The sequence below is a fragment of the Lipophrys pholis genome (genome assembly GCF_963383615.2).
Source record: "Lipophrys pholis genome assembly, chromosome: 11".
In the NCBI taxonomy this organism is placed as follows: domain Eukaryota; kingdom Metazoa; phylum Chordata; class Actinopteri; order Blenniiformes; family Blenniidae; genus Lipophrys; species Lipophrys pholis.
The window spans coordinates 9,945,406-10,089,584 of NC_137631.1; the positions used below are offsets into that span (position 1 = coordinate 9,945,406).

At 42.2% G+C, this 144,179-nt stretch overlaps 2 protein-coding genes across 3 annotated transcripts; both read left to right on the forward strand.

The window, feature by feature from the left end:
• Positions 1-7,213: 7,213 nt before the first annotated feature.
• On the forward strand, positions 7,214-31,567 carry LOC308117302 (neuronal cell adhesion molecule-like; the record flags this gene model as incomplete). Its single annotated transcript, XM_080476075.1, is given in 31 exon segments — positions 7,214-7,292; positions 8,966-9,071; positions 9,652-9,845; positions 9,977-10,009; positions 10,240-10,362; positions 10,815-10,985; positions 11,521-11,577; positions 12,501-12,612; positions 12,709-12,893; positions 13,069-13,203; positions 14,040-14,183; positions 14,289-14,400; positions 14,487-14,653; positions 15,009-15,156; positions 15,690-15,814; positions 16,107-16,136; positions 16,937-17,038; positions 18,186-18,383; positions 18,603-18,673; positions 18,877-19,102; positions 19,244-19,359; positions 19,449-19,653; positions 20,932-21,054; positions 21,483-21,659; positions 23,388-23,447; positions 23,675-23,806; positions 23,809-23,877; positions 25,582-25,740; positions 26,907-27,038; positions 27,411-27,489; positions 31,321-31,567. Coding segments are annotated over 31 exon segments (4,017 nt in total).
• An 11,956-nt stretch (positions 31,568-43,523) lies between these two features.
• Positions 43,524-117,380, forward strand: cntn1a (contactin 1a). Of its 2 annotated transcripts, none has more exons than XM_080474901.1 (24): positions 43,524-43,649; positions 81,386-81,517; positions 84,036-84,074; positions 94,170-94,296; positions 95,777-95,955; positions 96,250-96,345; positions 97,567-97,773; positions 98,958-99,057; positions 99,334-99,515; positions 100,060-100,184; positions 100,636-100,753; positions 100,960-101,107; positions 101,930-102,057; positions 103,612-103,784; positions 104,595-104,718; positions 107,948-108,109; positions 108,391-108,540; positions 109,150-109,220; positions 110,184-110,418; positions 111,541-111,641; positions 111,836-112,025; positions 112,666-112,778; positions 112,863-113,019; positions 115,592-117,380. In XM_080474901.1, exons 2-24 carry the CDS (start codon positions 81,463-81,465, stop codon positions 115,666-115,668), a joined length of 3,057 nt encoding a protein of 1,018 aa, XP_080331027.1. In that variant the 5' UTR covers positions 43,524-43,649; positions 81,386-81,462; the 3' UTR covers positions 115,669-117,380. The 2 variants fall into 2 exon arrangements, with proteins under 2 accessions (XP_080331027.1, XP_080331026.1); XM_080474900.1 differs by lacking the exon at positions 43,524-43,649 and adding an exon at positions 43,831-43,886.
• Positions 117,381-144,179: the final 26,799 nt, after the last annotated feature.

A 144,179-nucleotide genomic window follows, 5' to 3' on the forward strand; every position in this document is an offset into this window, starting at 1 on the left:
GCAGAATTTGCGCGGCTGAATGGTACCACACAAAGCCCAGACAGCTCTAAATGACCAGTTGCTCCCTGCCTGCCTACAAACTGCATCAGCACAATTCAAATTCCACCAGGAGTGTTGATTATACAGTAGTGCTTTTCCAGAATGGCCTGGTTGCATCAGTTGATGGCTCATAGAAATCGCATATAGACTGTTTTCTTTGTGTCGGCCTGGCTTACATGGCCCTCTGGAATTCATTTGCTACAGACACATCACAGCCTCTGGGTTTTGGTGAGTTTTAGGTGAGTTTTTCCAGCACTGTCTCACTCACAGAGACTCTTTGTGGCAGCCCTAAGCTTCATGTAGACTCCACATATTGGCCCCATCTTGAGAGACCCTTCACGTTTGGAGTAAGCCATCCGGTGTGGACAAGGTGGCAAACTGAGTTTCTAATCATACCTCTTTTGTTGAGCTCAGAGGAGGTTGAGGGTTTTTTTATGGCCAAGCAGATGTCAAGCGTACAGTTTCTCTCCAAGGTTACTCTTGAGATGACAAATTAGCCCGGGCCTCTTTGTCCCTCTTTTTTTTTTCCATATGTCTGCGTTTGACGAGAGAGTTGACATCTTTTTGTTGGCCCTGGGGGATCGCCATGGACACGGAGTGCAATTTTGAGGGGCTCCATTCTGCCAAAAAAACAAGTGTTGAGAGTTGCTATATTTAGCTGGTGAATAACCGTGAAGTTTATGGATTACATAAAATAACTAATATACCAGCATTTGTGTCTGATTCCCTCCGTGTGCATTTCTGCTTTTGTCTGCCATTTCAAAGGATTTAGTTGTTTTCCCACAGGAGATTGTTTTTTTTTATGTTGATTACTTCTTTCAAAGCAGTTATGTTTCTGTAGCTAAAGTGTGTCTCGTGATGTTGTATACCGAGGATTTTAAGAGTCCTTTTAGCTATTCAATGAGCCAGTTGGCATGCATTCCTCCCACTCTCCTGCATTTGCTCGTAACAATGAACGTCTGCTCAGCATATGAATGGCTGCACCCATAACAATCTCATGTGGCAGGGCCAAAGCATACTCCAGCTCCGGCCGTGACGCTCTGCACTGACCCAGTGTATGGACACGCATCAACAAGGAGGTAGATGCAAATTAGGTTGAATTGAGCTTCAATGCATATACAAATATACGCCGGCAGGATTGTTTAGAGATGTTGAATGATCCTGATTATAGAGGTAATTACTTTGACAGTGTAGGTATCAGTTATGAAATAAGATCCAGAGGGGCTGATTCAGCTTTGTGCTGATTTGCCTTCTGATCTCGTTTTAATCCGTGCTTTTTAAGTTGTCACCTCTCATTTAACTTCCATTAAAGAGCCACTGTACAACTCTCCCGTCAATCAAGTGTACAAAAACACTTTGATGACTTACATTTGCAGTCTTGACTCGCAAATTTATAATTTTTCCTACATCACGAAGCAGTGAAACGATCCCTCCATCAATATAACCTTGCACTGCCTCTAGCAATTATCCTAAGGGGGAAAGAGGGGCTCTATACAGCAACACCAATGATGAGAAGCCTCTCGGAGGGAGAGCCGTTGTAATGTGAGGACATGGGCTGACCAGCCAGATGCCATATTTAGCTGGTCTGCATTTATAAGATGAAGGGAAAATGCCTTTCTCTTCCATTCAGGTTGAGCAGACAGGGATTTCCTCACTAACGCCACCGTCCCATCTAGTGATGCTGCTTCCATCTGCATGCTAAAGAGGAGCCCACTCTTAGAAGTGCCGGCACTGATTAGCATTTGGGCAGAGGGGACGGAGAGCGAACCCCAGAGTGTTCCTGGCGTGCATAGAGAGGAAGCTTAGTGAATGTCAATGTGCGATCCCCCTGAAAGGGGGTGGACTAAACAAATTGCCGGACATGTTGCATTAGTAGCACATGCCAATTAGAATTAAGAGTTGTTTCATATTGATAGCGAGGGGAGCTTTGGAGCCGGGTCACCTCATAGACTCAACTGTTGAACACAGCACTTTTCTTCAAGTCAGTAGATTAAACACACACACACATCGGTGGATGAAAATGTGTCCAGCAGATGGAAAAAGTTACTTCCAATTTCCCAAAATGCAACCTCATCAGGTTTTTTTTTCTCACTGCGCTGTTTCTGCCACTTAAATAGATTGCTGTTGATGGCATCTAACTGAGTGCATATTATATGGGAAAGTGAACAACAGGACCCCGATTCATATGTTAACCACACCAATTATTTGCATACGGTCCCTCAATTATAAAAGCTAATGAGAAGATTATGGGTAACGCACACTGAAGCCGGCCTGTGGAATCTCTATTGTGATCATGCAGCTACTAAAAAAAAATGCCCTGGAAGAGGTATTAGTTAAAGTGACTGAACATCCACCCTCATACATCACCGCTGTAATTTGTTTTATTTGCTATATTATCTGTTCAGTTCATAGAGGTGATAAGGAAGTTTGTTGAAAGTACCACATGCAATCTTTCCTTCCGGTTCATTTTACCTCCCTGAGAAGTGTTTAGCAAAATGATAATGACCGTACTTCATATTTAAGCCTCTATCATTGTGGCTGTCAATCTCTGATAAGTCACTGAAGGACTTTCTCACTATCTCCCACAGCAAAGCCTTTTCAGCAACCTTGCTTCCCTCCTTAGAGGTTTAATGGCAAAAGGGAAATGCATGCAGCCCGAGGCGTGAATAGCAGGCAGTGAGAGCAGCCGGCAGCCTCAGAAAAATAAACTCTTCCGACCGTATCCGTTTTCTCATCACCACCTTCCTGAGTACGAAGCCATTCTCATCATTATACTGCTCCTCCCCTATTCAGTCGTCTGCAGGGGATCCCTACTGCTCCATTAAGGCCATGCCGAGGCTCACAATCCCCTGATTGCATGAGCCATCAATAGTCGCGATTATGGGAGTTAATTAGGCTGCCCGCATTGAAAAGGCATGTTCTTTCATCATAAGTGTTAAAACTGTACAGGCCTGATGCAACAGCACTGATTCTGTCAGGGTTGCAGTGTTGCATCACTTCTGTTTGGCACCGACAATGGCAGTGTCTGAGCTTGGAGTTGGCATAAAGCACGTGACGGAGAAATATCAGTTGCTGGAAGTGGGAATTGAGCTGGGATCCCCCCCCCCCCAGTGACGGCTATTCATTTACACTGCGGTCTGACTCCATTCTCAGTCCTCGTGCCCTGTCAGCTCCATCTGTGTGCTCAGACATGCCTCGACCCTCACGTCTTCCGGACAGCCTGTGTGAACGCGCCCTGTCCTATACATGTGTACGTGTGGGTGTTGCTGCATGTGCTACGCCTCTGACATGTGCACAAAACCAATTAGTTTTGGCGATGGGGAAGTAGCTGGCTATGGGAAAATGACAATGGAGTAATTGAAGAGGCTGGCTGAATGAGAGGCCAGACAGTTCAATGCAGCTTTTTACAGAGCCAAGTGTTTTCTCTGCTGGCAAAATGAAAAGCAAGAACGGAGTGAAGGTGGTCTCATGTAGTCGTAGCCAGTAATTAACATTATAGGCTGTCACCTCACTGACATTCATTTGTATTGTAGGATTGCAGCTCGCTGAGTTGGTATTTTAATTTAGTTAGATGTTCTCAGGGTTTTCGTGCACTGATATCCTACAAATAGACATACAAGTCCATTACATCATTCAGTCAGCCTTTGACCTTTGTCAGTGTTTGAAATCAACAATAATCTGCTGTATTCTGTTGTAATCTTTCTTAACTTGTGTTATTCACCATGGTGCACATTTCCTGTCACTGTCCATCCATCCATCCATCTTCTGTATCACTTATCCAATGCACATCTCGCAGGCTGTACTCGATCCTAGCTGAGTATGAGCGAATGCGCAGTATAAACCCTGGAGAGGTCACAAAACAAGCACACACAGTCGCATCCACACCTACAAACAATTTAGAATCATCAGTTGTCCTAAAATGTTTTTGATCTGTGAGAGGAGACCGGAGAAAGCCGAGGCAAACACACTTTTCAGAGCGAGGCCTCCCAGACTCAAACCGGGGATAATTCTTGCTGTGACACCAGACTGATAAACACGATTCTGCCCTGAGGCCTCGTGGCCTGTAACAGTTTTTAGTCCAAGTCACTGCTCACCTCAGCTTGATGGGGCATTTCATTGTCTCTCATCTCATTGTTTTATGTAGTTTTCTGCCTCATTGAACCTTGATTCACTCAGGCTGCTGGCATGATGTTGTTTTGGCTACAGCAGGCATGAGTTTTAAGCAAAAACTAAAATATCTCCTCGAAAAACCTGCAGACATCTTCTGACAGGTGAGATTGACAACAAGCTCAACAACCCAGTGTAGAGTTTGTGGCTGAGAAGTTTTCCTCTCATTGGAGTTATTGGCATTTCCCATTACCTTTGATTTCTTTAAACTGGATGAATTGCTGCGAGGAATGTAGCGCAGATGCAAGAATTGTAAACCGATGGTATTAAGTGCTTACAGCTGGTTTCTGCTACCTCTGAAATTCAGTAAGCATGTCGTTAAGGATGTAAAACACACTAAACCGTATCTATGTCTTAAAGTACTCTGGCAGTTGTCATCATGATGCTCTGCTGTATGTTGAGACTGTAGTCTGATTTATTATCCTCTCGGTCTTATCTGCTTGAGAAACGGCTATAAAAGTCCTGACTGGAAGTGTCCTCGCTAGCCTGTTTTGTTTCTTTTGCCGTTTGATTTTATCAGCAGTCTGACGGCTTTTGGAGCAGTTCACCAACGTTTCAACTTCAACATTTCCAGCGCCGTCTCCTCAGATTGCACCGGATGCGTTTGAACTGCAGTTTCCTCTTTAAAATGTAGCACTCCTCAAACTGAAAAGATACTTTTACAAACTTCTAATACGAATGTAATGTAAAAGCTTTAGAATTAACAGCTTGACTATCAGATTGGGGTAAAATCGGAATGTTTTTCTGCTCTGTGGTGCTTCAAGCTCTGGTGGTTGGTTCCATTAAATAGCCTCACTTGAGCTTCCACCATCATCCTGCTGAGAGAGGGAGGCGAGGGGTTTGGCCTTGTATCACTGCAGCTCACAGGGATAATTATAGCGCACACACACATACTATAATACTATACGCACACACACACACACACGTACGCTGACCGGCTGGAGCTGAGCTGCTACACCTCATTAAATTGGGAAATGAATCCTGGATGAAGCCCTGGCTTCGTTCCAGATAAGAATCTCCAGGCTTTTGGGGATTCACCGTAAAATTTTATAATTAACACATTTATTCTCTTGCTGTCATAGCTTCTTCGTCTGTTTTCTCTTTTTCCGGGTGTCACCTGTGACTGCTCACTCACAGTTACCCCTAATCATGACTTAATTTGACATATTTGGCATCCAAACATAAATTTACAACATGGCACACAGAAAATAAATCCAGGAGGAAAGATAGTACACAGGCTCGGGGACCCCTGCCTGCAAATGAGCTTGATGAAATGAGGCCCTGGGATCCTTTTATGTCAAATCCCAAGACGGAGTTGCCTGTTGGTGTACACAGTGGTGTGATTGGCTGCCCTAGGCGAATAATATCGTCCATCCCGTGAGGGGGGCAGTTGTAGCCGGGGGTACCAGACGCCAGCCTTGGTCGCTCCCCACGTTACCAGGCTCCGGATCTCAGTCTGATGTTGAGTCATGACCGCAGGGCGCGGCAAAACAAATGCACCAGCTGGCCCCAGGAGGACCACAGCAGGACCAGTTCTGGCTGCTGGGCCGCGTAGCCTCTGGTACCAGTCGCAGCTCCCACCACCTCGTCTGCAGCTCTGACCTATCCCGAGCCCAGAGGCATGAGGGCAGCGCTCTTGTACAGCACCAGCTTTAAAGAACTCTGTTTGATTCTGTCATACACTCAGCTTTAATGTCTCACAATGTGATATTGTGGTTTTGTGATGGTGCAACAAATGATTCTGCCTGAGCTCTAAATTAAGCTGTGACATTTTACTACTGTGTCAGCGGATGGTTTGGGTAAAGACGGGCAGGAAAGCCAGATGAAAACAGGTCATAGAACAGTTACTAAAAGACAGACAATGACTCATTATTTGATAGCTTTGCTCACAGTCGCTGAAAATACTGATATTGTCTTTGCGACGGCACTGAATTATGCAAATAAATGCAAATCATACTGAGCAAAGCCATTTAGATTTAGTGCTTGTCATCGTTCCTGAAGCTTGGGCGACAGTTTTGCTTTTGATTACCTCAATATTTCAACAACTTCATCCTTACTTTGTTCATTTTTGCCTTGTCTCAAATAAGATATATCAGTTTGGATGTAGGTGTGATGTGTTGCAGGGCAACAAGTGAGGGAATTTACACCCTTTTCTTGACTTGTAAGTCAATTATAGACAATCAACTGTTCAACACTAATGCTGATTAATTGCTGTAATCAGATTACGGACACATACCAATTATAATAGTGTGTCTTTCACACACAAGTCACCTCAGTTTAGCCTGAACACACAGGTAAAGTTGTTGGTATTGAACAGAATCGTCACAGGTCTGATATCTGTTCCTTCACACATGCCACTGGTCACGTCAACAGACTCATGAAAGAATGATGGTCCAGTGTCTGAAACCTGACCTCATTGGAGATCAGCTCACCACCAGCTCTGTCAACCAGTCAATCAGACTGATAAAGCTGAAAGCAAAATGGAAAATAAAGCAGAGTGGGCGCCACTCCCCCCCCTTCTCGTCTCTTAGCGTGTCATCCGCCGTCTGATGTGATCGATATGGCGGCAAAGCCTAATGGCATCATGACCACGGCAGTGATTAGCCGAACAAAATGTGCCCATGCGGGCCCCGTCGGTCCCTGTTGGAATGCACTAGATCAAAAAAATTGCTCCCAGCAAACAGTGGCACACAGCAACCTGCATCGATCTGTGGCCCGGACTGAATGTGTCTGTCTCGCCCTTTTCTCCCTTTCTCTCTCTCTCTCTCTGATCTGCTAATGAACACGGAATAGAACAAACTCAGGATGATGATTGATGGCTAAGGTATAAGGATCTGCTATTCAACCCGGTAATCACAGTGACTGCTGCTATTCTCTCACGTCTGAAGCTCCGTCTGTGTCTCTTTTCTTCTGTAGTCGGGCACCTGTCCTCAGACTGTGACTGAGCAGAGAGGCGGCCCGTCGCTGTTTCTAGGGGGGGGGGGACTCACCTTCACACACACTGACGATGGAGAAGAGGAGGATGGAGGCGGCGCTGCTCGTGCTGTTCCTGGGACACGTGACTGCACTGGACGTCCCACTTGACCGTAAGACACACACATACAGTACTAAAGCCTTTATATTTCAAGAGCATGCAAATGAGGCGACGCTTAATGTCAAAGTTGATTTTAGCCGTAACATTAATAAATCTCATTAAATCAGCTGCTTTAATGATGGGGTTGTTTTTCACTTGGAGGTGGGACATTATAGCAAGATATTAAAAAAAGTTAATCTGTGCACATGTCAAATGATGGAAGATGGACGAACAACAGTTTTTAAAAGAAAACTTGTTAAAGACAATCTTTAAGAAGCTGAATGTTTATATATATGAAAACACCCTTTCATGTAAAAACTGGTCAATATGTTTCTCACATTATATAAAAGTGCATATTTATTTTTTTAAAACGGCATTTTTCTGAAAATATATAGTGATTGAAAAGTGGTTGATGGATTAACTGCTAGATATTATAGTGAGTTGTTTTTAATATTATGATTCATTTTATGATTTGTCCTTTTTCACTTGAAAAAATAATTAGTTATTTCTTTAACTGTAGCATTTATAGCTGAAACTAATATATCCTTTTATGAATAGTTGCTTTTTGTCTTTTGTTTATGAATCACAAAATAAAAGGCTTTTGAACCTAATTAGAATATAATAACTTTTATTGATATGATTTTTGATATTTTACATAAAATCAAACAAAACAAATGTTGACTAACTAATTTCAGATCATTAGCTATATTTTTCTTCTACATTTATATATAGCTACAGATACAATCTATCTATTCATGGGTTCAAATGACAATTTCAGACAAACGTAACATTCAGTGTGCATTAGTGTCAGATGAAGTTCCTTTGTTTTGACTAACGTCCATCTTCTGACCCCTCAGCCTGATGTCTTTTGGTTTTAAATCACCCATGTTTTATGGTCGGATCTGTAGACCACTGGTGTTCCTCATTGTCGACCGGTCCTCTTCAAACTTTGCTGTGAATCAAAAATAATGCAGGACGATTTTTCTTGTTTTCTTTATCCCTAATGTGTGGTTTTCTCTACTGTCGCAATGTTTTCTTTCTTGTTTGCTGATTCTTGCTGGAAAACGCTAAAGTTCGGGATAGATGTAAGTCTCAAATGGCTGAGAACTGACCAATAGCAGGGTTTGTTGCTGTTGTTGTTGTTTTTGTACACTAGGGGTTATATTTTATCCATCTTTTGTGATGTTTTTGTGTCATATTTAGTCTGTTTCTGTTATGGGATCCAAAGACTGATTTGCAGTGGACTTGGCAATTTTGCATGCAGTGATTTCTTTGTTCCTTTGTTTGCTTCTTTTGTTTTGTGCTTATGTGTGCGTGTGGTAGAACCTTTTCATAGAGCAATCTCGCGAGCAGCATGAGTTTTGATATCATTTGTTTTGTCACAGTCCATTAGCTATCTCCCGGCACTGACAGGAATGTATCAGGCATCGGACCAGTGCAATAAAGGGAAATGCACCTGAGCACTCTGCATGCCTTTTTGCAATACCTCATATTGTGAAAGATTTTCTTTTTTTTTTTTAATGTGTCTGTCAGCAAACAGCTGTCTGGTTTTAGTCTACACGGTAAGTCTGCATGCGACTGGTAATGTCTGCTTGTGTGGTCAATACAACAGCAAGGAAAAAAAAAAAGCTTAGTTATGCAGTGATGGTTGTGATTAAATCTCACCCTCTTCCCAATCGCTTTTAGTGCCGCAGCCGCCGACCATAACTCACCAATCCCCCAAGGATTACATCATCGATCCGAGAGAAAATATTATAATCCACTGCGACGCCAAGGGGAAGCCACATCCCAGGTAGGAAAGGAGGAGAATGCGTTTAAAGAGAAGATCTCCCAGGTGTGGATTCAACCACAACCTGTCAAATCTCAGTTAAAACCTTCAGCTGGAAGCGAGTTCAGTTTAAAAAAAAAAGAAATAAAAAAAGACCCTAAAAGTTTGTGTGTTTACCTTGAGATGAGTAAACAGTCTGCTCTTCACACTCGCATTGCCCTTGCCTGGGGCAGATTTTAGCGAATGCATTTCAAAACAAGTGTGACACCTAATTAATTGCAGGTATTGACACAACACATATACATCACATCTGCATTTTCCACACTTAAAAGGAAGGTCATTGACAAATTGTCGCCATTTAGCTTCACCTTATTGTTGCTGGAATTCAAAAACTAAGGTGTTATTCATTTAAAAAAAAAAAACCTGAACCTGACACATGGCAAATACAGATCCACGTATAGTCAAATGAATTTATATAGAAATTAGTACATTTAGAACATTAAATTGAATATCAAGGTGAAAGAAAAATGAATCTCTTATGTTCAACAACTCTAATCTTTGGAAACATTCCCGTTGTTTTGACGCCGGTTTGATCTGCCCTCAGTTTCTCTTGGACGAGAAATGGCACCCACTTTGACATCGACCAGGACCCTAACGTGAGCATGAGGCCCCACTCTGGGACCCTGGTGGTGGATATCAGCAGAGAGAAAGCCGACCATTATGAGGGGATTTACCAGTGCACGGCCAGAAACAAACACGGAACCGCTGTTTCCAACAATATCGTCGTACGACAGTCCAGTAAGTGAAGATCTGATGTGGGAAACACCGCTTCAAAAGTCATGTTCACTTACTTGTTATCATTGTACATCTCACATCACATGAAAACATTTTCATTTTCTTTTCTTTGTCTAATGCAATTTCCAATTAAGTTGCATTTGCCATCTTAAGAGCGCTTGCGGAAGGTAAAAGTCGCATGTAGAAAAATGCACGACCTAGTTTGCAGGACTCAATAGTGAATGGAGCGAAACCTCCCTCTGTGTTTTCTCCTCTGTGTTGTCATTCAGTCAGGCCTCATCCCTTCTCATCCTGCCTCGTCAGTCCTGTCATCATGTCAGTGGCAGCTCATTAGTAACACATACTTCATGTGGGATTGTTGTGGACTGACTCACAAACTCTTCTCCACCATCTGCAGGATCCCCCTTGTGGTCCAAGGAGAAAATCCAGGCAATCGTGGTCCAGGAAGGCGTGTCCTTGGTGCTGCCATGCCAACCACCTGCTGGCCTGCCGCCTCCCATCATATTCTGGATGGACAATAGTGAGCTCCATGTTTACTTGTATTATGAATATATCAATATCATAAGTTTGTTGAAGATTTAATGTTTCAGTGGTCATGGTTTACATGTTTTTATTTCAAGATTTCTTCAAATAAAACAGGCATATTATTGGTAACCGAGTCTCTTAAAATTTTTTTATTTTTTTTCCAGCTGTTTCATTTATGCAGTGTACTGCATTTCACAAGAAAGCCAGCTCATAGCACGTTTCCCACTTCTGCAAAACTAGACTCAGGTGGCAGCTTTCTGTTGTATCGTATGTTTGAACCATTCCAGCTGTCTTTGAGCAAGTTAGGATTCAGTATCATATATATATATATATATATATATATATATATATATATATATATATATATATATATATATATATATATATATATAAAACTCTGTGTGGATTTTATTCTTATCTGTTTTATTTTGTTGCTTTATATTTCAGACTTTCAGAAGCTGCCTCAGAGCAAGCGGGTGTCCCAGTCCCTGAACGGCGACCTCTACTTCTCTAACGTTCGCAGAGAGGACTCCAGGAATGACTATATCTGTTACGCCCGCTTCCCCCACACTCAAACCATCCAGCAGAAACAGCCCATCACCGTCAAGGTCCTCAACCGTAAGTCTGGCTCGGTGTGTGATTCAGACAAGTACTTGAGACCCACTGAACGTGTAATGAGCTGGAATGCCTGAGAGGAGCGGAGTGACGGTGTTTGAGTATAACGAGAAAGCAGTTCAGTTACAGTAATGTGCGTGCCAGCGTGACTGCGTGGGAGGAAAACAGCATTTCCTATCTGTGATTCCATCCTCGGAGACGCCGGCGGTCGCCATCCCACTGAAAAGACATATTGTCAGCGCTCCCATGACTCTTCGCTCTATCTGCCGGGCAGGCCTTCACTATCACTTGTGTGAGACGTGCACGTTCTCCAACATCAACAAAGGCCGCTCTCATTCAGTGGAGCATCATCAGTTGACATGACGACAGGCTGCTGCCTCCACCCTCATCCCTCATCTCAAACTTTGTTGCAACATTTCGTTGATGGTTTTATTTTCCCTCTCTTTCATGTTGAGTTGTCAATGCATGTGTTTTGTTTTGTTTTTGTCCTGATTTCAACGTGTGCCGTGTGTGATTCTTTTGTTTGTTTTTGTTACAGTGGATGCAATCAATGACACAGTGGCAGCTTTATACAATGACACTGATTTATTCAGTGGTGAGTTTTGGCACCCTCTAGTGTTTAACCCCTTCAACCTGGAGTACCAGACAAGTTCTCACCCACTAACAACCACCCTTCAACCCCACAAGCCCGACAAGTCTTACAGTCTCACTGGTTCATTTCGCAGTGAGATCTGCTACCCCCTAGTGTTCGTGCCTAACATAATGCTCTGAACTGTAACTTACCCACTAACTCTCCCCCTCAAACATACCAATCCAAACAAAATCTCCCTTCCTCTGTCGCTCCTGCACTATCCAATCAAATCCCTCTTATAATGATTCACTTTCTCCTGTGAAATGCTCAAATGAGCCCAGCATGCTGATGTATTTATTACATGACCCGATCAGTACATTTGTGACATGTTAAATTAGATCTAGTGCTTAAAGATTGGATTTTAACATTTTAGACCTTTTCTGCTTTTTTGGTTGCGGGATTTATTTTTTCTTTGGTGCCCAGTCTCAGTTTTGCTCAGACTTTAATGAGTCACCAATCATTTTGATCTCCTTTTTCATTTCCCGTCGCTTAAAACATTGTCATTTCCTCTTTTTAACCAACTCGACACAAATGCTTTGATACTGAAGAAAGGCACAGTTATCATCATACATTTAGTCAGGTTGTTCATTTAATAGTTTACGTCCTGTTGATAGTTGAGTTGTAGAGGGCAGTTTTGTAGACTTACAGTCTAAATTGTTGAACTTTACTAAAATATTGGGTACTTAACCACCCACAGAAAGCAGTTCAATAAAACAGCTTTGCTATGCTTAAAACACAACATTTCAATGGTATTGGTGTAAATGATTAAGCGTTCATGCACAATGGTACACGACAGCACCCGAAAGGTAAGGAAGTTGTTTCTTGTTTTCTGAGTCACTCACTCACTTCGTGTTTGTGTGTGTGTGTGTGTGTGTGTGTAATGACAGAAGCTCCTGCGGACGACAGGAGGCCAACCTTCCTCATCCCATCTGGCTCCTCCAGCTCCAAGATGGTGCTAAGAGGACACATCCTGGAGATGGAGTGCATCGCTGAAGGACTGTGAGTTTAAATCCAGCATCACATCAGTGCCGAATGCCTGGAGAGCCCACCTGCCCAGGTGTCATCATCACTCTTCACTCTTCTCCCTGGAAACAGGCCCACTCCCGAAATCTCCTGGATCAAAGTGAGCGGCGATCTCCCGTCCGGACGCATGTCTTTCATGCACTACAACAAGACTCTGCGCATCATGGACGTATCAGAGTCCGACGCGGGAGAATACCGCTGCACAGCCAGGAACCATCTGGGCTCGGCGCATCACTCCATCCACGTCTCGGTCAAAGGTGCGTCTGTGATGAAACGCACAGTATCCCATCAGGCCGTGGCCGCTGCTTCATGCTGTCTCTTCACCTCTCATTCTCCCTCCATCTCATAATTGATTTATGCACAGATGACAACAGGGCAGCATGTGCAATGATTAATTCTCCTGCCTGCTGCTGCGCTCTGCTCTACTTTCAGCTGCTCCGTATTGGATCAGCGGCGCTTCCAGGAACCTTGTTCTGGCTCCCGGAGAGAACGGGGTGCTGACCTGCAGGGCCAGTGGCACACCCAAACCCTCCATCACCTGGGCTATGAATGGCATCCCCATAGAGAGTAAGTAGCACCATTGCTCTGGTTTTACTACTGTGTATAAATACTGTTCTGGAGTTATTTATTTTTTCATCGAAAACAAGCTTAACATTTAAAAATATATAGTTTTCCAGTGCAATGTGGTCAGGACTTCAAGATATAGTGCATAGAGCCTCCTACAGAGCACACGTCTCGTCATTAAATTGTTTAAATTAATCAATTCAGTGTAGTGTGTAAATGTGCAAGAGTCAAAGAGCAAGCTAAGCAATCTGAAAGTAGAAAATTCAATGTTGGGCCACTTCTTTACTGCATGATACAAAAAGAAAATCACACCCAGTTTTTATTTGCCATGATAATCCTACAGAGAAAATCTTTCTAGTCAAACACAATTTACTCAGTTTAAGGCTGCTTCATGATCGTAATTGTCATGACTATTTAAAACATCTAGAGATGCATGTCATCTAATGTAAACGCCTCTTCTTTTCCATGACTTAAATATTTCTTTTAAGATTGAGCTGCTCTCCTTCAGATTTAGCTGTACTCTCTGTTCCCCATCTCCTGTCTATCTTTGCCCTATGCTAAGCCTGGTGGTTGCTATATAGACGTAGTGTATAATAGAAAAAAAAAAAAAAAAACTCTGAGTGTGGAAGAACCAGACTGAGATCATGGCAACAGCAGGAAAAGCTCCTGGGCTGAAAACTGGCCAGATTTACAGTATAAGTAGCAATGACCTGCTGTGACACCCAGCCATGTTTTTGGAGTATGTAAGTGAGAGATAAAATATGAAGTTAACTTTTGTGCACAAACATTGCCCCGGAACTCCTTGTGGCATGTGTAACCATCTTGTTATTCATGAACAGATTCACCCAAAGACCTGAGCAGGAAAGTGGAGGACGACACCATCATCTTCACTGACATTCAGACTGGATCCAGCGCTGTGTACCAGTGCAACATCTCTAATGCCCACGGATACCTTCTGTCCAATGCCTTTGTCAACGTCCTCTGTGAGTCCATTAACCAAGACCCATTTGAGTTTGAATGCTTTTTTCCACTTACATTGATCTCTTGAAGCTAATAACATCTCAATAATTGCTGCTGCCTGACTGCAGCGGAGCCGCCCAGAGTGCTGACACCAGCCGACAAAGTCTACCAGGTCATCAGAAATCACCGGGCCCTGATAGACTGTTCTTCCTTCGGATCACCCATCCCGAAAATTACATGGTGAGTTCATGAACGCTTGACAGGAAAAAGGGCCGCAGAGTGCTGCCTGCAAGAGCTCAAAACGACTATTCGACTCTGTGTCTCAGGTTCAAAGACAGTCGGTCCAGCACCCTGGATGGAGACCCGTATGTCCTGCATGACAATGGGACCTTAGAGATTCCCATTGCTCAAGCTCGGAACAGTGGCAAATACACGTGTGTTGCCAGAAACACACTTGGGATCTACGAGAATCACGTCTCTCTTGAAGTCAAAGGTGAGAGTGTCTCTGTTCTGTAGACGTTAGAGTGCATGCACCTCTGTAAGGTCATTGCAGTGGGATGTTTGGCCACCAAAACTGAAATGCCGACATTTCTTTAGATTGTTCATTTATTTATGGATCTCTGTTCTCTGTGGAGATATAGTCAGAAATCATCTTAATGGTTGATCCATTAATGAGAGTCTTTTGTTTTCCATTTTCTTCCACTTCGGTACTTGGTTTTGCACAGATAGATCATTCATTAGCAGCTTTGAATTGGCATAGACATATTCCAACATATGACAAATACAAAACCAAGCTTTTTTGCCTCGACCATTTTTTTCCCTTAACTTCCTGCTGTTGGTCCGATCAGAGCCCACACGGATCCTGAAGCAGCCAGACTACAAAGTGATCCAGAGGGGCCGGCCTGTGGTGTTCGAGTGCAAGGTGAAACACGACCCCACGCTCGTCCCCATCATGACCTGGCTCAAAGACGACGGAGAGCTGCCTGACGACGAGAGGTCAGAGCTGTTTTCTGTTTGAAAGTGCCTCCTTATGTTTTCAATTTGCAGCAATAGATTTGATAGACCAGGTCTGCTTTTGGTCTGATTACACTGACAAGTCGACAGGGACAGTGTGATCAACCTCAAGTTGGTGTGAGTCTGAACAGGTCTGGAGGAGATGATGGGATTACCAGCATGGGTAGACTAGTTTACCAGGTGCTTCAATAATACCTGTAATAGATAAGTAAGATCTGATATATGTTGAGATGAGACTGAACTGAACTGTCCATCCATTTTCTATATGGATACTTGATTTCAGTTGAATATTGGTAAGAAGCTGTGTACTCCATGGACAGGCTACCACTTCATCACAGAGCTCCCACAAACATTCACACATTCTCACCAAATAACCTCACATGCACGTAACAACATACACACGTAACACAGAAAGACCTTGAACTAGAAATCAAACCGGAGTCTTCTTTTTGTGATTTGAGAGTACTCAAATACGACCCTGAAATTAACTTTTTTTTTTTTCCTCCCCCACACAGATTCATTGTGGACTCTGACAGCCTCACCATCAGTGATGTGACGGAGAGCGACGCCGGGGTTTACACATGCATCATGAACACCACACTGGACCACGACTCAGCCAGCGCCGAGCTCACTGTCGTTGGTATGTACTGCACCGAAACTAACTCATGAAACTAAGCCACACATTATTAAAGTGTATCTCTCCCGCTCAGGTCTTCCTAGAAATATGAATGTGTCCAGTAATAACAGTCTGCCTTCCAGCCTCTCAAGGTTAATAGCCTGAAAGTTAATTTGAATGGATTTAGTCAGCTGTTGTGTCATCAGCATGAATATTTGATTGTTGCCTTCTTAGCGAGCCAGATAATCTTCCTTGTTTTCTTATGGCTGAGTGACCACTAAATTCCACATTTCACTCCTGCCCTCCTACCTGGCAGAGGCCACACCAACACCAGCTGTTGTCTACGGTAAACCTGCGGCGCACAGAAGCACCCAGATGTGCTCGGCTGACCGGAGCTTGTGTTGTTTGTTGGATGTTTCCGTTATACGCAGCATGTTATTGCCTGAAGATGGCTTGTGTTTTTGACAGCGTTGTACTGTTTCTCGACTCATTTTTGGTTCACCAGCAGTGTTCTGTCTGTAAAGTGTTTTTCATCAGATTTTTCACAAGTTCTGTTCAGTTTTATTTTTTATTTTTGACAAATGCAGAGTGTTTAAATACATTAAACCACTGGTGCAAAAATTCCACGCAAAAGGGGCAAAAAATTTCTACTCACACTTGAATGCAAGAAACGATTTGTAAGGCAGTCACTTCCCCATCGCACCACTTAGAATATTTTTCAGACGCACCATTTCCCCATCACTTCATTTATTCTGAGCATGCATTTCACTTTATTATTACAATTCCAAAACATGAGCATCAATTTAGTCCCGCTAGTGAGCCTGAGACTCGATTTCATGCCGAGTGATCATAGAAGATTCTCAAGTTTGCCGTTTCATATGCATGCTGCAACAACGTCTGCATGTGTATCACACACTGAATAACTCTGCCGAATGGAACACGTGAGGAATGCAGGAGATATGCTTGGTTAACAAACAATGCATTATTATGACTCAGGCATCACTGCAACACATTAACACATCTGGGCTTCTGTTTCTGTTGCACCGAGCCATGGCATGAACCCCTTGTACTCTGCAACTGCAAAAAGAAGCCCGTGTGAATATAATCTCAGACACGTGTATTGATACTGTGCTGTATTTCTCCCAGAGCGACCCGACCCCCCCACTGACCTCGAGCTGACAGACCAGAAAAAGAGAAGTGTTCAGCTCACTTGGACCCCCGGGGATGAACACAACAGTCCTATTCAGAGTATGATGCCATAACTCTGTGTGTGTGTGTGTGTGTGTGTGTGTGTGTGTGTGTGTGTGTGTGTGTGTGTGTGTGTGTGTGTGTGTGTGTGTGTGTGTGTGTGTGTGTGTGTGTGTGTGTGTGTGTGTGTGTGTGTGTGTGTGTGTGTGTGTGTGTGTGTGTGTGTGTGTGTGTGTGTGTGTGTGTGTGTGTGTTGTTTGGCTGAGATTTCACTGTGGGTTTTATGTGTACGTGAAATTTTCTAAACCTGTTTGTAGCTACCATTGATGGTAGAATAGCCTTGAAGAAGTCTTTTAGGTTTGAACATGCATCTAACTGAAATCATAAAACAACGCAAACAGACTCATTCAACATGAAATAGGAATTATTAAGTGGTAATAAAGTACAAATAAAATGGACTAAGATACCAAAACAGCATAAAACTATAGATATCTATCTGATCTAATGATGGAAAAGAGGCCACTTATTATTACGCCAACCTGATTTTGTCTGTCCCGTCGTTCCAAGAGCAAAAGTTTGGTCACTTTTTTGTTTTTAGTATCGATTTTTAATAGCTAGAAGTCTGCATGCTTAACACTTTCAATACTTCAGCAGTCTCAAAGAATTTTACATTATTAGTCATGTAGAGGCACACACTCACACCATGACGGCAGTCATACGAGGTGCTCAACTTCCACTGGTGAAGAGATGGATTCAGCGTCTTCCCCTAAGAAACTTCAACACACACAAGAATGAGAAATGGGGGATTGAATCATGAACGCTGCCCATTAATCAATAGGCCATCACAAGCTGAGGATCTGACCTCTCATTGGTGCACGTTAGTCAATTCTAACAAGGTTGCTTATTAAAACCTGTGAGACTTTAGGCTGCTGTAATCTGTCGTCAAGGCAGAAGAGACAATTATGATGGTAGTATATGAATGATATTAATGTTTAATGATGTTTAGCTAATAACAACTAATAAAAGAAGTTATCACATGCATGATGCAAACATTTCAATAAAACTTGACTCATTGCACTATTTCATAAACAGATGAGCTCAGAAGGAGTTTTTTTTTTTTTGACGCAACTGTTTATTTTGTATTTGTGCATATAAAAACATAAAACTCAAAACTCACATCAGCCCGGGCCTTTCATGTTTTCCACAGAATTTCTGATACAGTTTGAGGACTCCCTGCACCATCGAGGTCACTGGCATAATCTGACCGAAGTCCCGGGAACCAAGACCACAGCTCACCTCAAGCTGTCCCCCTACATGCACTACACCTTCCGAGTCCTGGCTCTCAACGGCGTGGGCTTCAGCCGCCCCAGCTACCCCTCCAGGGTTTACAAGACCGATGCTGCAGGTACAGAGTCAGCTCGCTCGCCTTTTGTAAAACATGCATGCAGTGAAAAACCAGACGAGTGGCTCTTTTGTAGTTAGCGCGTGTGAAAGAAATCTGGTGAAGTCTTTATCTTTGACTAAAGGCCTCACTTTAAAATTAAATCAGTTTGTTGATCAAACCCTCGGTGGAATACTTTCATTTGGATGATGTTTGTTTTGTGCTTCACAATGTGTTTTTCAGCTCCAGATGAGAACCCAACAGGTGTTCAGGGATTTGGAACAGAACACAACAATCTTGTAATCTCCTGGAAGGTAATGGAGTCATGTTGGGCTAATCCTGAGATGAGAGACCAAAAATTACTTTGTATTCTCAAGCAGTTTTGTAATTGTCTAGTCTTATGGGCTTTCTTTCTGTTGTGTTTGTTTTCCCCCCTCGTCTTCTTTTATTGTTATTTATTAAGACCATAAATAGCTTAGTTGGAAAATGATCTACAATTAAAATTTCTCCTCTGCAGCCGCTGACAGGACTCCAGTCTAATGGCCCGGGGCTGCACTATAAAGTGATGTGGAGGCAGAAGGTGCCGGGCAGTGATTGGACCGTAGTGACTGTAGCCAACAACTCTAAGTTTGTTGTGTCTGGGACGCCCACATTTTCTCCATACGAGCTTAAAGTTCAAGCTGTAAATGACTACGGACCTGGACCCGACCCTCCTATTGCCCACGGCCACTCAGGAGAGGACTGTGAGTAACACCGACTCTTTGCTCTGATGGAAAACGATCGTGTGGAAGAGCCTGGGGTGATGCATAACATTTACTTGGCGTGTTTCTGTATTTAGCTGTTTCTTTTTTTTGCTTCTATCATGTTCTTTGTGTACTGCACAGTGCCCATAGCAGCTCCAGAAAATGTGCGTGTTAACATACTGAACAGCTCCCTGGCTGAGGTACACTGGGACCCCGTGCCCTTTAATTTAATACGAGGACATCTCAAAGGATTTAAGGTACAGTCGAATGGGTGCCGTGCAACCTGCAGACCTATTCTCCCCACAACAATGTGTAAATAAAGTTGCATTTGCGGCGTATCTTGCAGGTGTATTACTGGAGAAAGCACAGCCTTCATAAACACAACCCCGATCACATGGAGAAGGACATCCTGACCTTCAGTGGGAACCACACTCATGGCATGCTGCCTGGTCTGCACCCCTTCAGTCTCTACTCATTCAATGTCAGGGTGTTTAACGGCAAAGGGGAGGGGCCATCCAGTCACACGCAGCAGTTTAAGACACCCGAGGGAGGTAAGAGAAGGAAGACTGATTCTTTCTGTGCTTTTTTTTTTTTTTTTTTAAATATATGAAAACTGCATTTTTAAACATTTATTTTGATTATGTTCACATTATACAACGTCTTATGGGTTACAATTACAAATTTGCAGCTATCAGTGCCAGAATCAGATTGGGGAGCCGTTTTGCTCTGAGTTTGCATGTATTTCCTGTGTGTGGATTTTCTCACAGTACTCTGGTTTTTATCCCACTGGACAAACACATGTGTTTGTAATTGATGCCATCAAATTGCACATAGATTTGAATCCAGCATGTAACCTGCCCTCGTCCACTGATATTTCTCCAGCTCTGGGCAAGCTGCAATATCAAGCTGCATAAAAGATGGATAAATGAGTGGTGACTGAAACAAGTGACAGGCTGAAAATGCATATTATGAATAGGAAACAAACACAGATGATGATTCTTTTCCATTTAATTTTCTTAGCATCGATTCTGCTTAACACAGAGGAGCTCTTGATTTCTATGCTGTGCACGATGTTAGAAATAAAAAAAAGCAGTGCAAATTGTATAAATAGAAATTTGGATGTGTATTAAATGTTAGAAAGTTTATGTGGAAGAACTTCCTCAGTCCAAACATGAATAAAAAGCCAAAGCGCTGATTCATTCACTCTGCTTTAATTTCACAGCTTCTGTCACTGTTGGATTAGTTTACACTATTTATTCAGTTTTAAAATTCTTGCTCTAATCAATGTTGTGGTTAACAGTTGCAAATTAATTCCACTTGATGGTAAGTTTTTCATCTTTGAAAGATATTCTGCGGTCATGCTTGGAACGAAGGCGCAAATACGCTATTCAGGGAATAATAATTCTCTCTTTTTCAAAGTCCGGCTAGTTTGCATTTGCAAAGTCTTACAGCTGGACTCAGGACGTCTTCTATAGGTTACAGAAGAGTCTCAATGTATTTGCACCTCAGGGTTTGAAATTTCCACTTCACACTTATGCAACGACTGTGATTGGCTCTAAAACGAGTGAGGAGAAGAGGAAGTTTCCCCCCCCTAAGCAGATGACAAGCATTATTCTTCACAGTGAAGATCAAACATCCAAATGAAGTCGACATAGGCAGAGTGCACTTGTGACTGGAGGATGTTTTCAAACATCCACAGTCAAACCGCTGAAAGCTTCCAGGCCGCTGACCCGACTTCTCCTCCTCGGCCATTCATTTAAAACGTCCTCTCATGGCTGTCCTGTGCTTTGATGCGCTCCTGAAAGGTTTCGTGATATGTGTCTTTGTAGTCCCGGGTCCTCCTACGTCCTTGACAGTCACAAACCCAAACCTGGACTCCCTGACCCTCGAGTGGAGCCCCCCTCATGAACACAATGGGCACATCACCGGATACACCCTCAAGTATCAGCCAGGTGAGGCTTTATTTATTCATTCACTGGATAACACAGGAGGTTGTGTACGTTTGTTTAGTGAAAGCCCCCTTCCTTCATTGTAGTTTTGTATGCCATTCTTCCTCATGTCTTGTATTGTCATTCTTATGAGAGAATTAGGCAGAAAAGGGGTAGAAAATAAGAATTAGATTAGTTTTAACAGCATTTGATTTTGTCTAAAATACAACAACATCAATTAACAAATGAACTTTGGTCACTCCTGCCCTCTATTTCCAAATCCCGCACCTCCCTCCTCCAAATGCTTTCATTTCCACCCTTTTCCTCAATATTGACCCCTCCTCAACCCATCTACACCCTCCTCCTCATATTCCTATTCAAACCTGCCTCGCTGCTACCCCGACCTCCACCCACATCCCATTATTCTTGTCGCCCATCCTTCACCCCTGTAGTTAATAACTCCAATGAACTGGGCCCAGTGGAGGAGCTGGCCCTGGCCGCCAATGAGACCTCAGTCACTTTGCTCAACCTCAAGTACAGCACACGCTACAAGTTTTATTTGAATGCGAAAACGGTCACTGGAGCAGGCCCAGCCGCCACTCAGGAAGCAATCACCACTCTGGATGAAGGTAAGTCACCAAATACAGAAAACTTGAAGGAAATGATCTAAAGAGCACTCATGTTTAATTCGTTTAAAGCCTGGATGAACATTAAAGCCGGGAAGTTGGATTATTTCCATAGATTTTCAATGCAAGGATCGACGAAGTATGCATTATTAGATTGTACATTCTGTTCACATTGTAGCCTATTAGAGATCAGAACAGTCTCCAGTGCACCAAGTGTAGTACTTCATATGTTAATTTTGCTCTTATTACAGTCATGATTTCTTATTTTTTGGTGAAGATTTTATTATAGAATTTTTTTAAATGATTAAGTTTCAAGTATGTTCTGAAAGTATGTTTTTTGAAATGAAAGAAATCAGAACAACACTCTCAATTATTGAAAACATTGAATAGAGCCTTGTGTAATCGAGGAGAGATGAAGCTCTGAAATGATTTTCAACTTATCACTATGAGCTGGCTTTTTTTTAATTTTTTTTAATTTACTGCACAAACAAGCTTGCACGTGAATTATCAGAGTGAAAATCAATCGACAAGTTAACAGCAATTTAACAAACATACACAGGTTCTGGGTAATCGCTCGTTTTCACTGTGGTTGATTGATTTCTAATTTGAATTATCGATCAGATAACATTAGCAGTTTGAAGACGTCACCTCAGCCTGGAGAAACTTCTGATGTCTACTTTCTATAATGTAAACACGGCCTCACTTGCATTGATCATAAAAGATATTATCATCTGTTCTGTCAGGTGTTGTGTGAATTGTGTTTGTTGGTGTACAGCCAGGGTTTTCACAGTTTTGGACGATGATTGAATTTTCACATTATAAAACATCATTCTTAATAGGCAATTGAACGTAACTCTACTCGTACACTGAAGCCACTCTTTGGAAACCTCTGGACAGTACGCTGCATGTCATTTGATAGCATTATTTCTTTAAAACCTTTTTTTTTTTTAACATAACATGATATACAAAAGCTCTTTGTCAACATTTAGTTACATTTGAGTGTAATCCGGTTTTAGTGTTACGCAAGACGACTCATGCCATTACAAAACCCCTCTGAGACGGATCATTTTGATTCTGTGTGACATCACCCAGCACGACTTCATAAATGTCTCATTGATACAGACTTGATGCTCATTTGGCCCATATTGACCCCTGTCCTGTTGTCTTTCTGTGTCCTGTTTCTCTCTACAAGCTCTAATGTCACAGGGTGATGTAGATGCCTGTTTTTAGATAGAGCTGTAGCTATAAACCCCCCCCTTGTGTGCATGCCCCCCCCCCCCCCCCGCCTGTGTTAAATTCTAAGGCCTACCAAAATGCTTGGCTGAGTTCAAAGCCAGAGAAAGTTCAAAGCCACATAGATAAAGATGTTATGTGACATGTGCCTTTTTAATGTTGTGTGATAAAACTAGATGAAGCTTTTCAAAGTGCTCCGCTGCTTTTCGTTCTTTTTTTCTTTTCCTTCCTTCCTTCCTTCCTTCCTTCCTTCCTTCCTTCCTGTGCCTTTGGCGCCTTTGACCTGCTTTTACCTCTTCCGCGGTGGCTGCTGGTGGTTCTTTCCTACTGCATGGCAAAGGTTTCTCTTGGCCTGGCGATGACCTGTGTGCTCCGTGTTACGATGACTTCAGTGTCTGTGGAAAATGTTTGTGTCTCGTGTGTGTATGTGTGTGTGCGTGTGTGTGTTTACTTTGTTGTGTGGTGCCGTCTTTACCCCCCTCTTCATGTTGTTTACAGGGAACACCCAAACCTCTCATCCCATTGCATGGTCTCCTCCACGTCGCCCACCCCAAGAGGGTAGCTACAGATTCTGAAGTGATCTTAGTAAACGACATGTCTGATTACTCTTATTAGTCTTTTGCATTCGTTTTTTGATCCTGATGTGCATTCGCTAACGTGTAAGGCTACAAGGGTTTAGAAGCAGTGTTTCCAATGGCATGCAGTTGGATTGTAGATATAGTTACTGGTTAGCCTTTGACGAATAGAGCAATGTTGACGTGTTCTCCTCTCCCCTGTTTGCTCAGCGCGGCCGGCGAGTCCTTTCAGAAACTTTAACTCCTCGGTCGATAAAGACGGGGCGAGGATCAGTTGGGAGTACTGGGGCCCAGAGAAAAACGTTTATGTAGAATACGTAGAGGATAACAGTAAGCAAAGCAACACACCTACATTTCTGCTAGTTCCATGCAAAGGTGGCAAGAGACTCCTACTTCACGCTTGGCTCGTGCAGGTGAATAGAAATATTGGCAGTCACGTTGGTTCCGGCTCCTGCCGGCGTAGATCCAGATGTGATAAACAAGGCTCTCTGTGATTGGAATTGCTAATTACCCAACGCTGGTATTACAAGAGGCATGTGCATTTCCCGTGACAATTTGGATGCAAACGTATTTGTCGACAAACATCATGAAACGCAGCACAAACATTCTTGCTCTGCCAGCCGAATTCGACTGAAGTGCTCTCCAGTGTTTGTATCCACCTGCAATGAGGATGAAACACACATGGTTGTCGTATGGCTCTCTCTCTCACCTACCGTTTAATGAGTATAATCAGTCAACATCGTAATAATAAAAGATCCCTGTAATTTAGAATATTTTGTGATCAAAAACCTAAATCCTCTGATTATCAGTCACAACACATTTCATATTGAGTTAATCAGCACCTGTTGGTGTGGCGGCCCTGACAGCTCAGTGTGCTGCACTGCTGGAGAATGTGCAGACAGACACAAACCAAATGACGCGAAGAACGATTTCTCCCAGTTTGACAGGACTTTTCCGAACACATTTCAAAGACGGTCCCAGGTTTTGTTGTGCTTGGCACTGCTCGGCTGTTAGTTGTATACAGCCGTGATGGAAAACAAGAGTGCTGCAGTCAGTCTGAAGTCAGAGTCACACTGGTTTCCTCCATCAAAAAGCGACTTCTGTTGTCCTCAGTCTTTTATAATGTTGCTGCAAACAAACTCATAATACATGATTTTCTTGTTTGTGTAAATTGTTTTTCGGGAATACAGCTGCCCAGAATGAAAAAGCTAATGCTTTTTGAAGGCTTTCATTGCTGCATGATTGCAAAGAAACATTGAAAACAGATAAAAGTTAAAGTAGCAAGCAAGTATGACTAAAATTAGTCCATGTTCACGTTCTTATTTAGCTATTTATCAGCAGTTCTCAGCAATTAATTGGCCCAATATTTTCTTGTATACTTTTTATGTTTGCATAGCACATGACAAACTTCATCAGAAATGAATAACTGCAATGTGTAAAATGAGAAGCTATTCCTCCCAACACTTTCTGATGATGCTTGTTTATTTTTGATCAATTTCATCATATTCCAGAGTATCAGACTGAAACCAGTTTTAACTTGATGTACATAAGAGGCATGAAGAGGACATCACTTTGTCCTACACGTTGTGCCGATTTTGTCATTTCCTAATTGAAACAAATATTCCAAATTTCATGTGATACGAAAAAGAGTCAGGAGTGTTTTCACTCTTTCTTATGGCAGTAAATTAGGTAGAGCGTGTATTACGAAGTCATTGGACCATTATTCAAGTGGAGCTACGTTAGCAGTGTTGCTGAAACAAAGTCTGCAAAAACTGCAAGTCTCACAGTACACATTTACAGAGCAATTTATTTGTGGAAGATTTTGTTTAAAACTTTAGATTTTTACATTTTGTCTAATTGTTCAGGTCTTTTTCTGGATTTGGGTGCGTTTTTACAGAACCATAGTGCATTGAGCTCTCAGGGCCTCTATAATTCATTCACTGATGCATTCGATTTTCAGAACGCCATGAATATTAAATTGATTAACGTTGACGCCACACCAGATGTAGACGTGTTTTCAGGCCATTAGTTCCCATAATGTCACGATCGCCATGGCCCATTTGAAGGTGTGTGCGCCGCCTCAAACGTGCCTCTCTCCGTGACCGTCCCTCCTGCAGGTGAAGGTGAAGAGGAGTGGCAGAAAGAGCTCGTGAATGGCTCTCAGAACATTATGCTCAAAGGCTTAAAGGGCGGCCTCTCCTATAGGGTGCGTTTGGTGGCCAGCGGTCACCACGACCAGCCGCTCCACTCTGAGGAGCTCGTGGTCACACTCCCAGGTGAGGCAGTTCCTCGGCGGGGCGGTGGTCTCCACCCCGGCCGGGTCTGGCCGGGGTCTTGCACTGTGTCGTGTGTAGATTGTTCAGTAGTTTGTGCTGTTGTGTAGTTACACCTAGTGAAGCATGGGTTAACCAGATGTGCTGTGGTCAGTCTGTGTGCCAGGCATGTGCGGTAGTGACGTAGAGAAAGAATCCCGCGACGTGCATGATTGTATGGTTTAATTCTGTATCGTTAATATCAGTGTCGTGTTCTAGATTTCGGTCTCACAGCAAGTTGATTTTCTAATATAGAAGCTCAGTTGTTTTTTGTTTTTTTTAGCACTATAATATCCAACCTAGAATCTCCATAGTGAACGCGTGTATTGTGTTTGTCTTTGTGTGTATGTGTGAGTATGTCTGATGGTGATTTCTGTTAGTATAATCCAGGAAAGTTTTTACATTAATAACATAATAACTGTCTTTTTTTTTTTTTTTCTTTAACGATGATACTCACCATCAACTCGAACTTCTAACAAGCCCTAACTCAGACTATTAATAATACTTGTTAAACCCCTATCTCACTGAGCTGCAACATCTCCAGCAAAACTTAGCAAAGAATTTTCACCTGGAATTACACTGAATTGGCACTTTCTGTTAAGTCTTGTGAATTTTGTGAAAACTCTTGTGTCAGAACGGTCTTAAAAAGGACATCAAGAAGAACTTCAGGATCTGGTGGATGAGGACCTAAATCTGGATAAATACCACATTGACATGCCCAAGGTTTTTTCCACGTATTTCAGCTGAAACTAGATTTAAAGAGGTTAGAGACAGCCGGAGTGTCTCGGAGACTATTTTATGCAACAGGTGCAAAACATTATTAGAAGACTGACACAGATATTTCAAGCTATTTTGGAAACTCTGCGACCGCTCATTGAGATAGGTGCTTTATTGATATGCCTTCAGCTGTAATTATGTTGCACTTTGGTAACTTACGTGTCTACCCAGCTAAATAGACTCTTTCTGGTTTTATTTGGACACAAACTCTCCCGAAGCCAAACATAACCTGGCTTCATGTTCCTTTTAGCGCTTACCTGCAGACAGTCGCTTCTAGTTTCCATGGCCTCTGATAAACAGACGAGAAGTAAGTGCAGCCATAAAAAGCTAAGCCATCCTCTCTCCCTGACCAGCTGTGGCGAGCAGACAGGTGGACATCGCTACTCAGGGATGGTTCATTGGCCTCATGTGCGCCATCGCCCTGCTCATCCTGATCCTCCTCATTATCTGCTTCATCCAGAGGAATAAAGGAGGGAAATACCCTGGTGAGTAGTGGCACTAATGCCGCCATACTCACACACTCATATAAGCCCACGCTTTAATGCTTTCATTTGTATATTGCAACATTCTCAGATTAAATCTTAGTCCCTTTTTTTTTTTTTTTTTTTTTTTGTAATTGTTGTCAGAGCATATTAATCATACAAAGCTTTTAGGCAAATCCCTGCGGCAGTGTGAGACTGCGATAATATTCGTTTATTTCCTTATCTTATAAAAACATGTTTTTACATTAGTGGCATCTTCAGACCTTTTTCATGGTGTAAAGACAGACTTTCCGGATACATCTGTACTTATTATGAAGCCAGAAATTGTATGTTGCTCTTGTTCTCTGAAACGGCTCTCTGTGTGTGTCTCTCCAGTTAAAGAGAAGGAGGATGCACACACGGATCCAGAGTTCCAGCCCATGAAAGACGATGACTGTACTTTTGGGGAATACAGGTGAGAGAAAGTGCCCAGGCCTCTGGAGGCCCAGAGCCCATTTTACCCGTCAAACCCTCCCCGTGTGTTCGCACTCTGCCCAGATCTGCTCTCCCTCTGGCTGGGCAGGAGCTCTGCACTCCCTTTTTTTTTTTTTTTTTTGTTTCTTCTCAACCCTTGCAGCTGACTGACAAAATAAACCCAGAATCATCGATAAGCAGGAAGTCACAACAAGAAGACGTGCCCCCCCACCACCACCACCACCAACGTGAAGCACAAGATTTCTTTCTTTCTTTCTTTTTCTGGGTTCTGGGACGTCCTGGATGCTACTCGTGTCGGACTCTATTGTGTATGGCACCGTGGTGTCATTTGAAAAGCAGGATTCTTCAGGTTGAAGGGGATTTATGGTTTTGGATGTTTCACAACTTCAAACAATACTGTCAGGAAAATACACACATATAAGCTACATTCATGTGCAACACACCCTAAACTGATCCCAAGCGTCCAATCTCATCCAAACTGATAAGCTACTCGTATACATTGTATGTATATTCTAAATGTTATTAACACTTTGCCTAGTGTATTGCTACTTCCATACGTGACCTTGATAGGATTGACAAACAGTTTCCCCGCTATGCTCGTCGGCATCCTCTTTCTAGGCTGCTTCTCCAATCGCACGCAGAGTGAAAGCACTTTAATCCTGTATAACTAACATTTTTTTTCAATATTGTTTTTTTTTATAAGTCAATTTATAAGATGGTCTTGCTTTTATATTTTATATTACGTTTTGTATTAGAGTTACATAAATCTGTTCTATGGATTTTATGCTGTGATAAATACATATCGATATATACATATATAAATATATGAAATATGTGATATGCATGGTTTTAAAATCGGATATATGAATTTTGCTGCGGGCAATAAATGAATGGATTTTTTTTTTTGGTTAATTTATACATATACAGTATATCTTGATGCATATGGATGTAAAGTGAAACTATCAGCATGTTTGAGGGAAGAGTCGGGTCACGCTGCTTCTAACAGGCCCAGGAGCCATTTCTCTGAAGTACTCAGTCCTACTGGATAAAAACCAATGGCATTACTTAATTTTCAGTTTGAGTTCAAATTATTAAAAAGATCAAAACTATTAATGTTTGATCTGCACCTTAGTACTGCTGGGACTCTCCAATTGAAGAACGACATGTTAAAAGGGAAGTTCCAAATCTAGACTGAACACTAGAAGAGACTGCACAGCTTCTTGAAGCAGCCAAGCACAAATATTTTTCATACACAAGTTACTACGCAAAGCTCTCAATATGATTATTGATTATGGGATGATTTTTAGGAGCTGATCTGTGCATGCAACATCAAATAAAACTCACAAAATGAGTAATATAACAGGTAGAGTATTTCTTTGTTATAATATTACTTCTTGGCAATTATTTACATATTATTAGAAAGCCTGTTTATATCTGTTATTATTTTCCAAGTGTCCTAATCCCAGAATTCGACGTTGGTTACGAATGTGGCACATTTCAGAAGAAAATGAAACAGCAGATTAAGATGTATTGCCAAGAAGCATGGCTCCAGGAAAGAAAGAATCTACCAGTCAGACAGTATTTGTACTTTTTCCCGCTAGTTTACTTACAACAGATGGATAACATATGTAGAACTGAACTCATTTTAATTCCATAGTCACTCTGATTAAAAAAATAATATCTACTGCATTTTAATAACTTTTGGAAAGCACTGGAGGTGTATGGTACATGCTGGGCTTTCACAAAAACAGTGCTTGTCGGTGGGATCGATCGGTTTTTGGCCGTAAATATCTTCATGTTGAACAACACCAATCCACGGGATTTACTCCAAACATACAGTAGACAAATCACAAGGCAAAGTGTGCAAATATTCTAGTGCCTTTGTGAGAGCATTCTTTCTATCCATGCTGTTTTGTTATGCTCAGCTGGAACCTCTCAGTATGTCAATAAAGGCATAACGTAACTCACCCTGAGCTGTCATTGTCTGACTGCAGGAGGATGTCATACCTCCACACTGACCTTGTACATTCTCCTCTCAAAGTGCCACACTTATTACGTAATCCTCTCAAGTGTGTGCATAGCGCAGTAAAGTGTAGGAGGGGACTGGTTGTGTGGGATCTCGGCTGGATCACCTGAACGCGGGGGTGTAGGTCTCAGGAAAGGTAAGGGCGGTGTCGGTGTGCCGGGCTGGCGGGCGGGCGGGCGGGGGTCGTTTGTTTTTATGACTGCAGCATGTGAAGAGGGTCAGCAGTCATTGAAGTCACTGTGGAGAAAAACTGCCTGGTCTCACGGCTGTCATCTAGTTTAATATTCGGTAATAAAGCCATCATCATGTATCCTGAGCAGAGCTTCTCCCAAATCATTCAGGTGTTTAATCTGCGGCTGCACTTCATTGTTTTCAACTTCTTTTCCCTCTCCAGCTTTTACAGTCTGATCGGTATAGGCTTATTTCTCTACTTCTCAGCATTATGATGGCTTTGCGATCGCACTTCATTGATGTTCAACTCATGTATGTGGAATGATTTTTTTGACAACCTGACGTCCAAAGAAAACTTTCTTTGCAGACTTTTCATGCATTGTGACAATATGTGACTATTTCCATGCTTGCTTTTGGGGGGATGTTTGGCTGAAACCTTGCTTTTTATTCACATCATTGCATTGGACTTTCTGTTTCCATCACAATCTCTGTGTTGTCAGGGGGGGGACTATTCTAGTAGTGAAATGACTCGTGTGTAGGGGTATGATTTTGTGTGTGCCTATCTCTCTTTATTGATATTTGTGGGTCTGTCATGAGATTTGTTACTGCCTACTCAGATTTGTGTGCATACAATTGAATGCATAGAGAAATGTGTGTATAATTGCACATTATATCATTGCCTGTGTGCAAAAAAACACAATTTTTATGTCTGTGTGTGTGTGCTTACATAAGATTATGCACACTTACAAGGACCTGTAAATGTCTGTCTTCAGTTACTAGTATTTTGCTGCTCTCTTGCTGTGGCAGGTATTTGTGCAATACTGTGGGTTTTCTTTGCCCTCATTCTAGACTCTCCAGTTATATTTTTCCCAGTTCCTGTAATGTTATATTAGAAATCACTGAGCTTCTTGGCACTATGAAGGCTGTATTGCCAGGAAGAAAAACGTTCTGATCAGGCCAGTCTCCACTGAGGGCAAAGAAAACTTCCCACTACTTACAAATCTGTCAGGCAGAAGAGAAGCAAAAGCTGTGACCTGAGGGGAAGGTGAGCACAGACATTTAACGCACACGTCTCACTATGTACACGCACGTATTGGACAATCTGTGTGCGAACAAATCTGAGTATGCACTAATCAATCTCACTGAAGACACTTTAACACCGTCCCAGACTCACAGATATCAATATGCATATCCAAAATGAGACACAGGTATACAAACCCTGAAATGCGTGCACGAGTCTTTACGCTCCCAGAATCGTCCTACGGAGTAATGCTTTTTGTCAAACAACACATTTGCCACTCCATACTTGGTTTCGAGGGGAATTTGAACTGGATCGGATTGCTTGAGCTGTATTCCTCTCTTGCCTGATGGAAACCACCAACTAATCACTCATGGCTGCCATTTTTTTAGACATGGAGCGAAGCAAATTCAGTGTAAGAAAATGTTGACTGCTTGACATTTATTTGCTAAATTCACTCCCAGTCTGTGGTAAATGAAATGATTGGCAGTTTGGTGCTCCATCTAAAAAGAAAAGAAAAGACAGTCACTAATCTCCTTTTTTGCATCTGTCACGTCATCTCACCTGTAACACCTGCATGTTATTTTCTCCTTCAGTGACAATGAGGATCATAAACCGTTAAAAGGGAGCCGCACGCCATCTAACGGGACAGTAAAGCGAGAGGACAGTGACGACAGTTTAGTTGACTACGGGGAAGGAGGAGACGGACAGTTCAACGAGGACGGCTCCTTTATCGGCCAGTATAGTGGGAAGAGTGCCAGCAGGGACACTGCCGAGGGCCACGAGAGCTCCGAGGCGCCGTCCCCCATTAATGCCATGAACTCCTTGAACTCTTTCGTGTAGCCAGTCAGTCTTCACAGACTAGGTCCTGCACTGACTGATTCCCCACATCACTGGCGTAGAAGGCTGCTCCAGCACCGCATGGCTTTAAGATCACACCCCCACCCACACACAACTCGTTTTCTTTTTCACTTTATGGAAAAGCTTTGGAGACCTAGCGCCCACAGGAACCCATATCTGTACATGAAATACCTGATATTACCTAAATCTGTGTATCAATTAACACTTTGACATTAACAAGTGTTGCATTCTTGCCATCAATCTCAAACGGACTATGCAGTGCTTGTCTGAACTACATTTGTCTATGTAATGGTTCTCGTATTGGTCAAATGGGGTTCGCTGTCCACAGTAAATGATTATTAATCCATGTATTTTTTATTTTTTTTTTTGCAACTCAAGTCTGTAATACATTTATTTGTACAGGTGCATCTCAAAAATAGTATATGTTTATTGTATCTGCAATTAAATCCACGCTAACAACATGTAAGACGAAAAGTTGGCAGAATTCCCAAGTTTTTTCTTTTGATAATTATGGCTGTCTTGCATTTCCTGGCGTATAAGCTAAAGAATAAGTTTATGTACAATAAATCTCAAATATATCAAAGTTGTTTAAGCTCAATTATGAAAACATTTTGTGATGTACCTGTGTATGAATGTATTACATAACCGCAATCCCATAATGCATTTAGAATCCAAAAGGCAGATCATGTACAGTGTATATATAAATATATATCTATATATAAATGATGTGATCATTCGGTACGCTGAACTGTGGGAGCGGTGCACGCAGCATGCTTTGGATTGCTGCATCTCCGCGTCCCCGTCCGTCGCCGCTCTGCACCCACGATGGAGGGAGCCGAGAAGCTGCATGGCATGTCCCTCCACCTCGTGACCTTTTGTCCCGCATGCGACCGCCTCCCGAGTCTGTCCTGAAGGCCGGCGGGGAGCGCTGGGGGCTGCGCTCCTTCAGCAGGTAGTGCCTTTTCTGCATCACTCCCGAAGTGGCTGCGTCAGAGACCGTTTTAAGACTGCTCATCCGAGGGTGGACACGTGGAGTGTGAGAACTCTGCGGACGCAGGAATAATTCATACACTCTTGTCATTTTTTTTTTTTGTTTGTTTGTTTTTTTAATCTCCCAAGATTGCCTTGAGACAAAAGTCTGGCTTTGATTCCTTCAAGAAGTTAAATGCCCGCACAATGGATCGGATTAAAGCATGGCAAATGTAATCTGCAGCCATCACGTACAGTGTCTGCCAGTATTCCTTCAATATATTCATGTATGAATTTCGGCCAATTTGCGTGCAAACACAGCAATTGCTCCATTTTTTTATTTTTTTATTTTTTAAAAGCAGCGGTTGTTCACCTGTACTAACTCCACTCGAGGGCCTTCAGATGGGATCATGAATTTTTTTTCTCTTAACTTGCATCAAGTTTTTATTTTTTTTTAAAGACATGTAGAATATGTGTATATAGCTTATTGGATTGTACAGGGACAAGCAGCTTCCGAGGCAGCCTGAGTGGCAACATTGCGCATGGTTTAACTTGTTGATAGGACTGTATTGAATAGAGACTACTTGTAGAGTATATATATAAATATATACATATTCTTTTTTCTTTTTTTTTCTTTGCTGTGCGCATTGTAAAGTGTATTGTAACTAACTGGAAAGAAAACTGCATATAAATTGGAGTTCTGGTTGTTTTCTTATTTTGCTTGGTCAGCGACTTGTGTAACTTTGGTATTGTTCTACAGCATAATGATGCAAACTATTGTATTCTGATTTTTATTGGGTTTTACAACATCTTTTCTGACAGTATAGAAAATGGTTTTGTATTTAAGAAAGAGATTTGTACTAACTTGACACTTTCTTTGTCTCTATTTAAGTTGTTTCTCCCCTTTTTAGTGCAAGTATGAAATTTAAGCTTCAGGAAAATATAATGAATGAATAAATGAGTATCTGCTTTAAGTTTTCAGACTCTTGTCAATAAATGTTGTTTCTGAATGGAGTGAGAGACCGTGGTTATTCAGTCTGCGCTGATTTACTGCGTCAATATGCGTCATAAACGATCCACCATCTAACAATGACACCATATAATAAACACGCAGCCCATTATTTGATCACAGCGATGGGAAATGAATGCAATTTTCCGTAAGGAGGCAGGCGTTTCTGCTACTCTGTGATGAAAGAGTCTTTTTTTTCCCCTCATTCATTAATTCTCTTTCTTTTTTCACTCATTGTTTCTTCTAGTCTGTCTTCTATCGTTCTTTTTATCTCATTCTCAAACAGAAAAACTTGGGTCACACTTATTTGCTGTGCTTTTTTTTTTTTTTTGAAGTAGAATGGGTAGTTCTGTCCGTATCGGATCTGGATTTCATAAAGGACTCAGACCTCAAATTCAACAAACCACATTAGGACGATAACAATCAGCTCACGGCCGTCTGAAAAATATCGCAAATCACAAAATATTAATTGATTTCTGACCAAACAAGGTTCAGAAAAAACTTGTTAATGCATTTAATATTGAATAGGCTAGATTATTGTGATGATTGTGTACTGCATGTCCTCACCAATACAAAGAGGGTGGAGCACTTTACACTACCTGCCTGTGTGTCAAAGGATCCACTTCAAAATCCTGCTTCTTCTCTATAAAGCTTTGAAGGGTCTCAAGTCTAAATACATCTCAGATTTACTGGTAGAATATGAACCATCCAGACCTCTAAGGACTGCTGACACACCTCTTTCAAATCGGACATTAAAACATTGTTATTTGATCAGGCGTTCCTCGAATCTATAGCTTTTACAAATTTGATCACTTCTATCCTAATAAAGCTTTAACTTTGTTTTATTCTACTTTTTATGCGTTTCTTAATTGCATAAGATTAAGAGTTTTCATTGCCCCTACTTTAATGTTTTTCTTTTATTTCTTCGTAAAGCTCTATGAATTGCCTTGTGTCTGAATGGTGCTATAGAAACAAATATGCCTTGTATTAAAAACTGCATAAATATAACATTTAAAGTTCAGAACAGTAAATTATTTAGGTTGAACACAGCTGAAGGAATTTTGACCTGGGGCAACTTCAAAGTTAAATAGAATAGAACAATACTTACTATACCAAAATACTCCAGCCTCTCACAAATGGCCTCAGATATAAACAGTGGGAGGAAGCTGGAATCTGTGACTCTGGATTCCTACACCTGCCTCAGCCTCTCCTCGGGGGTGAGGCTCCTATATGACGACCTCACAGAACACGACAGTTGGGCCTCATTTATTTATTTTTTTTTGGCGTTCACTTGTGGCACTTCCACTTCCATTACGGCCATATTGTCAGAGTAATAGCGAGCAAGCAGCGTGCCATCTGCTGCATTATCACACTGCAATGGTGTCAGAAAGCAAAGGAAGTCTTGGAGCTACTTTTTCTCCCTCTGGCAAGGTAATTTTGCCTTCTGTTCATGGCGATGCACTAAATTCTTCTTCCCAGTTCAAGCTGTTTTGGAATGCTGTGTAAAATTGTTCAAACTTTTAAATAGAATGTTTATGTATCGAGATGGAGGTTGTTGTTTTTTTTTTCTTTTTTTTTCTTCAACAAGGACAGGACACGTGGAGAATTTCAAAAAAGAGACCACTGCAACTGGCTGAAGCGATGTCAACATGAATGACTCAGTCTGAGCAGCAGTGACCCCAAAGACCTTCTAACCTTCAGCAGCAGGACTCAGTCATCCACCTCAATTTTCAGTCGTTTTGTGCTTGTCTGATTCTGTCTTTTGACTTTACTGCCACCTAGTGATTTCAGACTCTCATAGAGATGACTGAATGAAAGCAACAGGCATAAAAACTGAATAAAAAAAAAAAGGATATTCTTTGAACTCAATACAAGCTGTGAACAAAATCCCATCAGGCATTTTGAGCATTCATAAATAAGCAATGCAAATCCCAGTATCCAGAAATACATTAGGTAATAACATATTGCATCATTATATGAAGGTTCACTCCACATTGTGAATGTCTGAGATCCTCAGAAATTTTTTTTTTGTCCTTCTTTTGACATCCCGAGCACTCAATTACCTCCTCCGAGAGGCTGAGCAATCTATTTCCATGGCAGCCGAATCGCATTATTTGTCTGTCGATTGGTGATCATTGCCACCAAACAAGCAGCTGCCCCATTACCCTTCTGCGGTCCCCTCCCCCTCCTCCCCCATACCTACCCTCCCTCCATCCATCATCTCGTCCAACCCGCCGTGGGTTCATCCTGTGTCCGCTGCACGTGCGCCATCACATCCATTACCCGTTCCCAGGTCCTCTGTGTCTGCCTCCTTGATTTACTGCCGGGGCGGAAAGCCTGTTTGAATTGATCTACGGCTGATTTTATGTCCAACCACAGCCTTCCTCCATTGGAGAAGATAAAGGATCATTGACTGGTGTTGCTCTGATGGCGTCTTCTCAAAGAATCCGCAACTAAGTTGCTCAGAAAAAGTGAATGGTGTGTTCTTTCAGAGACCGATCAAAGTCAGGTGCTATAAAAACCTCATCATTTAGTTTCTGAAATGCTCTGAGTGGGCGCTGAGCTTCAGGGCGTCTGTTCCTTCAATGTAAGTGGCAGAGCCTTTTGTGTCTCTTTATGTAAATGTGCCCTATTCTGAAGCTCCAAGAGCCGGGGAGGATAATTGTTTATGATTACTCTGTGACATTTCCATATGGCTGATGAACGGTTCGACAGCACGCGCACACAAACACACACTTTCACACGCATCTGTCGTCCCGGAGTAACCTGGGCCCTGACGAGTTGGTTTCGTCAGTCTGAAATAGAAAATCGCCGCTGAAGGAGAGAAATGACCTCGACCCAAACTGCATTTTTTTTTTTTTTTTTTTTTTTTTTTTTTTTAGCATTTGTATGAAACAAGTAGCCATTTTTCTCCCTCGGGGGGGCAATGAGCTCATATGGGGGCAGTTTTCATTGCAGTAAAGTGCAAACGTGAGAGGGTTTTGTTTTATCGATCTGGCATTAACCCCTCCCCCCCACACCTTTACCCCACTTTCTTTTCTTTTTAAAAAAAATCAAGATCACACAAGGACAGTAATCTCTCCACACCCGATTCCTTTTCCACATGCACCCCCCTCTACATCCCATGTGTATACGGGATGAGGGGTGTGTGAGTGGTGGGGGGGTTACCTTTGCGTGAGGCCCTGTGGAGATCAGTGGGGCTAAATCACATTTACCCTCCCTCCTTCGCTCTCATGCATCCTTCACGTCCCTCCTCCCCTCCTCCCCTCCTCCTCCTCTGCCAAACAGATAGATGACAGCCACCTATTCTTTCCCCCCAGACAGCAGGGTGTTTGCTCTTCCTCTTATCCACCCCAGAGACCAACCTTGTAACAGTGTTCTCCACCAGCAGGATCCGTCTCTATTTGCACTGCAGCGTTGAAAGAGGAACAAAAGTGTTTGTCTGAGGCTTGAATACATTTAGAGCTTGGATAACACTCGCACACAACAATATCTTCTTGCTGGGCGAGATATTATGCTGCTTTATTTGGACATCATGTTTTTCCTCAGTTACCAAATCCTTTTTGGCGCGGTGCCTCCAGTCGAGTGTCAGATTTTTCTTGCACCCCCTCCACCCCCCACCCACACCCACCCCCCACCCCGTTTTTTTTCTTTGGTCAAAGAGAATGTGTTTTTTTTATTGTCTACAGTTCTCATCTCAGATGAAATGATGTCTTTGTTTGATGAAAATTCTGAATAATAACCTTTCTCTCTGGGAAAAAAAAGAAGAAGAAGCCACATTCACCTTGATATAAAGCTGCAACCTCAATGTAAAGTCAGCTCCTGATCACACTCCAAAGATCTTCTTTGATATGTTCCTCTGAATTTACCCAACAGAGGCTAAGTCCTTCAATTAATTCCACCCTGCACTTGCTCAGAGATTCCTGCATTATTTATAGGCTTCTGCCATCACAGATTATTATTTGCTGTTTGGTGTTTACATCTGAGACTTAAGACTAATCCCAGGGGATTGAGATGGTCTCATGTTTGGACGACACATGGGCATTGTAATTAGAGGAGGTGGCCTTTTGATATCGCCATGATGAAAAACAGCCAGAGAGTTAATATTCAGGCTGTTGTCACACGCTTCTTGTTGACTATTTCCTCTGGGTGTATGTGCATATCAGTTTATCTGAATGGGAGAAAAAGGTTACGCAGCTCAAAAATATCCCCAAAACAATAGTGTGTAATCTAATCTATGGTACTCAAAGCAGTAGATAGGGACATTTAATTTAAAATCAACCCTCATCTCTGTATCTTTTAAAGCGGTGGCTATAACCCAGAATGTGGTGCCTGGAGGCGTTGGCGGCTCTGAGGCCACCAACCAGCCTGCCAGAAGGTCCAACAACATTGGTAAGTTTAAAAGTTACAAAGAACACATTGAGATTTCCATGGAAAGTCGCTCATGTGTCTGATTTATTAACTGGAGATTGCATCGGTGGTGCAGCAGTGAAAGCTACATCATTAATGCCAAAGCCATACATTTGCAAAATGAAGTTAATGGATGAAGCCCAGTGCAATTATTTAAAATGCTTAACTTGCTAAACTTTTGTTAAAAAAATCATCATTAAAAAAAAATCATGTGTTTATACCTCTTTGCATTAAGCAAAATGTTTATTCAAATGTCATCATGCTACCATTTTCTTACTTGGGTCCACTAACTTTACTAACATACCGGGACTCTATAATCTAGAGCCAGGTCAGGGGTGGGTCAAACTGCCCAATGGTGTTACTTTGAATGCTTGTGGATTTGTATTGTTTACAAGGTGTGTTCAAAAATGGAGTAGGGCTCTGCAGTCTTTCATTAGAAGCAATCCAGTGGAACTCCAGGAAAAAGATGTCAGGAAACAATGTTTCATGGGACAATTTTATGAGATTGATTTAGCCGCTGAGTACACATATATTTATATATTTATTTTGTATATAATACAAAATAAAGATGAATGTAAATAAATGACATGGGTATGATGGGTTAACTGCACGTGCATCAGGGTATACTTATGTGATGTAATGTTTGATATTTTACACCTTTTCAAATGTATTTTGGTTGAAATGTGTGAGAATCATGCAGGATTGATGACTCCAGAGCCCACTGAGACAGAGGTCAAAGGTCAAAAGGAGTCTTTATGGGCCTATATTTTATAACGTCATTACAAGAAAGTCGGCTCGGACAGGCAGACAAGCCAGACCGGTCTCACTACAATCAATCACACAGAGCAGGAGCAGCACGAGAGCCGAGGCATCGCAGAGCAGACTGACAAGAGGCCATCGCTGGCGGGGAGGAAGAGCTCAGCTGATGGGTAATAGGCAGCAGGTGTGTGAGGTTGGCCCGAGCAGCACTGAGGACAAACTGATTGCAGGCGAAGGTGCGGAGAGGTTAATCCCACCAAGCCATGGGGTTAAATATAAAACAGTCCGTAAGGAGGAAGGTGAGCCGAAAGCATTTCTACACGACTCTCAGCCTGGTTCAGTGTGCGTAATATTACAAAGTACAGGAGAGGGGAACGTTGGAGAAATTAAAAACAACCCGCTATGCAGTTTAATAGGCTTGTTGTTCTCTATGATCTTTTTAATCTCATGTCGGCTCAATGACTGGCTGATTCTCAGCCACTCCTACTCTCAATGAGTAGGGTTGAAACTATAATGTGTTCCAGGGCTGCAAATCCAGGCAACAGTCCATTGTTGGTGGATTCTGTTTGAATATCTCGTGTGTGTGTGTGTGTGTGTGTGTGTGTGTGTGTGTGTGTGTGTGTGTGTGTGTGTGTGTGTGTGTGTGTGTGTGTGTGTGTGTGTGTGTGTGTGTGTGTGTGTGTGTGTGTGTGCGTATATATATATATAGGGACAGAGTTATCAAGCCTTGTAAAACTATAACACATTTTCCTACTGTTTTCAAACTGGTGTGTAATTAACTGAACTGGGCACCAATCAACATGGACACCAATAGATCAAGAACCCTAACGTCTACAGATGCATTAAAATAATATCCATTATTAATGCACAAATATGAAATGAAAAGTTTGTGGTGTCAAACTTCCTGCATCTACACAATTCCATCAGATTTTGTTAAATTGATTAACACGGTTTGCTTTTTCTCACCACGCCAGCGATGACGCATCGCCGAGTGCATCAGAGATGATTTCTGGTCCAGTTGCTATGGCAAGTGTTGCCAGAGTTCAACAGCATCCAGGTTTGTTTTCTCAGACTTCAGATTGCTGCCACGTCGAGTTACTTGTGAAAACGGTGTTACTGTGCAGTGTCTGTCCGATACCATGAGGCAAACGATGTTATCGCCATTTACCTTGAGAACGCATTCGGCCGATCCAATTTGTGGTGATCAGGTCCGAGTTTAATGAATCACACACACCGGAGTGAAATTTAATCCAATAGGATATAATTTTATATGAGGGGTGGTCTTACATGACAGCACATTTTCAGTAAGTATACCAAATGGTGCAGGTGTAGTGCAGATGCAAAATGTTCATTATTCTTTCACTTAAAAAAACAAACCTGCAGATTTGAGGTGAAAATTGCTATTTTACACAAGATTTCATGAAATTCTAAGCAGATAAAAGTCAGTTTTCACATAAATTCTCTTAACTAGTTGGTTAAGCTTAGAGGTTCTCTACTTGCTCAAGGTGTCATCTGAAGATCTGTCAAATAGCAGTTTTGACCACATTTTTAATGTCTATCAACCAATTAATCAACCAGTGCTGCTGAAAGGGGCCTCATTTATAATTTGTCTCATCAAAAGTAATCTTCTGAACCTCTAGCACACTTGAAGAATGATGAAGTTCTTCCTCATTTACCTGTTGTAAAACTTGTAATTATTTCATGTTTTGTTTTTCCGTGGTTCTAGTTTGTACCAGCTATGACAAGAGAACAAACGTTATGTTGGCCTTATTCACCCGTGTTAAGTCAACAGTGTTTATCACTGTATACATGTACAACAAGGTCAATATTGAAAACAAATGCCCAGCCCCCAACAATAGGGGGTAGCTGAAGCTCTGATCCCGCTTTTAACCAGCTTAACCAGTTGCCATGGTAACAGTTAACTTGCTGTACTTAAAAAAAATACGTATTTTCTGCTTGTTTTGTCGTCTTCTCATAGGTTCATATCAGGACAGCATTGCCACTTCACCAAAATAGACCTAATGTTTGTAACCGCAAAGATTCAGAGCAAAGGTTATAAGGATGTTTGGATATATTAAAGGCATAAAAACAATGGCTTTACTGTATATATGCTTAAATCTTGTGTGAACACACATTGTACCTCCAATTTTTCATTTTAATCGCCTCTTGGTTGATGTATGTCAAAGTGGGGTGGGTCGAACGTATAGACAGAAAATGAGACATTAAAATGAACAATTCTGATGTCGTAAAAGTTTTGCCCAGTAGTGTATAATGTTAATGCTACATATATCGTTAATGCTATATTGAGAGAGCTGAACACCAGTGGGTCTCACAGCCTCTCCTGCTGGGGTGCCAGAGAGCTTTAGGGGGAGCCTTTTCCCAGATGGAGTTTTTCCATTTAATTTCTGTGAATGAATCCTGGAGGCTGAAACTATGATTACATTTCTTACAAACACACTTCTTTTTTTTTTTAAATTTATTAATGAATCGTTGTAGGTTATGAAGAATAAGTTTCAAAAAACATTACTAGGTTATTTGTTATTGTCCTGTGAAATGGGAATTTCCCAGCTGGTAACTATGCCAGTTTCTCCGCTGCATGAATACAGCAAGACAAACAAGACTGACTACTTTCAAATATTGCCGGTAATATACCAGTTGTTGTCACCTTCATGGTTTCATCAAGTCTTTAATCTAAAGCCAAATTGTTGTGCAGTTGTTTGCAAAAAACAAAAGTACACATTGCATCATAATTTCTTTCATTCAACTTATTTTGGTTTTATTTTTAGAAAAAAGGGCCATTTGTGTGTTATATAATCATGTTAAGCTGGCTAAATAGTTCAGAGACCTAGAAACGACAAATTAAAGAGTGAAACATGTAATATGGACAAAAGGATAATCGCTTAGCAGAGAGTGGGGTCACACAAAGTGGATGTGAGATTGGTGGTTAACTGCCCCAGTTTGAGTTTATTGTTACTGTTTTCACTGTTTGTATTTACATTCTTAATATTAGGGAATTGCATACATTTGGTTTTTTTCCAGGTGGCTGTTTTTCGCTTGCAGTAAGCACGCTATGATGTCTGACTGATCGGGAATCAGTCTTCAAACAATGTTATGATTATTTTTTTTCTTTGAACCAACTCCCTGAGGTGACAACTAACCTCTCAATGGGGGTGGTTGTGGGTTTGTCATTCAAAACCTTCAAAACAGAATAAGCTTTGGAAGAATCTGTTCACTGAATTGGTGACCGGTACTTTGGGCTTCTAGATTAAAATGAAATCAAATTGTCTTGCAGTTTTTGCGTAATTAAAATCAAAGGGAAAAGTGTGAAGTGTTGCATGGTGGTGCAGTGATCTTGTTTCAGAGAGAAGGTCATGATTTCAATTACTGATCAGGGTCCTCATTTATAAAACATTGCGTAGGATTGCTACTAAAAATGTACGTGCGCCCAAAAGCTGAAAATGGCGTGCGCCCCCCCCCAAAAAATTTGGATCAGTAAAACCATGCATACGCACTTTTCTGCACGCACTTTCTTTTATAGGTCACAGTCCACCTGTAAAGTTGTGCAATTCAGATCCCGCCCTCAACACGCCCACTTTTTACCATAAATGGTCAATGCAAAGTGACTCATCAATATTTTTGCATCTCAATCAGCTTGTTGATTGCCGGCATTTGACGCTAAATCCTGGCAGAAAAGATGAAGAAAAGGAATTTTATGGAGCGCGAAATAGTCATGGAGGTACGGAAGCGTATTGCATTCACATGAAAAAATAAAAATGGACTTTTTTGAATTGACAATTATCTCATAATTATGAGAAAAAATTAATCCTAAAAAGAAATTCGGCTTCATTTTTCTGAATTTATGAGATAATGATTTTCTGAAAAAAATAATCGGTTATGTTTTTCTGAATTTATGAGATTATCTCAGAATTATGAGATAATTATAATTTTTTTTTAATAAATTGCTCTGTTTTTCTAAATATATCAGATAATGTTTTGTGAAAAAATTAAACATTGGCTTTGTTGTTCTGCACGAGGCCCCTTTCATACTTTGATATTAAGTATTGAAGACAATTTAAACTCTAAAAGGTCCCATATTATTCCCTTTATAATGGTTTCCCAACCTTATTATGTGTCTGAGCCTGTGGACGAGGCCCCAAAAGTGAAGGTCTGCCATCTCCTTCACTCACCTCTCCCACTTTTTAGTGAAAGTGTGCTCATACAAGCGATTTAGAGATTTTCCCTTCATGACATCAACTGGTGAAATAACCACTCCCTCTGGTAATGAATACTCTCTTTGGCCTTCCCACAGGTACACGAGCTCTGCCCTCAAATATTGTGAGGGGGCTCCATTTTTTTCTCCTGGCAACAGCTGCTTTGGTTGATGGTGTTTTTAGTGAAAAATATTAGCATATAGCATCTTCTTCCTGAGGGGGGTGGTGAGTCAGTATGGACCAACACAGAAACAGCCTGTTCTCAGTAGAGCTCACTAGAGGGACTTTTAGACTGGCTGAAATTCAGGACTCAGGCTGGATTTAGTGAAATACACTTTGAATATTACATTGTCGGACCATGCACACCTTTGTGAAATTGTTTGGAAAAACTGTGTAATTTGGGGCCTGTGAAGTGATTTTATTGGATCTTTTCCTTTTAAATAAATAAATAAATAAATAAAAGGTATAGATTGTAAATAAGTGGGAAGCTGTGGCGGAGCTCTGGAGGGAGGAAGGAGCCCCCACCTCTCCTCTCTCCTCTCCTCTCCTCTCTCCTCTCCTCGGGGACAGGACCGCGGCTCCGTCAGTCAGTCTGTGCCTGCTCTCGTGCGCCCGGCCGGCCACGCGCTGCTGCTGAGCAGAGGTACGCGCAGCATCGTGAAGGACACGCAGACGGACGGACGGACGCGGCTGCCCGATACGGACGGTAAGGACCCGCCGACTCTCACAGGAAACGGACAGTTTTATCAGGTTATTTTCTGGAGGAGCCCGGCGCTGTTTTTTTTTTTTTTTTCTTTTTTCTTTTCGTTTATTATTATTATTATAATTATTTTTTTGACAGCTGGGGATATTCAGTGTTGTTTACAACGTGCGCGGGTGGGAAGCAGCGAATGCAGAGCCATCCGCATTGCAGAAATGTCAGAGGTGTGGGTACCGAGAAGAGGTATTTAGCATGATTTGATGAGATCTGGTCGGTAGATGCAGGGAGATCTTGTGTTTGCTGCAAACAGCCGTGGCGTGGTGGCGAGGACGCCGTTACATGATCCGCTGCACATCCTGACATGCACTTACTCACCTCCCAAAAACACCGGCGATGCACAGGGAAGATGCCTTATTTTAAGGGATGGGAGAGGACGCCTGCTCAGAAGCAGTGAAGTCGCGATTAATTACCAGCCGCCAGAAGCCATATCCCGATAGCGCCGACATGCCGATGATTGAAAGTGCTCCGATACATCCAGGAGATCAGGAGAAACACTTCGATGTGGGCTGGAACTGAAGCGCGTGTCAGAGTGGACTGAAGCAGAAGGTTCGGCTCTGTCATCTTTGCTGTCAGATTGAGTGTAAATGCTTAGTAATGGGCCACTGCAGGGTTATTCTGAGAGGATGTGAGGTGCTGAGAGAGAGGAGAGGCTGTCATGGGCGCGTCCTGATTCGCCGCACGAGGCTTCTATGGATACAAAACCCATCCTTCTACATGTCGACCCCAAAGTCAGGTAAAGAAAACTTGCAGAGGTTCCCACAGAGATGCCACTGTCAGCATGATGAAGGGTGGGATTTGTCCGTCTGTCGTTCACCGACGGGAGATTCAGACACTTGAAGGATGTCCTCAAGTTACTTGTGTAATATATGGACCGTGATAAAGAAATGACAAATATCCCAAATGTGTCCTGTTATTGTTCCCGGATTGTGGAACTGCAATTTCTGTGGCATAGTCACCTCATAGCAAAGTTTGTAGGTTTAACATGACCTCTAGGCAAGTGTTGCCCTGGCACCTTAAATTTATTCCCACACTCTATGAGCATGCATTTGAGGTTGCATTTGCACTGTGGTGTACTGGTGACCGGCTGTCTAGAGCTGAGATGAGCTCTGGCTGACTATGGGGTGAATTGCGTAAAGCAGAAAGTAAATCTGCATTGTGGTGGTGGAGAGATTACCATCCAGGCTTTTATGTGTGGTTTTCTGGCATTCTCCCTTGACATGTATGTGTTCTCCTCTGGGTACTCTAACTCCCTACGATTGTCTAAAGAAATGCATGTTATGTAAGACATTTGTTGCCTTAACATTTCACGTAGGCGTCCGACTCGTCTCCTTTCACTCGTCGTCAGCTGGGATTGACTCCAGCAGCCCCAGACTCTACGTGAGAGGAAGCCATATACTGTCGAAGATGGATGGGTGTGTGTTCAGCATCTGCACGGGCTCATTGATTGTAAAATGTGTTTGACCTCCTAACGTCAGTGGTGGATTGACATTGCGGTGTTTATCGCAGTATTGGGCTGACGTTTCAAGAGAGCAGAGATTTGTTGTTTATGCTGGTAAATGATGTTTGGATGAGTGGAGCTCTGTGAAAAAAACCCATCTTGGCCACCTCCCACTTTAGCCACTTCCCATTACATAATGATGAACATGCTGTTGTGATCTTTCATGCAATCATGAACATCAAATATTCATTTGGCTGATAAATGAGCTCTACTTGTATATTATATTTCACTATATAAGTCTTTCCACATTTACTCAGTCACTCACAGAAGGGTGACGTCTTCCATCCAGGGTGCATCCAAGCACCTTTGGCCGCCATTTGGGTTTCAGTCTCTTGCTCAAGGACACTTTGACACGTACATAAGGCAAGCTGGGGGAAATTCAAGGTTTTGAATTTCTGTTTATTTTTCTGACTAATATGGTGTTTTCGATATGAAGTGGGGGTGTTTTTGGATACTGTATTTCTGAGACACCTTCGGATGCTCTTCATCTCGACATTTGAATTTTTCGTTTTTGCCTTCTCAGTGCAGGTGGGAGATTCCTCCCTGTATGCTCAATCCTGACTGAATCCAAACTGTAATGTGGCGCAAAAAATGTCAGAGGGATTCCAGGCCGTCTGTCTGGTGGAGCACTTTATGAATCTTGTAAGCTCGACTGCTGCTAATGCATCCTGTGCAGTCCTGTGTGCACCCTGAGGACAGACCCCCCTTTTTTCCTTCATGCTAAGTGAATGAATTTCCCCATGCCCAGAAGTAGGCTAACACACCGCGTGCGAGGTAGCATCTCTGCGTTTTATCCTCTCTGCGTTGCTCTGCCCGGCACAATTGTGTTTGAATATAAAAGATTGGATTTTATAAAAAAATATATATATAAATAAAATAAAGTCGCTCTCTGCCAGCTGACACGATTGGCTGCAGGGCCACACTGGCTCACACGAAAAGGATCTTATTTCTTTACGTAACGCAGCACCCTGCAAGATGTTGCTCTTCTTTGGTGCATTTCGGCGTCACAGAACAGCCCCAGCCTCCATTTGTGTCACAGTCAAACGGCTCTGCATGAGCCTGCACTTACACCAGCTTTGGTTTGGAGCTTCAGTCGTACACTTCTGTCATGCTGCATGGTGGACGGGCTAAAGTCTGTCTGTCTTTAGCCTTATTATTTACTCTTCTTATTACTTTATTCCACTCTGCAAGTAACTTAAGGACATGAGAAGGAAGGGGAGAAAGTCTCTTTTTCTCAGCAGGCGGCAAACTTTTTAATGATGATTTGTCAAACGCATGAGGAGTGTTGTGTTTTTATTGAGCGCAGTTGTTTGGTTGTTATTTGATCTTCTGCCTCCTTTTAATCACACTGTCCTCATTAAGACAACCAGCAGAACCTTGGAGTCGTGCCATGTGAGATTGAGGCAATTTTAGGAGTCGTTTTAAGAGATTAGATTTGTTTCCAGATGTCCTTCCAAGTCCTGGTTGATGAATTCTTGGATAAAGAGTCAAAGCATTAGTTGAGCAGAGATTTACAGATCTTGCTTTTGGTTTTTGAAGAGACTCTAAACTGATTGGCATCGTTGGCATCCGACAGCAGAGTTTGTTAGACGCCACTGGTTCTTAAACTGAAAGCGGCATCAGTCACGCTGGAGGGAATCTGTCCTCCAGACTTTGTAAATGAAAAAAGAAAAAGAAGTGAGGAAGATAATGCGGCACTAGGATGCAGGCAAACACCGATGAATATGATGTGTGTTGGAATGGATGTGCAGACGTTTGTCTTCATTGCAACTGCGACTGTCTTCGCTGTCTGGAGAAGTGCCTCTCTGTGTCCTGCTGACAAAACATGCAGCACTCTCGTCTTGATGCTTGTAATAGATTGCTCAGCAATTTACACAGCTCCGATCAATGGCAAGAGACTCGCTAATGGTACGGCAGCGAGGCAGAGACATGACGTCTTCTGTGTTTGCCTGGAAAACAGACCTCTTCTCTGTTCATGCCTGAAGAGGAGAAAGGGCCTCAGTCCCCATCTGCCATCCCTGGCCGCCTGAATGAGATTTGCACTTGGACGGCCATTGAATCTCCTCCTGTGGCCTGCTCCCTGCTCTGCATGCATCTTACCCTATAGATCCTGTGTGGAGAGACCACTTGTTGATGGCCTGCCGTCTTTGTGCAGTGGGATAGGCCAGTGGTTCCCATCCGGTGGTTCTGGATTCGGCTTTGGCGTTGTCAAAATTTGATTTGCTCGTTGGGGAAAACGACTTTCTCGATTCTCAAGCAAATCTTATTATAAAATCGGCTTATAAAATTCTGTGCACGTTGGCGAGCGTGCCAGTTTGGCTTTACTGTGATGTCCTCGCAAAAATGAAAAATCAGTGGTCTCCAGGAATAAAACATTTCGGAACCGCTGAATGTGTTTCTTAAGCAGCCGTCAAATGGCTTTAACTGGGGACATTTCTTTGTTTTGTAATATGAGACAGCAGCACATTAGAAGTTGAACAATTTATTTCTCAATAATTCAGATATTTTTGGCCACCCTGGATAGGATGGTTTTATTGTCTGATTTAATTATCTTAAGGTTAAGTGGTCGAGCAAAACAATTTAAAGATATGTTTGCATTTTATTGTTAATTATTGAGCAAAAATAACAGGCATATTAAATAGGTAATACACATAATGATTTCCCCATTGCCTGGTTTAATGTAAAACTGGGGCTACCGTTGTTCATGTGGAATTAATTGTCTTAAGTAATTGCTCCCAGTACTTCACCAGGCTTGATATTTGTAACACCAGGCCCCATATGAATAATTATTGGCCCACACTGGATTGAAAAATTCAGGTGTGCATTTCTGTGCAGAAAGGATGTATGCGAGTCCGTCGCAACAACAGCATGTGATTTCTGTCTGCGATATCTATGATCAGTGCAAAATTAGGTTGCTGAAGATAAAAATAGTTTTATTTGACATCAGCTGGTTGATTTTTTTTATTTAACCTATTTTTAGCAATAAAGGTCCTGGTGAACGACACGCTTATTCACTAACAAATGAAAGATGGTTTGAAAGCTTAGCTGAACAAACATCAATAATCAAACTCTCTATAAAGTCAAATGTCATATGCCTGCTTTCATAAGCCATATGATCTCCCCCTCTTTTCTTTATCAGTGTTATTTAGTTTGTTGATGAAGTGCTGCACTTTCACAGTGACTCATGTTGTTCCTCTGCTTTGTCTACCTGCCAAAGTAAAGTCTCATGGACAATCAGATTACACAAGTTTCATTAAGATAATGCAGACCGGACAAGCAGGTAGTGTTCGGAAATGGCCTGGTATCTCCCCCTGCCACTCGGGGGGAAATCAGATGACATTGATCAATGTTATCAAAGTGTTATCAGACAACGGGTAGACGTTTTAGGTTCAGCAGTAATGATTTCTTGGCGCAAAGAGATGCTCTTTATCAAAAACAAACTTTTAACAGAAACAAAATCCCAACTATATATCTACATCGTAATACACATGAATCTGGCAACGTCTGAAAGCACATCAAAATCTTCAACCAGGTTAAATTTGACGAGGTCTCATGTCTTTACTCTGATGTTTCACTCAGTTTTCGGTGAGATATTTTTAGCTTTACAATCAAAGGAAATCTGCAGGGATTCATAGACTCAATTAGAGAGAGAGATTACAAATGTGTGACCTTCTAAAGTCTAATTTGTGTTAACGGTATGATCTGCCCTTTAAAGAAAAATTCTCTATCTATCTTCCCTCATTACGTTGTCAACCCAGAAACTTTATTAGCAGGGAAAGCCTTATCTGGCGTCGCTTTGATGGGTTACAATAAAATCAGATTATCAAATGCCTAATTACGTTTTGGTTGATGTTGTTCAGCATTCAAAAGATTTGTATTTAATGAAGCACAAATATAAAAGTGACAACCCTGTGAGGTTACCAAGTTCAGTGGACAGTTTTCCCTAATTGAGCAGTCGATACGAAGCGTGTGGATGTGAATGGGTCTTAATTAAGCAAACGTGTCAGAGTACCTCTAATATTTCACCGAGGAGACGTGTTGTGTTACATGCAGCGGACTGACTCCTCACACGGGAGTCTGCAGCCATCTGTTTTGGCACCTTCGTAGGTTCAGGGGAACACATTGTTTACAGAGTTTCCCAGAAGTTATGAGCTATTTTGGTTCTCCAAAAGATGACTCCTCCATCCGAACGTCAGTGGAGCGTGTCTGACGTACTCCCTGGGATTTCAACCAACCTGCCGCATTGAAGGAATTGCTATCTGTTTATCTGACAGTACATTTCTCTTTGGTTTCATTCAGTTTCTCGGAGACCATCAAGATAATGAATCACAGAGACACTTTCTGAGGACCATTCAACCGTAGGGATAACGTTGCCATCAAACAGAAGGGGTTTGTGTTAAAAAAAAAAAAAAAAAAAGTCCTTTCACAGAGATCATGGTGCCCTCAACCCTTCCAATGTAATCAGTATTATTCTCCTGAATTCAATCATACATTTTTACGGCTTATTTCATGAATGTCCCCAGTCACCAGATGCCATGTTGGAAACTAATGAGGGTGGATTACATTTTGGAGTAGCACCTTAAACTCAGATTTAGGAGCATGGAAGAATAAAGTCTCACCAGTGTTTTGTGATTTACCTGTTTTTGCAAAGAACCATTTTTTTTCTCTGTGATCATAGCCCTACTGTTGGCGTCCTACTAAAAAACATAAAAGTAGCACTTCTTGGCAAATTGTGGCGTTTTCATGAGGTGGGAATGTCCCATTTTCCAATGGGAAATAAATGCAGTTGGCAGATCTCATAGATTCTCAGGGTGGGAAGCAGAAGGTTTGAAGAACTTCCAGAACATGGTCTGATAACACTCAACATGGGAGTGATTTTAGGTAATGGTTAACAAATGTAATTGCTCTGCACGCGTGAGCTATTTTCACCTTATTTTTGCTTTGACTCGGAAGCGTATATTACCACATTCCCTTAGGGTTTCACGCATGCAGCCAACGGGTCAAAATCAGATCTACATTTTGGCCAATGAGATAACATTAAGTGTAATAACAACAAAGAATGCACACCTGGGCCTAGTTCATACAATATTTCAATTGAAAACGCATGGTTTTTGCATTTTTGTTTCAGAAAACTGTTGTGTTTACCCGGCAATAGTTTGAAAACTATGTCTGACATAAACACTGAAAATAATGTAGTTGGCATGGTGGGTGCTGTTGTTTGTTTACGTAATGAAACCACACATGCATGCGTGCAGAGAACAATACGCTATAAACATCAACAACGGCGAGTACACAGACATTCACGTGGACAGATGAGGAAGTTGGATTGTTCTTACGGTGACTGTCCTCTATAAAACTACCAAGTCCCAGGAGATTATGGACTGAGAGTCATGACACTCTGGAGGAGAACATTGTTGTTATTGTCCATCTACTCTACTCGTATTGTCCCTGTTTAAATGGAGTCCGAGTCCAGTTCGGGACCCGTGTTTCAAAACGTTGCATTTTCAGTAGCTCCAAGCACCGTTGTCGTGTAAACGGACGCACAACACGCAACGGAAGGTTTCCGTTTTCACTTGAAATTGTTGTTGTGTAAACGAGGCCTTGAATGTTTCCATCAACAAAATCATTCGCACTTGCATTTTTGACCCCTTCACACTAAAACAATAGGGAACGTTTTGAATTCTAGGTTCGTTATGTTACCATTTACTCCTCCGACCCACTCAAAATCCCACTGCGGCCCCTGAACATAAATGAGTTTGCCGCCCAGGCTTTATAGCACGAGCTATAACAATTGTTAACCATCACATATGTTTTAGTTCGGTTTTCTGCTTCATTAATTCTGGTGTAAAGTTCCCTGGCACCAGTCAGGGGAGACACCTCCCACATAAAACAACCCCACTGGTATAGATGATTAAATAGGCTGGACAAAGCTGATCATACTAATTGAAGTAAAGCTTTACCGCCATGTCATGTATTTCATATGAATACTATGAATGCTAAATAGCATTATTTTGAAGCTTAATCTGCATCTGTCTCTTCCTTCATGATGATTTCATTCTTGACTATTCTGAATCTATATTAATAAGTGTTCATCATGAGAATGTGAGCGCTCACTTTAGTTTCGCATGTGCATGTCTTGTATCTTGCAGTGCTGTGGATAAAGAGGAAGCCCAGTGGTGGAGGGAACTCTCCAATTAGCTAGGAAAGCGTCTTTCTCGGTGGGACTGAGACGCTCTTGGGGCCTTTTAGCGAGGCCTGTTGCTATGGTGCCGGGAGCATGTGCAGAAGACGAGACAAATTCATCAACGTGCTCGTTCAGCAGGCGAGGCATCCAAGCAATACTCACTACTGTATGCACGTATGTTTATTTTGCCTTGTGGTGATGAAGCACGCTGTGCAGGGTGTATTTCTCCACCTTGACACCTCGATAACATATTAAAGAGGAGTTATGAACTCTCCCAGTGGTATCTCAAATAAAAACAAGCTCAGAGGGTCAAGAGGGATCCTTACATTAATCAGAATTGTCTTTGGTGTGAAGTGCATCGGCTCTTTAGCAGGCTGATCCTCAGACTTCTGGGTGAGGGATAGGAGAAGTGTATGGGTGGAAGGCTAATCACACAGGACCCAGAGGCAAAAGGCTTCCTGGCACGTGGAGCGAATACTGAGGAAGTTGAGCTCCTGGGAAGCCTCATTATACATTTAGGGGCGTCCTGTTTTCCACTTCTCTGGACAGCTGGACAGCTAAATTGTTTGTGGATCAATAGTTTAGCTTCCTATTGGCTCCACAGAGTGAGGGAAGTGCATTTAAACCCAAGAAATCCCATTACCCTTGGCAGAGATGGGAAGCATAGCACTAGGAGCCTCGGCAAGCGCTATTGCTATGCCCATTATTCAATCTCAATGTTTGTTTACCTGCACTGTTACGCTGCAGACCACTCATAGCCACTTTAGTTATCGAATTTCTTCTTCAATATCCATTTCCCTCACACGGTTGCCTTTATAAATATCTCAAACTTTGATCATATTCTTGATTTTAATCTAATATGCAAAGTGTTTGATGATTCAGTGGATACTCTAATTTCCAGGAGCTGACCTATTAGCGTAAGATCGATTGAATGTTTTGCGGTCCCTTACCCACCATCGGATTGTATATTAATGTTGCCTTATATGACTGATGCCTGGCCACAGCCTACATGTATTGATTTAACGCTCATTCAGAGTGCCTGTTGTAAAGCTTGTGTGCTTTAGCTCTGTAAAAGGCAGAGCGAGAGAGAGAAAGGAGGTTAGGGGAGAAGGAAGGGGGAGGTTTTTTTTTTTTATTAGAAGGAGAAAAGGACAAAGCTTTTGGAGCTCTCCCATCATTCCTCCGATCAGTGTAACCGTTAATAAAAGCTGCGCCTGTTGCAGGCTGTGGGCCGCCGCTGTCCTCTCTTGGCGCTCTCGTTGTGCTGCCGGCGTGTTTGTGTTTCGCCCGTCAGCCTCCGAGCTCCTGCCTCCCCGGCTGCATCTCTTCCAGGGAGAGCCCTATTGATGTGGGCAACATTAGCATGCGGTGTGGGCGAGCACGACAAACAGGTTGCTCTTCCATTTCACGGCAACAAACCTGTTCTCCCTGGATCCTCTGAGGGCCTCAAATCAGCCCTGTTGTTGCTTAGCTAATGAGTGTGGATAAAAGAGGTCAAAGAATGCTCATGTGGCTGCCCTTGATCCAAGGAGTGTACTGTTGGTGTAAGTCTTCACGCTGCCAGCTGACGCATCAGCGCAGCACTTTTTTTTCACCGCCGTGACACTGTCACATTTGGCTCTTGGACTCACGTGGTGATGTAACAAGCTGCGTCATGTTTTCTCAAAGTACAAATGGGACAATACACCAGCGCTAATGGTTTCCGACAAACTCCCCCTAAAATGTCCCTGAACCAAAAAAAAAACCGGTTTCCTTTGGGTTGGCACATCGTCATTCACATCTGAACCCAGCATTCTGGAGGGGAATCTGCCTGACTTATGCATGAGGCTGGTGCACTAATTGTGCTCCAGATTCCTTCCCTTGGCTGAGTCTGTGGCTGTAGGAGCTTCTGTTGCAATCTGCTAATTCATGCTGCTTACGTTATTGTCACAGTTTTACTCAGCAACAGCAAGTCGTCCTCAAGAAGAAGTGGCTATTATTACCACATTAAAAAAAACAAAAAAAAAACCACATGCGATGTGTGCTTTAATAATCATGAGTCACACTACTGCTTGAGCAAGTCATGCCAGAGAGAAAGAGACAGTGGAGAAAATACTGTTTTATTGATGGATATTTTATGGTTATGGATGGATATTTTTCTTACGACAGGAATATATACGGACGTCAAACAGGTTGATAATAAAGATATGAGCGAAGGCAGCTCTCATCACTGTCTGTCTAGTCTGAGCGAGGTGCCAGCAATTATACATGAATTCTCCAGCTGGAAGTATCCTCCACATCACAAGGAATAAAAAAAAGTCATGCATGCATATTAAGCAGTGTTTGATCAGAGTTCAGTAGGGCATGATGGTGGACAGCTTCCACTGCTGGGACTCAAGCTGAAATGTGTCAGTAGTGGCCTGGCCAGTGTCGCCGGCTGGATTATTCATGAGGAGGGCGTGATGGTAGTGAGTAGAGGAAAAGGGCATCCAGAGGTGAATCTGACTGGGTGATAGAGCTCTAAACCTTGTTTTTTTTGTTGTTTTTGTTTTTTTACACATGCCTCCCCCTCTCCTTCATGCAATACTCCAACTCTTATCTGCAACACACAGCTCCACTCACGCTGCACACACAGGCCTGTAGTGTGTGGAGGACAGGCGGAGCGAAGGGCACAGTGTCACAGTAAGGCGAGCACGCATCCACCCCCCCATTCACTCACTCATATGCACAATAGATGGTAAGAGGAGGGGTGGCTCTTCGCTTAATTCCCCTGCAACGGAGGACAACAAGACAATGCAAAAACCCTGCTCTGCAGTTATACGACAGGAGGGGGATGGAAAAAGAGAGACTGCTGGAGTATATAATGTTATTCACACTGACCCGTGACCAACCAGATTATGATTTGACTCTAGAATAATGAAGAAATGGGTTTAAAAAAAAAATGCATATTCCTGCCTCGTATAAATAATACATCAATCAATATTTCCATCACAAAATTATTCAAACAGAAGGCAATAAAAGGAAAACTATTAAACTGAAGTAATCATTTGTGAATGTTTCTCTGGAGAAAGATTTGATAATATATAGTTGTTAGTTAAAATAATGGATATTTTCCCCAATTTGTCATTGTTTATAGAATATTTCTTGGCTTCTTTTAAAGACTGCCTGTAGTTGTTGTCTCTGACGTTGTTAAGCGCAATGCTGGGGATTTACATTTGGAAATGATACCTCTATCAATCAAGATAGATCAGTTCTTTTTAAGAAACCAAAAAGGTTTCAATGTCCATTGTTGTGCCAGGAGTACTCTACCAGATGATGTAAGGAAACGACCACACCTCTGATCCATGAGAAGAAGACCAAAGTTGGCTAACAATATCCTCGTTTGATGGCATGTAAACACAGAGGAGATGATGGATCAGATGCTAAATTATTGCACTAGAAAGGGATTTATTGAGACGACACTTGAAAGCAGATGAGTTCTCGTAGCAAGATGGACCTAACATGGCAAAAACTTTGAGTCCTCTATTTGATCTCTGTACAGTGGTGATGATTCAAGAGTTGGCATATGTTATGTTGAGTCGTCATTCAACCAGATATGTTCAACACCAACTTTTTACATTGATCCATCCATCGATCCACTCACCATTTTTCCTGCTTTGCCTTGCATGGGGTCATGTCAGCATTAAGGGAGAACCTCAAGTTTATCTGAGCCAGACTGAGAGATATATTCTCTCCAGTCTGTCATCTCTCCACCTTCATCTGGTAGTTAAACAAGGGTCATCCTAATCCACCTTGTGACTCCTCTTAATGTGTTGGAGGTTGTTTTTTTTTGTGTTTTTGCTTTGAGCTCCCTCTTCTTGGCGGGGCCCATTGAGAAAACTATTTTCACCTGCTTGTATCTGTGATCTCATTCTTTTCGTCATGACCTAGCACTCCCAATCATAAGTGAGAGAGGGGATGTAAATGGAGAGCTTTGCTTTATGGTAAACAGAATACTTTGCCTCACGGCTCGGCTTCCTCTCCACCACAACAGTCTGGTACAACTAGCACATTATTGCTACATGCTGCGGCTGATCTCACCATCACTCCTCCTGTCACTCCTGAATGAGGCCCTGAGGAACAATCACTGATTTTTTATTTTTTTATTTTTTTATGTGAGCTTGTTACTATTTACCTTTGTCTTGATTGATCGAATGAACAGTTTGTCTCATATGTCCTTCTCTCTAAGCATTAGCTAATGTTTCCCCACTGAGGAGCACAACTGTGCACTAAAGGAGTGTTGTCATGATTCCTCCGAATCAATCCTTCCTCCCGACGGCAACATGAGAGAGGACTGTCTGCTCACATGAACTGAGCTATATTAGCTGGGTTGGATTGACGTGATCTTGCCAGTTACATGCATGTTTGCAGTTTGTTGCAGCCGTCTGTCACCTCTGATTGTAATTTCTAGATAAGTTCAGGTCATGAATCAGTGTCTCGCAACAATCTGTACATTTCTATTGACTGAACTGCTGTATACTACTACTGCTTTTCTGATTTTACATCACCTGACTTTACAGCGGCACAACGATTGTGTTAATCAGTCGGCATTAGAGTGGCCACACAGTGATGGATGGCTCAGTCAGTGTGTTCCAGCAGTTATGAGCGAGTGTGCATCCATAAATGAAGCCGACACTTGAAGGCAACACAGACAGGACTGCGTCAAGTTAATAATCTTCTAACCTTAAATTTTGGAAACGGATTCATTTTCTAACTCATTTTGGATCAACTTTAGAACATTGTATTGTGAGAGTAGCTGTAAGATAACTGGATCCAATTTCTACTTTCAAGATGCAAAGCCAAATGGGTGTAACCAGGTATGAATTAAAATCATTATATTCATTGTTATTTCTGTAGATTTATCAGGATGTAAATTTCAACATATAATTCAACCTAAATATTTAATGCTCATCAGATCAAATTCAGCCATATGTACCATGTGCAAATTGTGCCTTGGAGTTTGCGTCTTAAACCCATTGTAGACAGTAATGAAGAGAGAATTCCAGCAAACTGAATTTTCTCTACAATCAGTTGGATTCCAATGCATGTAGATATTGCCACCCTGCTGTATTATAAGCCAAGTTTCTCATAGTGTTGCCAGAATGTTAACTGTTAACCTTTTTACATTTTATTCTGAGGAAGTTATTTGTTAACCACAGCAGTGTAAAAAGTGAATAGTGTAACCAAAAAGAAAAATATGTCTCAGTAGTATTTTTTTTAAAAGTTTAAGAGACAATGTACCTTTCCTGCTACATGCGATGTATAAAAACGCAGCTGAAGAATCAAAGTTCCTAACAGAGGCATTTACTTATTAAGGACATTGCATGTGAAAACTCCTTTAACCGAGTTCAGGTTTCTTGCTGCTGCTTCAAGCTTGTGTTAGAAACACTCACAATTGCGGAAACAGCTTCATAATAGTGAAGAAATGATTTTCTTGTGTGAAGAGATATTCTAGTGAGCTAATGCCAGAACGCTCCCACACATGTGCCTCCTTTAGCTGACGCAGCCGAGCAGCTCTGTAATGCACCAGTTTGGAAGATTTTAGCTCACGGTGCAGATTGCTGTCGCTGCCTGTGTCATGGCCTAGCATTGGTCTGAGCACTCATCTTCAATACATCTCTCTCTCTCTCTCTCTCTCTCTCGCTCTGTCTGTTCTTTACTGTTGTTGGAAGTGTGCACCTGGTTTGTGGGGTGAGCTGTGATCACATGGCGTGACTTGGCCAAAAGGCACCAGATGACTCAGGTCTTTGCCCAGACTGTTCTCATTGTCAGTCGGCGCACACACACTGCTTTCCAGCAGGCCGTCTCACTGCGGCCAAGTGCTCAGCAGTAAACACAACTGACGGTATTTGTTTACATGTACGCACTGTTCCAGTCATGGCTGCACGTAGTGCTGGACGATTGATCATTATCTTTAGATCACCTGGAAGAGAATGAATCTGAAATCTTAAAATGTATTTTGTGTCAGGAGTTCACACCAAACAGGCCAAGACTGACGGGGGTTCCAAAGTTTGGCTTGTGAAAACACAGCTATAATGAAACACCTGTTCCAAGTTGTTGAGGTAGAACCAAAATAAGGCCACTTCACTGTCTTAAGCTTCAATGCTGAGCTCTTTCTCTTTTCACCAATCGACAAAGCAGAGCTGACGGCATTTGTTGCAAAGCAGTAGTTTGCAGTGTGGAGATTGATTGATTGACAGGTTGAACCTCACAGTAGTGGTGGCTTCACACTGCACCTCCGCTCTTATTTACAACAACTTCGGCATGTGTGGAATTTATTACCTTCACCAACAAAAGTTGGGCTAAGGAGGTCATGTTTTAGGTTGCGTGCATTTATTGGTATGTACTGTATGTATTTTACCAATATTTTGCAAAAAATACTCACCCAATTTGCATGAAACCTTCAGGGATGATTACAAATCATCCAAAGATCAATGGATTACATTTTGGGATGTTAACCGCTAACCGTTTCAGAATAAATCCCCCAAAATAGTAAAAAAAACTTCCAATACAAAGCGGATGGGAGAGGAACCTTATGGAGGAGACCAAAGGAGATCAGCGTCTGCTGCCATGGAAACGCTCCCTGCTCAGTGTTTCACACAGTGCTATTGCTACCTGACAGGCTAGTTAGCATTGATATGAGCTAATGGCTATCATACTAGCGATACTAACTCAGTTCTGCAAACAGATGTGGCGTTTAGCGAAGGTCTGCGCTCTACTGAGGGCCCGTTCTAATTTAAACAGGTGAAACATGATGTATGAGCAAGTGGATTATGATTTAATTTAGTGGCATTTCTTATGAGGATTGTCAAAACGGCTCTTTTGGGGGAAGTGAGTTTGCCTACCATGAGCCTCGAGGAGGATCTACCACACATGCTTCTGTCTTGTGCTAAAGTAATTCCGCCAGTGTTGGACTCTCTGGTATAATAATGACTTTCAAATTGACTTTTTGGGACGAAGTTCTTGCTGCCATGAGGACATGTATTATTTTGGTAAGGATGTTCAGTCTATTTCTAGTTTTAAATTGTTGCACCTGCTGGATTTATGGTTTTACATTATAAGTTAGTGTAATTTTTATCTAAAAATATGATTGTGCGTTTTGATATATGTATTAGATATATAGTCCACACACTACCTGTATTTTTACTTCAAAATAATTCAAACAAAACAATTCTTCAGCGCTCACGCTGACCTTTTTAAACAACATCTCCAGCTCCTCAAGGAAGCACTACTTGATTGCCAAATAACAGGGGAGTAAGATTTTACACATAAATGCACATATTGAGAGAGAGTGTGGAGTCTGCAGTGGCACAAGCGGTGGAGGAAGCCTTCCTGTTGGGTGGACATGAATATGCATGCTGCTGCTTAAAAGCACTGGATTCTGTCTCATACTGTATTGCAGTCAATGGTTTGACAAAGCGTGCTTTGTCTGGTCTACTTTCAACTCTGGAGGAGCTGTTTGAGCCTCTTGTCTGAACTAGTCAGCTCAAAAGTCCCACTGGAGATTTTCCTCAGTTAAGAAAGTCTTTTAAATCTGATAAATGCTTCATGTGTAGAGCCATATTTTTTTGTGTTAATTATACACTTCCTCACTCGGCTGCTTAATTACTTATTTATCACTGAGATCGTGGGGTGTTTATATTCCTACCCGACTTGGAATTATGATATTTCATTTGGGATTCATTGAGTCTTGGTGTATTTAATGAATCTTTAAGTGGTGCGTTATCAGAGTTATCAACTTGGTGTGCATCTCGTGCACCACAGACTTTCAATAAGGTCTGCAAGTCTGTTCTCCTAAACTGATTTGTTCTTCAGAAATACAGGCACTGGAGATGTGGAGACGGTTGCTGGCGAAAGGGTGGGGGTGGGGGGTTTCATCGTCTGCTTTCATTCTCAGGAATATTTTGTCAGCTGTGGGGAAAACACTGAATATGGGAAAATATTAGAAGTAAACAAATCTCTGCATGGTTTGAAGTCCTGAAGCCGCAAATTGTGTGTCGCTGCCCTTGGCTAATGGCATGCTGTCGCATAAAAACTCAAGCAGCATTGGGAGCCACGATGATTCCAGAAAATTAAATTATCATTCTCAAAGCATGAGCATGTCCAGACGATTCTGTTGTTTTTCTATTTTTTATTCATTCGGCTGCAGCCTGCGTGTAAATGTGAGGTTTGAAACTCTGGCGTCAGGTTTTCTTATTTTCCGCAGATAGAAATAAGGAGCAGAGCTGCAGTTGGCAGATCCAGACACATTGTGCTCACTGACTCTCCTGATGGTGCCGGGCTGATTGTTTGGATGAGCCTGGATCACAATAATACATGCGAGGATCACGAGCTCACCACCTTCGTAGGTAGAATTCAGTACCTTGCTGCACTCTTGTTACATGAGATGTAGGATAAAATACTGTGGATAACCAAAAGCAATAAAAACCTAACATCCAGCCTCATGGCACAAAGATGAGGACTTATAATGGTTTGTGCAGAATCCAGTGTAATCAGACAACTGTTGAGAGCCGAGTTCGTGCTAATGAGGAAGTATTGTCCACTGAGGATGGGAGAACAGTAACTTTTTTGGGGGGATCTGCTGTCGGCGGAGGTTTTTGGTTTTTCCAGCCTCATTCTTTTAATTGCAGTATTGTGCAATGCCTTGTGGGAATCGCTTCATGTTTGGCAGATATCTTCACTGTAACATTCAGTTAGAATCAGTACATTTTTCATGGCTGTTGAGTGAAGATCTTCATGTTTTCCAGATGTTCACAATGAGCATCAGATTTTCCATCGAACGTCCTTGTGACCCTGTGTTGTTGTTTTTTGTCTTAAATTTTTGTGACTGCAGTAACTTGATAACTCAAAAACTAGGTAAACTCAAACAGTAGCATTAATTTAGTAAACCTGATGCATCACTGAGCCCAAACTTTGAGACATTAAATCAATGCTTCGTATGTCAAGTCAAATTTATGTGTATGAGAGCTGCTGTTGAAAGTTTTATTACATTACCATAAGGATGGATTCTGCTTTGTGCATGCGTGTTTTCTCTGCAAACTTCAAACCACTTAATAGAGAATAATCGGTGACTCTAAATTGCCCTCAGATGTGATTGTGAGTGTATGTGACTCTGTCGCTTTGTATTTGCCCTGTGATGGGACTGGATACCTGCCAGCAATGAACCCTGCATCCACCAATAGTTATGTGGGATTAGCTGCACTCCCCACTGATCGACGTTGGATAAAACCATATTGGTGGATGGAGTTTATACCTGACTATAACATATTTAAATGCAGTTAGAGTCACTACGGTGTTTTTTCTTACTTTGCTTACTTTGAAGTTCTGTTTTCCAGTAAAAATCCATTACTTTTTCAGTAAATGGTTATTGGAGTGCGTCAATAAATTCCAAACTAACTCAGTCCAGAAACACTGTAATCAGCCTGTATCCACACTACCTGTAAGGCATCGACACTCTTAAATAAATGCTAGATGACCTGTATACCTGCTTTGTCGTCGTTGTTCCCTGTTTTGTTGCTTTCAGAAAGTCTGAGTGTGACAATGTAACTGGTGAAAATTGTTTAAATTGTTCAGGCTGATAGCTATGAAACGCAACCAAAAAAAAAAGAGCCTAATAACGGCAAACTCATTCAATTGGGCAAAAATACCAATGATATTGATAATGAATCAATGTTTTGAGGCTGATCCCTCATCTCCCATGCAGATTTACTTGAGCTGACAAACATGGATTTCCCCACCAGCTGAATTGGTCCTGTGTGTACTAATACATTCGAGAATTGATTGTAAAAATGTAAATGTATGACTTGTTGTCTCGCCCACGACCACAAAGACAACGCTGTGTCTCTTGCAGTGAAAAGCATATTGTTTAACTTGTGGACGTCACTGTGTCTCGGCTGGTCATTATGTCCTTGTGTGGCTGAAAGGTGCATTTTTCTCCTGCTGGTTTGTGATCACCGTGGCTGGTGGTGAAAAGGTCCACTTAAGTGTTGAATCGGACGGATGCTAGACTTGTCAGCTGACTTGCACTTACTGCATAGTGCAGCCTCCACGCTCACACACACATCCACCCACCCACACACTCGCTCAGGTTTGAGTGGGCTGCTCTGACAAGGCTGAGGAAAAAGGCAGGAATTAGCCAGTGAATGGAGGAGAGGACTGACTGCGGCAGATGGAGGTGAAGATTACAGTCATGACACACATACAATGGAGCCGTCTCAGCTAATATTCCCCACTTCAATGCTCCTCAGCCCGAATCTCACCTGCAGCGTGTTCAGTCTTCTGAGGCAGATTTGAAAAATGAAGACAGAATAGATGAAAGGTGCGAGATGCTGCTGAGGGAGACTAAAAGGAAGGATGGACACAGTTTACCGTCATTCGGAGGAATGGTTTGATGTACAGGGATTTTCGTCAGACAACCCGCATGGTTTAGTTCTCTACATTCTGTTGTTGTGACGGGAAGGCTATTAGAGTAGTTTGTAGAGGAGGAAAGGGAGAAGGAGTCGCATTGCAGAGTCACTTACACTGACACAAACACTGAACCTGTGTCCTGATTTGTGACCTTGTTTGCTAATTGTCTCTCAGAACTATTTTGTTTTCACTCTCGGGAATAAAAAGCTCATCTTGTAGCGCTCATTTGACTCCTCTGGGTTTCTCACTTTAAAACTGGATGTCTGTGTTTGGTGTAAAAAAAAAAAAGTCCACAGTTTCACATGAACACTACACACAGCTGTGAACATATATGTATGTAAGAATACATAATAACTACATATCACAACTGCCATGACAAGTTTGGACTGGACTTGTCATTGTCACACAGGTCAGTTAATAAGAAATCAGTAAAAAAACAAACAAAAAAAAACCCGTAATTGTATTTATAGCATTTTATTTCTTGCAGAGACATCTCAGCAAACTGTTTCAGTTGTAACTTTTTATTGATTGAAATCACTAGTTATTAACTATTACTTAAGTAAGTAGTGACACTATTGGAACAATTCAAGCCTGGGTCAAATTGAGGCACTAGACTGACTCCAGCTGCGACCAGTGGCAACCCTTTTGAAAATGTATTGTGAGGTAACGGCATGTGAATGTAAAAATAAACCAGCTTCTCATTCAAGATGAGATTTTGTACATCAGTGATTCAACATGACAATGGCTGGGGGGAATCTAAATCCTCCCCCCCGTCCATCATCTGTATCACTTTAATCAATTAAGGGGGGGGGGGGGGGGGGTGTTCATCAGACAGATATATCAACTTTGAGAATTTGTGGCATATTAAGTGGTTATTTTCCAATTTGCCCACAAGCCACAAAAAGATGGGTTCTACTTTTTAGATGGTGACAAACACCAACTTTTCAATAACATTGATGCCAAATAATATAAATCCTTGTTGACAGAGCGTTAAGCTTTCAGCTGGGTCTGATCATAAACGAAGCCAGTCCAATAGTAAGCAAAAACATGCACGTGTTGGCTTTGGCTGCTGATTGTGTTTTTCTTGAATGAGAGTACTGTTTGTACTAGGGGAGATTTGTGCTCTCCAAGTGCCCTTTTACTTTGTTGCATAGCATTATTTCAGTTTATAAATGTTTCTTTTCATCAGATTTTATCTGTTGTTCTCCAGAAACTGTGATGCAACAATACTGTTCTGATATAAAACCATATCTACGTGGCTGAGCCCTGTTCACACAGCTGAGACGAAGGAAAAAACTAGATCATTCAGTTATTTTTTCCATTGCTGTCAATCAACCGCCGCCATTACATCCCACTTGGTGTTTATCCTATTTGCTTGAAAAGTTGTTTTTCTTCCACATTTCTCCTCCTGTCTCTTTGCTTCCAGCCGCCCACTTTGCATTGTATGCATTTTGCTCAGCGGGCATGAAAATTGCCCTATTTAGTGAAGCACTACCCATGTTTCTCAAGATGTGACGCCTCTTGCAGCGCCAAGAATGGCTCGCTGACCCCTTCTCGAAAAGCCCCTACCTCCATAGAAGGTGCTGCTGTAAGTGAACAACAGATTTCTGGTTTGTCCTTCATTGTGCTGGACATTGTTGTGTTTGAATGCTGCAGGGCATCGCTGATTGTTAGTGCGGTCCCAAAAAGAGCAGCATTGTGCCTGTGACATACATCAGTCACTTTAATGCCAATGCTGACCTATATATACAGTAGATGAAGGCGTGGGTCAAAGGAAGGCCGGAGCATAGGCTAGATATCCAGTGTAATGAGCCTAAATGTAGCAGCCTCTGACAGGACATGAGTCAGACTCTGGGACACGCATACAGCCAACAGGGAGACGAGATTTATATGGTGCTTTGGTGAATTCTTCGAGCTGAAACAATTGTTTGTAGTAGTATAAAGCAGATTTCTTCCTTCTGTATGGTAATGAAAACCATAACACACACGCACGGGCACATTTACTTGAGGCTCTCTATACTCTGTCCCTCATTTCTCTTTCTCATTGTGTCTCTTTGTTTCTCTTATTCTCCTTCCTTCATGCATAAATACTTCACTGGTGCACCTCCAGAACAGACAATGCTCAATCCTAAACCAGTGAATCCGTTTGCTAATTGGATTCGTATGCATGTTGGACAGTAGACAACAGGAGAAGCTAGACCAGCTCCCCCACAGGGGGAAAGGGGTGGATGCATAAAATTCAGTGTGACTCTAAACCTAATTATCTATGCCTTGATGACTCCTCTGGTGCAAGAATCAATACAGCCTGACTGTCTCCAGAGGCATAGGGCCCACGACAGGAAGAGGATATCTCCAAAGTATCCATTATGAATGAGAGTAGGAGTGAAAGGATGGAAAATAAGGAATGGTTGGACGAGTAAATGATAAACGGTAGTCATTTTTCATTGACTGGCAGAATTCCTCATGTTTTTCACATGATGAGATATTATTGACGACGGCTGTTGGGATCCATATGCAATAAAAACAACGCTATGCTAATTAAATGTTTTATTATTGGCAATATCCGGATATCAACCCATTTCGTCATCAACTGGCTTCCTCCCTGACCTCACATTTTGATCGAAACACTTAATACTGCTTCATGTAAATTGATTGATAAATATACACTTAGTATAATGTTCAAGTGTGATATAAAAGAGTAATAATGACATTTATCTTAATGATAACCTAAGGATGATTACCTCAATGGAAATGATTGGCTTTAATTAAAGAAATGTTAATAAGCTCCAGCAACTCTCATAATTATAGAACACAAATCACATGGCTTGTCTAAACTGTGAACGCTATTTGTCCTACTGGCTGCTGCAGAAGTTGGTTAGAAATGTTTGATATGCTTTTGGTTGAAAAAAACATTGGCAAAACAGCAGCGCATGAGGTGAGCTCTATGCACCCGGCATGGAGACATAATATATTCTTGTTCAGACCCTTGTCGTCCAAATCACTAAGTGTGAGAGACGCAATGTTTAATAATGCACTGTCTTGTATCCATGAAGTGTTTTCAAGAAATTATTACATACATTCAAAAAATCAGGTTAACGGTGTATATTGGAGGAAACAACTTTTGTGAACCTTATGTTATTATATGTATGTGTGTGTTGAGTGTGTGTGTGTAGGCTACCACACTGTCTACTTCCAGCTGATCTCCTCGTCTGATTGTAATGTTTATTTCCAGCTGTGGGAATGGAAGCAATCCTCTCTGCTATCAAACTTAAATTGTCTTTGCTCCCTCACTTCTACAAGACACCGTCAACCTGCTTCAAACCAGCTCTTCTCTTTCTTGCCCTGGTTTCCTTTCTGCACTCATCTTACTCATTCAGTGTTGCAGTAAGTTTCTTATCCCCAACTGTGGCTGCAATGCTTTGTGGCTGTAGTTTATGCAACCCCCCCCCCCCCAGTGCCTTCTCTCTCTCGCCAGTTTCATGCCTTCTTCCTCCCCCTCCTCCTCCTCCTCTTCCATCCTGATGTGAGGTCACAGCTGGGAAGCCCTGGGATTTGACAGCTAAATGTTTACGTGAGCACATGTTTGAGTGTGTGTGAGAGAGATGCAGGCAAGACTTGTGTGCCACTGAATGCCTGTGTTAGAGGGGGACAAGATGCCATGACAGCGGTTGCTAACCAGCAGTAGCAGACTAGCTGCTTATCCCGAGGCGTTCTGTGGCGGAGAGATATACAGCTGGCTGTGCTGCTGCCAACTCCACGCTAACGGGACCGTAGCTTGCAGCCGGGTTGCGGTCGTGTCTGCGTGCACCTCGGGGCTGTGTGCTCGGGAACAGAGGTGGGTGGCGGGCCGGCTCACTGCTGTTTGGTTTGTGCTTCTGCTGCGTGGAGGGCAGAGCCAGGAAGTTCTCCTGCTCCTCTTTGGTTATTGTGAACCTGTGTGTGCGTGTGCGTGTGCGTGTGCGGCATAGCTCGACTCTGCTGGCTCTGGGAATCTAGAGCTAGTTATCTTCCTCTCGGAACGAAGCATCCTACCTAACACTGCAATGAAGAGATAAACCCATTGAAGCGTGTGTGTATAAAGTGTCTGCCTTTTAGTGTCAAGGTTGATTTAAGTGTTTCCTTGTGAAATCAATTGAGGGAACAATATAATGTAAAGAATTTAAAAATAATTACATTTATTTTTATTGTGCGTGGGTAAGAATCTGTCAATATCTGTCTTGGCTGTGGTTCTATGAGCAAGGTGACACATTGCAAAAGCAATATTTTATACTTTAACGCACTCACAACATGAAGAGCTGTCGATCGCATCATGCATATAATATAAATAAAATGTGACTTTGTCTGCACTCACAATGATGAGTTCTCCATTAGTATGTCTCACACAGATTGTCTTTCAAGTGCAACAAAAAATGAATCACTGGCTACCTCAAATCTTTAAGTTTGAATAATTAATGAAAAATCTATAGAATGTTTTCAGGGGTATTGATCTTGTCACAAACTATAAGATCACAAAGCTGAAGCTGAATGATATTCATGATATTTTCTAATGGTGTGGTGGATGGGGATAATATCTGCAATTTAGAAATAAAATGTAATGAATATCGATCAGCAATTGACTAATCCTCAAAACAAAACAATCAGTCATTTATTAAAATAGGATCCCTTAAGATGTTAAAGTGGAATACCTCAGTATTTCATATGATTTTGCACTCTCAGAAGGCTCTCAGCTGCTACTATGTGTGTTATATTAGGAGAGCTTCACGTGGCCGGTGTAAAAACACTCTGACAAAAGCAAGCTGCAGCTGCGTGCCCGTAAATGACCCCGTGGTATTTTTCTGCTATTATTTCTAGCTACTGGTTAAAAAAAACACAAAAACAAGCTTGTAGCAGGTGAGGAAAAGAAAAATCCAGAATTTGTTATACACCCATTCACAGCCTTCCCACGTTTTCTAACAGTATGCACTATTTCTAATATTTCAGAATTCAACCTGTGTTTACATATCACAGAAATCCTCCCGGTCTTTAAATATTATAAGGAAAGTGGTGTTATGTTTGGCGATATCCGTGTGTGTACACTGTACTTTCAGCGTGTCATGTTTACATTTTGCATACTTGTGGGATTACGTGGAAAGTTTCAACTACGAAAGCAACCATTCATTAAATATTCAGTGCTTACTTTCATCTTTCTCTGTGTATGACTACACTACAGAGCTCCACAACACGCACACGCTGTGATTTATTCATATCGAGGCTCATTCTGACAAATTTGTCCTATATGCCCAATGTAGCAGTGTCGGGCAAATAGCAGGACGGCCTCAGCGTCATATATGTGATCATCTTTGCCCTATATGTGCATTGTTCATCTGTGTGTGCTGTATTAACACATCAGAAGTGTCAGACATGCAGCTGCTTCATGTGTGACCTTTATACGATACCTTTTAATTATTTTATGCCACTGCACTCAATCTTAATCAACAGGGGCCGACGTGTTTCATGCAATTGCCCACCTTGCATCTTGTACACAACTTTCAAGGATTTACTCCCTGAGCTCTGACTAATGTTGCCTGATCGTATACAGTGGTGTTGTGGTTATCGCTCTAATCTCACAGAAGAAGAATATCTGACTTGGATTACAAGTTTGTGGCCTTTCTATGTGGGATTTTACTGTTCTTGGAGATGGATCGATCTCATACCCTGACTTCTTCCCAGAAACCAAAGAAACTGCACGCTAAATTGGCGACTGAAATTGCCAAAGTGTTCGTATTTGAGTAATTGTTAGCCTCTCGTGGTAGCTCTGTGACTGAAAGGGTGTACCTTACATTTTACTTTTTCACTGTTATCACCTCCAGCTTTCAGCAACCCATTAAAAGGAAAACGTCCATTAGTTCAATTGAACAAGTTCTAAATGATTGTCACATGCGGCTCTTGTTTTTTTTCACAAGTTGTTCAATAGTGGGGGTTTTTTTGTGCTTCAATTTGACAAGGACAGGTAATACGTCACATAATTTCACATACTTTCATGTAACAATTGTGATTTTACCACATTTCAGCTGAAATCTGACCATTTAGCCTATTTGCTGATTGGTTGCCTGGTTACTGAAAATCAGATGTGGAAAGAAAATGTAATTTGTGAGTTCCATGATTGGAAGCTGCTTCTCCTTCCGATGTCCCCTGGTAGGCCCATGACCTCTGAGGTACATCAAATCTCTTATTTGGTCTGAAAGTAAGGATGGAGCACTACTACTTTGACCACTATGACTTTCTTCTGGTAAAATCATTCAAGTTGAAGAAAAAGTAAAATACCAGTGCACACAATCCGCCTATGAAATGGGGTTTTTAGTTGTTTCCATTCTCATCACATGTTGCATAGGCAAATAGAGTTGGAAACCGTCCAACCCCCACGCCTCTCTAACATCAGATGGTTGAAGTCTTTGCCAATGTTTTGCTGTAATGCTCAGCCAGCGTGGTTCGAGAGGAGCCATGCTCTGCGCTTCCCCATCACCCACAGTACGACTCAGCAGCTTCACATTGTTTGTTCAGGTTAATTGTGAAGGACCATTGCAATAGAATGTAGTACTGGAACTTTTTTTCCGTTATTTGTATTGTGAATACCAGGTGTTGTTTCCTCATTCTAATCATTTTTTAAATCAAGAAATCAGAGTGATCCAGTTCTCTGACTCATTCTCCATGTGACACTCTAACAAAAAGCACAAAAAGCACTTGCAACAAGAGCCTTCTTTTACCCTACTTGTATTAACATGCAAACAAAAGCCCTTTTGGGCAGGAAAGGCCCTATTGGTCCTTTCTTCTAACTCGCAGCTTGACTGACTCGTCCTTCATCTTTTTCTTTTCCACTGACTAAATGAGCAATAATAAAAGGTTTGGTAGAAGGAATCAGAAATGGGCACTTAGTTGTTAGTTTTGTTTAAATTGGAGCATTTCAGATACCATAGTTGCGTTTCATTGTCAGTCAGTGGGTTTAAAGCCCCAATATGCATGAAGCAGATTAATTTGTGTGTGTAGCATTCAAATGAACTCTGATTCAATGGCTTGTTCTTAACCTGAAGTACGTGAGACGTCACTTTGATGGGTATTGTGTGGGGCACGGGTGACTGCCCAGACTTTGCTGCTCACTTACACATTGTCCACATGACTCACCTCAAGCCAAAAAAGTCTGCCTATAAGATCCTCGTTCAGAAAAGGCTGAAACAGTATCGTTCAATGTGTATTTCTTTTCTGCCTTTTATGTGCCCGTCTTCTTCATTATGCTGTTGCCTTGAAACATCAATTGTGATCATAGGGAGAAACAAGGGCATTGCAGATTTCCCACTGTCAAAAAAGACCGATCACAACTGTGATTCATGTGTCCCTCTTCAGTGATGTCATGATATCACCGCAGATATTGTATTCATAAATTTGTTATTATATGCGTCCTCTCCTGCTCGTACGCGGGGCAAAATTGGTAACTTGTGAGTCGGATGGAGGAGGATTTTTAATTTAGCCTCTTATGATCACTGATTAAAAAACATTTGTCTTGCACAGGAGGTGTGTTATTAAAGTTTCATTGTTTATTTCTCTATTGGATTTTTACCAAAGTGATTTTTTTATTTCTTCATCAAGTCGGTTGGATGGGTATTGGCAATTTGGGGTTTTGTTACAGTTGTCCAAGACCTTACTTTACCCCATTTGAAGGTCTGATAAACAGGAAACATGTCTACTGTAAGCAAACACCACCAACTAGCCGTAAATGCTGTTTTTGCCTGTTGTGGTGAGAGAAGTGCCGTAAGGGCGCCCAAACTGATAGCCCAGAGCGGAGGGATGAAACCATGCTTTTCTATCTCGCCACCGGTGGGATTGTGCCGAGTCAGCGGTCTTGGATAGATTACGCTGGAAGAAAAAAAGCTGAAGCCAGCCAGACGCGAGCCTCAGTTCCCGACTCCACAGGCCGTACGCTTCAGAAGGATTTGCACTGGATTTTGATTTGCCACGGAGCCTCATGGTTTATGAATGGGAGTGGAGTGCTCACTAAAAGGAATAAATTGTAGTTCTTGCTTCTTCGCTCACTTCTTCAGACTTTTTAGTGTCCAGTCTGGATGATCTAAATGGATGCCATTAGACCAGAATTTATCTGGATCGTCATCTGCGGCTCTCTTGACCCGATCCATTAGCTTTCATGACTTGAAGGTTAAGTGCAGACATTTGTTGGCTCCCCAATCAAATTCACTTTAGAGTATAGATGCAATGACTTGGTTCAACAGTATTCATGCAGTCACCTTATGTATTAACCATGAATACTCCACTAAATTAATCGAGGTTTTACAGTATGAATACACTTGCCTTGTTTTCTACAATGAATACAGTTTGTGTTTTCGAAAAGTTACTTTAATTGCTTAGTCTTCTATAGTGTTGATGTAATACATTTTTTTACTGCATGAATATGAGTGGAGTTTTCTATAGTAAATATTAAATCTTTCATCTTCTCATATCAAAACACTGTTTTCACCTCCTGTTCTCTGCAGATTCTTTGTAATTTCTTCTGTTATTCAGATGAAGCACAAGGCCAGTCTTACTTAATATTACCTCCACAGATCTGTATCATTTCCAATTTCCACAATTTCAGGTCTGAGTTCTGCACCAAGGTCAATTGAGAGACACGTTTTCCTCTCTGAACATCTGCTGGGCACAAATTACACAGTGAGATAAATGACTGTCGGATATTTGGAGAGGCTTGGGACCCTTGTAAGATTAAAATGTAGTTCTGTGCCATTAATCAGTCTACGGTTTTCTGGTTAGTTGGGCAGACAAAAAGCTTTTTGTTTTGTTTTGTTTTGTTTCATCACACAATCGATCATGTCGGAGTCCCACAGCACTCACTCAAACCCAGATAAATTAATTGTGTGGTTTACCTCAACCAAAATCCACTTAACACTCGCTCCGCATGTTCTTGGTTAATGCTCCTCAAGGGTATCGTGTGGGAGAGTTTGTTATGGGGGCGGCTCCGTGTCTCCCAACCAGAGGAGATACCATTTGAACCTCAACCTGCCCCACAGGCCGAGTGGAAAACTCGCAGCTGGGAACAACTGAATAATATATAATCCTTCCACCGTTTTCCTCTGAGTGACACTGCAAAGACTGCAAGTTTAGTCATATAACCTTTTGTTTTACTTTTTACTTTTCATTTTCTTTGTTTACCCTCCAGGAATCTGCGGAAGGTCATCCCCCTTGACTGATAGTTATTACAATACAAATCATAATTTCTTTCATGCTCTAAATAGCTGCTTATATAATGAGATCTTCTTACCTAGCATCTGTTTTATGGAATAGAGGCTGAAATATGAACTGAAACCCTTTTTTTGAGATATGTACTCTACTTTGAATTATATTTTTGTCCTTATCGGCCATTTTATATGAACGTAAACCTTTACCTTCCAACGAAATAGTCACTATATACACCCAGCAGCCACTTTTATAGAGACACCTTGATGGTTCTGGGTGGAACTCTTTTTGACCTCAGAACTGCTTTAATTCTTTGTAGTGTAGATTCAACAAACTACAGGAAACCTCCAAGGTTTTGGTCAATATTAACAGGATAACATCAAACAGTTGCTTCAGATTTGTCGGCTGCACATCTATGATGTGAATGTCCTGTTTCGCCATGTCTCCGAGGCGCCCTGTTGGATTGAGGAACAATTATCCAGTTATCATTTTTACACCTTTGATTAATTATTGTAGTATTTCCTTTCATTTTATTTGATTCATAAGTGTCAACAAATTTTTTGATATTTAAAGAAATTGTCCATTCTACAGTCTTCCATATCTCATCTCATTCCTGGTGTCTTACAAAAAATATTTTCTTTCACAAATCAGGTGTTCCCTTGGTCTGTTTCCCAGCAGCAGTGGCGGGGATGATAATCATGACAGTGCTGATGCTACGTCTGGCCCACTGCCAGGCTAATGATGAGTTGTGAGGGGACTGGGGTGGGGTTAAAGTTTGGGTACAGGGAATCCGGTGGGGGGTCGGGGGGGTGGGTCATTGTATTTTCAATTTGTACATTCTGTGTGTGTGCGTGCGTGTGTGTGGGTTGGTTTGACGGACGGCTTAAAAGATTAAACCGCAGCCTGGCCACGGTGAGTTGAGGAGACCCCTCGGTGCGGCGCTCTCACTGCAGGGAGGCTCCTTCATTGTGGACCCATTTGCATGGCTCCCTGTCCTGCTCAGGGAATTGGCCTTTTCTTTTTCTCCTCGTCCCTCCCTTCTCCTCTGCACCTTGGAGATAGCTCCTCCATCCAGCGGCTCTGCTTCTTTCTGAGGCAGACAATAGAGAGCTGTATTTAGGACACTTGGCAGGGTGGGCATGTTGGAGGGGATGGGGACATGGGCCACTAAGTAGCTCATCTCGTCACATAGCCACTGGCATGAATGCTCTCTACAGCAAGGTAAGCACTGAGCAGAGTCCCGGCACACACACACACACACACACACACACACACACACACACTCTCCTCGCCCTAAATTTTTCTGTCTGCAGCTCTTACACCGTGTTGCTGGCTTTCCAATAATAGGCAACCTCCTCATTTTTGTGGACACAGTGCAATTAAGCAGGATATTTTCTGGATTATTTTATATTACAGTTTAAACCTTCCCTTTGTTTTGATAATCTCTGGCCTCATGTTGGCTCCATGTCCTTTAATCTAATAAGGGAATGAATGGAAAATGTTGTGACAACGACGCGACTTAAATTAATATTCCCATTGTTCGACATCCATCGCAGCCACTCTGTGCAGAATAATTGTCATCTTATCCTTGATACCTTGCTTTGTGCAGTCTGAAGGTGTTGATTGTTTATTTAACAATAGACATCAGGGTTCAGCATCTGCAGGATATGAACTCCCTTCCTCTGGTGAGCAGCATTCTGTCACTCAGTAATTAGCGTAATTTACTGCATTGTGTGGCCAGTCATGAATGGGGATTAGGACGTGTGGCTTCCAGAGCGTATCACAGCCCTCCTTTAAAAACCAATATCTTTATGAGACGGATGTAGAATGAAGTAATTAAAAAAAGCACTCTTTTGCTGATGGAGTGCAAGCCTCTTCTGACCTTTTGCCTCTATGGCGCAATTTTTCCTATATGATCTGACATACTTTTCATACTTGGAGGCACATATCTTGGGGGTTTCTCTCGCGCTACCACTGAACGTATCACACGATTTCATGGCTGTTGCACTGAAAGGTCAGTGTTTTTCTGGGTCACAATTGATTACATTACCATAAAAATAAGCTGCAAACTTATTGTGTCATGAAGCAGAGGTCGTGTTGCATTTACACAGTGATGGTTACTAAAAGTGTTACGCCGGCGTGGTCACAGTGAGGCTTTACTGAATATTTCTGAGATTTCTCCTTAATGCCCACACATTTCAGGAAAAGACCAGTCCATCGTGTATTATTTCTACTAAGAATGATGCATTTTAATTGTTAAAAAGTACCTAAATTGTGGTCGTGCTCATGTATCACAATCTTTTTGACATCGGTGTCTTTAGATTGAAATGTGTGTCACTGGTAGAGTTACTGAGTAAACCATTGGTCAGCTGAATGGTGCTACTTGTATAAACTGGTGATTCGAGCTGCAGCTCCTGGTTCATCCTGTTTTTCTCAACTGTAGGACCCCCCCCCCCCTCTATATAAAATGAAGTGTACCATTATTGTCATGCTTGACTTATCACTCGACAATGGCGCCATACTGTAAGATGAAGGTCAGATAATTTGAGAAGCTTGTCTTTTCATGCCGTTTGCAGCTAATGCACCGTTACAGAAATGGATTCAGAGCAGCAGGTGTAAATGATCTCTTCAGATGTGTATACTTGCTCATGATAGTAGAATTACAAGTTCTCATTCCAAGTTCCTGGACTCTTGCTCTTCAAAAACAGTATCAAATGATGGCTACCTTGTTGCCTCCGACCGGCCCTACTGTGACATCAAAGAAAAAACACTATTATCATTTTTTAAAGATTCCAGTCACATGTTGGCTGTTTGCAGGCCTGCATTAATTTACAGACACTACCTGACTTGAAGTTAATGTAATTCAAACAGAGGACCAGCTCCAGTGTTCGCGGTTTGAATGAGTGCTATCATTGATATTCAGGTCAGCTGAGGTTGGTGAGCCTGTGTGGCCCCCGGGGTGCATTGTGTTGACGGCAGGGGTTTGGATAAATAGCTTACATTAGCATGACCGCTTCTGCTGGCTGAGAGACCGGGAAGGAAAAGAGCAGAGGGAAGGAGGAACGGGCGTGAGACAGGGTGACACAGTGAACGAGCCATGACTGCAGCATCTGCAGGTGGATTACGTCATGAATAATCCTTCATACGGAGCCCGTTTGCTTTAGATTTAGAAGGTATTTACGTCCTGTTGCGCCACACTGAGAATAAATGATTGCCATTAAAGGCAAACCACGCTCTAGATTGCGCGGCACAACAAATACCTGCACGTGTTCTCGAATGTCATGAACCCAATTTAATTCAAGTAGTTTGGTTGCTGGGACGTTGCACAATGGGCGGTTATTCATAGTAAGCTTATGCCGAGTTTAAACCAAGGCAGCATCATCTGCAAAATATAACACGTCAGTTTTTCCCGCAGGAGTGCGAGAAACAAAAGAGCTTGAGAGGGCTGTGCAGGATCCACTTCCATTGTGCCATAAGAAAAGATTGAATTGTAGCTGTCGATTGCAGGATAAATCTAGTTGTTACTATCTGGGGAAAAAAAGGGTATTTTTTTCCATCAAGTGCTGAACCAGTTCCTGTTTAACAACAGGGGGTCTGTGCTCTACAACTGTGCAGAGAGCTTTTTTTTTTTTTTTCTGTTTCTGCAGGTGCTGTTGTGTGTCTAGGGCTCGCTGCTTCATCTACTATGTAATAGGATTGGATTCTCCATGTCTGTTTCCTGCACTTAAATGAATTGTTCTGCTGGTCTCCGGGCTGATAAAAACAAGTTTACCTGTAGACAGGCCAGGCTTTCTTATCGACGCCGATTGAGTACACACAGTGTGCATCTTCTGAGGTGACTCTGAACAAACATCTGAGACAAGAATCAATTCTTCATTAATAATTCATTGTTTATTCTGAATGTATCACTACAGCTTTGTGGGGAAAGTGGTCTGAATCAGCACGAAAATCAAATTAATCTCAGCTGGTTTTTGTTTCTGGAGCTTATATAGTCATATCTCGTGTCAAAGACCAAGAAAGCTCTGTGATGCTTTTCCTGTAAAAGAAAAAATAATATCAAACTCCATTCCTAAACTTAGCTTTGTCACAGCAGATCGCACTGTTTCCACTGAGAACCGTGTTCTACAAAAACACGTAGTAAAACCAGAGAAACTGTAGTGTAGCTACTGACACTTTGGCTTATATTTGCTTCTAAAAATAGAAATCCTTCAACTGCGTGGAAGAAACCGAAAAGCTTGTCGCTTGCAAACTGTCTTCTAAAAGTTCTTACAATGAGAAGACTGTATGGAAATGTTGAAGGTTTCTCATCAAACGTCTCTGCTGCTTCAGTGGACCATAAAAGGGGGTTTACGGGTGAGCTTTTCTTCAACTTAATGAAGGTAAGTCAGAAAAACAGCAGCGAGTTGGGCTAAAGAGATTGAACATTAATACCCTTTTAAATCCGACTAAATCGCAGCCGCCAAACACAGATGATGTCACACCTAATGTCTCACTGTTTCTTTTTAAGTTAATCCGGATCGATATTCCTCTCTTTGCACCGCTTGTTTCTGTTTCCCAGCAGCTCCTGATGATGACACTAAATCTTATCCGCTGTAACGTTAGGGCGACAAATCGTTACACATCGTGTAAACATTGGATTCCAAATTTCATGCCTCAGTATAGCAGTAAATGCACTGCTGGAGATGAACAGATAAATATACACCAATGACCTAAGTAACACTGAATATGCAAATATGCACTGTTCATCACATTTTTCTGATAAATACAAACTCATAGCCACCAGCCAGATTTTAGCTTAGTCTAGCATAAACGACAGGAGACTGGAGATTTTTCCCAGAGGTAACAAAGTCTTCCCGCAGTTCCGATGTGTCTCGCTGCAAGGCAAGGAATCGAACAAGGAATCCCAGTTACCAGTGCGAACTCCCAAAAACTCTCCAGTCTATTGTTTGCAAACCAAAGTGACAGTTGAACCTTCTAGTTCTGTGTTCAACTGAGCTGTACATGTCTTGTAAGATTTTATGAATGCGTCATCAATATTCTAATCAAAGTTTGTGAAAACAAATATTACAAACTATTCCATTAGTCAGTGTAATTGCACAATCCATTGTCCTGAGGTCTGTAGGAATCAATGCCACTGGACCTGAACCAATAGTAGTGTCGCCATCAATGCAAGCAGGAATGACAATCACACTACTTCTATTTTTCCCTAATGAGAATTTCGCAGACGGCAAGGCCATATAGTGGTGAGCTCTTTTTATGATCTTCCTGTAACTGCATCAGTTTGTATTTGGCTCTTCTTGCCAATAGTCGGCTGGGATTGGCTCCAGTGCCCTGCGACCTTGCATAGGATTGAATGATACAAAAGACGGATAGACGGACGAACGAACGGATTCTGGCATCTTTGTCTTCCAAAGACTGAAGACATGGTTAATTAGTGCCTCTAAATTGGCTGTAAGTGCTGACACGTCCCAATCGCGGCTATAGAAATGGCTTTAGCCCCTGCAAGTGACAAAGTTTGCATCGAAGATGGATGAAGTAATTCTCGATCATTTTTAATTGTTTTACATCTCCATTTGTTTATAAGAAAAAGAACTCATAAATTTATCTCATTTTGAAAAGTTGAAGAAGCAACATTCATGCTCTCTGAAAGTAAATGCACGATAATGCTCAATGAGCTTGAATGCCTTCAGTCTGTGCAGAAAAACATCGAGATGCTGCAGCTGAAGTCTACGCAGCGCTCATTTTCCCTTCTCAAACTGATTAAGACCAATCCAGCGTTAACCCCATCTTAGCTTCCCCCTGGCAGGATTACTGCAAATCTCTTGTTAATGACTGATTGTGGCGGTGATTGTGCGTGTCTGTGCCGCAAGTAGTGGGGGTGGTGTTGGGAGGAGAGGCTTGTTGGGGCAACATCTTGTTTTTGAAGTCTGGCACTCTGACCCCCAACGTCACCCTCTTCTCCACTCCACCCTGCCCTCTTTTTGTCCTCCCCCATTTGGCTTGATGTGCCCCCACTGGTGAGAGGAGACGTTTCTATGAGGTTACCCACTCGATTATGTGACTTGCATCGCGGCCAGACACAGAAGAAGGCGAAGAAATTCACTCTCTTTCACTTAGCCTCTGGCGCCCCTCTGGGATTCATGGGGTCATGATAAAAAGCACAAATGGCAGCACAGGTCACTGGAGTACAGCGGTAAAACCCCAGAATCTGTCCGCGGAAGCCTCTAGTTGATGTAATGTGATTTATGATTTTAGAGAAACGAGGTTGAGAATCCTGCAGGGAGGAAGGCGAGAAAAAGAGATTGAAATTCAGAGAATAAAATGCACCTACGAGGTAATGGGGGTGGGGTTTGGGAGCGGCGGGGCTTCCTTCACAAGAACCCCCCCCCCACCACCAAAATCAAAGAACCCGCAGTAAAAGCTCTTGTAACGTCTAAGGTGTGATTTACTGGCGAGAAGAAATGACCTTGTTTGAGAGCTCTCGCGTCTGGGTCTTGTGATTTACAGTGACAACTGGGGCGTTCGCATCGCATCTTAAAAAAAGACGGGAGAGCCAGAAGGTCCCGTTTATACCGATTATGAACCTGCTGCCTCTGATACAGGGTTTCTTTCTTTCACAGTATAAATCAATTCAGTGGCAGTTCTTAATGGAATAGATGGGATTGTTTCGCCCACTATGTACTGGGACGCTGTAATGAGGCTCCTTGTGCCATTCCCTAATCTCCTAAGTGCATCTATTAGCAACATTCATGATTTATGTGTTTCGGAAATTCCACATACAGTTGTAATGTAGCTGCAGAGTGAAGCAGATGGGTGGCAGGGAAGTGTATGTTTTAATAAACTTATTTGCACGGTGCTTTGTCTGACAGCAAGCGATGTCGGCCTTTAATAGATGTGTGGAGCACCCTATGGTCTCTGTTCTACAGCTGTGGTGTTGTTCCAGAACAAAATGAGTGTTTGCATAGTTTGATTGCTGGTCACAAAAGCCCCCCCGCAGCACTCAAACTGCAGCTTTTGAAAGGTGTTGCTAGGATACAGACCAGTGTGAAGATGAAATTCCCTCTTTCTTGGAGCTGTGCAGCTCGGACATGATGTCTAATATGAAGTAATCTGCACTAGCTATAGTGTGTCTCTCATGGTTTCTTTTAACTTGCTTATTTGGGAAACCTGTCAACGTGTGCTTCGATGGCAGTCACACAGTGAGTGCAGCGTTGTTTGTATTGGTCATATTTCATGCGCTCTCGTCCATCAAAATCCATTTTTCTGTAATCAGACTCTGTTTGTCTGACGAGTGCTGAGATCTCAATCCTGCTGTCACACCTCCGAGTTTCCCCCAGCTGACACCTCAGGCTGTTCACAAAGAATCAATAGTGTCTGCATCATGTTCAATTACATTGTAACCAACACTCACCAGTCCAACGTGGCCCAGGAAGGAATGGACAGGTCTGGTAATATTGAGGTAAAGCTTTGTGCTTTCATGAGGAATATGTGAGTGAGTTTTGGCAGTGTGCTGGACGAGCATTTTAAATACTGTGAAGGTAATCACCAACCCAGTGTCTTTAATGGGGCACTATTTCTGTCCCAGATCCTAAACTATCGAAGGAACCTCATGTAAAAAGAAACTATACAGGAAGACCTTTTTTCTCACCTAAGATGTGTTTTCAACATTCACTCAGGTTTCTGTCTGTTAGAATAACCCCAATCCTTGGGGAAATCATGCTGAAACAGGTATTCTCTAAGTCTGTGGTTTGTCTTTATTCTGTGAGACCTGAGGCAGTATTTGACCTGGCGTCACCTGTCCCCACATTGCACTTCAATTTCAATTTAAATGTTGGATAGTTGTTTTCTAGAGCTTAGAAACGAAAGCTTGTGTTCATACGTTCACGTCCCACCGCTGACATTGTGCGTCCTCGAGCAAAGACTTTGACCACGACTACTTCTTGGGTGGTACATTATAGCAGCCCACTGCTCCTACTATGTGTAGTTAATGTTTGCTATGAAAAGGGTAGGTTAAATGCAGAATGATCATTCATAAGGGTATTAAGGTATTCTATTCTTCTGTTTTTCCTTTCTTTCAAAAAAGAGTGGACTGTTAAATGCATTTTAAGGTGGAAAACTATAAAGTACAATGCATACATTGTTGACATAATGATGTTAGTTTACGGTATTGAACCGGTACTTGGAAATTTAACATATGGATTTGCTGAGTCCCAATTTGGTGGTGCTTTGGGATACATTTTTGTGGCCTTCATAAAGACTAAAAGTTCCCCTACGTGAGTTAGAGTACGCCTATTCATGGTGGGAGGTGTTCAATTGTACCATTTGTGAAAGGCGGAATGACAGATAATGTACACATTGGCAAGATGAAATTGACAGATGTTCAGACGCACGGTCAGTTTAACTGATGACAGCTCCTAAAACCTGACAAATTACTTTGCATCAAATTCTAAAGGGACAATGGCATCCGTGGCTTTCATGGGTTCAGTGAACGTCCGCTCATTTCACAAAAACATGGATATTTGTCAGTCTTTTTCTTGACCAAGTGGTTGTCAGAACTCTGCCAAGCATGGAGCTGTTTCATTTATTATTAAAGCTTTTGCAAACACATGAAACATTTTAAATCAAATAACATTACAGAGATAAAGGAAAAGCGATAACAACATCCCGTCTAATTTTCTCAACCACAGTATAATCAAGGTAGCTTCACTTCGTTTTTTTGAACCTTATCAGCTCCCTCTTTGCGCTTCCTCACTCGCACAGCTGTTGCTTTTCATGTTGTGTTACGACGATTGCGGCTGAGAGCCGGTGGTGTGGTGTTAGGATCATGGGGTGGAAGTGACGGAGCGCTGAGATGTCTGCTTGGCTAAACCAGCATTCAGGCTTTCTTTAGGCAATTGTCCAAATGTCAATCATGATGAGTCAGCTTATCATGGAGCTTGTGCCTCGGAGGCTGACAAGAGGCAGAAACATGTTGAAGATGCAGCAGCAGCAGCAGCACTGTGTGGAGGCGGTGATTGGCTGGTGAAGCCTGACATGAGAACATAGGATGGAACAGAATATAATTTTTCATAATTCTTTCGAAAACCACAAGAAAACCTGCTCCAGCTGGATGTGCAAAGTGAATCAGAACAAGAATATGTAAGAATAGATGGATAAATAGCTCAAATCGAATTTAAGGGGTATTTAGGGGTCATTGCACATGTGTTGGTGAGGTTTTGAAGAGTGTGTATCACCTTTCAGCGGGGCAGCAGGGAGAACAGATGTCGCAGGGTTTGTAGGGTCCTCTAAAATACAGCTGGACTTCTTCCTTATTTGCTTCCTCTCAATGTCTCTCTGGGGGTAGACATCTGTTTGTGATGTGCACTGCCAGCCTCACCACTTGTTGCAGGTCCCTCCTGTTCTCCACAGTACGATTGGAGAACCACATTGTACAGAACGTCCGTAGGTTGATGAGGTTTCACATTGTGGATTGCGGAGTAATACCAGCATGTAAGGGTTACATTCAAGTAGAAATGCTGTGCACCTCGTACAAATAGATTCCTGGGGTGGTTGCAGTTCTGTTTAAAACCAAAATGCCACAAAGATGGCATTTTGGTTTCCCTTGTTAGTATCATTTATATCATTAAAGTAAGATAAATTCCAAAAATTGAGTTTGCAGGTTGAGCTTGTGTAAATTTTTTGGATATTCAAACTGTCTCTGTCGTTAAAGTGCATTTGTCTGGCTGGATGTAAAGAAACATCCATGGCCATCAGCGGAACACGTGCTCATTTCTTTTAGCTCAGCAAGGACTTTCAAAAGAATGTTTGAAGCTCACAGGTTTCAGGGAAAAATCTGTTGTAAAGTTGAATCGAGTTCCGGGTTCTTATTCTGTGTGAGCTCCCTCCCACATGCGTGTGAAGTTAACTTCTGACACTGAATTGTGAGTTAGTCTTCTCTGTTTTGTGTCTCTGCGTTAGCCTTGAGAGAGATGGACAAACGCTCCATGGTTTCCTCCACCCTCCACTTGTTGTTAGCCTGCACTGGCTCGAGCCCCTCCTGACCTTTACTTAACTAAAGCAGATATAAAAGATGGATTCACTTTAATGTTTCAACAGGAAACGTCCTTCTTTCTGTTTGGCCTTCATGTGTTATTATCAAATCTGTGTCTATACATTACAAAGGTGAGCACCCCGCTGTACTCCCTTCACTCATGGTTTATTGTTTGGGCTAAAAAAAGTGAATTGTTCAACTTTAACCTGAAGGACGGTCGGTTTCTTTCTGTCACTTCAGTCTTTCACCTTCTACTGGGTTACATTGAGATTGCTTGTTCTTATCTACTGAGTGTAAAACAGGCTCCTTTCTCTTTTTCTCTTTTTAAGGAAAACCAGGCCGTCCTGCTAATGGTCCATCTGAGCTGCGAGCTGTGACCCCATCAGGTGGTTCTCACTTCAACACCATGCTGCACCTTGTCCCGCTCCTCCGTCTCCTGGTCCTCTCAGCCTCCATCGCAGGTCTGTGCCACATTCAGCTCACTTTATTCACTTAAAGTAGTAAAAGCCAGTTTGAGCTGTCCTTGATGCTACATAAAAAAAAAATGTTGATCCTTTTTTGAATTGGATCAGCAGTTGCAGCAGTTTTCTCTCCAAACACATCTGTTGCTCATTTTTCACTTGACTGCTCTTTATCTCTCAACTCTATCCATCCAAAAGTCCATCGCTGACGTTCATTCAGTCTCTCTAAACCGTGTCCGGCACTGTGACTACAGAAGCCGCCATAAACCCTGACAAATAGTTTCAACTACGGAGAATGACATCTGACCGGTGGCACACAGCTTGGATTGCATCACATGCATGAAATTGTTAGTGTGGCTTGTTAGTGTTGGCATAAATGCATACAAATAAAAAGTGTGAAACTTTTAGCTTCCTGCTTTAAACACATTGCAAATTGAGTGAGTCGGATAGTGATAGATGCTGCAGTTATAGAGAAAATGGAATCTGACTTGAATCAAAGTGATGATTGGTTTTAATCTAACATATAGCTCAGTTTTACCTGAATATAGGTTATTATAGATTCAAAAATACATGTTGAAGTCCAATAAGTGAAGAAAAATGTTGGGGCTCAAGTGTGCGGGTTTCCGTTCAGTGAGCGGCGGTGCAATCAGCTGTGATTGAAGCAAAGTGGACAGAAAACCGCAGGTCTGAAAATGACCTGTCGGAAAATCAGACGGCTTCCTCTATGGTCTCGTACCTCGGGCAATTCTCACCTTATTCGGTCTGATTTTGTCATGAACCGAAACGAATGAGACCAGACTCAAAAGCTCCCAGATCTACAAAACATTTTTGTCAAAGAGACACCGAGAGCTCTGACTTATCTGTCTTCCTTTTCTTTTTTTTCCTCACATGGGAAGAGATTACAGGCAGCCGAGCTGCATGCACCAAAAGTTTTGCTTGCCTGACTGAATCTTAGGAGTATCCTATGGAGAATGTGATCTCGCAGAGGTGCACAACCGGCCAAGTAAAATGTCATTAGCAGCACACACTGCACCGGATATATACGGTTCTATAGAAGACAGGGGGGGCTGAACTGGAGTGCGGCTTTATCTAAACAGACAGCAGCCAAACAGGAGTCTCTGGACTGTTTCTAGGCAGAGAACATTGACTTGACATTTTTGTTTAGCCCCAACCAGAGCAAAGTTTGATGGCTGACGTGATGTTAATGTTATGACAGCCTAACAAAAAGGTCGAGCACACACCAGCCAACAACTCAACGCTGAGAGGGTGAATTTTTTATGATTCACTTGGCCCATAGTGATATTTACTTTTGCTCCGAACAGAGCAAGGAAACAACAGCGATCACCATCCAGGGTCATTTTTTGATTAACAATTTGACTGTTTGCCTTTGTTTTCATGGCAGAGGCCAGCATTACAGAGGAATTAAAATCACATTGCGGAATGCGAGTCTCAGAGCTTTGAGACTTAAATGTTTGCGAGCAGGATCCGTGTCTTCAGAAAAGCAAATCTTTAACCCAGATTAGTCAATTAACAGCAGTGGAAGTGCTCTGTGGGAGGTATACTCAAACAAGAACAAAGTGCCGTGTTCCTCTTGACTAATGGAAATTTAAAACTGAACGATAACTCGATAGTGTTGATGTCTAACCTGTGTGAGTATTTTGATTCATTTTGCATTGTATAAGATGAGGGTGGAAAAAAAGAGATCTGACAGACTGGTGACCTGTATCCTGCCCTCACCCAGAGTCTGTTGTGACAGGCTCTAGTGCCCCGCAACCCTGAACATAATATGAGCTGGATGGATGGATGGATGGATAATATAAGCCTCAGTAAGATTAACAAGCAAATGCTGGCTTCTTGCAAGATTTTGAGGAATCACCTCAATTTAGACAATAACCTTCAGAAAAACAGATGCTATACACTTGAAGGATGAAAAAATCTTTCACAATATCCAATTGTTATTAACTGTTATTTATTTAATTAAAGTGTTAAATTAAGTTTCATCAGAATACAGTAGACTCTTTGTGATTCATGATTGGATACAATCCCTAGTGCAAAGAGAATTAAAAAAAAAACAACTGACGCACGTAGACACACACAAAACTAACGTAAGGCTCACAAAAGTTGTTTGAGGCATAAAAGATAATAGAAATAGGAACAACGGTTCTGCCTTTTCAAAACGAAAGCCTACAAGCTCAATAAAGCCTTTTTTTTATGGATATGGTAACAATAAAAGTAGTTCAGCATTCATCCAAAAATCACCATTGTATGTGTCGAGTTTAGACTGTTTCTTCTTCGACTTTTCATTTTCAGTGTTTAGTTTGAGTCGTCGTGAACTGGAGACAGATTTTTATCCTCCCGCACTGTAAAACATAATGCAGCAAAAAGACGGGGTACAGAAAGATGTATTGCATTTTTCTTATGAGAAGTGTTGGAAATACACCTAAAAGTCCTGATATGTTGTCACGTATTCGCAATATGTTAAATATGCTAACATGACTTCCTGTCTGAACTGTTGCAGGTGCATCGGGCCTTGGGGAAGTGCCTGACTTTTATAGAGGTAAGATTGATCAGGCTGCTGGAAGCTAATCAGTGTTGTATGAAATCTTCATGTGCCCGTGGAGCTTTTCACCCTGGTGAAAAGAGATGTGTGCGTGAGGGTCGTGCCGTGAAACTATTCAGTAAAAAAATGAACCTTTTCACACATGCATGATTCTCGCCAGTGAGTTTTCTCTCTCTGCTGACAGACGCTTGTATATTGGGCTTTCCAGTGTGACTGATTGAGCAAGATTCCGCATTGTACTTCACTTCACGAGCAGGGAGTTGAATGGAAATCCAATTTAGTGATTTCGTCGCACTTTCTGGTAAACAATTTTTAGTCCCTAAGCATTTTCTGGGGGGGGGGGGGGTCTGATTGAGCTGGAGTCGTAGTAAATTTATAAACACGAGAGACTGGGACCGAAGAGGTAGCATGGCTGACGAATCATTTTTTTGGTTTGTTTTTTTAAGAGAAATCTATGATTCCACAGACTATGATCGCAGAGAAATTCTTGTTTCTGATTTATAGCCCTCAAACAGAGAAAAACAACCTGCACCTGTTGACTAGCTGGATGGTGAAACTGAGGAACTGGCCAAAGCTGTGATTCATAGCCGAGGCCGTGCTGCTGGACCTGTGATTTCTTATCTCACTGTTTTCATACGATATCAATACAATCACCATCCCTGCCGTTTCAGTTTAGATTCTTCTTTATATTCGCTGGAGAAAGGCTGATTGTTTGCCAAGAAGGTTTAGATTTCCATGAAAAGACACACAATGTATTCATACTGTCCAAGATATGGTTTGTTTTAGTGTAGCACTGTTTTTTGGGGGATATTTGAAGGCAGATCTTACATATTCGTTAGAAAACTGAGCCAGTTTCTGCAGTTTTTCTATTTAAAAAGAAATGGCTTTTTGGTCCACATCCCTTAGAAAGCCTCTTCACATATTATACAACCCATTTATGATTCAGCAAATGCACAATACGATGATGCAGCTTTTGTAAATAAAGAAAGCAGCATTGCCTTTTCTCTTTGGATTATATTGACACTATTCAAGCAGTGCTGTGCTTTAACTCCAGATGAGCTTTCGCTGCTCAATACACTCTCAGCTGTGATAAAAGTATAATAGTATTTATCCGTCAGGGCTGTGTCAGGAGTGCAGCTCTCTTTTCTCGAGGTCCACAAAAGGACAAGGTTAATGAAAATCCATCTTGAGATCGGGCTTTTTTCACCACTGTTGCTATTTTTGGCTTCTCCCGGCAGCTGTGCATTAATCCTACTGAGAATGGTTAAAGTCCAAGTCATTACACAGCACCGGCCACATGAACGCAGGATGGTCATGAGACTGGGAAGCTGTATTTGAGCTGATGTACCTCGCTGTGCAGCTCTGTGGGAGTGATAGATGAGGCAGAGGAGAAAAGAATTATACATGGCCGTATGAGTCATAACGCAGCCTTTCGCGTTCACTGTGTTTGATGGAGGTTTTTCTTATATAGATTCATAGCTGCTACTTTCTTTGCAGGAGTAAGATGAAAACAAAGAAAGATTTGCTTTTGATTCTAAATCACTTCATGCTGGCTTAATTAGGCGTACCAAAGAGTTTTATGATCATGGAAATCCTTAAATATCCTGAGAGTTACAATCACTAACGTATCAAAGGCACTTCTATATTTGCTCTGGTTTAAAATGTGCTTATGAAAATGTGTAAATAAATCAATTATTATTCAGAATGTCTCCACTGAAGAGCTGCACCACACAAAGTACTTCAGAACTACTCGTATTAAGTCATCAAATCAGCTGCAGTATTATTGAAAGGGGAGGAAAGTGCTTTGAATAATGAGTGAACATGAGTGTGCATCTGTTTTTCTACTTGCACGACATTGCGGAAAAATCAAAGATTTGCTAAATCTTTGTCTTGCCCTTAATGGAAACAGAATATTTTTAAAGTTTATCTTACTACACAGTCCCTATCTTTCAGATGGGTAATAACACGTTTATTTTTTTTTACTGCTTGGCTCAAGAATATCTCCTCATATATTCAGGTATACTGAAATTGTGACACTTTCCTATATTTCTTTGAGCTCCATTTGCAGTCCAATGTTTTGACTGTGGCAATTTTTTCTCCCACAAAGGTACAATACGTTGTGAGTAAAACTGCATAGGAATATTTTCAAAGATTGGAACTGGAGATATAACCACCATGGCTTTTTCCAAAGGTCCGATGCAACAGTAAATCTAATAATCAAAAATGAATGTGTTTTATTTCTTTTGTTGAATCTGAGCAACAATCCAGTGGTAAAACTGAGTCGTGGCGCTTCAGAGGGACGCCAGACATGTGATGAGCAGCAGTCACTGTGGAGCTGCCAGACTGTGAAGCCTCAAAGAAGTCACTGATCCTGGCCAAGAAAGGGTCTAAAAATAGTCCCTATTGATCTCGACTTACTTGGCAAGAAACTGATGTATTTTTCCAGTATATTGGGATTTCTTTAGGTTGAGCGTGCTGGTAAATTTGAATTTGAAAAACCTCTGCGTTGTAAAGAAGGTGTGATGCACCCTGTATTAAAAAAACCCACAATGTATTCTTGTGTATTTCATATAATTACGATGCTAGGTTGCAAGGCTGCGACTTCTGATTATTTTCACGATTGTTAGAATGTATTAGAATGGTTTACAATAACCAATTTTCAGGATAATGTCAAGGCTTAAACTTAAAAATGAGAAAAGACGATTATTAACCAGTGGCAGATTGAAACCACCAGAGAATATCCACATTAACAGTTCAAAATGCTTGATTCCGTAAAAATGATTAAAGTATTGCCATTCAGCTGTCTCACTCACACAGCTTGTTTGTTAAAGAACGGGAATACATCTGCACGTTTACACCATGTTGCATGAGGTTTGTGAAAGACTCGCTGTTCGTTTCTGGGAGAGGCAGGCTGTCAGCGAGGGGTAAATTGGAAAAAAGTAAGGCTTGTCGATTGGTTGCTTGGGAACAAGTTGTGATGCTTGGTGCAGGCTGGTGGATGCAGTGGAGGAGAGCAATCATATTTTTAGTGGTCTCTCTCTCAGTCTTTCGTTTGTTTGTTTTTGTTACTGCCCGTTCACTCTCTTCTCTCCAGCGTGAAGTGTGGACTCCAGTGGATCATTCTTTCTGTGTACGTTTAATTTCTTCCTGAACAAGCTGGCTTCATCTCCACACATCTGCAGAAATAACACGGCATGATGTAACCTGGGTGTATTCTGCACTGTGATGCACACACACTGCGCCGGTAGACTATAGGATCCGGTTTTTAAGGGCAGTCAGCAGTAAAGAAAATGCTGGTGGGGCTTTATGATTTTGAACTCCTCGTCAAACCTGGACACAGATGAAGGCGCAGTCATCGGAGTAGGCAGAGTCGATACCAAACTCCTCAAAGGTCAGCGCATTGTGTAGGCGGCCTTCCAGCTGGGACACGCTGCAGGATTCCTCCTTTCTCTGACAAGTGGGCATACTGAGCTTCCTCAATGTCCGTCTACGTCGGAACCAGGTATTAACTCTTCACAGGCTGAAAAATTTCAACATTTTCGAATAGGTTTTGGGTAAGTTACTGAAAATTAGTAATTAACTAGTTACTTCTTAGAACTATAGCTACATAAATCTAAAGGTTACTGGTTACTTTGAGCTTCACTTTGAGCTTTATTGTTGTAGTATTGCTGTTCACATTGTGTCGGTCAGGCTTATATTGGATGCTGTTTAAGTTATATCTATTAGATGGTGGAAAATACTGTATAAAATATGTTTAAGCTAATGATGTTTTGAAGAGGTGCACGGTGCTGCAGGTGCTTGCCTGCTCTGGACAGAATAGAGCGGTGTAAAAGATGAATGGATGATGTCTAGAAGCAGCAGGTAAACGCCACACAATCAGCAGGCAGCTCCTCTAAAGATGATCTTGCTTTCATGCACTCATAGCTGCTGATTCAATACAGGGACTGAGGATATATAGTCTCGTGTCTCAGTCTTTCTTTAAGGATGGAGACACTAACAGAGACTCTTTACATATGACCATTTATGGAAACTAATTGCTTGTGCTTTACTACAGAAATTAGTGACGCCACAGTAACGTGTTCCTTTACGAGCCGTTCATCTCGGTACTGGTGTTGCTCACCCGATAACTTAACGTTGGCGGATTCTTTCTGGACTATCTCAGTGATCCGGGTGTTGAAACGGCTGTCAGTGTTTCTGTTTCTTAACAATTCCAACTGATACTTGGATAATTGTATAATGGCCTGTGAAATCTCCCTACATTCAGAATTGTACATCTTGTTTGGACTGCTCCTGTCCACACAAGCTGCCATCTTGGAGAAATAGTTCTTGACAGGAGCTATGATTGCACGGCCGGCTCTGTAGTCACTGTACACGATCTGATACTGACCACATCTCTGCAAATAATTGAGCCTGCGGCGAAGCAGAATAATTAAATATTATTTAACTCGTAAAATTAAAAAAAATTAAAAAAGGATTTTCCACTCTAGGGACAGTTGGGTTTGCCTCATTATGGGGCTTTGGGGCTTGTGGGTAATTATTGCTCGACTGTGCTTTTGGTGCCTCAAGGACACAATATGCTGTCTGTCCCACTTGGACACACTTTTGGTCATGCAAACAAACCAGATGTCGCCATAAAACATCACAGCACGTAAAGTGGAATTCTTGAGAGGATTAGGCTCTCTTGAGATTTTGAGTAGTTTCATGCCTCCTACCTTCAGCTGGAATTAACAGCAACACACACATTTTTATATTTTTTTGCAAATAGCAACAGCATATGAAGAAATATAAAGAGAGAAATGAAGAGATTATATTTCTAACCATTATTATTGGACAAGCCAGCAGGCCATTGTCTTTTTTCTATATCATACCTAAAACGACTTTGAATAATTCATGTCACATTAGAAAGAGATGCTGAAGAAGATAACAGGCTCTGAAAATAACATGCTGTGGTATTTCAAATTTAAATCGGTCTTAACATACCTGCTGCTGAGCTGAATGGGATCGCCTTTGTTTGATAATGAATTTTGTCCAGCCAGAGATCATCTCCAGTCAGCTCTGGAGACAGAACGCTTTTCACTTTGCTGAATACTTCTGTTTGTGCATCTTCATTCCTTTTTTTTTTTTTGGACAGATGTGTCCCTCGATGAGAGCCACTGTTCCCTCTTTCTTTCTTTTCTGGGTGTATTTGTGTGTGTGAATAGGGCGTGGGATCTTTCAGTTGACTATTGTGTAAATAATTACTTGCCAGTTTAACAGGCCAGCTCAGTGCATCTACAGCGGAGTCGTGCCAAGATAGAAAACAGAGAAAGGGTTTGATGAGGAGACAAAAAAGCAGAACCTTAGAGCCACACAGATTAGGAGGACGGATAATAAGAGGACTGACAGACTGAAGCCATGTTGGAAAGCTAGAAAGAGGTTTTGATGTGCTTTGGACACATCGTATGACAGTTGTTTAGAATTAGTCTGAAAGAGGGTATGAGAGAGTACATAAGAGTGGTGGGCAATGAGAGGAAGGGTGAATCTTTAACCACTTCACGCCTCAGTCGTGTTTAAGTTCAACGCTTCACTAGAATGCCAGAAGCCTCATTATGCCAACATGCTGCTTGTCAGCAGGGCTACTAATGAGTCCGACTGTGTCCCAATTGAAAGTCTCTCTGAAGACCAATGACATTGTAGCTTTCTCAACTTGACAATTCCCTCAAATGTAGCCCCCAAACGTGTCCTCCCTTTTTCAAGACCGTGAAGGATTCGTCATGTGTAATCTTCACAGCCTCACATATCCCAAGACTGGTATTGCAAGTCAACATAGATCAGCGTGACTCCAGCAAAACTTCCCGCCTGGTGTATGTCCGTAGCCCATCCGGCTGTTCTGTTGTGGACAACGGACCTAAACAAACCCGCAGGAACCACAGGAGTGTCTCTCGTGGCTTTCAGCTCAATCATATTAAAAATGAAGTAAAGTATCTACAGCCCCTCGAGTGAAACAAAAGCACAAAATTGCCTCTGTGTTCGTTTTCAATTTCCCTCCCGTGTTTTCGGGCTGATTTCACGGTTGCACTGCAGACTACCCAGCTTTCAGAGGAGCCGTCCACTCGAGACTGATGAGGCTTTTTAAAAGTTGCAGACCTTTAATTGAGAGGCAACTGTCTCTAATAGCTGCACTTATTAGCATGCAAACGTTTGTTACTTAGTTCCTGCCGTGGCTCCAGTGTTAAATGTTATGCATCACGGTCCTGTTCTTCTTCACTGTCTGTGGAGAGCAATTGGTTGGATATTGCCAGCTATCGATATATTGTTAATATTTCATAGACCAACCAGAATCTGTTAGCAAACTACATCTATCTGCTGTTCTCTCAAATAAAGTACTACAAGCACCCAAAGAGCGTACTAACTATAAACGTACAGCACAATGTGCAGGTTTTGCTACACCAATGTGAAATGATTAAGTGTAGATGACCCTATAGGACCAGCAGATTATAATAAAAACAAATGCAATGTGACTGCTGCTTCACAATTGTAAATGTGAGCTGTAGTGTGTTAATCTTGTGTTACTTTCCACTCTAAGCTCTGAGCAGCACAAAGTGCATCGGAGCCTGATGAACTGATGACACGTCGTCAGTTTTGCAAATACTTGGTAATAAAGCAGAGTGCTGAACAAACTAAAACAGCAACTTGATGGCAGGGCTGGAACATTAAACGGTGCATTACCGGCGCTATCATATTAGCAAAATTACTTGTGCAATGCATGTGGAGATTTGGGAGTGTTCCTCACTTTGTGTATTTGTGCATGTTTAATATGTTTAGTGATTACTGATATGTCTGTATTTACAAGGCCCTATAAATATCTCTGCATTCGTTTCAACTTCAGATATTGTCTATAACTCAGATTAGACTGGCAGGCGCACTATTATCAGTCCAGATCTTATCCCATTCTCTCATGTTAGACTTGAGATTCAATAAGTACTACCACAGTGCTACTTAATGTTATGAAGTCTGTATGTCTGAGGAGATCGCCTGTCTAGATTAAGGGCAAAGAAAAATTTGTAGTTATGGATAAGTCTCTGTCATAAAAATCAGCTTGTAAAAAAAAAATAAAAACAGCAGAGGAGCCAGCGGGGGATAAAGTCTGAGACATTCACGGGTCTTTATAAGCCATACACCAACCTCGGTCCGCAGACACAAGCATATTACACCAGATAACATATGAATCGATGTGCACAGACTCAAACTGTTCTGTACATACAAATCCAAGTATGAGCACACAAATTATTACAGTAACACAACTATTAATATACACACATACACACACAAGTTTTATGACATAATCAGAACCACTGGAGAGAGAAATGCTTCAGATATTTCAATTGAAAACTAAAATGTGATCCTGCGTCTGCATTTTGTGGCCGTCAGTATATTCAAGTCAAAATAAAAAGCTATATGATATAATTATGTTCAGCGGTTTCATCAATATATCTACAGACCTTTAGCTATTGTCAGGTGATGTCTCCTCATGACGGTAGACAATTTGTTGACGCATCTTCAAAATCAGAAGGTTTTATCCTCTTGGACCATGAATATCTCTACAAATTCTTTCTGTTAAAAGGTGAATGACTACCAAAGCTGCTTTTAGTAGTGAACTCAGGGGAGTCTTTTCAAAGTAACTAGTTGAAGAAATCTTTGAAATGTTAGGAAAGAGGAGTGCAGAGTAGGATAGAGGTTAGAGAGATGTAGAGAGCGCAGCAGAGTCAAGCCAGAAAGTGAAAGAAGGCAGAGAGAATGGAGGAGGCCTGTGTGTGTGTCTCCAGGCAGCGGGCCTTATGTGGCCTGCTTCAACACCCCCTTCCACCATCTGTCACTTCCCACATTACTCGGAGAGGATAGAAACGGCACTCGCACTCATCTCCCGGAGTTACACTCCAACTGCTATTTCAGCAGCCTCAGCGACTCCCCGCCACGAGCCCATCCCACATGTATCTTTCATTTTCACATGTAAAGCATTCATCTTAAGCCCAACCGTAGAAGAAGGTCACGATATCGTCCTCATCCTCATCTTCAAGCGTCTGCTTCTTCTGTTTCCTTTTCCCTTGTTCCCAGAACATAGATTCTCACTTAATTTGCCTCCCCTCAGCCCCACAATGGCCCATTTACGGTATTTCTAATTTTTCTCCCAGCCAGCAGTAATCCAGAGTCCTTGGGATTTGCATCAATGTCAAGCACTCGCACACGGTTGGCTGCTGGAGTGTGTGAGTGGGAGTTGATCCGGTCTCCTAACGTCTTAATTGCCGCCTCCTGGTTGTCGGTGTGGGCTTCGAGGGTAACTTGCGGCCGTGAGCCTTCACACGGGTTAGGATTACCAGATTCTTTAAAATTCCTCTCGTTTCTGATAGCAGAGATGGATGAATATTCAACTAGTTCGGGGGTATTAAACCAACCTGTCAGTTTTGGGGTTTAGGTTGACACAAATGTCAAGCAGTCATGTGCATTTGTAGAAAGCACAAGGACGATAGTGGCGTCTGGATCCTTGATTCCTTTGAAAAACAGACATTTAAACTATCATTTTTAACTATATGATAAAGATGGGACATACTTGTAGACATATATGGATGCAGTAATAAACCTGTGGACCAAGTCTGATCTATTGGCGAAATTGATCCTCTTTTGTAGTTTTCTTGATTCAACTTGAGGACACGGGGGGCTTAAACCGGCCACAGATGACCATTGGTGTAAACAGGGTACATCCTAGACAGTTGGCCAGTACATGCATCCATGATTTCCTGTGTTCGTAAACTGGAATCCCTGCAGGGAAAACCCTTACATGCACAAGAAGTACATGTAAACTCCACACAGAAAGGCACCACACCCCAGCCCATATGCAAACCTCTGTACGAACCACTACACTCTTAAAATTGGTCCTGAGCTTTCAGTTTACTGTCCTCACCTAACCCCACATTTGCTCCCCTGCTTATGTTTCACACCTGCAATGTGGATGATTCCTGCAATTTTTTGAATTTTATTACTCCCTAGTACAGTAATACTGTCTTTTTGTGATAGTAAACAGCAGCGACCGCTGTCACTCAAGGTGTCCGGATATTATAAATGTGAGCTTCTTATATTCAAATTGGAGTGTTCGCTGAGTGAGTCCGGCCGTGGCCGGGTTAGAAGGATCGAGGAGGTGCAGGGTGTGACTGTGTGAAAAGAAGGAGCGTCTCCCCGTTGGGATGTCAGCTGTGCTCTCTTAGAACCACGACACACAGGAGCATAACAAACGTCCGCGCGCTCACATTCACACAGACACACACACACACACACACGCCCCACATTGGTATTCCTGCAGTCACCTCCACACACACTCTTGATCTGAGAGACTAATCAACGTTTGGGAACATTTCGCCTCGTTGCTTATTCATAGCTCGGCATTGTGTTTATGTCTTATTCATGCCAGCGCTCGTGACGTGTGTCTGTTCTAATGAGTAATCGGGGCTAATTGCATGTGTGTATTGATGGTGTAAAAGGCAAATTGAACCCAGAAATGCATTTTCATCAAGGAGACTCCGCTCCCTGAAATTTCCTGTGCGACTGCTCCTGGCGCTGACGGTGACACATGCAGTTTGAAAAAAAAAGAAGAAAAAAAGGTTTGGATTATGCTAAGTCAAGGTGGCATTTCCACTTCCAGCATTTGTATTAGTGTATCAGGATGCAGTAGCAATAGATGAATGTGTCACTGTGGTTTGGCACCTGAGTGAGCACATCTTTTCCATGATTAGTGTGACATTGTGATTTGGAATAAATGAGAGGCTTATTTCTGTGCACCAATGCCTGAAAGAGTTACTGTGGACTCGCGAATTGGATCAGTTCCAGCTGCAACTAGGATTTATTTAAAAGCAGCTACAAAGTACTGGAGGTACTGTATGCGTGTGTCACCAACCAGCCTGTATTATTAAAAGGCAGCGCCTCACACAGGCCATTTCCCAGACTTGTGAGTACTTTCATCTCTAAGGAAACTGCCCCAGAAGCTCCAGACAGAGGCTGACATCTTACAACTTTATTGAAGGTGTTTGTAGGTCTGACTCTGGTTTATTCTCCTGTCAACAGATGAAGCCACAGGTTATGGGCCAGTGTTTGAGGAGCAGCCGGTGGATAGCATCTACCCGGAGGAGTCACCCGAGGCCAAGATTACCATGAACTGCCGGGCAAGAGCCAATCCACCTGCCACATACAAGTAACATATGTTTCCCATAACCTCAGTCTCATTACCGCATGCTGTGCATCCGGTCCACCTCCCGCAGCTCGCCATCACTCAGACTCCATCAGACGCTGTTTTATGGGCTACCTTTGAATAGCAAGGTCACAAGGATGTTCATGGTAACTCTGATGGACCTTCAACCCCCACAGTTCGCTACACGCGTGTGCGAGACTCAATTTCATGCCATTCCTAAAGAGATGTGTTGTTTTCCAGCAAAATGCACATCTCATTTTGTTCACAGTATGGGTTTTTTTCTTTCTCCCCCCTTTATGGTAGCATGATTTTAAAATGAGATATGCCAGAAACACCTCATAACAAATAGGATCCTACAACCGGAGCACAAACAAAGCCGGCGTCATATCTGCACCTAATTTTGCGGATCAAAATATAAAGTGTTTTACATTATCCATTTCATTTTAGATTGAAATGTATGTAAATGACATTGACATGCATTCTCTAAATCAGTTTCATTGTCAGTGATACAAAAAGTGGATGTCAAAAGGGAGGTTGTAAAATTGTTAATCTGCAGTACTGTACAGTGAGAGTATGGACACACAACTGCATTAAATAGTCTGGAAAACCTAAAATAACCGGAGGAATCACAGATTTCTGACATCTGCCGCAGGTTACATCTATCAGTAGTGACAATTTTGGTGAAAATCTGTCATGTAGTTTTGACATAATCCTTAAAAGCCTATAAAATGAAGTCCTGATCCACAATCCGGATCTGGATCACCTCCAAAATTTAATGGAATCTTTCATGGCCTAATATGTACCTGTGGTCTTGCCAAGAGACAGAAAGACAAACAAATATACACCGATGATTTTATTACATCCTTGGCCGACGTAATAATGTGATGCATTGTGAGGTAAAAATATCAAACTTGAGCTGTTGCGACGGCTCCAGATGGGGGCAGCTAAATGCACCATCTTGTGTTAGTGAGTTATCTGTGAAATCTTTTTATATAGTCTGCAACTGTTGTGTCTATGACCCTTATCTTTTTGCACCAAAACTTTAATCCGTCTTGGTTTTTCCCAACCCTAAAGTGGATCAATGGAATTGATCTCAAATACACTAACAATGAATTATCCTTTATAATGTGTGTGTTTATAAATAAAGTGAATTTGTGTATCCTAACTAATTTCTGAAAACGTACGGGAACGGTGTCACCAGTCCAACAGGAGCATTAGAAGCAGAGAGTATCAGATGGAATAAATTGAATGAAACAATGGCCAAAGTTTTAAGCAACTACTGACTAAAAACAACAAGCTTTCAAAGCTCTGAGAAGGTCCGCGGGAAGACTGGAAAGAGTTACTTAATGCTGAAATCCAAAGGGCACAAGTGGTGTCACTAAAATCTTGTACTCGTACCCATAGTGATAGTCTCCCCTCTGAAATGAGACGGGTAATAAAATCCCATGTTAATCTGGAGTAACCCTGTTTGTTTTCTTCGCAGATGGATGCTGAACAATGTGGACCTTGACCTGAATGAAGAGGGCAGCCATTACAGCTTAGTGGGTGGCAACCTGGTCATCAGCAACCCCATTAAAACCCAGCATGTAGGACAGTACTCCTGTTTGGCTTCCAACATGTACGGCACGGTTATCAGCCGCGAGGCCTCCGTCCAGTTCGGATGTAAGTGGCCCAGACGTGAGCCCTGCTCAGGCTGGAGAGCGCACTGTCCAGAGTTCACCCTATTGCACTGGCGTGGGCCTTCAGATCATGTACTCTGAAAATTGCAAGAGTGGCTTCTAACAATCGTAATTGGTGTGACTGGTGTGACTTCGATATGACTGTGTGGCTGATGTGTTGTGATTGAACTCCCTCCATTGCTCAAGTTCAAATCAATCGCAATTTTTGAACAACCAGAGTTTTTAAGAGATCAAGCTTGTGACAGAGTTCACGGATTTCTCCCTTCATCTTTTCCAGACCTGGACCTTTTCTCCTCAGAGGAGAGGTCGTCGGTGTATGTGAAAGAGGGACAAGGGGCGGTGCTGCTCTGCGCTCCCCCTCCACACTATCCAGGTACAGTGTGTATTTGCTGGTGTCGTGTCGGCTCATCGTTTAGCATGATTATCTTATTGGTGAGTGAGTAGTTATTACAGTGTCGTCAGTCCTGGTGATTCAGATAGAGTCTATCTGATAGACTGAAGAGTTAACATTTGTCGTGTAATAGGAAATACGATAATAGTCTGCTGTAGAACACTAGAAATTGCAGCTTTAGACAACCCACTCTCCAAATTGATGACCTGAAAGTGATGGCCTGAATTAAAACGTGAAGTATTTAGTTATATTTATCCAATCTCTGAACATGTTTAACTAAATATTTGATCTTATTATTATTAGCATTGATAATATTTAGCCATACTCATCTCCCCCAAACACTTTTCTTCCTATTTACCTAGTTTTAGTGGATACAATATGTAATTCTTTATTTCTTACACTATTTCAAATGATTTTTGTCTTAATTTTTTGGTTTTTGGTTTCATTGTTTGTTCTGTTTTGTCTTTCTTGTTTACCAATCCGATAGCAAGCTTTTGCAACAAAATTTAATTCAAATGTGCATCAGCCAGTGTATGTTCTGGTTGGTAATCAAGCGACTATTCCATTCTATTCTATTCTATTCTATTCTATTCTTTTGATTGCATTGGCATGCTTACTTGTCAAAACTAAAACTCATTGACTATTTATGAAATCTCTGATACAACCAAAGAGTATGAAAATAGAGCTATGCCCACTTAAACTCCTCGTTGTTGTGCCCCCAGGACTTCTGCACTTCTGCAGCCTTTCAATCAAAGACACGATTCATCAACACTTCGGGCATTTGTAACATTCCTACTTGTAGTTATCTGGGTGAAAAGTGCAGAAGCGCTCACCCGTTTTTGACAACTCCAGAGCCATTCAATCAACATAAATCCAGACATCCCAGTAATAAGAGGGTTAATATTCATGCTAATCCATGCTCATCCATCCAGAGCATGAGAATTACCTCAACATGGCCATGTACTTACAGCGTGCCTCTATTAGCCATTCCAGCTGAAAGAATCACAAGATTTCACTGCAAGGTCAACAGATGCTTTAATTATAAATTCCCTCAGAGCAGAACCAGTTGCATTATTACTGCTCCGAATGTGTTTATAAGATTGAAACAGAGCCAGCTTCACAAGCTTCCAGGCCTTTTGGCTTCATCCAGAGCCGCTGATGTATGTCCAGGCGCTTGATTAACGGCTGGTCGTTTCTCCACAGCCGAGCTGTCGTTCCGCTGGATCCTCAATGAATTCCCCACCTTCATCCCACTGGACAAGCGCCGTTTTGTCTCGCAGATAACCGGAAACCTCTACATCTCCAAGGTGGACTCCTCAGACAAAGGCAACTACTCTTGCATCGCATCCAGCCCGTCGATATCTAAGAGCGTCTTCTCCAACTACATCCCACTGGAGCCTCTGGCTGAACGTTAGTAACTCGCTGCCTTTTTACCTTGTTTCTTACAGATGTGGTTTAAGCTTTATATATAAAAAATAAAAAATCCTCTTACACCCACATGGATTGTTGACAACATCTTTTTAAAATTTGGTTTAATAATTATTAGAATTATTATGATGTATTACTCGTTTGTGTTTGAAACACTCTGTAAATAGATAGAACAAAGAAATACAACTGAGGGATCAGACACGTGTATATAATTACGAACAAATCCTTGGAAATACTTTGCACATTGTACTTCACACACTCTAATGCTGATGAAATGTGGCGTGAGAACATAGCAGGACCTCAAGTGTTGGAATGATTCTGCCTGCATCAAAATGCCGCAAGTTTCATTTTCTCTTTTTCCTCTTTCTAATAAATCACTATCATTAATCCCATTAGTGGCTGTTTGAAATGCGATTCTGCTATTGATTTTTAAATGTAACTTACAGGAATAAATGAGCTCAGAGGTGGACTGATGCACAGTCAGGGGTTGTAACAGAGACATCAGGCTATAGGGAATGGAAATGGATAGAAACAAACACTAAAGCTGTGAATTCATGTGTGTAGTTTTTATTAGTATTAAGATGTTTTTCGTCAAATTTTGAACAAAACAAAAAATACAAAAAACTTGAGTTTCACTTGTGGCAAAAAAAAAAAAAAAAGTCTTTGAACACTTGTTATAACATAAATACAAATAAATTTTTTCACTAAACATTTATTTGGACTGATATATTTAAGTATCATCTAAGTATAAAATGACTTGCAGTAACTTCACATAGTGTGTTATAAGTGTACAGTACAGTATACACTGCACATACCTGTGCATGTTGTAGGTTTTTATAAATGGCTTTCTCTGTCATTTTCCTGGGTGTGTTGTCACAGTCCGCTGCAGCATTGTGCCGGTGTGGTACAGCATATAAACATCTGACAGCTTCAAAGACCTTATTTATGCATCATTTTTTTCTGGATTCTTAGAAATAACAGAATGAATTAAAGGGCCTCAATACGAAAACTAGATACAAGTGTGAACCGATGAACGACAATTCTATAGGGGAACACTTGAAGAAAAGAAATAATATGATTACACTATAATGTTTTTTTCAGTTCGTTGCAGAAATCCGAGATGTGTCTTACACATGAGTCACAAGCTTCTTTGTTTCTCTACTCAGGTCCCCTCAGGAAATACCCCGCTGACCTCAAAGTCAAGTTTCCAGACACCACTGCCCTGGTGGGGCAGAATATCACCCTGGAATGCTTTGCTTTGGGGAAGTAAGTGAAAGAAATGTGGGACAATTTTAGGGGTCCAATATAATTCAATATTTCTAAAAGGAATATAAAGATGAATGAAAGTTAAGACTTCACGATTCATTGGTCTCTTGAAACATTTAAATTGACCTTAAATGCGTGTGGTGAAATGATATTTACCTTTAATCTGTTTTCTTTCATTCATTTTTCAAAATGATGATGACTTGAGTAACCGCATGCAAAGGTGTTTTATTCGGAGAACTGGCATGACTGTTGGTTCTTTTATCTTTTCCTTCCAAGTCCCGTCCCAGAGATCCGCTGGAAGAAGTTAGATGGACAGCTCCCGCCCAGTCATGAGGTGCGGCTGGGAGGAACTCAGCTGCATTTGTACAACGTGCAATTTGATGATGGCGGCACCTACAAGTGCGAGGCAATGAACTCCAAAGGAAAGGACTACCACACGGCGCGAGTGTCCGTTGAAGGTAGGAGGTGCTTTTACAAGCACTGGATGCAAGATTTTACTTTTGTAAGTGTTTGCTTGTCCAGACCAGACGGCCAATTGCCCGACGTGTCCACAGGAAGTCAATTATAAGTATTCAAATAAAAATGTGCGAACATGATGCATTCAACTTAACGGCTCTCCTTCTATTTATAAAGTGTGGATTGCAAGATTCAGGCTCATAGTAATAAAAAGAAGGTTGATGCAAGAACAGTTTTTACTGAGATGTACTTATTTATTGGTATGGAGGGTGAAGCCGCGTCCACATTTTGCGCATAAGAGTTCAAGGCTTAAAACTGAAAAGACACGGAAAGATTCAACACTGATGCACATCTGAAACAACAAACAATCTGCTTTGCATTAAGAGATACAGTATACCTACAAAGACCAGAACTGAAGGGAACTTGTAGTTTGGAGTATTAATTTCCCAGTCTGTTGTTTTTAATCCTTCCCATTTCAATGCCTCGGCAGTATTGTATTTTATTGGATTTGGCTCATGCTGTCACCCCGTTCATCCTCATTGGCAGCTTATCCAGAGTGGGTGGATCACATCAGCAGCACGGAGAAAGACCTGGGCAGTGCCTACAACTTGTCCTGCACAGCTGGGGGCAAACCTAAACCCCACATCCGCTGGATGAAAAATGGACAACCGGTAATATTCCACCTCATGAATCTTTATTGTGGGTAATTCAGCGAAAGCTGTGAAGTACTTCAATCTTTCCTGGTAGCTCTGTTAGCTCTTATTGTATCAGTGTGCAGCCGAGGGTAGCTACAGTCGCACAGCAGACACAGAAAGCTGACACAGTGGGGCGCACATCATGGCAGGAGAAAGTACCTGTTGTTACTGAGCTGTTGCCAGCGTGTGTTGTTTAAGAAGAAAACTGTCGGCAGGCTTGAAAATACACCCGAGAGCAGCAGCATTGCCGACAACACAGCAACAGAGTTTCTTGAATTTATAATTATGCCTATACAATAAAATAAAATATAAAATCAGCTCCTAGTCAAATGTACTGGATGTCGTCTGTTCTCGAGCGTTGTGTCTTTGCCTCTTAATGGAATTTTGATCGAGCAGAGAGTGTTTTAACTCCCGTTGTTTCTCACAGCTCAACAGGAAAGACATGAGGTTCAGCAGCCTGACGTTCGACGATTCGGGGATGTATCAGTGTATAGCGGAGAATCACCACGGGGTCATTTACGCCGATGCAGAGCTGCGTGTGTTCGGTGAGTCAACCTTTGGCCGTATCAGGCTTGCAGGGGGTCATGTTTCAAACTGTCAAACTGAGAGCTCATTATGACATGGCGTTTAGAAAAAGAAAAACCTATGTAAAACAAGTAGAGCACACATTTCTATGAATATCTACTAAATATATGCCTTCTTGCTTTCAGTGTAAGTTTGTTATGAATAATTCATCCTGCTGCTTCCCCAGCCTGTGCGCCCACATTTGAACACAGCCCACTGAAGAGAGTAATGGCTGCTAATAACGGTCGGGTGGTGATTAAGTGTCGACCTAAAGCGGCCCCGAAGCCCACCTTCTCCTGGAGCAAAGACACCGAGCTGCTTTTCAACTCCACCAGGTGAGCCAGCTCTTCATGTGATGACACTCTTCTTTTTTTTTCCTCCTCTGATCAAAGACACCTTAATAGACTTTAATTGCTTTGTAAAAGCTGCTTCTTCACAACAGTGGTTTCCTTTTGTTTTTTTTGTTGCTATTATTCATCAACCGTCACCTATTCTCTGTGGCCGAGACACATCAGTGTCCTGAAATTCACCGTGCCGCTTTCCCTAAATGAGACTTTAAATTAAAAAGCAGCAACTTAATATTTGCGGCTCTAAATAAGCTCTGGTTTTTCTAAATCTTTATCTGCCAGAAACGTCTTTAATGTTGTTGTTGTGCCGAGCACATCTTCGCCCTCTGTCAGGAGCCGACTTTAAGCTCATTTTTAAGATCAGTGTGGACAGACTGATGCGTAAACCCTTGCTTTATGCCCCTCGCTGACAAAACAATCCTAATCTTGAGAGCTCAGACATCCCAACTCTTCCCTCCCCACACACACTTCACCCCCTCTGCTGGAAAATGACATATGCATCTTAATGCTCTGTGTGTCCACTGTCTGTCTGAGAGAGGGTATCAAGTGGTGATGTGGCAACTGGTACCCCCGAGTTTCTTCTCACTGAGACGCTTCAAGTTTCCTTTTTATTTATTTATTTTTTTTATTGAAATGTCCGATATTCATTAGGGAACCAGCAGATATGCGATGACTTTCATCACACCAGATATCCCAGGAATAACATGCACTGGACCTCTGACCTTCATACTGTGATGAATATTTCATGGCACCTGGCGCTCTCTCCTCTGTGTGTGTGTGTGTGAAGGTGTAATTGTGGTTTCTCCTCAGGGTGTTCACCTGGGAGGACGGGAGCCTGGAGATCCTCAATGTGACGAGGGACGATGAAGGAAAGTACACCTGCTTTGCGGAGAACAACCGAGGGAAAGCCAACAGCACGGCCACTCTGATGGTCACAGGCAAGTTTACTGGCGCCAACTTTAGGTCAAAAAGGCAAAAGTGGCATTTAAAAACAAATCAAACCTATATTATAAAAAATAATATACAGAGCATAACTGTAAATGTGATAAAAAATATATAAACTCCCAATACATTTGACGTTTGAAAAGACTTTTATCTTTCAATGGATTACAAAGTTAAAGTTACACTATGTAAAATTCAAGTAATGCCTCTGTTTCTACATTGGGTGGCAGCGTTGAGTCACGTTCCTGATTCCATTGTGGATCCATTGCCTGACTTTTAACAGGGTCGTCTCTTATTTTCGGCTTGTAGTTGCAGTGGGTAAATGGTGTTTACCTACCTGACATGTAGAGTACATCACTGTGTCGAAGCCAGGAGCTTCACCAATTTTCTCTCTGAGCGTTCTCATGCACCCTGCTGCCCTACTGTGGGGCAAACTTCTATTGCAACAGGGTTTGGCACGTTGCTGATTTGGTAGCAAAACAAGCAGAATATCACACAGTCGTCTCCACATAGTCGGTATATAGCAGATTGATGCCGGGGTTACACTCCTCTGCGCTGAGGTGTAGTGGTCAGCACTTCATTCAGTCTGGTTTGGGGGGGGCGTTCCTCTCACAACCCAAAAACATTGAATTGAGGCCCATTGGTGTCTCTAAATTGTGAATGAGAGTCTATGTGATTGTCTCTCAGTGATTGCCATGTGATGGACTGACAGGTCGTGCAGCTTGAAATCTGCTGTCACTCATTCTCTCCTGGAATCGTAACTTCGATTAGCATTCTAGAAGATAAATGGATGGATTATGGAACCTGGTTGATATAAAGGATGTCCAGGTGTAATGGAGTGTTGCAAAGGCTGTACTTGAAGCTAAAGCGAAGGTTTGATTTAGAGAACAACATTCATTTGATATTTCGTTTTATGCGTCTGATGTTTCCAGGACAGTCGGTGTTGTGTTGACTGATGTCAACCTCAGCTGGCAATCACTGGTGTCGCTCTCAGTCACAGCCAACAGTCCCGACCTCCAAATGTCGACTGTGGTTGAATAATGGGTCTCTGAACAGAGCGACAGCATACACGCTCCTGCTGGATATTCAGTCTTCCCCAAGGGCAAAGGCATGAGGGGGCTGCTTTAGATCCAATGTGACAAGCACTGAGCTCTTGTGCTGTTGTGTGGAAACAATGAGGGAAAACTTTATTTATAAACAGACTTAAAATCATTTATACAACAAAATTAATACTTGAAAAACTGTTTTATTTGGAGTCATTTATTTTCTTGCTATGTCAGCGTTCAGTCATTTTTACATTGTACAGTCTAGTCGTGCTCTATGTGTAACTCTTCTGCCCTCTGCTGGACATCTCTGCATATTGAACAGTTGTAGCTTTTTTCTCCAAATACATACTGCAGTTTCTGCTTTAGGACTCCGTTTTTTATACAAGAAATTAGTTTTTCTATAGATGACAGACTTGTTCTTCCTTTTTTTTTTATAAATGATAACGGTGACAAGAGCGACTTATTTCCCTTCACTGTGAGTTCTTGTGCAATTTTGACCCCCAGAGTCTACAAAGATCACCTTGGCACCATCCAATGCTAATGTTCAAGTGGGAGAGAATGCGTTGATGCAGTGTCTGGCGTCGCACGACCGCTCTCTGGACATCACTTTCATCTGGTCCCTGGATGGCAGAATTATCGACGTACACAAGCACAGCCAACACTACGAACGCAACCCCGTGAGGCACCGTCCTGCTCAGTGCATGTTTTTAATGTTTTTAATGTGACCAGCACGAGTAACCTTCAGAGTTTAACGTGGATTACTTTGGCCCGACCACAAAAGCTCAGATTTAGCTTGGAGCCCATCCACATCAAAACCATATTAGAGGTCGTGTTGATGGCTCTTCTGTTTTGTTCTGAAACGGAAAACTAAAGCACGGTTTAATAGAATGTGGCTCCAAAATTCATTTCACATACCCTGAGTGGAATACTGCATTCTATATCGGTTTAATAGCGATCCCCGCTAACATCCATTACTGTTGACATGACCTACTCCTGGTCTCTTAGTGACGCTCTAACCAGAAGTGAGTGATCGGCCTCTCTCATTTGTCACTCTGCCCGCTAAGCAAACACCATATTATGACTGTGATTGATGATACCCCACTTTTCTAAACACGGAGGATTTTCCCCTCGTAAAACTGGGGTTCAGTTGCACCTCATACTGTTTCTGCGTTATGAGCAATGCCAGTTTGAGTCGTCAGCAGCTGTAGGCCAATGCAGCAATGTATTTGTAAGGTACTGCTTCCTACTGTTTTCCGCCTTACTCTTGTGGGACTGCTGACTGCAGCGAACACTATATGGATTTGGACATTTTTACATTTGAAACCTTCTGACCAGATTTCTTGAAGCCCTTTAGTGACATGACTAGTATTGACATCACTGTCTGTGCGTTTCCAGATGAATTCAGACTGACTGATAAAACATCACTGTCTTGTTATGAAGTGCAGACGGTGATTTCTCATTGATCTCTTGTGTTGTTTCCTTTGCAGAATGGGAGCACAGATGGAAACCTGTTGATCAAGAATTCTCAGCTGAAGCATGCTGGACGCTACACCTGCACTGCACAGACACCGGTCGACAATGTTACTGCCTCTGCCCACCTAGTTGTCAGAGGTGAGTTGTGAATAATGTACGACAACGCTGAGAATACTCTCGGTCAAACACTGGGCAGCTCTGTCTATTTTACATGTAATATAAGTTATTAGTTTTTGTCCTTACCAGAAATTTGAGATGGGACAGAATTTATATATTAAACCTTGTCATAATAAAGATTAAGTCACATTTGAAATCTTGACTTCAAATGTTCTGCCAATCTAATCAACCAAACTCATTTCCACTCATGTGCTGTCAAAGTAGATTAGCTGAGACTCTTGGTGTTAGTTTATTTTAACAATTTGTAATTATGTTAACAAATATTTTCCAGTGTTTTAATGTGGATAATCTGTTAAAACACGTGTATACTTAGAAACTAACACTACAGATTAATGTTGCTAAACTAGTGGCCCATGGGCCAAACCCAGTCCACCAGTGGGGTCTTATATGGACCGCTGAAGGAGCTTACAAAATATATACCACACTTTATTTAGTCTCTGTGCTAAAAGGATATTAACAGTCCCGCTTTAAATGGTATTTATACAGTCTGGAAAACACTGGAAAGTCTACTGGGTGGGGGAGAAAAAGAGATTTAGTGGGGGTGGGTAAAGCAGCAGGAAAAGTCTTGAGGCTATTGGACGCCTTCTCCCAGCATGAATTATTTCCTTTTCATTTTGGAGAGCAAATCTTGGTTAAAAAGAAGAAAAAAAAAGCAATAAATGGAGTGTCAAATTTTTAGATATTGTATTTTAAAACACATTTTGAGGGTTGAATCTGAAGTAAATTTGAATATGTCCCCACTTGGAGGCACATCAAGTTAGACATTGGTTTGAACCCCGGTTGTGGTAAGAAGGACATCCAACAGAGAAACCAGCCGCGTTGCGATGACTTCCTGTGGCGACCCCAGTAACACGGAGCTGCTGAACAGAGGCATGGGTGCAAACAATTGCAGACAATATGTATGGAGTCACCAGATGTTTCAAACTGAAAGCATTTAAGAAGAGTTCTATTCTCTCATGCTTATTGACCCCAAAGCCATTAACAAATAATATAAAATAATGTGAAAAACATTACGAAGGCAGGCATTTAATCGAACCAACTCTTCTGCATGTGCGAGTCAAAGTCAACATTTTTCCATGGAAAACAAAATGTAAATCCCTAAATCACTTTAAAACGATAAAATCTTACCAAATGCTATCTGCTGTGATGAAAAGTGTGTATGTGTAAAAAAAGGAAATGGCCACAGAGATATGGAGCTAATACTGTACCGTATGCTTTCCAGTTCATATTTGAAGAGAATCTTTTCAGGGTGGTCGGATCTTAGCCTCTTTTTTGGCCAAATATTGATTCAAATTGTGAGGCTCCATGCAAATGAGTAAAACGGATGTGGATAGAAATGTCTTGTGTGCTCATGCATAAGACCGAGGCACAGAGAGAACACAGAGTATCGCCGGCTACCAGAAAAGGTCAGACTAACTGAGGTAGATGGCAAAAACCAGCCGTAGCCTTTTTAAAATGGATGTAAACATTTTTTCATGCTTTTCGATGACCCTTTGTTTAAAATCTGTTGTTTTTGTGTAGCTTTGTCCAACAAGGTAAAGTAAAAGAAAAAATAAATAAATATGTTGATGATAGTGATGATCTGCTACAGTGGTTGTGTACGTGCATTAGAAGATTAAACAAATTGGCTTTCTACGTCAGTAGAGGGCCAGCTTTCACCAGGTGTCATGCCAGGCGATGAGGATCCGATGAATCATAGATTTTTATCTCATGTCAGTATTTTAAAAAGGACAGCTGCTGATTTCAGTGCTTGTTCTTCTAACCGCGTACAGCAGATATCGACGCACACGCAAAGTAAACACCGCCACACTCCCATAGCACTCCCTCCTTTACTCGTATTTCTACTGCTGGATGATTCACTGTGCCTTGTTTTTCACCCTCCACTTCCCGACGACTCAGAGCTTGCCTTACAGCTCTCTCTCCTCAGCTCTCGATACAGGCCCAGTGTCGGCAGACAAAGGACCTCTTCAGATAGAAGCCCGGGAATTCTGGCAGCGATTTGGCTGCCAGTGATCCCTGTTGTGTCCTGGGTGTGCTGCCGCTGCCGCTTTTCAGAGCAGGTGTTGACAGATGGTCAGGTGAACGCACAGCGGAGGACTGTGACGTCTCCCCGAGTGTAACCAAAGCGCAGGTCCCGGGCTGCTCTTAATGGAGTGCCAAATGCCAGCAGCCCGGGGCGCAGCGAGGGGGAGATGAAAGACAGCCATTTATCACGGCAGATGAGGAAGCAGATCTGTTTCAGGCGATTGTCAGAGCAAACAACACAGCACTGCACCTGTAGCTTGTTATTATTAGGGATTTTAGATGGGGAGAGGAGCGTATTCATATGACAAGTGTGTATTTTGGTAGTGTGAAGTTACGAGCTGGCCTGGAATGGTGCTGTAATTTATCACATCCATGTATTGAGAAAAGTTCTTATGAACTCATTACTGGCCGTTACCAAATCTGAATTATTAATATAAACAGTCCTGCTAAGAATAAAATCAATATGACATAGGCATTTAAAGTATATACAATGTTTGATTGGTTTTGTACCAATGCTTTCTCTGAAGACACTCGGAGTGGAGGATAAACTCTGGGGCTGTCCAATCGTCTTATTTTCTTGTGGTTTCCTTACATGATTTGGAAAAAGTCAATTCAAGCTGATTTCTGAGGCTGTGGTCTTGGTGGGGGTGGGGGTGGGGTGGGGTGGGTGGGGGGGGGGGGGGGGGGGGGGTGGTAACCCCGGGCACAGTCTGGGTTTCCTATTAAGACATTTTTATGTTCCAAGGGTAGAGGGGGCAGGAGGACAAGGAGACACGCTGAATTCAAAAGTCTTTGCTTAAGCTTCAGTTCCTAGACTGTATGTCAATGGGCTCTAGGCTCTAATGCCTTAATCCATCAGTCTCAGTGGATGTCTTTTAAAGAAGACACCATAAAGACAACATACAACAGCTTTGATGTGCTCTGCTTCACATGCATCACACAGTAGCTTTGGAAGACCCATGTTAAATTATACAATTGTTAAACAACTCCTTACCTTCAACAATTATTGTGGCACATTTATTGCTCATGGAAAATATGGGAATTTGGATTTGTGTACCGAAGTGACAGAATCTCTTCTCTCTGCACAAACCTGCATCAACATCTGCATTCTTCATCCAGGGAAGAGTTTCTGAAACTCGTCTGTTCTTCCCCTGGTTTTCCCCAGGTCCCCCCGGTGCCCCAGGTGGAGTGCGAATAATAAACAAATCTGAGAAGAATGTAACGTTGCAGTGGAGTCGTGGAGCAGACAACCACAGCCGGATCTCCAAATATACCATCCAGTACAGGGACCAGTTCTCAAAAGACGTCTGGAGGAACGCCACTACATGTAAGAAGTTGGCCAAATAAACACTGCTGCCTGGACACTGTGCTGGAACTGGTGCTATAGTGATTTTGGCCGTTCCACACTGTGATACTATGTTCCTACATGGTGGTTGATGGCCTTAAAGATGGTTTGAATGTGATTTCATCATGCCTCAGTGGCTTAAACTATAGAACTGGGTTCTCAAATTAGAACTTCATGGTTGTTTCAGGGACATCTTTGTTTACATGTGGGACAATCCCACCTATGCTGTATAATGTTCTCACATGCTGCTTATCCTTCTCTAGCTCCTGCGATTGTAGAGGGCAATACAGAGACAGCCACAGTGTTGGATTTGTTCCCCTGGACTGAATATGAGTTCAGGATTATTGCCACCAACACTCTGGGGACGGGAGAGCCCAGCAGCCCATCGCCTACAGACAGAACCTTACAGTCAGGTAGGATTATACCCTGAGTTTGCACTGAAATCCTGTACAAAAGCCTGACAGAACAAGCAGCTCGGGTAACTTGAAAGGTCATGAAGTGTAAAGAAAACAAATGTGGCAGCACGGGTCCAGCTTTCCATTTTGATATTTCATCGTCAGCCTATTATTTCACTGTTTACTCTTTTGGAGTATCGCTGCAGAGATGAGTCAGCATAAATCCCACCAAGCTGTGCTTCCTGGAGCAGAACGACGCTGCCAGACCCACCACATAAACCTCTGCAAATGAGCACTTTGGTGAAGCTGCACGCTGAAATTCAATTATGAAATGAGAATCCCAGACCTGCAGTAACCTCTCTTGAAAAAACAATCAGAAATCGGAGACGAATTACTGGACTCCTGGTTAAACAAGAGAACATGTCCATCTTAATGATCCACCGAGGGAAAATTCCCTCATAGACATGAAGGTGTTGTGTTTGGCGCGGGACGGGACATTGATACTGTATCTGCAGAGGAAGGATGTTTCAGTAACGTCGCCTGTGCTGCAGCCTGTGTGGGTTGGCTTTGTTTGTGTGCATTCATGGCATGTGGGCTCAGAGTTCTGCTGCTGCTGTCTCACTGTAGTTCCTGTGGTGGCTCCCTCGGATGTCAGCGGGGGCGGAGGTGCGAGCAGAGAACTGACCATCACATGGACGGTAGGTTGGGACTTTCCAACAAGCAGAATGGGGAGAAAGGTTAACAGTTCATGTAAGAGCTCAATTAAAATGTTTTAATGGAAACCATCCTGAAGCCGACCCCAGCTGATTATGTGTGGAGGACGTGTCCACCCCGGACAATCACTAGCACTCATATTCACACCTACAGGCATTTTTACAGTCACCAAATAGCCTCAACTGTATACTGATTTTTTTTTAGAATTTGTTTTTTTACCGTGGGAGAAACAAATGAACACATGCATAAATGAAACATGAACTCAAACTGGGAACCGTCTAGCTGTGAGGAGACAGTGATAACCACTAGGCCACTGTATGGCTCTCAAACACTAATATTGTTTTCATGTTTATGCTGATAAATAGAAATGTTTTAGTAAAACAACTTTTTTTATGGCAATAATTTACATTATTACATAATTAATCAAGATTTTTGGACAGTGTTATACCTCCTAGCAAATAAAACAAATTATCTGGAAAATCACTGTGTAAATGACTCTGTCACTTTAATTTATTGTGGCAGCATTTGATTAATTAGATATGCTAAAATGCATTTTAGCCCAGGTGGTTATAGGCATATGGAATCTTGCTAAAGACCCAGGAGTAAAATGGGGAGTGAGATAATAATGACGTGTTTTGGGGGGTATAGCTTACAACTTGTCTACACTCTGCATGTTAAGCAGTGTGAAGAGGCAGGCCCAGTGTGTGCTGATGTATCAGTCTATTAGTTAGAGCATCGGACAACAGCACGTCATTTCACAAAGTAGGACAATTGAAATGAATGCTCCCAATAAAAAAGGACCGAATGGATCAGGATCTGCCAGCAAATGATATTGTGCTTTATTTCCCCTCTTCATACTGGGATGTTGTCACAGTCATTTCTGTCGTTTTTTTCAGTGTAAACTACATTTTACAATAATTTCCCTTTTCTGCTTTTTGTTTCATCAGCCCGTACAACCACAGTATTACTACGGGCCAGACTTTGGCTACATTGTGACCTTCAAGCCCAAAGAAGAAAACCAGTGGAAAAGAATGGTTCTCTCCGATCCCCAAGCCAAGCGTTACGTCCACAAGGACTCCGACATGCCTCCTTTGAGAGAGTTTCATGTCAAAGTGAAAGCGTTCAACAGCGAAGGAGAAGGACCGTACAGCCTTACAGCCACCATTTTGTCCGCACAAGATGGTAAGCGGCAACGGGATCCGACGCTTTCAAAACTCTCATCAAGGAAAAATGACCTGAATCGGCCTGAAAAAGAACCTCGCAGATCCGCCGGGTCTTGTTTTTGTCAGTGTCGGAGAATGAGGAACCCTTCAGCATGCCAACACTCTGCTATTTCAATCTGTCAGTGTCAGCTACTTATCACTACCATGGTCTTCTATGGAGTCACACCCATTTAATATTACTTCTAATATATAGTGACGAGGAATTTTAATACCCCTTGAAAGTGAACCCATCTCTCTCTCTCTCTGTCTCTCTCTCTCTCTCTCTCTCTCTCTCTCTCTCTCTCTCTCTCTCTCTCTCTCTCTCTCTCTCTCTCTCTCTCTCTCTCTCTCTCTCTCTCTCTCTCTCTCATGGGGGATTATAATGATCCATGTAGCGTGAACCAGAAAGCTGATAATTCGCCCAAGGATGTGAAGCATTTAGCCTAGTTATTAACTGCCACTGACAGACAGTTGAGATAACCACTGGCACCCCAGACATGATGGGTTACAGAGATGCCCTGCTGCCATAGTAACCTCATTTGGAGACTCTTGCTGTTTCAGGGGCTGTGATATTTAGTTCATTGCTCGTAAAGTATTCCCCAGTCAACCTGTGATGGCTTATGAATGTGCACACATCCACTCTGCAGTATTGGTCCAGTGCGTTCATATTTGTTTTAACACAATGGCCGTATTTGATGGCTTGTTGGTCCAAGGCCCAGTGTCAGTGTGACAGTATTTTATTCAAGGACAGCTTCCTGGCAGGAATAGTCTCCACACAGTGTATATCTGTCTCGTAAGTCATGGAGGAGTGTCTGATGAGCCAGTAAAACAAGGCAAACCAAGAGATATTTCTGTCACGTTACTTGCTACAGTGATTAACTTGCAGTTCTAAAATGATGCTGAGAAAAAGGAAATCTATCAAAACAGCCAACAGATATGACGAGGCGAACAGTTTATGTTCAGGCTAATGGATCCATTAGTTTATATATCAAACAGTTTGTCCATACAAAGCATCATATGAGTTTTTATATTCAAGGGCAAATCCCTGAATTGACTCATTATACTAAAGAGTCATCACATTGTCCCTTTCTTTGTCCTTCAGCTCCCACTGAAGCTCCCTCTGTCGACGGCAGAGTGCTCTCTGCCACAGTAGCCACTGTGTGGTGGATGCCGCTCAAAAACAGCAGTGTGGAAGGATACCAGGTCTGTTGAGATTTTCTGCGTAACCATATCATTTACAGACATTTTTTTTCTGATTTGTATTAAACTCAAACCGAAAACAATAGTTTAGTTTCAGTTGCCAAAAATACATAAAAACTCCATGTTTTTGAAAAGAGTTTCCTTTAACTGCTGCAAGTACTCAGGGTGGGTCTTCACCATCTGTATCTGTGTTTCAGATCAAGTTCTGGAGAAATAATGAAGACAGTGAAGGCGGGGCCCAGAGGACCGTGGTGCCTGGACGGGAGAATCACACTAAACTGGAGAGCTTGAAGCCTGACTCGTACTACTTCATAGAGGTCCGCGCTTACAACACTGCTGGATACGGACCGGCCAGTCAGCGTCTCCAGATTCACACAAAGAAACCCCGTATGTTGTGCTATACAGCAGCTTAATATTAATGAATTGACTGAGACAAGCATGGGAATCATCCCTCTCTGAACAGTGCATTGAATACAAGGAGCGATCAAAAGTTGTGGACATAATCGAAGCTTCGCCACTTCAAACTCGTCGCCCGTTGCGGTGCTCCTGCCAATCACCTTTTTTCCCCAAGTGTCTCCAGTACCATCTACAATTCCCGCCAGATCTCTTTCACAACACCTCAGCCTTAAATTTGAACTCCCATCTTGGGAAGAGAAAAAAGTTACAAGAAGTAAAAATCCCATGAGCTCCATCATGACAAGGCGTTCTACTCGCCACGCTTTGAAAGCCATACTCTCCGGATTGGAGCGGCACTGCTTTGATACCATGAGAGAGACCCAGTGGGAAACTGTGGATGATGTCTGCTCCACTTGGGAGGTAACAGACTCCCCTGGGAGCGTTCAGTGCATGGCAGGAGCGCCGGGAGCTCGTTTCTCGGTGCTCAGGGTGGCTACTTTGAAGGAGATGGTGGCAAAACTCGTTTTTTTATTTTATTTTTTTCCTTATCATTTATGCAGTCCTGGAACCTTTTCATTACACCTCCATAAACAAAATAATTTATCCATGTTTTATTTTTTTCTCCTTGCAGCACCAAGTCGACCCCCGGTCATAACAAGTACAAAGTTCAAGGGCAATTTAGTAAATATCTCCTGGGCACAAGTGGAGCCGATGGCTAATGAGTCATCAATAGATGGTTACAGAGTGAGTACAGCTTAATACTTCCATTACATGCCTGGCGTGCCTGCTAAATGGCATTTCTCATGCAGTACTTGTATGTCTGTCTAGGTGCTGTACAGAGAGCGGGGCCACTCCACGGGTACTCTGTACACAACCAGTAAGCGACACATAGACCTTCCCATTCCCGCCAATGGGAACTACGTGGTGGAGGTCCGGGCGCACACCGAGGGGGGAGATGGGGCCATGGCACGAATCGACCTCCCAGGTAACACACTCGTGTTGATAGTTGAATTTTGATGTCTGAGTTGGATCTGATGTGGTATTTCTACTCCCTAGGTGGAGTACTTTTTTTTTTTTTTCTTTAGAAGAGCCTTGACAAAAGATTTTTATCAAAAGTCTAAGCCGTCTCTTCATTTTAATCATTTAAATGCACTTCAGTGTATTGACTGAGGGTAACCTCCCTTGAAAGATTTTATGCTATCTCCATGCAGATTGATTTTCACACCACTGGAATAGGAATAAAGACTTCAGTCGTCTAATGACATTTTAAATCCACAGTGCTGACGTGAAACACGGTTGCCGTTCACTCGCGACTTGCCATTTGCCGGTAGGATTATACCTGGTTCAAAGTTGGCAGTAGGTTATCATTTGTCACAGCTCGGGGGGTTTCCAACGGGCCAGAGTCGCGCTGTCACTTCAGGTTTCATACTTCAGACTGGAAGGCTAAGATGGTCCGTGACTAAAGCCCCGATAGCCCCCTGACTGAATCCTCTCACCGGCTGATGGAGTGACAGGCGGAGGCTGACGAGACAGAGGGAGGCCTTAAACCTCTGTAATTGATCTTGATGAGAAGGGGAAACCCCTCCTGTGGTTTGCCTTATCCCTTATCATTCAGTCCAGACCCCACCTGACAGCTTGATTTCACAGACCCGGGAATTTAAGCCGTGAGAGATTTCACATGCAGGGCATTGACAAATCGAGGGGCATTTAAGGAGCTCTGCACACAGTCGGGATATATCAAACTCCACACATCACATATAGTCCTTCACATGGTCTGGAAGATGGAAGGTGCACGCTGCTGTATTGTATTTCAGCATTCTTTTGTGTTGACGGTATTAAAATTAAAGGTTCTTAGGGGTCACGAGGGCATTGACGGGTCTATAAGGAGGCTTCTGCATGCTAGAGTCTGGTGAACAGTGTTTAGCCATTCCCTTCTTTATTTTAGGACTTTGTACCTTGTTTATTTTTTGTTTTGTGAGCGCTTAAACATCCATTGAAAACAACGTACTAGTGATAATTGACTTGATATGTTTGCACACTTCCTATCAAACTCTTTAAAGTTCAGGGTAACTTGATTGATATCTTCAGTAGCTAAATGTTTTTACAGTAGGAACAAAAATACTTGTATCATATTGCCATTTGGTTTTTTTAAGATCCAAACAGGAAAAAAGAAATGTTTCAGGGGGGGTTGGTCTACACTTAGACACAACTCCATCAATTATGGAGAAAGTTAAGTTCCATTCATACTGAGCCTCTCATCACTGGCACATAGTGATATCTCCACCCCATAATTCAACTTCTTACTGAGTGTAGAGGAGTTAATTGATTTGTTTGTCTGTTCGTTCTGTAGGGTGGGTGTATAAAGATACGCACGGAAAGTTTGCTTGAATTTGTTTTGTTCCTTTGGTCACACACTCCGTGTGCGATGAGTCATTATTCCATTGATATGAGGCATCGCAGAGCAGCCTATACACGTCGGGTACCTCACGCAGCAGATAAAAATGTTAATCGTTCACGTTCTGAAGGTTTTTTGAAAGAAATCTGACTTTTCCTGTGTTGATCAAAGCTTTTGTTGAGTAAGTTGATTGGTAGGAGTGCAGCTTTTGGGTTCATCCTGTAGAATCAGTTATTGTAAAGACCACAGGGTTTGATTGTTTGGGTGACGTACAATTTTCCTTGCATCGATGACGAGACGTTGAGGTGTTCTAATGTCTCGTTCCTCCTCTCAGGAAGACGCACGGTCATATTTTTCAACCTGCTCTCGGGCATGCCGTGAGCGTTACTCATTAAGCCCTGTCATGTATGGCAGGTCTGTGTCAGTCTCGATAACTTGCAGGGCCGTTGCGGCTGAAATAGGAAACCTTATTGAACATGTACTCACGGAAAATGTTGGTTCGTATGGTATGTCCAACACTGAATCGATCTCTGCATATATATTTTAGAATCCATCTTCATAAACAGATTTGACTGAATTGTGATGTTGACTTTATGTTGCAAATCTATTTTGTCCAAACGACAACAAATCTATTCAGAGATAACGCAAAAACTTGCTAGATTGACGAGGGGAAATTGATGGTGAACTTGTCCGGAGGTGAGCCTCTCTGACGCAGCTTGCTAAAGTGAGCAGGTCGAGGCTGCTGGCACCGAGGTCTGAGCCCCTGACAAGCCGTCTACAGAGTAGAGACGAGTTGTCTCTGCCTCGTGTCTTCTCTGGCTGTCTGTGCTCTTATTTTCCTTCCAGGATGTCAGAAGGTCAGTGATGCAGCACGGCTCCACAGACGAGGCTTTGTAGTTTATAAATCGGACTTGTGCCACCCTGTCACTCCCTACAACTCTTTTTACTCTTCTGCCACCTGACATTATACTTTTATTAGTGTTTGTGTTTCACATCCATGCACTCAATCTTCATACCGCTCGCTGAGGCCTTGCATGCGCCGCCTGACTTCCCCAGAGACTTTGCTTACTTCTGTGTGTGCGCGTTCTTGTATCAGCTGCAAATATAATGTCATGAGACTCATTATTTTGAAGACGTAACCTCATTCCTCCTTCTCTCTCAGGTGGAAGTGTCAGAGCTGCCCAGTCGCTCAGCGTCCTCCTCCCACTCCTGGCGGCTCTCCTCTGCCTGAACCTCTGAATGTAGCGCCATCTCTGTCTTCGCTTCCCATGAGGGAGACTCCTATGGTTGCTTATGGTTAAGGACTTATGGGACTCTTTCCACAATCTTTTGGTTCCGCCCTGTAACCCGGGACGTCTCCTTCCGGCTCCTTTTCCCCCTCTGGAATACGTTCGTGGAAATAGACACAGAAATGGAAAAATTGGAAATGGACAAAGACATTCCCTATTTATCCACAGAGAAGCTCTCTGGGGGAGTGTCAAAGGAGTTCTGTCAACTTTTTAAATATGCCTTATTTAAACGACTACACTTGTCTTTCACAGTAACTTGTTTTAAAAAAAAACAAAACGGATCATGACTGAAAGTGTACACTCTGCACTTGGCGCTGGTTGTCTGGTTAGTTTTTATTTTAGGGACATGAAGCCAACCTTTCTCACCTGAAGAATACTGTATGTTCAGAAACGTGGGCTTCATTCGATCTGTCAAGTTTTAGGAACTCAATCCTACCGTGCATTCCATAGTTCAACAGGTAAACGAGCAGCTGTGAAAGGAAAGTGTACAAGTTTATAAAAAAAAAAAAAAGAAAATGTCTTCATGTCTTTCTTTACTTGCAGTTCAGTGGCATTTTTTTTTAATGAAACAGACCCTTTGTTACAGAAATACAGTCAAAGCAAATCTGGCACATTTTATTATATAACAAGCACAAAGACGAGAACAAATGCTGTCATGCTGTGATGATATATTAAGTAACTGATATGGTTTTACTATCTAATATTACTGTTGATGTGATTCGAGGAGAACTAGATTGGTTTAACCTGCAGTGGATGCTCAGTTCCAGACCACAACATGAGCTCTATTAATACTTCTTTCAGATCCTGTGCATGTAGAAGAGAAAAACGGGAGGTGGTCTTGTGCATGCTTGGGTTCAAACCTAGATGCAAAGCGAGCAAAGGGAACCGGACAAGTCAGATGTGCAGTTTACGACGACTGGCTGTGACCCCTCGGGATCTACGTGTAGGACGCTTCGCCACATTCAAGCCAACGTCGACTATCACTTCAACATGTCAGTGACCTTAACCCACCTTAAATCTCCTTTGTTTTTGACTGTTTCATTAGGACCTCAGTGGTACCAGCCGGTGCTTTGTAAAGAATGTTGGCATTTTATTTCACGTGAACAAGTTTCATTTCTCCCCCGTGGATGGCTTCATGTGGGAGTCACTGTTAACAGCTACAAAGAATGGCAGCGACGCTCGTGCCCTCCAATAATCGTGCAATGTCTGACTCATCTACAGCTACTTCATATTTTCTAATGAGACAGTTTGCCTAGCTTCTGTAACAGCAATCAATTTTTTTTTTCTTCCTTTTTTCATGATCTCTTATAAACTAAAGGTAATCAAAGCCATCCATATCAGTGGTAAGAGCCCATCCAAAGCTCATGATGTTGTTTTGACGGCATTATTTTTTATGTTTATTAACATATTATCAGAGATATATAAACATTATCAACTCTTGTCATTTTTGTTATTTGATTGTTATATGTGTACGTCTTTGCCCACCTCCGGTTGGACAGTTTCGAAGTTTGATTTCCCGCAAGCGGAGGAGCGAATGCTGCGTTTGGACTTCCTCTCGTTCATTTCTGTGTGACCGATGCCGGTCATGCTTCTACATGGTGACAATATCAATGTCCTGCCACAAAGTGCTTTTCCCAGTTTTTCTTCATGCCACAACTCGTTAAAAAAAAAAAAAAAAAAAAAAAAAGGAATTGCCAAATGCATGAATGCCTTGAACTTTTTTGGACGAAGTGGCGGCTCAACATAGTAACATGCATGAGATTGGAGACAAAGTGGTACATGACATCATAGCAACCTCTCAGCCTCTCAGCAGCATACGAAATACATTCCACTCCTGAGTGACATCCCTTTACGTCAGAGAAAGTAGAGACCTTAGCCTAACATGTGCATTTTGCCGCGGAGCTTCATCGAGCCCGTCATCTCACGGAAAGTCTTTGGGAGCGGAGTTCTAGAGAGGAAATCTTACACTGACTGGAGGAATCTCACTCACTGAAGATCGACGCGATGCGACGGCGGGGTCAGCACGTCTGGCCGTCTGGGAGCTCAGTGCTTTGATGGACATGAATGGCATATATGAGGGATGAACCTGAAACCTCTCGTTGGCTGGACAAGGGTAAATAAAAGTGTAGTTAACTATTCTCTTTCTCTCTCTCCACTGATTTCTCTGTTGTTCTGCAGCAGCGTTCCTGTGAGTCCAGATTCAAATTCACTGTTTTTAGTTTGAGAGCGCTTGTGGTTGAGTACTGGTGAGTCATGTTTACAGAGGTGGAAAATTACTTGTTAAAGTTGTTTTCTCAAGTCGGTAGTGTAAAAATACACGCTGGCTTCCAACAGTTAGCAAAAACACATGCAGTTACTCAAAAATGTCCTTTTTGACGTTTTTGGTTTGATAGTTTACAACTAACCAAGTTTGCAGTAGCCCACAACCGTTTCTCCATCAGCAGCCTGATCTATAAAATACAGATCTTCTGTATTTAACACTACTGTGGAGTTATATATTTCAAAATGTAGTTTATTTTGAATGGTCCTCAAATTGTTTGGGAGGAAAAATATTTGCGAATGAAAACATTTTAAGTTAAAATATTTGAATAACAAATAGAGTTTAGATTGATAAATATTAAAAGTCGGGATAGTTTTGAGTCATAGTTCACTTTTATTTTGAAGGACCCAAAGTTTTACCTTCGTAAACAGACAAACATTGCAAGATCAGCACATCAAACTAACTTCTCATATGACTTCCAACTCGCAGCAAGACACAAACTGACAAATGTATATTAGTATACATATAGAGTTTAAGTTTAATCAAATGACCGTACAGCTGCCTATCAGTGAGGATTGTCTAATATTAAAGTAAACCAGTCCACATTTTGGAGCACTGTAGATTGTATACTTAAACACATACTGATATGATCCAGTTGCACGTTTTCTAAGCTGAAGACATATGGGCTCTCTTTAACGGCAAATATGCCTGGCTCAAATATGAGTTCATTTCCCCCAAGGAAGGCCTTGAGGGAACAACTTGTACATATTGACTTAAAAACAGATGTTTGGATTTTAACCTTGACTTTGCAAACCACTGCTAAGAAAGCAGCCTCACCACAAGGGCTGATCTGATTCTACCGTCTCGAGTTCTATCATAGAATTAAAGCTGGAGCTGCTTGTCTGCTAATATAAAATATCTACATTTTTTTCAAAAGAGTCTGTTCAAAGGAGCAGCTGGCAGGCGAGAAAGGATTCCCTGAACTCGGACTGAGATATTGATGTTGCTGGAAAAGCGAAGCAAAGGTCACTTTCAAATAGTTTCACTCCAACACACGCACACACACACACACACACTGAGTGAACTTGTCAAAACTTACGAGTGGGGAAGTCAAAGTCAGACAGATCCTCCACCGGGGGTCAAACCACCTGCTGGTCTCGGGTGCTTTTTAACCTTAGACGCACAATCAGAGATTTTCAATGAAAATTTTGCAAGCAGCTGATTGATCAATCATGATATTTTCATGATATGACTGTAAAACTGGTCTCATGAATATTAATTGAATATTCAAAAACAAATCTAAAGTTAGTCCAAACTGTCAAATTCAGGTGTGAATTATATATATATATATATATATATATATATGTGTGTGTATATGTCACAGTAGTACATATAGGTTATTCGTAATTAATTGCTTACTGTTATTACTCTATATTGTTCAAAAACAGTGAAATTCACAGTAATATGTGAGTAATGTAGTGTTGAATAGTTGAATGTGCTCAGTCTTTTGTGCTAGATAATAAGGAATTGCTAAAAACACACTAAAAACTGTAAAATGTGCGGTGATCACTTCAATACTGCAAAAAAGTTCTAGTTAACATCACATTAATGTAAAAACAATTACAGGTATTGGATATTTCTATTTAACCTAAAGGCAACAATTGACTTGTAACTTAATGTAAAAAGTGTTTAAAGTGTAAATTGACGCCAGTCTAAGGTCAGTTCTAGTTTTTCATGGGAAAACAGCTGCAATGGTTTTTGTCTCCTCTCTGGTATCGGGCAGATGAAAAGTAAATTGATCTTTTCTCTTCATGGATTAGGTCAAACCAAATGAATGAGAGGACGATTTGTGCCGAGCCTCGGGTCGCCCCAAGGCCTCGGAAAAAGATCCTTAACGGTTATTTAGCAAAAATCAGCTCGCAGAGGGAACAAAACACGTGATATCACGTAGTTTTTCCTGCCGTGATTCGGCGGCTTATCAGCCCCAGCATATGTTCCGTGTGATAGGTCTGATCTCAGGTGGCAGTGTAGCGCTTCACCCGAAACACCACCCGCAATCATGTTATCAGGCCTTTGCCGCTGCTGCGCGCTTCAATCTGACTGCTTCCACCGTCACACAATCCCGACAATTTGCAAACTCGCTCCACAAATACAGCTATTTTCCGACACTTGATTTAAAGCTGCTGTTTTATTCACAGCAGCTCACGGGGGTGGGTGGGGGGGTGACACACCACACTCTCCTGACCTCCTTTTTGCATGTGCTCTCTGCAGACAGGTGTGCAGTCCCGCGACAGATTGCACTATTGTCTTTGTAAATCTACACCTGTCCACTGACAGCTCAGACAACACAAAACATGCTTTAAAGTGGCGCACACAGCCGACTGGAACCAGACCGCTCCACACGGAGACCTGAAACCTGACGCCGTCTCAGAGATGCCTGCAGTGTGTCACGCTGTGTCGAGCAGTGAGACTGGGCCTGGACTCAAGCGGGAGGTTCCCGGTAATTGAGGGGTCTCTGTGTAGCTATTGTGTTACTGCTGGGATTTAGGAGCATCCTCCCCGGAGAGGGGTTTGATCGCTGCGAAATTCACATTCAAGCAAAGTTGCATCCATTCAACAAAGAATTTGAAGGCACAATTAAACTGGTGAGCCCGATAATGTGTGAAGCTTCCACCTTATTTATGGAGGAAATCTGATGAGCTTCAAGGAACAATGTTACTCCTTCATTGGGGGAGGCGCTATCAAAATATATTAACATATCAACATTTAGCCTTTTAAAGTAACTGAAAAAAAAAAATTGTTGATATACTGTAAAAAATTAAACTGTAAAATGTCAAACTGATTTAGTTAAATTGGATTAATATCTTTTTTTTTTTGTGAACGGACCTTATGGTTGTAGTGGGGGAGGATTAAAAACTACCCAAGTCTGTGATATATGTTTGCAGTAACCTCTTAGAACATGAGCAGCCATAAAAACACCCAGAAGCAACACCCATCTCATGACTTTTCATGAAAATGTAAACCCTGTCTAGTATAGTCGCTGATTGGAACCACACCACATTTACTTTGGACGAAATGTGATCAAATGTATTAGAGACCTAATATAGCAACTTAGTTCTATCAGGAAATTGCCAATAATAAAGTAGGTGCAATTACTATCACTGTTTTAAAATGATACTGTCTTTCACCAGACCTGTAGTCGAAACTACACAAGTGAAGTGTTCTTGAGCCATTCTTAACATTCCTGTCAAAATAACGGTCAAGTCCTTGGGTATGCATACGGCTAAAGATATGGACCAATTAGCCAAGCTTAATATATGGAATTGCGTAGAGAAATCTAAAGCAGATGGAAACTCTCGGTCTCTGCGAGACATTTCCATTATAGAACATTTCTTACAACAATGGAAAGCGACTCCAGATTCATTTACCCAGCTTACTCATTATCGATGCCTGAAGACGCGGCAAGTAAAGCCATTAATCAAACAAATTTCAACTACATGTGGAAAGGGAAAACTAATGTTAGAAAGGGTACTATGATTCACGGATATGAGGAAGGTGGTGTTAGGGCAACAGACCTTGGACGCATTCATGGCACTGGTTGAGGCGGTTTCTTAAACAAGCCAAACATTTCGGGCTTCATATTCCAAATGAAATCTTTACAAAACTAGGAAGCATTGAATTTCTTCTCAGGACTTTGACCTAAAAACAAAAGCTCCCCTGTAAACTTTCCTGATTTCATCATCAGCTTTGACTATATTGAAGTTTAATTCACCAAAATAACTTCAAGTCCCCACATGACCGCTCTGTGGAACGGTCAATATGTACTATATACCCACAAATCTATATTTCTACATAACTGGCTTGATAAGGGAGTTTGGTCTGTGCTCCATTTACTGGAATGTACAGGAAATACTTTAACATTTGAAAATGTCAGCGCTAAATTTAATATAGTGGATGTTCTGTTAATGGCAACAGATTTACACAGATAATCCCCCATCGCTCATGGCGACTATTCACCGCTTACTTGACTCTAAACTAAGCAATTTTACTATCCAAAATATACTTTATGAAGAAATCTTCCCGGTTTCATGATCTAGAATTACAATTATAATTTTTTTTACTCCCAAAAAAAAGAAGCTCAAATGTTAAGGTGTAAGTTTTTTTTTTTGCTCAATAATTTCCTGTTATCTCTCCAGGAAACGATGACGATGGTGAGTGAAACTGGTATCAGTGAAGGGTAGAGTCAGTGAATTAAGCTGAATAACAATATTTAAGTAGAGTGTACACACGAGGAGGCCAGACAGATGCTGAGCCAGCAGGTTTCAGTGCGTCAGAGAGAGAAACTCCCACCACAGGAGGCGCGCAGACAGGACCACTCAAACTTTCCTCCGCTTTTGTGTTCAGACTTGTTAAACAACTGTGTCCGGACTCGCTGCTCCGTCACGAGAGAGAGAGAGAAAGAGAGAGAGAGAGAGAGAGAGAGAGGAGGGGAAAAACTCGCCTCCGCAAAACTATGAGCTCTGACGGTCCAGCAGCTGCGCGTGTTGAGAAGAAACTTTAATCGGGATGGAGGAAACCAAGCCGGCAGTTTGTCCGAGAGGATGCGGACTCGTGCTGCCCAGTGGCGGCAGCGCGCGCGCAGCGGAGCACCGCTGCGTGCAGGCGCTCCGCGCGGCCACCGAGCAGCTGGAGGAGAGGTGCGCGGCTCTGGAGCACGAGGCCCGGATGGCGAGGCTCAGGTGGAACCGGAGGGAGCAGGCCCTGCTGGCCCAGGTGAGCGCCCTGCAGGACGAGGCCCGGCTGGCCGCCCTCCGCCACCAGAGGAGGCTGCACCAGTACCTGCTGCACATCAGCGCCATCGCAGAGCGCGTGAGGGGATCCTGCAAGGTGAGAGGCGGAGGTTTGTCAAACTTCAGCAGCAAATTCACTTGCAACGCTCCACACATCTATTGTTTTGTTTGTTTGTTTTGACTGCTAGTGCATGTAGAATTCAAAACAATTTGGCTTCTAGGACAACTTTCTCTTGTTTATTTATTTTTTCCAATGTGGTAGGAAAATAAATGGGATAAAAACAAAATACATTGAATTACATTTTTGGCTTCATATTGTATCAGCCTATGTTTATGATGTGTAGTTGCAGGGCAGGAGTTTTCAGCCCTGGGTGTGTTGAGCTCCTGGTGTCCTGCATGTTTTAGGTCTCTCCCAGCTGCAACAAGGAGCTGCTCATCATTGGGCTTCATACAAGCTCTGTGATGATGTGATCATTAGATTCAGATGTGTCAACAAAGAAAGGCCAGGCAAATTTCATTATAGAGCAAGGCAATTCAGTGCTTTACAAAAAAAATAAAGAAAGAATTACATTAAAGCAAGCAATTAAGGATCTTAATCTCAAGTAATTAAGATTAAGAAATTCTTTTATTGGACTGACTTTACTTAGCACTTTTCCCATATTGGTATTTGGCCACAAATCACCCACAAGTGTCTTCCTCGAGCAAGCAGCGGACTCGCTCTAAGCATCCAACACAGAGATAATACGTTTCTACATGAGCAGAGGAATCTGAAACATGCAGGACGCCGGCGAAAGCATGGTGGATCATTGTACCATTAAGTTAAATGTTGATGTTTGTGATGAACTCAACATATTTTTCTGTGTTTAGAGTGATCGCGGTGCCGCAGCTGACTCCCAGAGCCAGACATCAGGTGAAGCAGCATGTGCCGAGGTGAAGCCACAGGAAGCCATCAAAGCAGCGCAGGTAAGGCGGGCGCAGTCTCTCCAGTCTGCAGCTTTTCTTTGAAAGGCTCTTAGAGTTTTAAGCCCTTTTGACATCTCCTGTAACTTCGCCTCATTCATCAAAAGCCCTCAAAGCGTACGGACTCCTATGTGTGATTGTTTATCCAGAATGCTCCGAGGCAGCAGTGCAGTATTTGATCTCTTGTCAGTGTCACTGCTGGTGTCCATTCAGGCCTGTTGATATGGAGATTTGAATTGGGTGTTACAGCTCCCACTCTGCTTCACTTGCTGCCCCTGCCCAGGTTGGACCCCAGAGCCGGCTAATTCTTTGTGTAAATGTTGACTTTGGGATCGCAGCCTGACTGAAGAATGCTTACAGTAGGTAATCTCTCCTCACACCCTGCTGTTTGAGAGCCGCTCTAGTGTGGTTATTTAACACTTGCTGCCAACATGTGTTTACTTAAAAAGCACTTTTTTTTTTTTTTTTTTTTGCCATAAAGCATAAATTTGCGTCAAACTTCTTTTGAAGTTTCGGGTCAGAACACCTCCTTACATTTCATTCCGTCTCTACATTATCACATTCTCTGGCTGCTCTCAAACATAGAGGAGGAACAAATTACATTCCGGAGTCGAAACCTGTCAGGTTTGTCATTTTTTTTTACTGACTTAGTTAAATACATACAACACATTTACATCCTGCACACTTATTCATTGCACGGAACTGCTGCCAACATGGTAGAGACATAAAGACACTCGATTAGCAATGCCTTCATCTCTATCAGGTTTGTCTCAAACCCAAAAGAATCACTTGACACTACATGTTTTGACGTTGCTTTCCAAAACTGATAGAACCCAGTTGATTATTCCATTTGCTGTGGTTTAATCTACTGATGGGTTCATTCCTGCTGCTTTGCCTGGTGGGGAAAAATACCCTTGATTTTGGTGTTAAAGTCTTGGATTTAAATGGTCATCATTTCCTGTTTGCCCGTGTGTTTCTGCATAATGTGTTTTCTCAAGGCGGCGTGCAAGTTTTTCTATAATTGCTTTCAGCCTCATCCATGTCTCCCAAGTAATTGATGGACTAAACCGTACGGACACGGGTTTTTTAACCGAGTCTTTGTTGTTGCAGAGATTTACTCAAACCTCCCGATACGCCTGCCAAAATCTAATATTGGCTTTTGTTTTGGTAAGCACACAAGGTAGCCTCGAAGGTTTGTGTCTTTAACCCTCTGGCCATTGGCTGTGTTGGGTTTGGCCTGTGGTGAAGGTGGATGGGTTTAATGGTGGTAATGGTCGCATAAAGCATCTCTCTAATTGCTTACAGCGTGCTGTGAGTCGATGGACTCACTTTGATTAATGTGGAAAACGGCTCACTCTCCCCCTGCCAACGCCGGGAAGCTCCGCAGCAGCTATTTTCAGACTTTTTTTTTTTTTTTTTTTTCTTGTGTTAAAATCTCCTTCTCTAATGGGTCTTTGATCGTTTTCTCGCCGCGTTGCTTTCCGAATGGGTTTTCCGCCACTTGAACGAGGTGAGCTGCAGTTCGCCAAACGCAGTTTTAGAGTTTAGTGGAAATCCAAAGTGATGGGTAAAGACAATGGTTCACGAGTGAACACGCCAGCGGCAGTTATAGATCGTCACAAGTCTCTTTGTGTGGTTTAGTACGCTTGGCTAATTGACTCTTTATTGAGCCTCTTCGTTAAGCCCGTCAAGTTTTCCATTGAGCACATTCGACGCTCAAATAGAAGTTGTTATTTTTAAAACAGTGGGTTCGGAAGGATTTTTACAAATTAGGTAAAACTAAGCAATAAACTTAAGTTTATTGGCTAAAGTGACAACGGCTGCCAAGCCTCTGGGTTCTCCCCAGAGTTGGGTTTGGGGGAGATATAACCAATAACAAATCAAATTTTACTGGCACCGTCAGTGTGATCTCCTGATTTTCTTTGTAGGGACCTGCACCTACAGCTTTACTCTTCTACATTCAGGTCAATAAATAAGTGTGCCTTACTTGTATTCCTCACATATTGCCTTTTCCTGGCATTTCTTTGTAAAATGAAAGATGACGATAGATACAGGGGGGAAAAAAAACAAGATTTCTTCTGCAACCCCATGTTGACCCCTCAATGTTAAATGTGGCTTTGGTTTGAGTAGAGTGCAGCTTCAACTTCAGCTCTATTCCCTAGAGAGTTGGAAACACATCTTTCTAATACATCCCTTTAATGAGACAAAAACCAGTTTATACATGTACCCTTTATGTAAAATCTGTTTCATATTTAAGAAATATGAAACATTATTATTATTATTATTATTATGTTATTTTAGACTTTAGCCATCTTTACTTGTATCTTAAAACAGATGTTTTCGGAACCCGTAAGAGTTGAAGGCAATCTGATTTCGTCAGCCGCTTCACACACATCGCAGGATTTCATCGGCTCATCATGACCAGGTCTCCTGAAAACATTAATTTCACTCGATCCAAAGGAGGATCGTCATCTACTGGATGCTATTGCAGGTTGTTATGCGTTAAAAGAGCCTGTGCAACAATTTCCCATATATATTGTCAAGATGAAGGCTTCGTATTAACGTGTCTGATCGTGCTGGATGTGCGTCGCACGCTCCGCCGACAGGAGCTGACATCCGACGCCGTTTCTGCTATTGTTACGCTGGAGACGCATCAAGGCTGCATATGGATTTTAATTGAATTCTGAATTCTGAATGATCTTATTAAATAAGTGACCTTGTGTTGTACACGAAGAGAAAATAAGAGAATTTGATGTAGAAAACTCTTATTTAAAAAATGTTGTGAAGATTACTTGCTATGGATCCAGAAAACAAAGGGAATGTAGGTTTCATTAAATGTGGTTATAAAGTATAGCTATAGCGATTTACAGTACCGTCAGAGTTATGGAGAGTTCTCAGGCTCCAGCCAAATATCCTTAAGAATGGTTTAGTGATGTTGAGGTCACAACGCGGTACCATTTAGTGTTCGTTGGTTTTTAAGAGGTCCTGACGAGGCAGTTTGGATCCTTGTCCACAGCAATGTAAACTCCAGCATATAGCGTGTCTCTTTGGTCAGGAAAAGACTCAAACCCCTGGAAAATCTCTGACCCCCAGCCAAATTGGAGCGTTGAACTTACTCTCTTTCCATGTTTTACTTGCATTGCCGTGTCATTCTTTGTCAAATGCTGGAGCGTCTCGGCTGAGCCCGAACATCTGGCCTCAATTCTTCTCCGGTTTATAGAGTTTAAGACCACAACTTGACATCCTTCTTATGACAGGACATTTATTAATTCGGTTTTTTGTTTAATGTATCTGTGATCTGTAATGAAGTATGTTTTCTGTCTTTTCACAAAGCTTGATCTGCTCATGGGCTGCTTACTTTGGCTCTGTCCAATTGTACTTTGGATACAACTGATCTAGATTCCTTTAAATGTTACTCTGCTGCTTGGCAAGCAGTGTCCTGCTGGAAACTCGAGCTACAGCCATACTTACTGTATAAAAGGTGAACAATAGCTGCAAGTCCAATTACTCGAACCACCTTCTGATGAGTGGATCAAATTCTCCTCAGTGTGGCTCAGTGGATGACGTATGTACGCTGCAAGTAAATGTAACCTTGTACATAAAGGATTTCGCCAAAACCTTTCCGACTTAGAAAAAGAAAGGCATAATGTGGGGGCTTAATGTTTTCCTCAATTTTTATACATTTTGTTTCTGATTTTTAGGTTTATTTATAACTGGGACAGATTTATTCTCCGGACACACTTGAAATGATCCAAGGAAAAAGGGATTGAGGCCAAGCGATGTTTTCCAGGCACCATTTCAGCAGTCACATAGAGTCAGTGTTTAGGCTTGAAGCATAGAGAAGATTGTTGGACTACCATGTAATTTGAGGAAAGCGATTCCTTTTATATTGATTCCATATCTGGTAGATTATCATTCATCGCGGTGGACTTTAGTACGGCTCTGAGGGTTGGAGAAAATCTCTGAATGCATAGATCATGCTTGTATGCTGGTTGGCTTTAATAAATATGGGTTTACCTTGGCGAAAGGTTATTTTCGTCATTTTCTAAAAAATGCCGGTGAATAATTGAGTGCGTCAGAAATGGCTCACGGTTCAGTTTGGTCAGCCAGAGCGAGCCTCCGGACTTATTGCTGCAGGTCCTTCTGGTCCAACAAGCATTAGGGTGGACCCGTTGTAACTGTACTACAAACAACCCCTGAACCATCACCTCTACTCTCTGCTGTCAAAACTCTCCAGAACTGAGCCTCCTGTTCCCATCAAGCCTGCAAGTGGATTGTCTTTTCTTCTTCTGACAATCTCTTCGTTGTTCTCTGTCTCTGTGCTGTTCTTTTCTCTCGTTCGATCCCCTAAACCCAACCAGAACAGCAGGAACTCTCCACCCCCGAGCCTGGTTCTGCAGGCTTCTTCCTGTTAAAAAGGGAGTTTCCGTCGTCGCCTACACTTGCTTGTGCAGAATATTTGGTTTTTTCTCCAAGCTGAATTGAAACCCTCAATCCTTAAAATGTCATTTGCACCGTTTAGTTCTTCATATTTGAATCATTCTGCACTTGCCGCTGCCCAATGTTTTCTTGTTGCTAATCTACCAATCCTGATGATTGCTGTAGCACACCACAGTGTCCAATATTGTGCCTGAAAGGGAGACAGAAAGCTGCTGTCAGGCAGCGGATTGCAGTCAGGAGTGAGTCAGACAGACAGTTCTGCTATGCTGAAGACGGATAATGGAAGTCAGGCGAAGCACTGAAACGGCACCCGGATTAGTCAGCATTGCAAAAACAGAGCAGCCTCCATTTGGCAACGCAAGTCGCTTTAATGTTTGCGCAAAACCAGATGAATACACATATGAAGCCACAGATGGGGTAAAATGGTCCCACAACTCCTCTTCACCACTGCCAAGATCCACTAAATCCACACTCTTGACTTGCACTCGGCTAAACTGATCGGGAATTACATTGGTAAATTCACACTTTATCATCCGTCACTGAAGCTGCTGCTATTAGAGAGAAAAACTCACCTGGCTGTTTTGAGCGTACAATAGGTCCAGAAGGTCGGGTCGATCCGTCATTACGTTTGGTTCCGAGGGAGATGGAGGGAAGAGAAGGAGAAAGTGACTATGACTTCAACGTCACTGGTAAAAAGACCAATAATGTAAGACACTTCTGTGTGGTTTTTCTACATTTTGCTGCAAACAAAGGCAGTTGTCTGATGACATCAGCCGGGCCCACAGTTGCACACATGTTTTTACCGCCCGTCTAGACAGTTTTATAGTCTCTTTGTGCTCAAATTCCCCCGAAGCACTTTCTCAAAAAATGGAAGGGAATGCCTGTGTTCAGAGAAAAGATTAGAAAGTCATTGGTTTACAGCCTGATGCCTGCCTCCCTCAGCTGATAAATCTTGGAAAAACTGGGATTGACTGATGGTTTTTTTCTTGCCGATCACACTGTGCATCTGGGCCCCTGCATGGTTTTGGATAAATAACCAGAAGGCTGCCATTTTCCGTTGAGATTAAGCCCTCTGCGATTGTTTTCTGTACCTGTTCTGCTCTGTTTGGGATACTACTTACCCAAAATGTATGCTATGTAAACTGTTTGTCCTTGGCTTGTGAGACTGGGACCGCCCTGTACACCAACTTCCTATTTCCTCTCCAGTTTGAAGCGCACGCACGCACGAACACCGAGCTGCTAAAACAAACTCCAGCCTGCATTAATTTAAGATTTATCAGCTCTGACAGATTTGGACATAGATAGTGCTTAATTACGCACTGCCACTTAAGCAGTTGTCTCCTCGTGCGATTTTCCATTACCTAGAGGAATTCCCACTATTTTTAAAGGTGTTGGTTTGGCAAAGCAGATGTTTTTACAGAGCAGGGAGCCAGATATCGAGATTAGGATATTAAAGATTCCAAGGTGTTTTTGAGCAAGAGCAAGAGCAAGAGCAAGTGTCAGCACACGGCTGTGAGTGTGTGTGTGTGTATCTGCATGTGTTTACTTGGGCCATCCAGCCCTGTTGTTTCAAGCAGGAGGTGTGGAAAATGAAAAGTGTTCCACTGAAGACCACCGTGCTGGTGAAGAGGAGCCCTACCTGCTGAAAGGCCCATTTATAAATGTTAATGGGATGTTTTTTCAGCCTGGTCAGCGGGATGTCGGCGTGACAAATAATTTTCCTTGGTATGAAAACTCACTGAACATTGAATTTCTACCGGTTATATGTTGATGTATGTCATACCAGCAGTCGTCATCTGGGACTGTCCAAAACCACGGTGCGTCTCCTCACTAAATATGAGTTTATGACTTTTTCCAACAAGTCAAGTCCTCACGGGCTTATTGTTATGGTCACATGACTGGAGGAAAGATGGTCACATGATGGCATTCAAACCAATTAGTTGAAAAGTTTGAGGTGGGAGCCTTTTTCAATACTATTAGACTTTTCGAGAAAAAAAAAAAACTGTCCACCGTGTCACCTGTGATGCAAACAGCTCACTGTCGCAGTGTTTTTATTGTTGGTGTTGTAAACAATGTCTTTATGGGAGAATGCAACAGTCACGATGACGGCAGTGCCAGGACGTCGCACAAATGTTGGTACTGAGAAGGATTCACTATCCTGGGCAGCATCGCAGGGGGTGCTTTGTGAATCCATCAAACACTTTTGTGTTTGTCTGCCATTTGATATCCACTTAACGTCGCTCACTGTATTGAATCTATGTCTAAGATTCTAGAAAATGAGTTTCCACATTCAAAAATCCTTGAAGGTCTCAGAAAGTTTCATTAATCTTCAAGTTCCTTTCCAACGAAGATGCCTCCTTATGGTTCAACAAACTGCGTCACTTGACTGTTACTTGTGATTTTTCCCCTGGAATACAGGCGCAGAAACCCAGCTTGTTCAATTTGTCATCAGTTCTTACTGTTTATATGGAAATAATTTCAACTGGGGTCTCAAAAAAAATGGCTGTTTGATATTTTGCAGTGAAGCCTTGTGTGTGTCTGCGAACACATCTTTTTTTGGGTCATCGCAGCATGCTTGCAGTATTGACTTCCCCCTCTGTGTGTTTGGTGTTCTCCCTGCTCAGTCTGCACATTTAAATGTGGTTTTTTTTTTTTGTTTTTTTTCCCCCAGGACTTCGCTTTGAGCATTGCAGATGTTCACGCTGCACATTGCAGCTCAGCTGTGTTCTGCAACTCTGCTCTCAGGTGTACAGCAGGAAGTGCCCGCTGACTGCTGTGATTGATCACTTCATTTATCCGGGAGGAGAATGCTTGGCTTTACTCAAACCGTAATGACTGCAGCTTCCCTGTGAACCAGAGCGAGAGTCTCGAGTTGGGAACTCGACGTACGACATCTGGAAAAGGAGCGGAGTGTCATAGAAGCTGTAAACTAGAAAGCTGAAAGGAAACTGATGAAATTTCCAGGTCACTTCCTTGTGCGATTCCTCCACGATTTCTCACTGCGAAGATCGAAGCGTTTTCTCACGGTTGGACGAATACGGCAGATAGACGAGGGGCACAAAGACGCACCGATGTGCATTCGGACATGTCTGGCACAGTATTGCTCTCCTTTGACTCTGCTGTTCACAAGACTTCTGTGCAAGGCTCTCGTGCAAACAAACACTTAAAAAGGGATTGTTGTGAAGTGGATTCAAAAGGTAAATATCGGTGGTGAAGTCTTAAGTCCACTCGCCCCCTGTGTTCCCGTCTTTACTGCCACTGAGGGGGCTTGGTTAGTCAATGATCCGGTGGCTTTTCAACTCACACACTTATTTCCTCCACGCTGGATAAACATGTGGCCTGAGCTGCAGATGTTACAGGGAGATTAGAGGAGACTGTGTGTCCACATGCAGCTGGTTTGTGGACACACACATTCAGGAGGCTAATGCTCAAATCAAACCATGGGTACCACCACACCTGTACCATAACCCCAGTTTAGTTTGACTTTAAAACATGTAACACATCTTGTAGTGATTTTATGTATTTGTCCCCGCTTGGATGTGCCCAAAGCGCCTCGTGCAATTGGGTTGTCGTCCTCATCTGGACTGAAGAAACAAACACCATGCCTTTTTATGCTCTTCTCTAATTTCTTGTCTGGAACTTCTACTCGCCTAACTTTGGTTTCATTCTGAAACATGTCTCCATTTAAGTCCCGACCATGGAAGTTTGCAAAAACTAAAGGTTCCTACGGTTTATTAAATCTCACACACACACACACACACACACACACACACACACACACACACACACACACACACACACACACACACACACACACACACACACACACACACACACACACACACACACACACACACACACACACACACACACACACACACACACACACACACACACACACACACACACACACACACACACACACACACACACACACACAGCAGTGGTCACTCTGTCATCATTGTTCTCCACACAGTTTGTGACGGCTGTGTAATGAGGTAAAGTTGTGGCGAGACCTTCCGCTGCTTGAGCAAAGAACCGGAGCTCCGTTACCAAGTAAAATCCAAATATTGTTGCAGGGTAATTTTCATAATCATAATTTCAAGTGTTTATTTTGATTTTCATTCAAGTCTTTGAAGAAACCCAGTAAAACCGGTGGCAATTTTATTTTATTTTATTTTTTTAACAGTTTGATCTTTTGTGTGCCTCTCATTTGTATATCTGGAAAAAACGATGCATTTTGCAAGTTACAGAAGTTCGGACTACTGGCGAAATATCCGAGCAGTTCAGTTGAGGGGCCACATGCAACCTATTTTGATCGTGTTGTACGTGTTCTGATGAGGTCGGTCCTGAGCTGACTGGGCTCGCAACTTTGAAGGCTTTCACTGCTCAACTCATTACAGCAAGGCGACGTTTTAAAATGCCTCCGCGAATTCACATCCTGGCTTTTGTTCGACAGGCCCCACACATCACCTGTGGCCTTTCGGCAGACGTGCGTCCCCATCAAAGCTCCATCTCTGCAGGCTGTATTTACAGCACATTCATCTGCGGAATGAATTAGGGCTGTCTCTGCTTTTGTCGACAGGAGGATTAGGGCTTAATTACATCTGGGCAGGGCCTGCCGTATAGTCAGAGAAACAACTGTACAATGGGAGACTGGCGCAGTGCATTAGAGAGGTGTTGAGGAGCGGGATATAAGCCTGTGTAATATGCCAGGTGCGTCCAGGGTATTAGCAAACACTGGCACGGCACTGTGTGCCTGCCAAGACGAGGGATCAAAACAAGCCCGGTCCTTTGAGTTCCTGCTCCCCTTCCACCTCGAAGGCCAGTGCTTGCCTGTGTCAGACGTCGTTGAGGAGAAACAAAACCCAGAGAGCGTTTCGTCTTCGAGCTGAGCGCGCAGCAGAATATCAAATTTGTGGAAATGCAGTCCACACCTCTTCCAGCTCAATAAAGTATAATAAAGAAGCTGTAATAGGTCAAACATGTAGAGGGTCAAATATGGGGTTGCAATTTGTTAAGGTTAAAACACTGAAAAGAAGTGCCGACCGGGCCCTTTGATGTGTTGCACCGCAAAATAACTGTAGCTGTAAATCCACACCATGAGGATGTTTGTGAAAACATGCTGCAGAAGTCCTGGGGAGGAAGAAGCTTTTGCCAATATGAGTATGAAGAGCATCACTCTGGCAAAGAAACATTTTTTAAAATTTTTTTATTGTGTTTTGTGAAAAGTCTGCAACATATGCACGAAGATTACTTTACATTCGCTAACTGACCAACATAATTAGTTCAGTAGACACATCTGGAATAACGAGGAGAGCAACCGGCAAAGCTCTTAAAACTTTAAGGACACACGAGGGCTAAAAACAAGCGGCCTAATCTGTCCTTGTAAATGGTAACCAAAAACAAGATTAAGGAGAACTCCTTCAAGTTTCCAGTTTCCATAATGCTGCAGAGTTTTATTCATTTTCCTCTTTCAATCCGTTTCAAGAGCTACATAAACACTCTGAATAAAACTTAGTTCAAAGAGAAGTGCAAACCATGGCTGTTTAGCAGATTGTTTTTCGGACTTGATGTGGGGCTGCATGATATTAAACATGCAGAATGAGATTATGTCGTGCGATATGATTTGCAATATTATTTTAACGTTTGTGTCTTTGCGCCCTATGGATTTGTACTTCCATGTAACGGTACTACAGTAAGTGTTTCAAAATTGGAGCAGTCCGACTTTGTTTTTAGTTGTTTGTTTTATTTCCTGTGTGCTTCTGACTTTGTGTCCTGCCACCGGGTATGATAAAATACAATGTTGATGATAAATCTGCAGGCCTTTTGAACTTAAAGCCACAAAACAAATTGAATGAATTGGCGTCGCTATTTTTGTCTTCCTTTCTCCCATGTTGCTCCAGAAAACAGGAGTTTGGACATCAGTAACGTAGAGAGCTCCATAGTCCTCCTCATAACTGTGGACGAGTGGCGTCTTCTCTTAATATCCAGAGAGCGGTGTTTGCCCAATGTAGCGTGACCTCTTAGGAACTAGTTAGTGACAGGCTTAGTGTATTACTTCTTCAGCCAGATAAAGCTGTCTAATTCAATTCCAATCATCGCCTTCGTGTTATTGCTGGAACTGAGAGAGCTTTTTAATTAGCTTAATTGAGTTGCAGAGAAATGGAGTATAAATATTCATTATGATTGCTGTTGTCCGACAGACAGAGCTGAGTTAATCCTCATAGTTTCACCATCTTTAAAAGAAAGTCATTCTGTGAAGCACATGTTAAATCGTCTTTTTTTTTTTTTTTTTCTCCTGGTTGCAAATAATGGAAATCATGCGCATTAAATAGTCATTTCCTGGTCATGACTTTATTATCAAAGATGCATTTCTGTTCCCATTAGAGATTGGCTAGTTGCTAAGTATCAACCTTCAATTCCTTATAATGTTCTGCAAACTTGTATTGCGTCGTGCAAAATGTGTTTGCAACATCAGACTAATCCAGCTGCTCGGAAAGAGACTTGTGCGGATAATTTAAGAGAAAGTGTCAGCATTCCCCCTCTAACAGAGTAATTACTGCAAATATCCCACATTTGCTGTTCAGTAAGGAAGCATATGAGAGCCCGGAATGTGTGTGTGTGTTTTCACAGTGCACATCCGTCAGTGTTTCTTTGCTTCATTTCCTGCTAATTGATCTCCGCCATGCAGAGCAGGAGGCTGATGGCAATCTGCATGTGTGTTTGTGTAACTCCCGCCACCAGCGTGGCAGATATTTTGGACCGCCGTGCGTGTGGTAGCGCTGAGTCAGCATGTTGAGGTCGCAGCCACTTGGTGTTGGTACCAGACCTCCATCTGGTCGTGCCATTGGAGAGCCACGCCAATCTCTCGCCACATCAGATTCTATCGCTGCATTCCAGATTGGACTTGGCTCGGCCGCGGGCTCCCCACATTGAGAACACATTGTTTCTGCACGTCACGCATTTCTCATTAAGTGCTGCTCGTTTGGCATATTAATGGAAAAAAAACAAAACAGGCAAGGCTCGTGCTGTGGTGGACATGTCTCCTCGGTGCACTGACTTGGGATCTATCCACAGACACAGACTGACCCGTGTGGTCTGACAGCTGACTGTATGTGGGGAATGTAATGGCAACATCTGACCAGCAGATGGCAGAAAGTACACATGAGAGCTCTTTGCAGGCCAGTACAGATGTTGGCAGCGTTACTGATTCACAGTCATCTGATGAGGGCTGATGTGCTTCTCGTGTTTGGCTGAATTTATTCAAACATTTGATTGAAATAATAAACCTTCCGTATTTTATACCTTTATTACACAGACTGACTTGTTTCATGCCTCTTTGGTTCATCCTTTATAACTTTAGCAGTATACCATTATATTCCAATTTAAATGGACGAGATGCTTAGAATTTTAATTTATTTATTGATTGATTGATTTTCTTTTTTTACCAGAAGCTATACTTCAAACTTAAGAAGTGTTTGAGATAGATTGTGAGGTAGTTTGAATGATATTGGGATTAAGATGCAGCATTACCAGTTTAAGTGTGGGTTTAGGGGCATTTCTATGTAGAGTATGCATGTTCTCACATTGCTCGTGTGGTTTTTCTCAGAGTACTCAGCTTTCTTTCCCAGTTGACCAACATACATTTGAGTATACCTCTAAAATTGCCCAAAGGTTTGAGTGTATCTGACTGTATTTGCCCTGTGATGACCTGGAAACCCGGCTCAGCAACCCACAACCTCAAACTGGATGAAGCATAATCAATGATGGATGAATGACGTAGACAAGAAGCACCTGTTGATGTTTAGACTTATTTTCTCGTACATGTGGCCCTCGGAGACCTGGCGTTCCTCATTTGGGGGTTTGAATTGATCAAAATCTACTGTAGTTAAATATGAAACATCAATGGGTGAATCCTGATCACTGCGTTATAAATAAACTATTCTTTGAATTATTTTTGAGAGGAGACACCATGTGGCGTCTGTTTGCACATGTTTATTGAATGCACTCTGCACTATGTCTCTCTGCTGTGTAGGGAAATTCCTCAAAACAAAAAAGCACCGAAGAGCACCGTCTCTCCATTACTTGAAAGGATTTTGTGTTGATGTGCTGCTGTGCTACCACTCATCTCACGTCGTCTCCCCCGGTGTGACTCATCTGAGCCTCTGTTATGTTCGTCTGCATGAAGTGGATCATATGGGCCTCGCATAACGGGAAGCAGCCTCTCCTATTGTGTTGTATATTCCATGCAAAGCGGGTCTGGAAGCAGCCGTGCAAAGTTTGCATTTACAAACATAAGGTAATGTGAGAAACTCCGTATGTTTTGCGGATTATTGAGCAAACACTTCTGGAGTGTTGATGTTTATCTGTTTTACCAGCTTCCCAAAGCTACACTGAGCCACTGGGGGGAAAGAAAGAAAAAAAAAAAAAAGCGAGACAAACTTGCCTGTTGTTCTCCCCATTAGACTCGACCAGTTGTTGATTAAGTTTCAATAGACTCTCGCTAGTTGGTTTCCTCCGGTTAGCCTCCTAATGAATGCCAGGGATGATTTGGCTGCGATTGTCTTCCCTCATCACTGCAAATGGCTGCTGAATGCTGTTGCATTGTAAAATCAATAGCCTTGGACTATCAGAGCCTCGAACACTCGCAGATTACTGATGAGAACGATTTCAGGTGTTTAGCTGCTTGCGTGCGTATTAGTTGTGTATGCGTTGGGAGGGGGGGGGGGGGGCAAAGTGTTTGAAGAGCGGGAAACAAACAGAAATGTCAGACAAAAAGAGAGAACAAATGATTACGCTCATTGCTGTTTACATCACCGTGTATTTAAAGAGGATGCTGCGGGACCTCTGTGGGAATGTCTAAACAAATGACTGAAATCTCCTCTTGCTGGCAGAACTTTGGCTGAAATCGATGTGAAAACGCAGCCTGTGGCCAATCAAAGTAAGTAGTTGGCCCCTTGTTGCAAACTGCAGCTTTGCTCCTTATTGTGTTCAGGCCTGTGTAATTGGCCCGAGGTGATAGATGCTGGAAAAGAATGACAATGTGTGTGTGTGGTTTTTTTTTGTGTTTTTTTTTGCCTGTAATTTAGCATTGCTTTGTGGTACATAAAATTCCCCTGTCCAGAAGTGAATGCGGATGTCAGAGGAGATAATAAGACTTTATTTCTCACCCTCAATCAGCGGCGTATTGAGTGATTCTATAATCTGGTATTCTCTTTGTCTTGAGTCAGCTGCTTGTGGATGGGGGGGGGACTCTGCCGTGTCTTGTGAGGCAGAGGCAGCATGATTCATCACTTTGGTGGTGTGCCCATAGAATTTTTATTCCACTTTCTACCCCCACCCAACCCACCCACCCATCTCGATTTCTCCACCGCACAAAGCTGCGTTATTTCAAGGGTCTTTCCATCTTATCAATGTGTACGTTTGTACACAACCAATGACCATAAATCAGGCCTACATTTGCACTCTGCATAATGTATTCTCATGTTTGGATGAGGAAATGTGGGTGATCTTATGAATAATACAAGCTGCTCAGTCTACGATGCCAGTGCAGATAATAATAAAGCAGGCCTTCTATCAGTGTGGGCCAACCATGAGAGCCAGAGAGCCTGGTACATTAGCTGTGGACGTCTGGTGATAAATCAGGCATTCACAGAGAGGATTGCTTGGCACAGGGATCTCCCTCCGGAGACCTCCCGGAGCTGTGCCATACGGTGAGGCAAGGCATTCAGAATACCCCCCCCCCTCACCCGGTACCACAGGTCTCCGGGGTGGCTTTTAATCGCCACAAATGGGTGGCAATAACAACTGGCTGTATTTCACCCTGTGCCTGATAGTTACAGCCTCCTGTAGCTTTTACGACGAGGAGATGTCAGGTTCCTGCCATAATTGGCTCTTCTATGGGGTTTTTATGAGTCTGTTTACTCTATGAGGAGTACTTGTCTCTGGGATGCAATGCCGTCCGAGGGACCTGCTGGGTCGTGCGGGCTGATATACTTTCCGCTCGTCTCTGTGTAGAATGAGGTGTCTAATGATCAGATACTGTTTTGCCCATGATTGATGTGCCCGGGGCCAAAGCCCGGGGTGGTTGGAGTTATCTGTGCCCAAATCTGACCGTCTTAATTCACACAATCGGAGACAATAGAGTGGGAGACTCGCTTCTGTCACCGTGCTGATGAATGACTTCTTTCTCCGCCAATTCACGGCTACTTTTCATACATTTCCATACAGCACAAGTGGGCCGGGGCTGGGGGGCTTGGGGGGAGGGGGGTTCCTCAATGCCTGGGATTGAAGCATTGTGGTAGATTGAGTGAAGTGTAAGTAACCTCTCTTCTTGTCGTCAAACATGTATTTTATCCTCCCAGCACGTGTTCCTGTCACAATGCAAAGCTCTCACAACCTCCGCGACGCCGACTCGTCTCTCCCGGCAGGTTGTAATAATTCACACAGCCGGCGTTGACCTGCTGCGGGTGGAAACACGATGTTCTCGTCAACATATGAGAAACCATTAAAGTTAATCTGCTTGTGTGCAGAAAATTGCAATGCATCTCCTGACTAAATGAGCCATGACAGAATCAGGCCCGTCGTCTGATTTGTGTTTCTTGTTTGATGTTTTAAGTATGATGATGTGATGAGAGGATGTGTTCGAATGCAGATTGCACCGCACGTTCTGGACATTAAGTCTCAGAAGTGAGCCAAGTTATTATCTCGCGTCCCCTTTAATCTTACGCCTCATCAGTGCGAGCGATTCGGCTCAGGCTGAGGGCTCGGTGTCGGTCTCAGGCAGCAACTAGAAGCTAATCACCGGCGTGATTACATGGATTGAAACACGACGGTGGTTGAGATGGTGATGGTAAATCTTAGACTGGTAAAATAATGGTCTGATAGTCAAACAAGATGACAATCACTCACACAATTGATGTGCAAAAAGTGTTTCATACAAGCTATTGCATCATTGACTCAACTGACAAAACATGAGCTGTGTAGAGACCGTTGTCAGTGTTTCTCCAGGAGCTGCTTCATCCTCACTCTGTACTTGTCAGTACTTGTTTCCTGTAGATTTGTGGAAAAGCACCTGTGGACCAAAGGCTATTATACAGACAATGATTAGATGATTTCTTCAGTTCTTTCATGTGTCACTTCTTTGGTTATGGTAATTTTATTCCTTGCTGAATGTCCCCCTGAAATAAAGATGTATTAATAGAAACTTACCAACATGGGAAAGTGACAATGAGTCAATTCAGTTTCTGGATTTTTGGCGTTTTTGGATTCGAGTTAGTTTGAAGATGTCAACAATGTGACCAGTATATATAAAATATTCAAATTAAACTTCTCAAGATCAAATGAGATTTGGACGAACTTGCGACCCGCTCAGTGTGTGCGCCTCCTTCTTCCAGGTGTTGAGTAATGCAGCAGTGACGTCATATACTAGTCGTGTCATTGCTGCCATGTGTTGTGTTTCAGCGATGACTCCTGTCTCAATTCGTCCCCAAAAGACAAACTGGGAATCGTAGATATTTTATTTATGAAATCCAGCTCATGTCTTTGTGAGAATTTGCAAGATAGTAGTGTTTGTATGCAGAAAACAATACATTATAAATATTAAAAATGGAGAGTACACGGACATTCTTATGGACAGACAAAGTTAGAATGCTATTCCTGGTGACTCAACTATAAAAATGTGTGTAAATGGACACCCAAAGTGCCACGAAAGTTTTGTGTTTTCACTTGAAAACGGTGATCCGGGGTTGTCTGTTCCCTGCACCCAAACGTTTAAGAAAAAAAATCTTTTAAAATATACTTCCCAGAAAAGATATCACTTCTGCACGGAGGATAAAGCAGTACACAAAAACAGGACCAAACCACTCATTTCCACAAATTTCCAACCCGCAGTTGATCACATCACAGTCGATATATTTACTAACAAACTGGAATTTGGATCAATCAAACTGTGTTCATGTTTCGCCGACTGACGCCGTCTTCAGAAACCCGTGCACATGGGTTTCTGGGATATCGAAGATGGCGTCGCGGCAGCTCCACGAGAATAGTCTTACATGTTGCTGAACACAGCACCTCGGGAATGTTTGGGAGTTTCCATGACGCTACCACTGGTGGATGATCCGCAAAAGTTCAATGCTGGAAATACGTGTTTGTATGAGTGTAATGATGAATTTCCTCCAGACAAGTATTGACAAGATATTTGAGATGTACATCAACAAGTAAAACTGGGTCCTAAATTTTTCATTTTCCCCTGTGGATTCTGGTAGAGTAAAACTTATAAGTTGTACATTTTTGTTGCCTCAACAGTTTGTTGGATGAATATATAGAGGCTTCTTGTCTTATTTCCATTTTTTTTTGTTTGGAAACGTGCCTGAAACCAGCCATTACATAATGACTATTATCTAACAAAGCAGTCGATGTTTGATAATGAGAATATCTTTTTTTTTTTTTTTTTCTTAAACTTGTATGGTTAAGCTCTTATGTTGCATTTGTTTGAAGACTTCATGTTGACTTTCTCACCGTGAGTCTTCACCAGAACACAGCTCTGTGCTTCCCACTAATTTCCAGCCTCGTAGTGCTTTGGTAATGGTGTCGTCCCACAGCACACATTCATTATTTATGGTGATACATTTCCACGATGTTGGAAGTGTGTGCATGTGCGTGCAGACAGAATGCTGCTTGTCTACAAGAGCGGACCGCACATTGTTCTACAGGTAGTCATGCGAGTCCGTGTGTTTCTTTGTGTGGTTCCCACAATAACAGTGCAAAAACCAGCCTCGCCAATGACCCCATTGTCTTCTCACTTCCTCACAAAGTCAAACGCTGTGATGTGTATGAGGGGCTGTCGGCGGCAATAATCAGAACCGTCATGCAAATCCACAAAAAAAACAAAAACTCATTTACATACCACACAATCAAGAAGCTTTTTCTTGTACACAAATGAAACGCACATCATGAAAACTTCTCAAATGTCATAAAGACCGGAGAAAGCTTTGACATATACAACAATATAATACCCTGGTGAATTTTATACTTGTATATACAACTTGAATATTGTGTTAGCGTATCAGATTAGTTCAGAAGATTCATGTCTTGACGCGTATAGCTCACAATACATGAGCCACACGGAAATCTGTCCAACCAGACCCGCGTGTGTCTGAACAAGGTTGCTTTCACACCAGGACAGTCCGGGACTCGATTGGGATGTGGGAGTGCCGAGAATCTTCAAACCTTCATTTGGTTCGGTTTGCTTTCACACTGCACGTTTCAGAGCGGATTAAACCGCCTGGACAAAGCTATTCAATATGCAGTTACAACAGCTGCTCAATGGGGGCGCTATCGCCCGGAACAAACACTGACCAGAGAGAAAATAAGGAAGAAACACGGCTCATTGATTGGTGTGGACCGAAAGTGGAACTCCCGCCCCTTTTGCAGCTAAAACGGCTAATTAGCTTGTGGCTAATGGGTAGCCATGAGCAACCGCGATATACAGTCTTCAGACCAGATATGAATGAATGCCTTCCTCACTACTTCTTCCTCAGTATGCCACACCTGCCCACAACATCTTTTCAAAAGTTTTTTTCTGCATCCGCTTCTTCGGATCCACGCAGTTAGCGTTGTTTCTTTACTACTCAAAATGCTTGATCCACTGGAAAGTCCACCAACAGTCCCTGACGCATTCACATTGGCCATGATCCAGACCTCAGTTGATTTGCAAGTGAACCAAGACCCACATTTTCAAGTGGATCAGAGTTCACGTGTTTGATCCGGATCAGATATAAGGGGAGCGTTTACACATGCTGAAACACGTCCTAGAAAGTCCCTGAAATGAACTAAGGTCCAGATCAAACAGGGCTTTTTGAAGGCACCTTAAGAAAAGCCATTTATAAAGTTGATGATTTACAGATTAAAGTGTTTAGAAGTCTTCCACAGATGCTGGATTCCAGCATATTTCAGATAAGGTCATGCTTTTAAACTACTTCTGCTTACCTTCAAATATAAACAGATCAATTTTCATTGATTATTTGATCCCCAGTACATGAAATCCATGCAATAAATTAAATCACAGATTGAGCTTTGATGGTCTGTGTCAATGTTCCTTCTTGTATGAAATGAAAAGTTGAATTGTGAAATTCATTTTACGTCAATATTAATTCACTTGTTTTTTTTTTTTAAAGAGACATTTCTCATTAATCTTTTGGACTTATACAACATGTGTAAAGCTTTTACAATGTACTTGTTATTTTTCTTATTCAACTATATTGGAGCGACTTTGTTTTGGGCAAGACAGGGTCTGGGTTATAATATATTATCAATTATTAAGCACTTTTATGAAGCTGTGAAGCACAAAAAGAGCACTTCATTTGAAAATGAAATCACAAAATTACACGAGAGCTTTGCAGTTGTATGAATAAAATTATTTTATTTCCATTTTAATTCGTGACTGAATTTCCAGTTGTTGATTGTGTGTATTTCAGTATTATTTGGCACAAAGCTTATTTTCAGGCGTGTATTTGCACGATGAATCTGAATAATGTCCCTGATGGCCCCTCATACATATGTCATGTAACACTCAGACACAGCTATCGGTGACATGTATTTGTATTTAACCTTTCAGTGTGTGTGTGTGTGTGTGTGTGTGTGTGTGTGTGTGTGTGTGCGGTCACCTGCTGTGCTGTGCCTCAGCTGCACCTGTTTCATGTGTCTTACTGTGCTCATCATTTCACAAACACCTCGCAGGCCTTTGTGTCCCAGACATAAACACACACACACTCGCACAGACACACACTGATGAATAATTAAGAAGGTGTCATGTAGATAAGAGGCCAGTGCACCTCGAGGAGCATCGCAGACACATTCTTCATGTCAAACACGTGTGGATTAAACGTTCTTTGTTTCCTCAGTCATACGTTTGGCTTTACGTCTGTCAGTCCTGTCCAGGATCACCAGGAGTGATGTATTTTTCATGCACACACACACTCCCAACGTAAATCATTTGACATGTGACAGCATGCTCTGAGCATTTTTCGAGAAATAGTATGATTTGAAGGGTTATCACCCTTGCCTTACACGTGTTTGTTTTCTTGAGGACTGTGTTTTTTTTTTCCTCTGACCCAAATTACTTGGTAATTTTAAAAACGACATTTCCAAAACATTCAGCAGCATCTTTGGCCTGTTGCTCGTGTCCTGTTTACTTTGGTGAACCACAGACCTCACTGTTAAAAGCTTTCACTGGAACTACTTTCTGTCAGAAACTGGGCTTCCTGCAAAACGGGTTCCCTGCTGAATTTGTCAAACAAAGCTTTCCAACGCCGCAAACAAAAAGACGGTTGCGGCATTGGATTAAAAGTTCAAGGTGAAAATCTCAAAATTTGGACAAACAATTTAATATCAGCTGCAGCGCTAATGAAAATATGTTTAGCGGTGCTTTTGGGTGTGGCGACCCTTATACTTTTTAAATTTTATTTTCTAATTAAAACACTCAATAAAACTATTTCCCCAAATCCCAACCCCATAAAATGCATAATTACAATAACTAATAAATGCAAAGCTGCCGTGCTGAGGCGGCGGACATTTCAAAGGAAATATCAGTGTGTTTGCATATCTAGTTGTAGCATGTGGTCAGTGTGTAATTGAGGATGCTGTTATCATGGCAGTCAGAGCACTGAGAGCCATTAAGAGGCCAGTCTTTTATGACGTTCTGTATTATGGATGCCTTGTGCGTGCAGTTTCATCAGAGGCCATAAACATCGGCCCAGTCAGCAAGCTCCACTCATTAAGAGACATTTAAATGTAATTATTTATTGATGCCTCCTATGATCTATTGTCCTGGCTGTGCCGATGTGGGTTTTTAGATTTCATGTCATGAAGCCTGCTTCCTGAGATTGCCCAGGTTAACAGCTGTCTTAACTGTTGCAGTGCTAATTAACGTGTCCTTTTAGTAATCCCAGAAAGGGCAAAGGGAGAGCAAACGCAGTCAGGGGGAAAAAAAAAAAAGAGGGTTCTTGT

What these genes read in the sequence shown, in the direction of transcription:
- cntn1a (XM_080474900.1), top strand. Translation starts at nt 43,859, where the DNA reads ATGTCAGAGGTGTGGGTACCGAGAAGAG. An exon ending in AGTGCCTGACTTTTATAGAG is followed by an intron (nt 84,075 to 94,169) that starts GTAAGATTGATC and finishes TCCTGTCAACAG; the next exon opens with ATGAAGCCACAGGTTATGGG. An exon ending in CATTTTGTCCGCACAAGATG is followed by an intron (nt 110,419 to 111,540) that starts GTAAGCGGCAAC and finishes TTTGTCCTTCAG; the next exon opens with CTCCCACTGAAGCTCCCTCT.